This window comes from Gossypium hirsutum, chromosome A07 (genome assembly GCF_007990345.1).
Source record: "Gossypium hirsutum isolate 1008001.06 chromosome A07, Gossypium_hirsutum_v2.1, whole genome shotgun sequence".
NCBI lineage: Eukaryota > Viridiplantae > Streptophyta > Magnoliopsida > Malvales > Malvaceae > Gossypium > Gossypium hirsutum.
Genome location: NC_053430.1, coordinates 27,550,524 through 27,694,702, shown reverse-complemented (window position 1 = coordinate 27,694,702; position 144,179 = coordinate 27,550,524). Strand labels below are relative to the sequence as shown.

The 144,179-nt window shown below is 33.5% G+C and overlaps 8 protein-coding genes, 2 long non-coding RNA genes and 2 pseudogenes across 16 annotated transcripts; 5 read left to right on the top strand and 7 right to left on the bottom strand.

Moving 5' to 3' along the window:
• Positions 1 to 68,529: 68,529 nt before the first annotated feature.
• Positions 68,530 to 70,924, bottom strand: LOC107953029 (uncharacterized). Its single transcript, XM_016888256.2, has one exon. The coding sequence runs from the start codon at positions 70,784 to 70,786 to the stop codon at positions 68,657 to 68,659; it is 2,130 nt and encodes a 709-aa protein (XP_016743745.2). The 5' UTR covers positions 70,787 to 70,924; the 3' UTR covers positions 68,530 to 68,656.
• Positions 70,925 to 71,396: 472 nt separating this feature from the next.
• On the bottom strand, positions 71,397 to 74,137 carry LOC107953030 (tRNA:m(4)X modification enzyme TRM13 homolog; annotated as a pseudogene).
• Positions 74,138 to 81,401: 7,264 nt separating this feature from the next.
• Positions 81,402 to 82,258, top strand: LOC107953031 (ubiquitin-40S ribosomal protein S27a). Its single transcript, XM_016888257.2, has one exon. It carries the CDS (start codon positions 81,603 to 81,605, stop codon positions 82,071 to 82,073), a length of 471 nt encoding a protein of 156 aa, XP_016743746.2. The 5' UTR covers positions 81,402 to 81,602; the 3' UTR covers positions 82,074 to 82,258.
• Positions 82,259 to 86,389: 4,131 nt separating this feature from the next.
• On the bottom strand, positions 86,390 to 92,679 carry LOC107953032 (short-chain dehydrogenase reductase 3b). Of its 6 annotated transcripts, none has more exons than XM_041117890.1 (5): positions 92,222 to 92,679; positions 92,057 to 92,096; positions 91,847 to 91,969; positions 87,445 to 87,754; positions 86,390 to 87,354 (listed from the first exon to the last, which is right to left on the bottom strand). In XM_041117890.1, the coding sequence occupies exons 4-5, from the start codon at positions 87,456 to 87,458 to the stop codon at positions 86,574 to 86,576; spliced, it is 795 nt and encodes a 264-aa protein (XP_040973824.1). In that variant the 5' UTR covers positions 87,459 to 87,754; positions 91,847 to 91,969; positions 92,057 to 92,096; positions 92,222 to 92,679; the 3' UTR covers positions 86,390 to 86,573. The 6 variants fall into 6 exon arrangements, with proteins under 6 accessions (XP_040973824.1, XP_040973823.1, XP_040973822.1 ...); XM_041117889.1 differs by having other exon boundaries at positions 91,847 to 91,936; XM_041117888.1 differs by having other exon boundaries at positions 87,445 to 87,542; positions 92,222 to 92,678.
• LOC107953034 (uncharacterized) lies at positions 90,881 to 92,390 on the top strand. Its single transcript, XR_001699035.2, has 2 exons — positions 90,881 to 91,568; positions 91,653 to 92,390. It is a non-coding gene; the product is annotated as an uncharacterized lncRNA (long non-coding RNA).
• A 1,406-nt stretch (positions 92,680 to 94,085) lies between the features above and the next one.
• LOC107953036 (uncharacterized) lies at positions 94,086 to 95,844 on the top strand. 2 transcript variants are annotated; one of them, XM_016888262.2, is made up of 7 exons: positions 94,086 to 94,562; positions 94,661 to 94,760; positions 94,833 to 94,928; positions 95,010 to 95,062; positions 95,201 to 95,249; positions 95,414 to 95,461; positions 95,529 to 95,844. In XM_016888262.2, exons 1-7 carry the CDS (start codon positions 94,351 to 94,353, stop codon positions 95,613 to 95,615), a joined length of 645 nt encoding a protein of 214 aa, XP_016743751.1. In that variant the 5' UTR covers positions 94,086 to 94,350; the 3' UTR covers positions 95,616 to 95,844. The 2 variants fall into 2 exon arrangements, with proteins under 2 accessions (XP_016743751.1, XP_040973821.1); XM_041117887.1 differs by lacking the exon at positions 95,529 to 95,844 and having other exon boundaries at positions 94,107 to 94,562; positions 95,201 to 95,320; positions 95,414 to 95,456.
• A 195-nt stretch (positions 95,845 to 96,039) lies between these two features.
• On the bottom strand, positions 96,040 to 98,466 carry LOC107953035 (probable protein phosphatase 2C 49). The gene is made up of 4 exons (XM_016888261.2): positions 97,667 to 98,466; positions 97,155 to 97,352; positions 96,829 to 97,064; positions 96,040 to 96,732 (listed from the first exon to the last, which is right to left on the bottom strand). Exons 1-4 carry the CDS (start codon positions 97,832 to 97,834, stop codon positions 96,162 to 96,164), a joined length of 1,173 nt encoding a protein of 390 aa, XP_016743750.1. The 5' UTR covers positions 97,835 to 98,466; the 3' UTR covers positions 96,040 to 96,161.
• Positions 98,467 to 101,285: 2,819 nt separating this feature from the next.
• On the top strand, positions 101,286 to 102,653 carry LOC121203693 (nitrogen regulatory protein P-II homolog; annotated as a pseudogene).
• Positions 102,654 to 103,866: 1,213 nt separating this feature from the next.
• LOC107956494 (uncharacterized) lies at positions 103,867 to 107,986 on the bottom strand. The gene is made up of 3 exons (XR_001700128.2): positions 107,848 to 107,986; positions 106,139 to 106,270; positions 103,867 to 104,034 (listed from the first exon to the last, which is right to left on the bottom strand). It is a non-coding gene; the product is annotated as an uncharacterized lncRNA (long non-coding RNA).
• A 10,687-nt stretch (positions 107,987 to 118,673) lies between these two features.
• LOC107955846 (putative pumilio homolog 8, chloroplastic) lies at positions 118,674 to 120,065 on the top strand. Its single transcript, XM_016891636.2, has one exon. It carries the CDS (start codon positions 118,674 to 118,676, stop codon positions 120,063 to 120,065), a length of 1,392 nt encoding a protein of 463 aa, XP_016747125.1.
• A 2,174-nt stretch (positions 120,066 to 122,239) lies between these two features.
• Positions 122,240 to 126,170, bottom strand: LOC107955847 (pectinesterase inhibitor 5). The gene is made up of 3 exons (XM_016891637.1): positions 126,132 to 126,170; positions 125,916 to 126,048; positions 122,240 to 122,697 (listed from the first exon to the last, which is right to left on the bottom strand). The coding sequence occupies exons 1-3, from the start codon at positions 126,168 to 126,170 to the stop codon at positions 122,240 to 122,242; spliced, it is 630 nt and encodes a 209-aa protein (XP_016747126.1).
• A 691-nt stretch (positions 126,171 to 126,861) lies between these two features.
• LOC107953037 (galactinol synthase 1) lies at positions 126,862 to 128,255 on the bottom strand. The gene is made up of 3 exons (XM_016888264.2): positions 127,795 to 128,255; positions 127,214 to 127,669; positions 126,862 to 127,134 (listed from the first exon to the last, which is right to left on the bottom strand). Exons 1-3 carry the CDS (start codon positions 128,122 to 128,124, stop codon positions 126,907 to 126,909), a joined length of 1,014 nt encoding a protein of 337 aa, XP_016743753.1. The 5' UTR covers positions 128,125 to 128,255; the 3' UTR covers positions 126,862 to 126,906.
• Between the last annotated feature and the right edge of the window lie 15,924 nt (positions 128,256 to 144,179).

Genomic DNA, 144,179 nt, shown 5'->3' with positions numbered 1-144,179 from the left:
ATTATTGATGATACCATAAAATATTTGTGTTAAAATTTTCTGTTGGTATCAATTTTACATTTTATCTTTAACGTAACTTTTATTAAAAAAATCACATTTTTTACATTTAATATATTTTTTAATTTCAAAATACATGGTGACAAGAATCAAAAGATAATTGAAGCAACAAAGCAAGCAAAGAAGCTAACCCGTATATAAAATATTAATAAATAAATTATGAGGAGATGAAAATTAATAATAAATTTGATTACGGTGAAAAATTTTCATTAAGGTGGGTGGTAGTGGCTACAAAGTCCCAAAGTCATTTTTTTAATTTAACTCAAACAAATATATTTGATTCGGTTCGATTTCCATCTCACTTGACTCAATTCAAGAAAAATTCAAATGGAGTTAGGATGATACAATATGATTCATCAACTTAAAATTTTTCATTCGATTCGACTAGGCTCGATTCAACCGTATGTTCACCCCTATCGGTGACCCCATGAAACTTAAAAGTATCATAGAGTTGAAGGAAACATTTTAAATGCTTATTCAGGTCCTTAGTCATGGTGCTTCAAAACTGGAGATTACTCTATACCATTTGAATTTTTCCTACTTGATTTTGAAGTTATTAGCATTTATAGTTAGTCGGTCAATGCTGCCTTGCAAAACATCTAGAGTAGGTAGCACATAGTCTCACAATGTATGATTTTGTTTTGCCATCGGTTCTACTATCTGCGACTATAGTTGTATATGCTCTATAGGTAATGTCGGTAGTGTATTATGTTTGGGTGGATCCTCGAACAAGGGATTTTCTCATTGCGGATCTGTTGCTGGTGGGTTATTTTCTAACGACTACCTTCCGGCTCGCCTCAAGGATTTTTCTGGTTCAGGGTTTGGCTCGATCTGGTCACCTCTGCTTCGAGTCATACACTAAACTGGAAACAAAAATAAAAAAAAACTAAGTTAGTAAATAGAAATAACTTAGTAAATCTAACCGAATGTCGAAACCTCCCCAGCAACAGCGCCAACAACTTGACCACACCTTGACATGTGTGTGTCTGGGCTTGTAATTCTACAACTAAATGTAAGAATTGAAGTGCAGTATCTGCAAGTATATATGTCAAATTGTAATATAGTTTAAATTGTTTATAACGAAAGATAAGGAAGTATTCCAAGGATCGTACCTAAGGGAGGTTTGTCTAAACAAAATTTCAATTCACACACTACTAAGTCTAAATAGTAATCATGTACTCATTATAGTACGACAAGCAAATAATAAAAAATATAATATAAAAAACCATAAAATCAAAACTAAAATAAACAACCCAATTTCAATCAATTTGAGCAAGTAGAATATTAACTCGCATTCGTGTTCATGATCAACTTCAGATTCAGGTTTTAGCAAATTAGCTAACAATTAACCTAGTTAATACTTTTCGATCTATAACTAAATTAATTGGTCAATTTAATCTACTTATGTTTTGACTTGAGAGCTTAAACTGGGATATAGTAAGTGGTGCTAAGTATACTATCCTTTCGGCCTCATCTACCTAAGTTTCTTCCTGGGGTCGTCAACCCTAGGGTTTAATTTCTCTTAATCTAAGGCAATTAATTTAGAGTAAACCTTAAACCATTAGTCAATTGCTTCCACTTCTGCTCGTTAATCTCCCTAGGGTTCTTAGTTCATGGCCATTCTAGATGCAAATTTCCCTAATCATATTTTAAACATTCAATTGAAACATAAAATAAGATAAGGGAAAAGTGAAATCTAATCATATTTTAAACATTCAATTGAAACATAAAATAAGATAAGGGAAAAGTGAAATCTAAGTCTGATGATGTGTGTTGACGATTGATCTGTAAAACTCGTAAACAGATGTTGATTGGGATTCAATTGCTAAAGAAATGAAAGTAAACAAATAAATTTGTTAAATGAAAGAAAAACTAAACTTCAATTGAAAGTAAAAATTGTTTGAACAGAAAAATTGAAATTAAAGCCCTTAAATTAAAGAACAAGAAATTTTAATCATCCAATAAGCTCTCTAATTAAGTTCTGTGCACTAATATTTATAGTAGTGTTGTTAGATGACCAAATTAGGTCAATTATAGAATTCTAATCTTGTTAATTAAAGTTTTGCAGATGAAAAACACCCTTGGCTACAGATTGGGGCTTGTTGAACTGGTGTCCCGACATCATAGGGTTGTTGTCGCGACGTTGTACTTCGAAAATAACACATATTGGTTCAAAGTTGGTTGTCGGGACATCGATGGAAAAATGAACCCTTTGAGGTTCAAAGTTTGTTATCATGACATCCTCACTAAATGTAGTGACATCTAGGACAGTTCACTAACTCCTTGGCCTAAAACGTCGTCCTACACACTCAACGAACACATTAGTCCTTCCTTAGGCCCAGATTGGCCTAACTAGTCATAAAACACCCTAAAATGCTCATTTTATTGAATTCAAATATGAAATTACTAAATCAATCAAGTAACTAAAAAGATAACAAATTACTTGAATCTGAGCTCATTAAGTGTTGAAAGGAGCTTAATTTGCCACAACGAATTGTGGCAGATCAAAAAACAAGTTTGTTATAACAGTACATGGAACGAGCAACAAAAACTTCCCTAATAAGTACAAATTTGTCAATTAATCATTTTTTAAAATATGTCTAACAATTTGACTAACAAATGTACCAACTTATAGTTTGGGTACCACTTGTGATAAAAAAAATGTTTAAGTACCTAGATGTGAAAAATGGTATAATTTAAGTACCAATTTTTAGTTTAAGCCTAGAATAAAATAATAAAATATCCTTAAAAAGCTAACTCAACTTCGTAAAAAAACCATTAACACGTGGCAGAGCCTTAAAGGTTTTTAAAAATGATTTTAAATGCTAAAAAAATTAAAAGAAAAATAAACAAAAGAAAATAATAAAAGTAATATTTATATACAAATTTAATTTTTTTATTAAATTTTAATGTAAGAGAAAATCAATGAAAAAAAGTGATCTCATTAAAAACTTCTATGATGCACTACCAAAGCCATTTAACTTGTAATGATAATAGATTATTTCAAGTTTTAAATTTAAAAATAAATGCTTTAGATTTACTTTTAAAATTTAGAAATGAATTGTGAATGTGCTAGATTTGCCCATGCGGAATGGGTCAACAATCAATTTTCATGGGGTGTTTCCATCACATACATGCGATCGACGTTCTATGCGAAGAACACCAAAAAGGGAAAAAGAGGAAAAAAGTTGATAGAAAATGAATGACCTCCATGTTTGTATATATCATTACATCCTTGCAACCAAAAATATGAGCGAATAATCTTTTTAACATTTTGTACATCCTTTGATCGGAACAGACAAAATATCAAAGAAAAAAAAAACCAAATATCTGTTTTTTCTGAATTTGCAGCCTATATATGTTTATTAATTAGGTTAATTATTTTGATCGAATTCTGAAATATATTTTTGATAATCTTAGTTCAACCTTAACTATTATCTAATTGATAAAATTATTTTATCTAAATTTAATTGTTTTTAAAATTTTAAAATTTAATTATTAAATTATATAAATATTAAATAAAATATTTTTTATATATACTATTATCAAACTCCTAATTAAGTTAATATCTGGAGTTAGCCAAACTCCACATCAGTTAGGAAATGACAAACACAATCTTATATTCAATTTTTTTTTGTGAAACAAAATAGGCCTACTAAAGAAATTAAACTAAACCCTCCAGCCGGGACCTTCCAATAAACGAATCCCTGCTTTCCTGTCACGAAGTCGGACTTTTCCCAAAAGTTGATGTACTCTCCTAATCAAAGCTGACTTAGGCTCCCTAGGAGTTTCTTTTTGGATGGCGTGAATGGCTTCAAGGCTGTCAGTTTGAATAGAAATGTTTTCAAAACACCGATCTAGTGAAAGATTTAACCTATCCAAGATGCCCCCAAGTTTATCTCCCAAAACGATGCAACTCCCAAGTATTTGCAAAAACCAAAAATCCAATTTCCATTACAGTCTCACACAATACCCCCTACTGCTGCAAAACCCTCCTCAATCTTAACTGAGTTGGAACATATGCCCATATTATGGTAAACATGTAATTGTTTTCTATTTATTTGAACGATGAATAAATAAATAAAGTTAATTTCACATTTCACTATTATGTCTTTTGTATTTCTATCTTTTATATTTGTATGCATAGTTAATTTGTGACAAGAAAATATTAGCTCATTGGTTGTCTAAGTTCAAACTGAAGATAAGTGGCATTATAAGAACGTTTACATTGCAAGAAAGACAACTTACTTTAGTAGATAATCTAAATAAGCCAGTAATCCTATAAAAGAATCAAAGTGAGCATTTGATTCAAATACTGAGAAGGATTATTATGTCATCTACAATTCTAATTGGGGAGATGGCTAGTCTTGGCTATCGAAGCAGTTGACTCCACAAGTAGGGACATAGATGTATTCATTGGTAGAATGATACATTGGACTGGACCCAAGATGGTTAAATTCTAAATCCGTTTGTGAATTAATTCACTTGTGATGTTTATGGTGTGATTTCCCTAAATCTTGAGTTAGTTACTGACCATGCGTATGCAACTCATATGCTTTAATATAAGTAGAGGCTTATGCTCTAAAGATGATCGAGCACATAGCTAGTATGTTGGGTACATGACTTGTGTATGACATGACTTTTCTAGCAACAGTAGCATTCATAGCTTAATTAAAGAGTTAATGATATCCTCTTATTAGCATTGTATGGATGGATAAATATGAAACATGGCCACGGGTTGCTTGTTCTCAAACGAGCAATTTATCACAGTCATTTATTGACAGTGATCACATTAATCATTAAAAAGACACAATGGTGACGATGAGATAAAATAGGATTGTATTGAATGAACGAATTTAACTTAAAAGAATCAATTATATCATATAAGGGTAACACACACATGACGAGGTCATTGGACAAAACAGTTGGATGAATTGCTTCCATAAAGAGTATACAATAAGGAGTTTTCAATCATGGTACTTCTTGTGGACTAACTTCATGATTCAGTAATTGTGAATTATTAGAACGATGCTTTTGGACATAATTGCAATAAAAGCTCAATCAGACTGCATTTGAATTAGAAGAAAATTCTATGACTTTGGAAATAATTTAATTAAGTCAATTTATTCTATGTAAAATTAAATTAGGTGGTCGTGAGAATTATTCAACTAGAGAATTTTATTAAAGAATTTTCTTGAAAATTTAATTCAAAAAATCTAAGTGATTTTTGGAAAAATTAATTTTGATCAAGTAAAATTAAATTAGTCAAATTAATTAAAATTAATATGATATTTTTGGAAATTAATTTTCAAGTTAAGCAATTGGTCCAATGGGTAACTGAACTTGAAAATTGGACTTGAGACCGTAAATTGGGCCTAGGAGCCCAAAACCGAGACCAAGACCTAAATCTGGTCGAATTGGGTCTGATATGTGAAATTGGACCGACGGTCCAACCAATGGCTAAATCAAACCAGTTGAGTCATCACTGACCTGCGCCGAACCGGCTCGGGGTGCCATAAGGGTGTTGCACCTGCATCACCGGACACGGCGGTGCTGGCGACTACGACGGGGGTGTAACACCCCTCACCCGTACCCGCCGTCAGGATAGGGTTTGAGGTGTTATCGGGACTTTATATTTTGAAACGTAGTAATCTGGGTCACCGTTTTTACTCAAATTTAAAACTTTTCACCTACGAACAACTCGTCCCTTATATAGGTCTATGAAGCCCTAGGACACCCTAAGACAGTTCGGGACAAACCAGGAGTGTTCGATAGACCCTGGATATCTTAGGAATACTTTCCTAATTTGAAGTATCACACGCCCATGTGAGTGGGCCATGTGGACTCACACGTCCGTGTGTTTTGGGACACAAACCCTATCTCTGAACATCAGACATCTATCGGGACTAATTCAGAAATCTGACTCAACACCAGACTCACATTGAGTTCTTTTAGATTGCAAGCCATTATCATTAGTTTGAGTATCATAGATTTCCTGAAGGAATGTCGGCCTAGCCTCTAGCTCAGCCAAGACTGAACCATCATCAAGCAATGCCAAACGAGCATCCATGTCCCTTAATGTAAACAAGGATTTTCTGCTCAATGCATCAGCGACCACATTCGCCTTCCCCGGGTGATAGTCAATGATCAAATCATAATCCTTAATTAATTCTAACCATCTCCACTGTCTCAGATTTAGTTCTTTTTGAGTCATCAAGTACTTCAAACTCTTGTGCTCTGTGAAAATGCGGCAAGTCTCACCATACAAATAATGTCGCCAAATCTTTAAGGCAAAAACAATAGCAGCAAGTTCTAGATCGTGGGTCGGATAATTCTTCTCATGAGGCTTCAATTTCCGTGAAGTATAGGCTATCACCTTGTCATCTTGCATCAGCACACAACCCAATCCATTTAAGGATGCATCACTAAAGACCACAAACTCTTTTCCTGGTTCAGGTAGTACTAAAATAGGAGCTTCGGTCAGCAATGTCTTTAACTTCTCAAAACTTTGCTGACACTTCTCTGTCCATTCAAATTTAACATCTTTCTGTAGCAACCTCATCATTGGAGTCTCTATCAAGGAAAATCCTTTCACAAACCTTTGATAGTAACCGGCTAAACCCAAAAAGCTTCTAACCTCAGTTACATTCTTAGGCGGTTTCCATTTGACAATTGTAGAAATCTTACTTGGATCAACCTGGATGCCTTCACCCGAGACAATATGACCCACAAATCTGACTTTCTAGAGCCAAAACTCACTCTTGCTAAACTTAGCATACAATTGCTTTTCCCGCAAAGTCTACAATACAATTCTCAAGTGCCTCGCATGCTCTGTCTCATCTTTGGAATAAATCAAGATGTCATCAATAAACACAACGAAAAGCTTATCAAAATATGGCCGAAAGATCCTATTCATTAAGTCCATAAACACAGCTGGTGCATTCGTCAGCCCAAACGGCATGATAAGAAATTCATAATGGCCGTACCTCGTTCTGAAAACTGTCTTGGGTACATCTAAGTCTTTGACTCGTAGCTGATAATAGCCAGACCTCAAGTCTATCTTGGAGAACATGGTGGCTCCTCTCAACTGGTCAAACAAGTCATCTATCCTTGGTAAAAGATACTTATTCTTGATAGTTACTTTGTTCAGTTGGCAGTAATCTATGCATAACCTCATCGAACCATCTTTCTTCCTTAAAAATAGAACGGGAGCACCCCAAGGTGAAAAGCTCAGCCTGACAAAACCTTTATCCGTCAGCTCTTGTAACTATGCTTTCAAGTCTCTCAGTTCAGTTGGTGCCATCTTATATGGAACAATTGAAATAGGAGCTGTCCCTAGCACCAGCTCAATACCAAATTCTATTTCCCTCTCAGGAGGTAATCTGGGTAATTCTTCTGGAAATACATTTGGGTACTCACATACTATAGGCACAGACTCAATCCTCAACTCTATTTCTTTAGTGTTCAATACAAATGCAAGATAGGCTTCATACCCTTTTCTCAAATATCTTTGAGCAACCATTGTTGTGATTACAATCGGCGGCGAACCCAATTCTCTTGAATTGACCCGTAAAATCTTACCATCTAGGCATTTCAATTTAATATACTAACTACCACAATTTACAATTATCATCTAGCACCCGTGTAGTATTTTTGAGCCAGAACTCGGCTCTTTCAGCATCATCATCAACTTTAACTCTGAATTCCCCGGCTCCATACTTTCTAAGTTTATCTATAGGGCTTTCCCAATTCTTACCAGTGCCATACCTTGTGGCACATCATCATCAGGTTGATTAGGTGGCGGGAGAGGTCTTGGTTTGTTGGGGTGATTCCTCAGGTAATCCCCAAACCATTCATCCATCATATCAAAGAAGGCAGCTTGGGCCTCTTTCCGGCCTTCAAACATGAGCCTTTTACTACTACTAGATACACCTCGTTGTACGGAAGCTGGAGCATGGCTCTCAACTCCCTTAGACTCATCTTGTGCTTGATTGGAAAACATTTACTATATTCAAAACAATTTAAACAATTAGGAGATGCCACACTATCAACATTCAAATAATGGCATGTATAGCGAACTTTAACATCCTCTACGGTAGTCCTAGAACCGACTAAACCATAGCTCTGATAACACTAAATATAACACCCCTCACCCGTATCCGCCGTCGGGATAGGGTTCAAGGCATTACCGGGACTTTACATTTTAAAACGTACTAATCTGGGTCACCGGTTTTACTCAAATTTAAAACTTTTCACCTACAAACAACTCGTCCCTTATATAGGTCTATGAAGCCCTAGGCACACCCTAAGGCAGTTCGGGACAAATCAGGAGTGTTCCATAGACCCTGGATATCTTAGGAATACTTTCCTAATTTGAAGTATCACACGCCCACGTGAGTAGGCCGTGTGGACTCACACACCCATGTGTTTTGGGACACACCCATGCCCTTCGGCCGTGGGCAACACTGATTTATCAACACGACCATAGCACACGCCCGTGGACAACACTGTCTTTTAGACGCGATATGTACCCACGCCCGTACTGCCTACCCATGTGCATTATCGATTTAGAATTTTAAGTGCAGGAGACACACGGCCATAGCCCACACCCATGAGAAGGAACCGTGTGTCACACACGGCCTAGACAAACACTTGTGTGTCTAACCATGTGGACCCTAATAGGTTATTTTCCAAGCCTTTGGTCACCCTTCCTACCATCTATACTTAATGGCTATCAATTTTTTTGAAATAAAACATGACCACATATTTGTAAATCTTTGATAAATCTTATTGTATGGAAACCTCACATCATTGGTTTCATACATGAAAGGTTATTTCCCTTTTTGGTGTTTATAGGTTTCCATATCACTTTAATTTGTCCGAAATTGGCTCGTTCATGCAACTCATTGTCAATTGGTAACAGCCCATCACATATAATTAAAATCATGCATAGATTCGTAGGTCATAGCCCACTTCAATTAAGCCAATTTTCATGGCCAAATACAAAGAAATAAACATATTTTTACATGCATTCATTGGCAAAGCAAATGACACATATAACAAAATACTCAAAAATACTATACATGCCATTAAACAAAATAGAAATGTCTTTATACCAAAACTTGTCTAGTAGATAGTGTGTTGACTCTCTAATCGTCTTCCAGCTCTTATGAGTCCTCGAGCTTTATAAGACAGGGAAAAAGAGAAGGGTAAGCATTTACATGCTTAGTAAGCTCGAATAACAGGAAAGTAAACTTACCAAGTAATTATCATACATCCATATTTAAATCATGAAATCATAAATTGTGAATTGATTCCCTATCACATGTACTCAATCAATGAGTTAGTCACATAACAAAACATCATGTAGTTTGTGTAGATGAACTCATCATTCATCATCTTATTGACATACATCATATTAATCCTGTTGAGTTTCTAGGAAGTCCCAATGGAACACCCACTATCTGTCAATTCTTACGAATGATCATTTCACATATATGCACTCCCGCGAACCTCACATCTTATGGCAGGATTACCAGTCCAGGCTAAATCCTCCATATCATGAACTCATAAGGTGATGTCGGGATTACCAGTCTAGACTAAATCCCTTATAGACATACACCATTACTAAGCTCGGATCTGAATTACTAGTCCCGGCTAAATTCAGACCCTAATCAGATTACCCGTCCGGGCTAAATCCATAATGCACACATATTCTTCGGGAGGCTCGATCATTCAAGGAACACCCGTCCGAGCTAGATCCTTTTCATAATTGAGATCAAACGGATTACCCGTCTTGGCTAAATCCTTATTGCAACACATGCAGGATCTCAAATCACATGTAATTACGGGTTACCATCGAATTCCCTTTGTCAACCTCAACTGAGACATTTTTCGCATGTTACCATAAAATATGCATTTCTATGATATTTCATGCCAATAATAAATTCAATCATCATGCATTCGTAAATCATACAATTATTCCTATTAGGGGTTTACTTTAAGTTATCTGAACTTACTTGGTATTTGTTTCAAAGTTATGTTTCGGTTATTCCAAAACCTTGCGTTTACCTCGATCGACCTCCGGAATTTGTTTCTCGGGGTCTATATCAATAAAAATAGATCATTAACACTCCACATTATACATTACAAGTCTAATTCTCACCCCCGATCCAAATGACCATTTTGCCTCTAACCTTTAACATTTTTTATGATTTAATCCTTAAGCTCGTATAATGAAACACATGCAATTTCTACCTTACCCAAGCCTAGCCGAACACTTTTCCTTCTTATGTTAGCCCTCATTTTTCATTATTTTCACACTTTTACCACACATTTTACAACTTTTGCAAAATAGTCCCTACAAGGGTTTTTCGTGAAAATCATCTAGAAAAATATGTTTAACACACATTCATCTTTCATATTCCTCCATAATCCATCAAAATACAAGTAACTCATGCATTGGAAAATTTTTAAACATGAACTCTAGCATGAAATATGGGTAGAAATAGAGAGAACAAGCTACCAGGATTTCAAAAATACAAAGAACATTAAAAACGGGGCTTGGGGCACTTTCTATTGAGCTTGGAAAGCTTAAAAACCCTAGCTATGGTGACTTGGGAATATCGGCTGGGTGAAGGAGAAAATGGGCTGATTTTGGTTCATTTTTCCCATTTTATTTCATTAAAATACCAAATGACCAAAATACCCTTGCCCTTTCTTTAGAATTTCATCCATGTAAACCCATGTTGTCCAAAAATTTAAAAATTGGAAAAATTACTCTCTAAGACCTTCTAATTTATAATCTAAAGCAATTTCATACAAATTTCTTCTAGAATTCAAGTTTTGCAATTTATTCAATTTAGTTCTTAATTTTCCAATTGGCCATTTACTCAAAGACTTCTTTTCAAGAAACTTTAACACATGCATATACTCATATTCTAGGCCTTATAATAATCATAAAATAAATATTTTGATGTCAGATTTGTGGTCTCAAAACTACTATTCTGACTAGGCCTTATTTTGGGATGTTATACGGGGTGTTCCAGTGGTCGGCGGTTGAGCAGTGGAAGAGTTATGATAAACTATAATTTATACATATTTTTACCCCATGCTTAACACATTTTATGGATTTTTCCTTAGATTTGGTGAATTCGATGCTCCTAATGCCTTAATTTCATGTTTTATACTTAGGTGAGCATAGAAGAGTGAAAGGAACGAGAAACAGGCCAAAAACGGAGAAAATGGGCCAACGTATGAAATCAACACAGCTTGGACTTCCTCACACGAGTAGACCGCAAAGCCGTGTCAATTTGGTAGAATCGAAGCACGACTCACACGGGTAGACCACACGCCCGTGCCTATTTAACAGGCTTGACTACGGACTGAAGTAATCGCACACGGGCGTGTCCCTGTTGAGCCCAAGCAGAGTCCTATTCAGAAAAGGCCACTTTTGAGGGCTCTTAGGCATTCCAAAGCCTATAAATACACCTTAGAAGAGGAGAAGAGTGGGGACGGAGAGGAGGAAGTAAGGAATTGCTCAAGGAAAGTCGATCGATCCATCTCAGAAGCCGGATTCACCATCAAGACTGAAGATCTCCCTTCAAATTCCCTCAAGAGTTTTGGGTTTTCTTATGTTTTGTTATCTTTATTCTTTTGAGATGTTTTCTTTCATTAGTATGAACTAAACCCCTAAATACCTAAGGGGAATGAAACCTAAGACGGATCTTGTTATTATTGTCTGAATTGTATGATAAATATTTGACTTGTTCTTAATTATGTGTTCTTAATTCTTGTTTTGATATTCCAGGATATTGATTCAAGTTAAGCTCTTATTTAGAGGAGGAATAGACCCTGTCTAAGAGTAAATTTTTCATAATTAAGCGAAGTTGATTGCGCGCCTAAAGATAGGGTAACAAGATTTTACTGGATCAGGGTGAAACCTAATAAGGGGATCCATAGATCGAGTTAATGCAACCCTAGGGCGTTAATTAGAAAGAGATTTCAATTAGTCAAACTAGGGTTAGACGTTGTTAGTCTCGAGAGAGATAATAATATAACTTAGGGATCTCTATGGAACAAGTTGAATGAATAAATCATCCGATTCAGAGTCAAATAACAAGTGAAGTCTATGTGGATTTTTCCTTAGGTATTGTCTTAATTAATCGAGTTTTCCAAAAAGTATTTTCCCCAAATTTATTTTCTGTGATTTCTTAGTTTAATTAATTAGTTAGATATACAAAACCCTTTCATTTTTAGGCTAGATAATAAAAAGAAAGTTGATACTAGTACTTTTAGTTCCTTTGGGTTCGATAATCCGGTCTTGCTAAAGTTATACTAATGTTCAATAGGTACACTTGCCTTCATCGTGATAATAGTTAGTTTCAAGAACGATTCATTATAAATTTTTAAAAACCTGTCACGAATATCACATAGCAAGTTTTTGGTACCGTTCCCGGGGAACTAAGATATTAGGAACATTTGATTTTTATTACTTTAGCCATTTTACTTTTATTGCAATTTAAATTTTTATTTTCTTATCTAATTCTTCATTTATTTTTTTCTGACAGGTTTTTCTAGTTTATGACTAGGAGAAACCCGTCAGGACCATTACTTTTTTATAGTGAGATCGATCGCACAGTTCGTAAAAACCAAACAGAAATAAGGCGAAGCTTACGTTACACAGAAGAGGAAGAGGAAGATACTTCAACCACCACCGAGGAGGTGGCTAAAAACCCAGAAAATTTGCTACCTCTTGCAATTGCTGTTAATCAAAATCCTGCTCCGCGCACTATGTATGATTATGCTAAACCTTCTTTAACAAGAACTGAATCGAGAATAGTTAGACCTGCTGTAGCTGCAAATACTTTTGAACTGAAACCTAACACAATTCAAATGATACAACAATTTGTTCAGTTTGATGGTTTACAGGACGAAGATCCTAACGCTCACTTGGAAATCTTTTTGGAACTATGCGATACATTTAAAATTAATGGTGTTTCTGATGACGCCATTCGCCTTCGGTTATTCCCTTTTTCTTTGAGAAACAAAGCTAAACAGTGGTTGAATTCGTTACCACGGGGGTCAATCACTACTTGGGAACAAATGACCGAAATGTTTTTACTAAAATACTTTCCGCCAGCTAAAACGACTAAATTACGTAATGATATATCTTCTTGTGTACAGATGGATTTAGAAACACTCTACAATGCGTAGGAGAGATATAAGGACTTTTTGCGAAGATGCCTTCACCGTGGGTTACCATTCTGGCTATAGGTTCAAACTTTTCATAATGGCCTGAATCCTTCGACTCGACAAATGTTTGATGCAGCTGCTGGCGGAACCATCAATAATAAAAATACCTAAAGATGCCTATGAATTTCTAGAGGAGATGTCACTGAATAACTATCAGTGGCAAGTCACGAGGACAAAGCCAATGAAAATAGCCAGTGTTTATAACGTCGATTTGGTCAGCATAATCAGGTAGAACTTTTGAATAAGAAAATTGATGGTTTCCTTAGTTCTTCACAGGTTCACTCAGTAATGCAGTGCGAAGCAAGTTGAGGTGGATCGAACAGTTCAAAATACCCACCTTATGGCTACAACATGGAGAACAAGCAGTTAAATTACATGGGTAATAATCCTCGATCTCAAAACAATCCTTATAGTAATACTTACAATGCAGGTTGGAGGAATCACCCAAATATTTCATGGGGAGGCCAAGGAAATCAGAAACCACCACCTCCTCTAGGCTTTCAGCAACCACCATACCAACAAGAGAAAAAATCGAACCTTGAGGAGATGCTAACCAAATTTATCTCGGTGTCAGAGACTCATTTTCAGAATACCGAGACGGCACTCAAAAATCAACAAGCATCGATCCAAGGGCTCGAAACTCAAATTGTACAGCTGGCTAAGATGATTCCAGAAAGAGGACCAGGAAATCTACCTAGTAACACCAAACCCAATCCAAAAGCACATGTGAAAGCAGTTACACTGAAGAGTGAGAAAGTGTTAGCTGAATCGAAAAATAAGCCACAACAAGAAGCTGACAGAAGTAAAGGAAAGGAGGTAAAACCCAAAAGCAATGACAATCCAATGCCGAAGGAATATAAACCACCAATTCCATACCCAGAAAAGTTGAAGAAAGACCGCATAGATGCACAATTTGGTAAATTCCTTGAACTTTTTAAACAACTACATACTAACTTACCTTTTGTTGAAGTTATATCGCAGATGCCTACATACCCAAAATTTTTAAAGGAGCTCCTAACAAACAAAAAGAAGTTTGAAGACTTATCTACAGTGGAACTTAACGAGGAATGCTCGGCTTTACTCCAAAACAAACTGTCAACCAAACTAAAAGATCCAGGAAGTTTTACTATACCCTGCTTAATTTGTAGTTTTAACGTTGATAAGACACTAGCTGATTTAGGTGCTAGCATTAATTTGATGCCATATAAAATGTTTAAACAACTTGGTCTTAGGGAACCTAAACCTACTAGGATGAGTATTCAACTAGTTGATAGATCTGTTAAATATCCGAGGGGTATTATAAAGGACATACTTGTAAAAGTAGATAAATTTATATTCCCTATTGAGTTCGTTGTGCTTGATATGAATGAAGATGTTGAAGTGCCTTTAATCTTAGGGCGTCCATTTTTAGCCACTGCTAGGGCTATTATTGATGTGAGTGATGGTAAAATGGTGCTTAGAGTAGGTGACGAAGAAATCGTTTTTAAAATTTATGATGCCATGAGATTTTCTAGGGAACAAGATGACTCATGTTATTTTATTAACTCTATTGATCATGCTGCTCATGATTCTTTTCAGGAAATCATACATAAGGACACGTTGGAACTGTGCCATGCCCAAAGAGAGGAGATAGATGACGATGATTCTGAGACAGGTAAAATAAAAGCTAAATTGAACTTCAATGAATCTTCCCAAAGACAAGCAGAATATGAGGACATTAAAGGGAACGATGATTTTAAGCAAAAACCTTCTATTGAAGAACCTCCCAAACTGGAACTCAAATAATTACCAAATCACTTGGAATATGCATTCTTTGGAAATAATTCTACATTGCCAATTATTATTACATCTAACTTGCAACCCAAGGAGAAAGAGGAATTAATCCAAGTATTAAAAGAACATAAAAAAGTCATAGCTTGGAAAATTTCTGACATTAAAGGGATCAGCCCTTCTTTTTGCACCCACAAAATTTTAATGGAAGATGAATATAAACCATGTGTGCAAGCTCAAATACGACTGAACCCCAACATGAAGGAAGTTGTTAAAGCTGAGGTAAATAAACTTCTAGATGCTGGAATTATTTATCCTATTTCTGACAGTTCTTGGGTAAGTCCAGTGCAGGTTGTTCCTAAGAAAGGAGGCATGACTGTGGTAGCCAATGAGAAGAATGAACTAATTCCAACTAGGACAGTCACAGGCTGGAGAGTTTGTATTGACTATAGGAAGCTAAATGATGCCACGAGAAAAGATCACTTCCCCTTGCCATTCATTGACCAAGTGTTGGAAAGACTATCAGGGCACATGTACTACTACTTCTTAGACGGACTATCTGGCTATTTTTAAATCCCAATAGCTCCTGAAGATCAAGAAAAAATGACATTCACATGTCCATACGATACATTTTCTTATCGAAGAATACCCTTTGGATTATGTAATGCTCCTACTACGTTCTTGCGCTGCATGATGGCCATCTTTGACGAACTCGTAGAAGATATCATGGAGATATTTATGGATGATTTCTCGGTATTCAGTAACTCTTTCCATCTTTGCCTTAAAATTTTAAAACGAGTTCTAGTAAGATGTGAGGAAATGAACCTTTTACTTAACTGGGAAAAATGTCACTTTATGGTTCAAGAAGGTATTGTGCTAGGATATAAAATTTCTAGTAAAGGGATTGAGGTTGATAAATCTAAAGTCGAAATCATTGAAAAATTACCTCCTCCTAATTCGGTTAAGGCTATTAGAAGTTTTTTAGACATGCTGGGTTTTATAGAAGATTTATTAAAGATTTTTCTAAAATAGCTAAGCCTTTGACCAAATTACTAGAAAAAAATATGCTCTTTAATTTTGATCAGGAATGTTTAGAAGCATTTAATACTCTAAAGGATAAATTGATTAATGCTCCAATTATAATAGCACCTGATTGGAATTTACCTTTTGAACTAATGTGTGATGCGAGTGACTTTGCAGTAGGTGCAGTTTTGGGACAGCAAAGGGACAAGCACTTTCAACATATTTATTATGCTAGCAAAACTTTGACAGCCGCACGGAGAACTACACCACCACAGAGAAAGAATTGTTAGTTGTGGTTTTTGCATTCGATAAATTTAGGCCATATCTAATATTATCTAAAGTTGTCATTTATACTGACCATTCTGCCCTTCGCTACCTGTTAACTAAGACTGATGCAAAACCTCGACTCATTCAATGGATTTTGTTATTGCAGGAATTTGACTAGGAAATTCAAGATAAGAAAGGAGCAGAAAATCTCGCAGCTGATCATTTATCCAAGCTTGAAAATTCAAGTACTAAAGAGCAAGATGAAGTGGAAATAAATGATTCATTCCCTGAAGAACAATTTTTTCTATTTCTGACTCGGAGGTACCTTGGTTTGTAGACATCGCGAATTTTTTAGCCACTAACGTTATCCCAAAAGGGTTGACACATCAACAAAAGAATCGATTCTTTACTGATATGAAAAACTACTTTTGGGAAGATCCTTTTATTTTCCATATATGTGCAGATCAAGTCATTCGGCAATGCGTTACAAGAATAGAAACATTAAAAATCTTGGAACATTGCCACTCAGGACCTGCTGGAGGACATTACGGTGGAAATAAGACCGCATATAAAATACTTAAATAAGGTTTTTATTGGCCTACCTTATTCAGAGATGCCAACAGGTATGTTATTTCTTGTGACAAATGCCAAAGGACAGGTAATATCTTTAACCGTGATGAAATGCCTCAGACATATATGCTTTCATGTGAAATATTTGATGTTTGGGGTATCGACTTCATGGGTCCATTCCCTAGTTCATTTGGAAATAAATACATCTTAGTAGCTGGCGATTATATGTCTAAATGGGTTGAAGCCCAAGCTCTGCCTACAAATGATGCTAGAGTAGTGGTACATTTCCTTAAAAAACTTTTCTCTCGATTTGGAACACCTAGATTAATCATTAGCGATAGAGGGACTCATTTCTGTAACGCCCAATTTGAAAAGACCATCAAGAAATATGAAGTTTACCACCGAATAGCTTCCCCTTACCACCCTCAAACTAGTGGCCTAGTCGAAGTGGCAAATCGAGAACTTAAATGTATCCTAGAAAAGACGGTAGGATTAAACAGGAAAAATTGGACAATCAAACTAGATGACGCATTATGGGCTTATAAAACTGCTTTTAAAACCCCCATAGGAACATCACCATACAAACTCGTTTATGGAAAAAGTTGTCATCTACCATTTGGGTTAGAACACAAAGCATTCTGGGCTATAAAATTTCTAAACTTTGATCCCAAACTTGCAGGTGAAAACAGGTTGATGCAGTTAAACGAGTTAGACGAATGGTGAACCTATGCATATGAAAATTCAAGACTATACAAAGAAGCAACGAAATGACTCCATGATGCTCGGTTAAAACAAAATAAACAATTTGAAGTTGGAGATCTTATACTATTATATAACTCGAGACTCAAATTGTTCCCTGGGAAGCTTAAATCACGATGGTCAGCTCCATTCGTAGTCAAAATAGTTTTCCCATACGGCACCGTAGAAATAAGTCACCCATCGCAATGTACTTTCAAAGTAAATGGACATCGCCTCAAACCTTACAATGGTGAGAAATTTAAAGATGACAGGGAGGAGCTACGGCTCCACGAATCTCTTTAAGTATACTCACACAGTAAAGTCTAGCTTAGAATTTAAATAAGCACTTCTCAAGAGGCAACCGAGCACTAACAATATTAATTTCTTTAAATTTTAGTTTTAACGTCTAACATACTAACCGACTCATGGCAACAGGCTTTCTAAAGCACACATGGCCAGGCACACGGGCATGCCTTAGGCCGTGTGAAAATAGGCCGAAATTTTCCCCAACACGAGATGCGATAAGTCACCACAGCCGTGTGACATGACCGTGGGCGAAACTGTCAAAACAACACGGGCGTGTGACACGCCCGTGCCCCACACTCGTTGTCGACACTATCAAAATAACACGAGCATGCGCATGGGTACACAAGTGTGGGAGAAGAGAACCACATCGCACACGATCGTGCAACACAATCAGGCAGCCACACGGCCTAGACACACGGCCATGTCCTCAGGCCGTGTGACGATCTCCCAATTCTCGACAAACACGGCTGGACACATACCGCACGGGAGTGGGACACGGCCGTGCCACTTTTAAAATTAGATTATCTCTTTTGTTTTATTTTCTTTTAGCTTTGTTTTTACTCTAATTTATTTGAAGTCTCATTTGTTTATAAACACGGCTTATCGTTATAATTATTATCAGATTATTCCCTCAATTCTCCTTTTATCCTTCAGAATCATGCTTGCCCTCCAGCTTTATTTCCAATACTCGCTCTCACTAATCCAGGAATTTCATCCATTTTTAACTCAGGAAGTTTCACTTCTCTCCCTATCTTATGAACTTATAATTATATTGGTCAATATATCTATCTTTGTACATTGAGGACAATGTACATCTTAAGTGTGGGGGGTTACTTACATCTATATCAGAAAAATCCCTGAATTTTGTTTTATTCTCATGCGATCTTCTCATATCATTATTAGAATGAATTCCAATTAGTCTATAATGTTTACTGATATATCTTAAATTAAAACATAGGCATTTATGCATTGATTGTTTAAACTTTAAGACATTAGGGAATCAAGCATGATAAGTTGATTTTTGAAGAATTAAAAACTTTTAGGTTGTTTCCCCAAGTTTAGGTATTATCTTGAGTTGGAATTCACAAGTTTAAACATCAAAAAGCCATAATTTTTGTGGAATCTTGAGCCTTTAGAGCATCTATTATTTCTTTCATGCTCACTTTCATTATGAGTGCGTCAGTATTGAATTGTTATTCAAGAACTTGCTTGATTATGCATGTCAAGACCACACCATTTGATTTGATATGTCAAAATGATAAAGACACTTAAGTTTAACCCACTCACTTCATAAAAGCCTAGCTTCACAATTAACCCTTAGTGAACCCCCTTGAGCCTAACAACCCATTCATTGATTTACCCTCAATATTAACCCATAACTCATTATTGTTGAAATCCCCTAAATTAATTTGATCCATATTTTTGTCGAGATTTGAGTTGGAATAGTTGTTTAGCTATGTTTTATTCTATTTTGTAATTTGACTTGTTCTTAAAAAAATATACATGTATGCATATTAGTAGTAGTGATCTTCTGAGCTAAAGAAGTTAAGTTCCATATTCTGAGAAAAAGCTCTGTTGTACGCAATTGATGACTAGTCATTTTTCTAGTTAGGCAATTTTTCAATTCAATCTCGATTCTAACCCTTTTTTTCAGTTTGTGACCACACCCTCTTACCAAACCCACGTTACAACCCTCTAAAGACCTTTTGATTGATGTTTCATCTCAATTTATAATGGTGGAGATTTGATTTTCATGCAAGCCTATGGTAATGACTTTTCATTATTGACTATTGAGTTCTTCATTTATTGTCCTTAAACACCTCGAGTGATTTGAGTGAATCTTTAGTGAGGATGTGAAACTCTGTGATATTTTGAATCAAAGGTAATTACTTAGATGATGGGAGACACCTATGTTTTCATGATAAAATGCTCAACTTGGAATATTTGAAACTTTGATGTTCTTTCAGTTGAATTTTCAATGTATGATTACCTATGGATTATTTTGAGATATTATTGATAGAAATTATAAGTTGAAAAGAATTTATTTTGATTATGAGTTGAGGATTTTGCTTGAGGACAAGCAAATGCTTAAGTGTGGGGGTATTTGATAAACCGTAATTTATACATATTTTTACCCCATGCTTAACACATTTTATGTATTATTTTTCCTTAGATTTGGTGAATTCGATGCTCCTAATGCCTTAATTTCATGTTTTATACTTAGGTGAGCATAAGAGAGTGAAAGGAATGAGAAATGGGCCAAAAACAGAGAAAATGGGCCAACGTACAAAATCAACACTGCCTGGACTTCCTCACATGGGCAGACCACACGGCCGTGTCAATTTGGCAGAATCGAAGCACGACTCACACGGGTAGACCACACACCCGTGCCTATTTAACAGGCTTGACCACGGCCTGAAGTAATCGCACACGGGCGTGTCACACGGACGTGTCCCTGTTGAGCCCAAGCAGAGTCCTATTCAGAAAAGGTCACTTTTGAGGGCTCGTAGGCATTCCATAGCCTATAAATACACCCTAGAAAAGGAGAAGAGGGGGGACGGAGAGGAAGAAGCAAGGAATTGCTCAAGGAAAGCCGATCGATCCATCTCACAAGCCGGATTCACCATCAAGACTGAAGATCTCCCTTCAAATTCCCTCAAGAGTTTTGCGTTTTCTTATGATTTGTTATTTTTATTCTTTTGAGATGTTTTCTTTCATTAGTATGAACTAAAACCCTTAAATACCTAAGGGGAATGAAACCTAAGACGGATCTTGTTATTATTATCTGAATTGTATGATAAATATTTGACTTGTTCTTAATTCTTGTTTTGATATTCCAGGATATTGATTCAAGTTAAGCTCTTATTTAGAGGAGGAATAGACCCTGTCTAAGAGTAAATTTGTCATAATTAAGCGGAGTTGATTGCGCGCCTAGAGATAGGGTGACAAGATTTTGCCGGATTAGGGTGAAACCTAATAAGGGGATCCATAGATCGAGTTAATGCAACCCTAGGGCATTAATTATAAAGAGATTTCAATTAGTCAAACTAGGGTTAGACGTTGTTAGTCTTGAGAGAGATAATAATATAACTTAGGGATCTCTACGGAACAAGTTGAATGAATAAATCGTCCGATTCAGAGTCAAATAACAAGTGAAGTCTAGGTGGATTTTTCCTTAGGTATTGTCTTAATAAATCGAGTTTTCCAAAAAGTATTTTCCCCAAATTTATTTTCTGTGATTTCTTAGTTTAATTAATTAGTTAGATAAACAAAACCCTTTTATTTTTTAGGCTAGATAATAAAAAGAAAGTTGATACTTGTACTTTTAGTTCCTTTGGGTTCTATAATCCAGTCTTGCTAAAGCTATACTACTGTTCGATAGGTACTCTTGCCTTCATCGTGATAATAGTTAGTCTCAAGAACGAATTCATTATAAATATTTAAAACCTGTCAGGAATATCACGTAGCAAGTTACACTTCTACTGAGACTTTACCAGAGAATTTGATTACAAATTAACTATTCAAAAAATAATATTATTTTAATAGTTTAATATTATATTATATTTAATATTATCTTAATAGTATTTTATTAATTTAATATTAAAGTTATTATCTTAATATTAAATTTAATTTAATGATTATACATTCTATTATTTTAATAAGCTTTGATATTAAACTAATATAATATTTATCAAGATAAATATGATATTGAGCTCTCTAAACTCTTACTATATAAAGAGAGCCTTGGGTCATTATTTGACACACACTTGAATTTAAGAGAAAGTTATAGAGAGAAAATTCACTGAAGAGATTATTTCAAAAAATCCTTAGAGATATTTTTCTAATTTACAACTTGACCCAAAAGTTTAGGGAATTTAAAAAATTACCTCACTGGTAATTTTTGTGAAAAATTTTCTAATTCGAAACTAGCGGAGAAGACTACTCAATTGAAGCATTCATCCTAGATGAATCGAAAAGGTAAAATTTTGATTAAGTATTTATCACTTTAGATATCACAACCAATATCTTGTTTTGGAAAAATTTTTAAAACTCTGTTTTCCCTAAATTTATTTTTCGTTGCGTTTTTCAAAACTCATTTTTTCCAACAAGCCGAACCATCAGTATTAAGGCGCACCCAATTGGTTGGCAAGTGCGAACTAGTGGGAAAACTTTGTGGCTTGAAAGAAAACAACTTAGAAATAGAAGTATAGTATCTTGCCCAATAATAAGAGATATCGATAATTTCATCCGTGCTTCAAGAGATGTTTTGGAAGATAAAAATATTACGATTTTTCTAGATGCTCTAAGAAATCATTCCAAAGAGACAAGACCGATCAACCCCACTCAAACAAAAAGAGTGTTTTTGGAGGTTTTCTGTCATCCATTCATGAAAGAAGCTGGAGTAAAATCTTACCTGCCTACCAACTGGAATTAAATTATTCCAAATGTCCCTAGCCACAGGGCAATCTCTAAGGACATGCAACACCTTCTCAAAATCGTGTCCACAAATTTTACAAAGACTACCATTGTCTAATCTTCACCTTACCCTTTTTGCATTCGTGAATAACTGATGCTTTAGAGCAAGCCAAATGAAAAATCTAACTCTTTAGGGTCTTTGAAACTTCCAAGGGAGCTGCCAAACAGACTCTTTCAAATTCCAAACTCCCTCCTTAATCTTATTATATGCACTTTTTAAGAAGAAAGAACCAATAGAAGTAGTTGACCAAATGATCTTATCTAGACCAGTAGTTGGATGGGGGTGAAATTCCTACAATTTTAGCAATGAACTCCTCAGTAACCCAAATGCAAAATAAATCCAGATTCCATGAGCCGTCACCAATTACCATATCACTAACATTCTATATCTATGTTCGAAACAAAAAGGATTTGTTTGCACAAGGGACTGACATTTGGAATCCAAGGATCCCTCCAGCAATTAATATATTTTCCACTGCCAACAAACCATAGTAAGTTCTCACGAATTAGAGGTCATACCTTAATAAGGGCTCGCCATAAGAAAGAGTCATGCCCTCTCAAAAGAGACTCCGACAAACCACTTTGGACTCTATATTTCAATCTTAGAACCCGAACCTAAAGAGCATTGGAGTTTGTTACAATATTAAAGCCTAACTTCATCATAAAAAAAGTATCATGATCCTTTAAGTGCCTCAGCCCAAGACCTCTATGTGCTCTAGGTTGACATACAGAATCTAAACTCACTCAAGCCATCTTTTTATCATTGTTGTGGGAACCCCATATGAATTGCCTGACCATTTGCTCGATCTCATCACATAATCCCTTAAGGGTCATCATTGATTGCATGAAATAACTTGGGATTGTGAGCAAAACCATTTGAGCCACAGTGACTATACCTGCTAAAGAGAGTTTTCTAGTATCCCAGCTAGAAAGTTTACTGTGCACCTATTCCAAAACAAATCATAATGTATTATTTGTTACCTTAAAATGAAAAAGTGGCACCCTTCAGGAAAGACCCAGGTTTCGCACTTCTTTAAAACCGAAAATGTTTCTTATACGTCCTCCTAAATCACAGTAACACCTTTCGAAAAGAAGATATTAGTCTTCTGCATATTAATCTTATATCCTAAAAACTCAAAAAAGTTATCCAAGACCCTTTTAATGACCCTCACTTGATGTTCATTCACTTGGCCAAAAAGGATCAGATCATCTACAAAGAAGAGATGAGATAGTGGTGGACCCGTATGAGATAGATGGATTAGGGACCAACCTTCAGAATCGATAGTTAAGCAAATACAGTGCCTCAACCATTCCATACAAAGTATAAACAGATAGGGAGATAGCAGACAACCCTATCTAACACCCCTCGCTAGTCTAAAATTCTGCATCAGAGTCCCATTCCAAATAATCTGTATTGTGGAACTAGAAATAGTAGACATAATAAAATTACAAAGAGAAATAGGAATACCCGAGCTTGTAGTGAACCATCAATGAACCCCCAAGGCATACGATCATAGGTTTTCTCGAGGACAATTTTGATAGACATCCATATTCTATTCTACTATTTGCTTTTCATCGAATGGATAACCTATTGCGTGATAATGATATTACCCGTTATATTTCTGATTGCTATAAATCCAGCTTACTCAGAAGCGATCATATTCGGAAAGATAATTTTGAGCCGGTTTGATATGACTTCCATGACCAGTTTATAAAGGACTAAGCAAAGACTGATATGGCGAAACTAAGAGAAGCTCTTTGGATTTGGTACTTTAGGAATAAGCACAATGAGCGTATTGTTTAAGTCTGAATGAATGCGCTCCCTAGAAAAGACCCTTTTGAGCCACTCACAAACCGAAGCCCCAACATGTTCCCACCAAATTTGGTAGAATAAAGCATGAAATCCATCACTACTAAGAGCCTTTAAAAAGGGCATATAAAGAATCGCAACCTTAATTTCCTCATCGAAGACCGATTTACTCAAAAATTGCATATTGCCATCGTTAAGGAGAGGGAAGGTGCTTAGAGATAGTCCTCTCATTTATGTCAAATGTTCACCATATAACTTATAAAATCAACTACCTCGAGTTTCAACTTGTCTTCAGAAAAAATCGGTTCATCCATGTCATCTTTAAAGTCATGATTTAGTTATGTTTTCTTCGTCGCAGAGTGCGTGAATGAAAAAATTTAGCGTTACGATCTTCTAAAGATAAAAAACCACACCTTTCCTTTTGACGCCATAAGATTTCTTCGTGATATAACACATTTTCCAACTCCTCCCTAACCTCCATTTCAACCTGATTAAGAAGACAAAACTTGCAGCATCCAATACTTTTTGGATATTATTCAACTTCCTAATTAATTATTTTTTGCACGAATAAATATGGTCATACACTTCCGTATTCCAATGTATAACCAGATTAATGAAGACTGAGTGAGCCTTTGACACACTTCCAACGACGTTCCATTTTTGTTTGACAAAGTCAGAGAAAGCAGGATGCTAAAACCAACTTGCTAAAAATCTAAACGGACGCCTCATAAAAGAGTGGCAATCAGGCATAAAAGATAAAGAAACATGGTGTGTGGTCTGACCTTAGTTTTGGTAGATGAGTCACCGTACATTGTGCAAAAATAGAGCACCAAGCTTTATTGCAAATAGCTCTATCCAATCTTTCAAACACCCATCTTATTTGCCAAGTAAACTTAAACCATCAAAGACCCAAGTCAAGAAGCTTGTTCAAATCCATAAAATCACCAAAATAGGAACATCTTCTCCCAACTACCCCCTCTCTTTTCCTTAGAAGAAAGGATAGCATTAAAGTCCCCAGTTGCCAGCCATGGGGTCCTGTCCACTAGAATGATACTTTCCAAAGCTCCCCAAAGATGCCTTCGTTTACGATTGTTAAGGCTTCCATGGACAAAAGCTACTAGAAGCAATCTTTCATGAATATGATCGCCTCTGAACGTACTAACTTCTAGAGTATGGATATCGCAATAAAAGATAGAATTATGAGGCAGCATCCGTAAATATACGGGTCTAGTTGTCATATAATTTTACAACAGAGTGGGTGAGTATTCCAAAGATCATACCCATAGGAGGCAAGTGCTAGATCAATTTTAACCTAAGCATTAAAAGATCTAATTAGTACTTTAGATTCAATTATAGTACGAAGAATATAAAATCAAGGATTTTTTGGGTTTTATAATGATAAAAATAAAACAATATAAAAAGATAAAATTCAAGAGATTAAAAAAGAAGAATAAATCAAATATGATTATGGGTGATTAGCTCGCTTCGCTAATCTCCATCAACTGTCACTTCAGGTTCCACTTCAATCAACTAATCGTTACCCTAGCACGATCTTCCAATCTTCCACTAACATAACGAGTCAACAAGAACTATTTATCTTCTGACCTCATAGTCCAGATTAGTTTGGGGTTAAGGTGTTCACGGATAGGCAATATCAAATTTGGGTTAATTCCCGCCTTGATGACTTCCCGGGGTTGTCAGGCCTAAGGTTTGTTTCATGTTATCCATTTCCCAAAAAGCTGATCCGTTGAGTAACCCTACAAAATAGTTAATAGATCATACCTCCACTCCTAATCCCCCATAAAAGGATTAGTTCTTCATGGCGTTCATACACAATACATAATTGATGTAAAAAGAACGCATGCTAATTAAATCGAGAAGATAAAGTAAATGAAAGAGCTTGATTGTATTGATATTAAGTGTAAATCCATAAAGTTGAATGATTTCATAATTTAGATCTCTTGAAAGAACACAATGAACAAATAAACTAAACTATATAAACCTAAGAAAGAAAACAAAACTAAATATAAAGGAAGAAACTACGATAATTAAAAGGTATACTTAATATGTGCCAAAGGAGCCTATTTATAGCCTTCTGGTGGTCGTCATCCTTAACCTTAGGTTAGCTGACGTTCCCGAGCTTTAAATTTTATTGTGCAGACCAAAACACCTCTGATTCGTTTTTAATTATCGTCCTAGAGTCGATGTCGCGACACACCAAGACCTGCGTCGTGACATAGTAACCAATATACTTCTCTATAGCCATCAAGAATATGTCACGACACCCTCAGTCAGTGCCATAACTATAACACCCCAAACCCGACCTAGACTTTATGGTCTAGAGATGTCACTATGAATGGGTTTGAAAAAAAAGTCAATACGATAAAACCATTTCAGTTTTTCAATTCTTATTTGCTTGTATCCAATATCAAAACGTTATCTAATTAATTAATTTGTCTTAATACGTGTTTTGCAGTGGAAGCTTACGAAAACGATTCTATTTCAAAAATTCAGTTCACATTTTCAAAAAACCTTTATTTGCATAAAATCATCATTTTCATAACATATTTTACCAAATCAATCAACTTATCAAACAAACAAAAAATCAACAGTTAAAAATCAAACAGTTTAGAGAGTCTCAGAATTTACAAACTCCCAAATAAATCTAAAATATTTAAATAAACCATAAATAATAAGTTTAAATAGTTTTATGAATGAGTGGTCATCGCTGAGTCTCCACCGTACCGATTCGCCCAAATCTGTGGATTGCCTGAACAAAACAAACAAACAGAGGTGAGTTTATGTAAACTCAGTGTATAACCCAATAGAAATAGACATGTAAACATGCAGAAAACTCACATACATTTAGATACAGATTTGGGCTCATGCCCATTTTGGATACAGATAACAGAGTCAGATATAAAGATCAGATAATTAGAATCTTACTCCCATCCTCTATACAGCAACTTTGACCATCCCATCACACCATGTGGGGTTAAAAACAGTCACCCAACCCTACACACTATATCATGTCATTAAGACACATATCAAAAAATTTGTAACTAAGCTGTCAGAAAATAGGCGATGATCGCCATACAGAATACTTCTTCCACATATACAAATCCCACCCCAAACCAGATACAGAAAGCAGATACATAAATAAAAGATTAACATGCTCAACATGCTCATATACAGATAACGGAATAATCAGATATGCATAGTATTATCATACACAGAACAAAATATCAGACTATCAGATTACAGTTTTAGGGTTTGGCTAGCCCTTACCGACTCTACGGCAGGCCAACAGTAGATTAAAATGACTAGTGTGACCCCAGGAAAAATTTAAAGGCCCAAATGCCCGTGTAAGCCCACACGCCTATATTGGCCTTACATGTGTAGCCCACACGGCCTGGCCCGAAATCCACACGCTAGTGTGACATGCCCGTGTGAGCCCACATGCCTAACTTGGCTTAGCCCGTGTGGCCCACACGACCACACACTGGGCACCACACGGCTGTGCCCTACGCACGGCCATGCCTTCGTTGATCAATGACCGTGTCTCGCACACGGCCAACCACAAGGGAGATCACACCCCTGTATGGCGTCGACAGAACCATTTTTTGGCTTTTGTCGATGCAAAAACACCCTCGAGCCACTTAGCACCTAAAATTATCCAACATATTCACCAAATTAGTCGTTTAAAATGAGACTAAACCCAACTACATTGAGATACTCAACCCTTTAATCTACAAAAAATCTTACCTTCGAACGGATAACGATGATTTCGTACCATTACAGCATCGATTGGAAGCCCCGGCCTCTTAATCTTCTCCTAAGCACAATGAAAACCCCATTAATCAACGATTCACTATACTAAAGTAATAATCGCACTTACCAAACTTACCAGAAATGAGCAAAGAGCACTGAAACAACGAGATATGAAGATTTGAAAATAGAAAGTAAAATAACAACAACAACGGCGACAAGAAAGAGAATGAGAAAATGGCTGAGAGTAGGAGGAAGACAATAATGTCAGATTCTTTTGGGAATTTTGTAAGGGAGAGAAAATTGAAAAAAAATAAAATAAAACCATATATGTTTTCAGAAATCCCTTAAATTCCTCCCCTCTATCCCATTAACCAACAACTTCTCAGAATCCAACTCCATCAAGACTCCATCAGGAAACCGAGCAAAAATAATACCCACGGTCGCATTGGGATTTGAACATAGGGCTTCTAACATACTAGTTCCCTTACCACTCGAGCCAGCAGGCTCATTTTACTATAGAGTTACAAACAATTTCCCATAAGCCCACTCATCAAGGGTAAGGCTTGGATAAAAAATAACAAAAATTACCAAAGTGAGAATTAAACCAAATACCTCACACATACCCAGAACACTTAACCACTGAAGCAAATACACATTTGTGTCAGATATTTACATAAACAGAAATAAATTATTCAAGGCATTACAACTCTACCCCCTAAAAGAAATTTTGACCTCGAAATTTATCAGATCAGAACAGATAAGGATACTGCTGCAGCATTGAGTCCTCAGGTTCCCACGTGGCTTCCTTAGTGCCACGATTCCACCACAAAACCTTCATTAACGTTATGAGCTTCCTCCTCAAAACCTTAACATCTCGATATAGAATCTGAACCAGCTCCTCCTCAAAAGTCAAGTCTAGTCTAACCTCGATCTCCTCAACAGAGACTACGTGAGATGGATCAGACCAATACCGCCTTAACATTGAAACATGAAATACATCATGGATAAGCTCCAACTGATAAGCGACCGGTCCCACATGCTTTAGAATCTGATACGGCCCAATAAACCTAGGGCTTAACTTGCCTCTATGACCGAACCTTAGAACTTTCTTCCATGGCGAAACCCTAAGAAAGACAAAGTCTCGTACAGAGTACTCACTATCACACCTCTTCAGATCTGCATAAGATTTCTACCTATCAGAAGCTTCCTTTAGATGATCCCGAATCAATCTAACTTTATCTTCGGTCTCAGAAACCAACTCAGGACCCAAAACCTGATGCTCACCTAACTCAGTCCAACATAGCAGAGTACGACACTTACGACCATACAAAGCCTTGTAAGGTGCCATCTAGATGCTTGATTGGAAATTGTTATTGTAGACGAACTCAGCTAGAGGCAGATAATCCTCTCAACTACCTCGGAAATCTATCACGTAACTCTGAAGCATATCCTCCAGTATCTGAATCAACCTCTCAGATTGACCATCTGTTTGAGGATAGAATGCAATACTGAAGTCCAATCTCAAAACCAGAGCCTCATTTAATTTCTTCTAGAACCGATAAGTGAAACAAGGATCTCTATCAGAAATAGTTGAAACAGGAACCCCATGCAGTCTTACTATCTCAGAAATATACAGCTTCGCTAACTTCTACAGAGAAAAGTTCGTCCGAATCAGAAAAAAATGAGCAGACTTGGTCAATCGATCCACAATGACCCAAACAAAATCCTTCTTGGTGGGTGTCAAGGGCAACCCATTAACGAAGTCCATCGTCACTCGTTCTCATTTCCACAAGGGAATATTAATAGGTTGGAGCAAACTCGAAAGCAAATGGTGCTCAGGCTTAACTTGCTGGCACGTCAGACAACGAGCAATGAAATCCGTAATCTCACGCTTCAAATCCAGCCACTACTACAACTCACGAAGATCACGATACATCTTATTATCAACGGGATGCATAGCATAAGAGCTACAATGCGCCTCCCTCAAAATTGACTACCTCAAATTAGAATCATTCAGTACACAAATCCGACCTCGAAAGAACAGAACACCATCATTATTCAGCCTAAAATCTAAAGTACTACCACTCTCAATCTGACAAAAATACAAACCTAGAGACTCATCCCCTAACTGTTTAACCCGAATCTGATCAATCCAAGTCGGCTTAACTTGCAACTCAGCTAATAGACTCTCATCATCAAACAAAATAATTGAAGTGAACAAAGCTTTCAAATCAGTCATCACTCTACAACTTAGAGCATCAGCCACCACATTAGCTTTACCAAGATGATACTCTATCGTGCAGTCATAATCTTTGAGCAGCTCAATCCATCGATGCTGCCTAAGATTCAACTCCTTCTGGGTAATGAGGTACTTAAGGCTCTTGTGATCAGTTTAAATAATACACCTCTCACTATACAGATAGTGCCCCTAGATTTTCAACGCAAAAACCACTGCAACCAACTCAAAATCATGTATCAGATAATTCCTTTCATGTGTCCTAAGCTGACGGGACGTATAAGTCACAACCTTTCCATCTTGCAACAATACATATCCCAAACCGATATACCAAAACTCTTTTCCAGATTCAGGCTGTATCAGAATAGGAACTTGAGTCAGAACAGACTTGAGCTTCATAAAGCTCGATTGTTACATATCAGTCTAAACAAGAGGAACACCCTTACGCAGAAGCTTAGTCAAAGGAGTTACAATCAGAGAGAACCCCTCAACAAACCACTAATAATACCGCACCAGACCCAAAAAATACGGATTTCAGATACATTCTTATGCTATTTCTAATCAAGCACAACCTTAATCTTTCTAGGATCAATTTGGATCCCCTCAGTAGAAACCACGTGCCCCAGAAAAGTTACCTCTCGCAACCAGAACTCGCACTTGCTCAACTTAGCATAAAGATGTCTTTCACGGAGAATCTGCAGCACTACTCTAGGATGCTCATCATGTTCACCCTCAATCTTAGAGTAAACCAGAATATCATTGATGAAGACCACAACGAACTAATCCAGATATGGCTGAAACACTCGGTTCATCAGATCCATGAATGCAGTCGGAGCATTTGCCAAACCAAAAGGCACAACTAGAAACTTATAATGTCCATAACTAGTCCTAAACATAATCTTATGAACATCCACCTCCTTAACCCTCATCTGATGATACCAAGAACGAAGATCAATCTTCGAAAACACTGAAGCCCTTCGAAACTGATCAAACAGATCGTCAATCCTCAGAAGTGGATACTTGTTCTTCACCATCAATCGATACACATCCTCATGTTTCCATCCTTTTTTTAAGAAACAGAATCGGTGCCCCCCACGGAGACACACTAGGAAGATGAAACCACGGTCCAGAAATTTTTAAAGTTGACCTTTAAGTTCTGTAAGCTCTTTCAGTGCCATTCGGTAGAGAGTGATGGACATCAGAGCTATACCCGGTAAAAGCTCAATTTCAAACTCAACTTCTTGATTCGGAAGTAATCTCGATAACTTCTCAAGAAAGGCATTTAGAAAGTCCTTCATTGTTCTGATATTCCTGACAGACGAGTCCCTAGAAATAGAAACACTGACGTAAGCCAAATATGCCTCACACCCTTTCTGAACCAGTTTCTCAACCACAAAAGCGGAGATCACATTGGACAGATAATCTCGATACTTACCGATCACAACCACATCCCTATCATCCTCAGTCCTTAAAATGACCTTCTTTGTCGCACAATCCAAACTAACTTGGTGCTCCACCAACCAGTCCATACCCAGAATCAAGTCAAACTCTTCAAACGAAAGCTCCATTAGATTCACCAAAAAGACAGCCCCTTGCACCTCTAATGGAACATCCCTATAAAGTTTACTAACCTGAACAAACTATCCCAACGGACTCAATACAGTGATCTCACTAGAAGTGCTCTCGACAAAAATTCTTAGACTTTCAGATACAGAACTAGCTCATAGGAGTGTGTAAAACCTATGTCTATCAAAGCAGTATAAGGTACATCAAAAATTAAGAACGTACTGGTGATAACATCTGGAGCATCTTTATCTTTTTGGAGTCGAGCAGCATAAACCAACGCAAGCTGCCTCACCTAAGTCTGACTAGTACCTCTGCCCGGTGCTCTCTACCCACAACCCATACCATTACCACCCCTAGTCGGTCCACGGCCCCTAGGTGGCTACTGAATTGCCCTCTGGGGCTGTAAAAAACTCGATCCAGAAGCATGCATCTGATCTTTTTGCTGTGAAAACTCTCGAATCCAATGTTCCAAGAACCCACACATCAGACAAGCCCTAATCATCCTCCAACACTTGCCTGGATGGCACCTACCACAGTTTCCACATAGCTGAATCCCAGTAGGTGCAACAAGACCCCCACTTTAATTAGCCCATTAGGTCTGGCCTTTTTCTTGGGCCTCTGAGCAGAACTAGAGGGCTCTGAATCCCTCTTACTCTTACATTTCTCTTGGTCCCTATACTGCGCTCCACTAGTTTGACATCCTCGGCGATCTTCGACTTCTCAACTAGAACCGCAAACTCCCGCTCCTTCTGTAGAGCAATCAGTACCCTTAAACTGTCTCTCAAACTGTCCTTAAAATGAACACATTTCTGATACTCAGATGCCACCACGCCTCAAGCATAGCGGCTCAACCTCAGAAACTCGGCCCCATACTCAGCCACTAACCTATCACCTTGTGTGAGATTCATGAAATCATGCCTACGAGCATCCACATAGCTTGCCCCCACGTACTTACTCTGGAAGGTGGTCTTAAAGAAATCTCATTTTAGACGATCAAGCTGAGTACCCTCCTCAACCATCAACCATCAGTGATATGCCTCGTCGTGAAAACATTCAGGAACAATTATTGTTTTCTCCAAAATAGAGAAACGGTATCATTTGGAAATGAATATAGTTTTCCAAAAATGGAAATGGAAATGAAAAAGAAAATGGAAATGATTCATTTGCAATCTTATATGGATTACTTAAAAATTTATCGAAAGAATGCTTTTATATTTTTTGGTTGTTTTGAAGCCTAAAAATGAAAATAAACCATTTGTTCATTGTGAAAATGTTGAGTTGTGAAATATTGAACATATTTTCTCAAAATTTTATCGAGGCAAAATCATCAAAAATTTTAACAGGGGTAAAATTATCAAAATTTTGTTGGGCATAAAATAGGGATAAGAGTTAAATTTTATATTGGGAAATAGAAAACTTAATAGGGTTGGATCACATTATAGAGTACTGGGTCAAAAAGGCTTAGGAAGTAGACGAAATTAGACCCGATATGAGAAAGGCCCAAAACCCCTTATGGACATAAGGGGGCGACAACCCTAGTACGAATACTAGGGTGTCTTGTCCACCCTAGTCCTATTTTAGGTAAGATGTTGTTTTTTTATTTGAAATAAACCACTACAACTCAATAAGAATTCTACCTTCTCTTTCTATAAATAGATGGCACCGGTAGAGTTTTTTTTACTAAAAAAAATACCAAAGGTCAACGTCAATTTATTGCATCATCATAATAATGTTGTGGACCTCCAAACCGAACTTTAAATTATAATTGTTAGAAATAGAAAATTTACTTAATAAATTTGTTGGCCTATTGCACTTGCGATTAACCTAGCTAAAAAAAAGCTTTCTTAAGAAAATCTCTAGAGTTGAACAATAATCCTTTAGCCCATGATTGTGACGCGCACTATTCTCTTTTTAATTCTATTTGTCAGAGAGGCGCAGTCAATTTCGAAAATAATGTTAGGATAATGCAAGGTTCTGGCCACCTTGATGTTTTCCTCGAACGCGTGCCATTCAGCAGTCTCTTTCCCCTCCCTGGCACCATAGCACCAACCCACCACAAAGCCTTCATGATCATGGGCCAAAACCGCAACACCAATTTTGTCGCTACTCACAGCAACATCGAAATTCACATTTACTTTATCGATGGGATTTTCTCCCACTTCTTTTCATTCACGTGATGAGAAAACTTAAGCCTGTTCAGAATATTATATATTCAAAAATCCTGGCTAAGGCTTCTTTCCCTCTCCCAAATAACCCAAGTATCATCTGCCTTCCCTCTCAATAGCGTATTATTTCTATCATTCCAAATATTCCACAAGATGGTGATGAAGTCCGCCATAGCTTTTTTATCCAAGATTCTCATAGCTACTTCCAGCCAGTTAATGCAGCTATCAAAATTAGCCTAAAAAAGTCTCCCATCAAGACCCTCTATGGCCAAAATAGCCCTCGTGCTTGGAAAATCTTTAGGAGCATGTAAGAGTGTTTCTTTCACAGTATCACATCTGAAACACCCAGTATCATTAATTTGACGCATTGAGGCAATCTTATCTCTTGTAGGAAGAATGTTATGGCCAACTCTCCAAGCAAAGACCTTGACTTTTGGAAGAGTTTTAAGCTTCCAAATCGATCTTTAGAAAAATCTATGAGGACCCAAACCACCTTTTTAAGCAGTGGCCAAGAATATGCGGTCTTCGTTGAGTAAAAACCATGCGGGTTGTGGAACCAAATGAAGCTATCATCCGGAATATTGGGGAAAAAATGGAGGTTGTATATGCGTTCGCCTATATAGCTTCCGTAAATATCCTTAACTCTACCAACCTTCCAACTCTTATTTTCATAATCCCAAAGCTCCTGCACCATTTTCTCATACATCGTCTGCTCATTTTCCTTGATCCAGTCGCCATTGAGGCCCTTAACGCCCCAACTTTCCTTGTGAATATCAATATTACCCCCATTCCTGACCTGTCAACCAAATCCATCTTTAAGAATTTTCACCGTCATAGCAATGCTATTCTAGGTGAATGAGGGCTTGTCAACCTTTTTGGCTTGAAAAAGGTCCCCTCGGTGAAATATTTAGCTCTAAGGACCTCATAGCATAGCGTATCATTGTTTCTAAGTAATAGCCACACCTATCTACCAAGAAGGGTGACGTTAAATAGCCACAAGTCTCTAAACCCCATCTCCTCCATTCCTTTTGGCATGCAGACTTTCTTCCAATCGAGCATTGCCCATCCCCGACCTTTCTCCTTTCTAATCCACCATATTCTACGAATTTTTGCTTGCATCTCCTCAATCGTACCCTTAGGTACGGGAAAAATAGACAAAGCATAAGTAAGAATAGATTGTAAAATGGATGTAATAAAAATATCTCTCCCCCCATAGGATAGCAGCCTTTTTTACCAACTATTAGTTCTACTTGAAAATTGGTCCAAAACACTAGCGAAAGCCTTCGACTTTTTCTTACTAATATGGAGAGGAATTCCAAGGTAGCTGTCAAGGCTTTCTACCACTTTTATGCGCAGCATATCGCCTAGCTCAAGCCTTTGGACCGTAGGGGTTTTTCTGCTGAAAAATAGAGAAAATTTATTCTCAACTATTATATATATTTTTTTGGAATAACAATTCTACCGGTTTCTATTAAGAAGAGAGAACTTTCATTTTCACCCCTAAATGAGAGAAAACTTTTTCTAGTTCTATATTTCGATTCAATTGGTTCGAGCCCACACTCAGAGTAGTTCGTAATACGATAATAATGGAGAATATTGTTTGGTTGAAAGTTGGGAACAACAAATGTCTACTAAGCCGAAAACATATGTACGAATTTAGTTAAGGTTTATTATTATAAATATCACAAACCAGGTCGATTTTCAAAATTTTAATTTTCTACTATGCAAGAAACCCATTTTCAAACCTGATTTTTTTCCAACACGAGGAACTTTCTAGAGTTGTAGAACAATCACCAAGTTCAATTCTCAAGAAAGTTATAGAAAGACATGCAAACAATCAACAGCATAGGAAAATTTGTCGTAGTGGGAGAGTTTCTAAGAAATCGGGGTTTTTCATCTAGGATGGTAGTATTTATAATATGAAAGTCAATCATGAGGATGATGATCCACTCATTTACAAGGAGGCTATGCAGAATGTTGATTCCAAGCTCTGGAAACAGTCCATGGATGTTGGGATGGTTTCTATGAAGTCCAATACGGTGTGGGAACTTGTAGACTTACTGGTTCAGATTAAACGCATAAAATGTAAGTGGATCTACAAGAAGAAGAGAAATGCAAAAGGGAAAGTGAAAATACATAAAGTTAGACTTGTAAGTGAAAACACATAAAGTTAGACTTGTAGGGAAAGGATACACACAAAAAGAAGGTATCGATTACGATAAGACCTTCTCTCTAGTAGTCATGCTCAAGTCAATCCGTATACTCTTATCTATTGCAGCTACTCTCGATTACGAGATCTGGCAAATGGATGTCAAGACAGCATTCTTAAATGGCTATCTTAATGAGACCATTTACATGGCTTAACCCACTGGCTATGTTGTCAAAGGAAAGGAGCTAAAAGTTTTCAAACTGCTAAGATCTATATATGGACTTAAGCAAACATCACGCTCATAAAATAAAAGATTGGTCAAATAATCAAGACTTTAGGGTTTGAGCAAAATGTTGGTAAACCTTATGCGTATAAGCGTATTCAAAGACAAAAATATGGTCTTCCCCATTCTATATGTCGATGATATTTTAATTATCAGAAATGATGTAAGAGAATTGTCATCGGTTAAATTGTGGTTAACTCAACAGTTTAGCATGAGGGACTTGGGTGAAGTTAGTTATATTCTTGGAATGCGAATACTTAGGGATCGAAAGAATAAAATGATAACTTTATCACAAGCTTCATACATCGGTAAGGTTGACGCAATCCCGGCCACATCATGTTTTGAAACAATTTGATGACATCGAGATTGGCCCAAACTCGAGGGGCCCAAGTGCAAAATGAAGCTTTTAATTCCAGTTTGTTAATTTGGTTGCTGGAATAAGGACTTTGATTTATTTATTTTAGTTACTTTAGTTATTATAATATGAGTCTTTAATTATGTCTTGTTTATTAAATGCATCTTTAATTAATGTCTTGCATTATTGATCTACATCTTTTAATTATGACATGCATTATATGTTCTGCAATTAATAAAGTCATGCATTATGTAACTCCCATGTTAATTAAAGTTTTCATCTTTAAATGAAGTCATGCATTAAGTAATTCATTGTTCATTTAGTTTACATCTTAATTAAACCAAGCATTTACGCATCTTAGTTGTTAAATATGTTTAAGTTTGTTTATATAAGTATGTTATTTAATTTGGCTGTTGTTTTTTTTTAATGCTTAAGTTATAGTGTGTTTAATTTTTCTTAAATAAATTGATTGTGTGATTATTGTAGGAAAGTCCAAAAGGCTGGTTATATAGCTACAAAAAGGGCTGCTCGTTTGCCAAGAAAAATCAAATGTTGTTACATTCAATTAGCTGTCCAGTTTTGGCATAAAAGAGTGTGCATTTGGTCACTTAATTGCTGGTGCATATTTGGAACGTTTTTGGAGGATATTGAAGCACTCAAAGCTCATTATGGTGACTTTTCAAATGGGCCAAGAGTGACTCTTCAAGTCTAATCGGTTTCATGGACTCAAAGCTAGTTATGGAGCCAATTAAGAGATACATACACAAGCATTAAGGCATTTGGTTAAGGGGAAAGTGAAAGGACATCAAGCAGCATATTTAATGGACCATTAAGCCTTCATCAAGTGAAAAGACATGACTTTTCAGCTTTGCATGAATCAAGTGAAATGACATGACTCTTTGGCTGCCCATTAAGAGTTATAACTAAATTTTAATAATTTGTTAATAGCTGATATGAATGTTGAATTTGAATAGTCATAATAATGCCTATAAATAGTTTGTAAGAAAACATTGTTTTGGCCAGATTATTTTTTTTTTTTTGCCAAATTTATGAAATATTTGAAACTTGTGAGAGTTCAAATCTCCATGTTCTTTTTGGGGCTGATTTGACTTATCAAACTAGGCTTGTGGCATCTTATCCTTCCTTTGTTTTTCCGAACTTATCACTGCAAAGTGTGGCGTTCGTTATACATTTGGTTCCTATCTGTTAGATAGTGGGTCAAGGTTTATTTGCTGATTTTACTTTTCATTATCCATCTAAGTGCTTGTAAGTCTTGGGTCGACAATTTCTATATTGTTGGTTCAGCCTTTTCCTTAGCCGAGTTTCCTCTATCCATCTTCCAAACTCTTGCTATCCACCCTAAGTGTTGTTATAAGTTTCGGGTCAATACTGTCCTATAGTATTGGTTCACTCTTCAACCTTAAGCCTAAACAATTCCATCTGAATTACCAACTTCAAAATATCCCTATCTTTGCCTTAGCTAAACCTATCCAATTTTTTTTCTAAACATTCTTTGAACCTATCTTCTATCCATTTTCAGCCTTTTTTCTTGTAACGAATCAAACGTACTCAATTTCTCGATTGGGCAACTAATACGACTCGACTCATCACCGAACTGAGTTTATATCAAAGGTACTAGAATGGTTTGCAAGACTGATGTGAAGCTAGGCACTCAGTTGACTACATCATGCTTTCATCTTTCTTTGGATGACTATCTTAAGACAATGGAAAAAGTAGAGCATATGAGTAAGGTTTGACATGCTTCTACAGTAGGAAGCCTTGTGTATGTGATGCTCTGCACACGTCTGGATATCTTTTTTGCAATGGGAATGGTTAGTCGATATCATATTTATCCTAGTCTCAAGCATTGGCAACTAGAGATTATATGCTTGTGTATTCTGAGGAGAACCTAACACCTATTAGATACATAAACTCAGACTTCCAAACTTGTAAAGATTCAAGGAAATTAACATCAAGAAGTGTATTCATCCAATGCGATGGAGCCATAATATGGAGAAGTGTAAAATAAAATTGCACTACTGATTCTACTATGGAGATCGAGTATGTGGCTTCTTCTGAGACAACGAAAGAAATGGTATGGCTTCATAATTTCTTAACCAACCTTGAAGTCAATCCTAGTATGGGAAAAGCTATATACCAAGGAAATGAGAAGTTGCAAAAGGACCAAACACATTGACCGGAAGTATCATTTGATACTAGAGGCAGTAGCCAAAGGAATAGTATATGTGGTGAAAGTAGCTTCTAAAAATAACCTTACGAATCTGTTTACTAAGACTCATGTAACTAGGAGCTTTAATGAACACGTCAGGGATATGGGAATGTGAAACATGACACATTTATTTCGTTAGGGCAAGAAGGAGATTGTCGAGAAATGTTCCCATATTATAATAAACATGTAATTGTTTTCTATGTATTTAAACGATGAATAAATAAATAAATTTAATTTCATATTTCACTATTATATATTTTGTGTTTATGTCTTTCATGTTTTGCATACATAGTGAAATTGTGACAAGAAAATGTTAACTCATTGATTGTCTAAGTTCAAACAGATGATAAGTGGCACTGTAAGAATGTTCACATTACGAGAAAGACAACTTAATTTAGTAGATAATCTAAACAAGTCCATAATCCAGTAAAAAAATCAAAGTGAGCATTTAATTTAAATATTCAAAAGGATTATTTTGTCATCTACAATTCCAATTAGGGAGATGGCTAGTCTTGGCTACCGGAATAATTGACTCCACGGGTAGAGACATAGATGTACTCATTGGAAAAATGATACATTAGACTGGACCCAAGTTGAATTAAGTTTGAATTCGTTTTTAAATTAATTCACTTGTAACATTCATGGTGTGGCCTAACTAAACCCTAAATTAGTCCGTGACCATACGTATGTAATTAATGTGCTTTAATATAAGTGGACGCTTGTGCTATAAAGATGATTGAGCTGATATTTGGTATGTTGAATACATGACTTGTGTATGGCATGGCTTTACAAGCAACAATGGAATTCATAGCTCAATTAAAGAGTTAACGATATCCTCTCATTAACATTATGTGGATTGATAAATATGGAACATGACCACGAGTTGCTAGTTCTCGAACAAGCAATTTATCACAGACATTAGTTGACAATGATCATATTAATCATTAAAAGATATAATGGTGACAATGAGATAAAATAGGATTGCATTGAGTGAAAAGATTTAACTCAAAATAATCAAGGATATCATATGAGGGTAACACACATATGACGAGGTCATTTGACAAAACAGTTGGATGAATTACTTTCGTAAAAAGTATACAATAAGGAGTTTTCAATAATGTTACATCTTGTAGACAGACTCCACGATTAAGTAAATTGTGAATTATAAAAATAATGCTTTTGGACATAATTACAATTACTCAAGCCTAATTGTATAGGTCCGATTGGTCCCTCCGCTAACTCAACAAAAGCTCGATCAGACTACATTTGAATCAAAAAAAATCCTATGACTTTGGAAATAATTTAATTGGGTTGATTTATTCGATATGTAATTAAATTATATGGTCGCGAGAATTTGTTCAACTAGAGAATTTGATTAAAATTTTTCTTAAAAAATTAATTTGAAAAATTTCAGTGATTTTTGGAAAATTTAATTTTGATCAAGTAAAATTAAATTAATCAAATTAATTAAAATAAATATGATATTTTTGGAAATTAATTTTCAATTCATTTATCACAAAGACAAACGACTCGTGTCCACGTTTACTTTTTATCTATCATATAATGCCAATAAGAGGATATCATTTACCCATTTCTTGGGCTATGAATTCCATTATCATGAATGATGCTACATATTACAGAAGTCGTATACCCGACGCACCAACTTTCGGTTCCTTATCTATTTGAACTCATGCTTTTACTTGTATCAAAGTATATGAGTCACACATACATAGTCTATCATTTACTCAGGATTGAAGTATGTCACACTATGAACGTCACAAGTGAATAAATCCATAAGCGCATTCAGGATCTATTCTACTTGGGTTTTGTTCGATGTACTGCCAGTCAAGTCAGTCACATCTATTTCTATCTTCTGGGAGTCATTCACTTTGATACTCAAGACAAATCATTTCCTCTGTCACATATTGCAGAAGTCGTATACCCAACGCACCAACTTGTAGTTCTATATTTATTTAAACTCAAGCTTTTACTTATATCAAAGTATACGAGTCACACATTCATAATTCATCATCTACTCAGGATTGAAGTATGTCACACTATGAACGTCGCAAGTAAATAAATCCATAAGCACATTCAGGATATATTCTACTTGGGTCTTGTTCGATGTACTATCGGTCAAGTCAGCCACATCTATGTCTATCTTCTGGGAGTCATCCGCTTCGATACTCAAGAAAAATTATCTCCTCAATTAGACTTGATAGATGACATATTAGTCTTTCAATCGATTTACTCATTTTCGATTAGATTAAGGACATGTTGAGGTTCATCTACTAATATAAGTTGGCTTTCCGTATAACGATCTAACTATGTAATACCACTTAATATTAGTTAAACATTAAATAACCAGTGAGTTAATATTTGTTTCTATTTTATTTTGCATGCAAAAACTATTGAGAACAATATACAAAGGATATTAATGTAATTCATGAATAATTTTATTAAATCAATCTACTCGAAAAAATACAAGTGCACAAACGAATATACTACACTTAGGGCACTAGATCCAATAGTCACACCATCTAGAAGCTCATTTTTTATTGCTTTAAATCTCAATGACAAGTACGTAATGATTAAAAAATCATTGATAGCATAACCTTTCATCACCACAACGAATCTAAGAGCCTTAATCCACCAATAGCGAGACCGAATCCACAAATCTTTCAATTTAGAAATCTTATGCTCACTACATTGATGATTTTCCATGTCCAAGCAAGAATAATGAGTTCTTCTATGACAATCATTGATTCTCAAGTCCTCCTTCAAACCAGCAAAAAACAAATCAACTCTAATACAACATATCATGTGATAGAACCAAACAACAAAAAATTTAACAAGCAAGATGACAAATAGAATAACGGGGCTATAAACTTCAAAGAAATCAAGAGATACAAAGAGAAAAAGGCACCTAATGACAATTCCACCAAACAAGTAGCTTGAACCATCAAAAACACCTCTGCCCTTAACGACCCAAATCACATTATCATAAAGTATAAGAAAATGAACAAAACAAAATATCATCTTATCACAAAAGACGAGAATAAAGGCAACCAAAAATCACAATTCTTTTGTTCATGCCAAAGCCACAAAGTCAAATTGTAACACCCCGTACCCGATACCGTTGCCGGAGTCGGACACGAGAGGTTAACAGACTTAATTCCCTTATTTTTACAGTCCATTTTAAAAATTTCCAGACTAGCTGGCTAACTGCATCACTGTCACCTTAAAAATCATATCTTGAGTTCCAAAACTTGAAAATAAGTTTCGTAAATTTTCCCTGAAACTAGACTCATATATCCATCTACAAGTTTTTTTTCTAGAATTTTTGGTCAGGCCAATTAGTACAGTTTATTAGTTAAAGTCTCCCCTATTACAGGGTTCGACTGCTCTGACCTTCATGCATTACGACTTATATATCTCCCTGTACAGGGCTTCCATACTTATTCCGTTTCTTTCTAATGAAACTAGACTAAAAAAGGAATCTATACATATATGGAATGTCTTCTAATTATCTCTGGTTAATTTATAATGAATTTCCAAAGTCAGATCAGGGGATCTAGAAATCGCTCTGGCCCTGTCCCACGAAAACTTAAATATCTCTTAAAATACTACTCATATGACCGTTTCATTTCTTCCATATGAAAGTAGATTCATCAAGGTTCGATTACATAATTTATTCACTATTTAATTTCATTCTTACTATTTTTAGTGATTTTTCAAATCCACACCACTGCTGCTGTCAGCATCTGTTTTTAAGGTAAACCTTACCTATTTCATGGTTTTCCATGAATCAACTAGAGTTTGTCATACATAGCATCAAAATAATCATAATTAACTATTCCCAATGGCTAATCGTTACCAAACATTTCCATACCTCTCAATGAACAACATACAAGACGATTATAATGCTATGCTCAAAGTGTATATAAGCCATTTTCGCATGGCTATCCAAATTTATACAAAACCAAAGGGTACATGACCAACAACCAAAAAGGGTAGTCCTATACATGCCATTTCAGAGTTCAATCAAAAGTGTACCAAGGGGGCTTTGATAGTGTGGATGACTTCGACTTCGACAATCCCGAGTCCGATAGCTGACGAACCAAAATCTATAAAACAGAGAATCAAAGAAACGGAGTAAGCATTTAATGCTTAGTAAGTTTTGAATAATGAAATTAGTTTCGGCTAAGGTATAACATTCATATGGCTAAATGGATAACTTCATATATGCACATTCTCATAAACATACTTACTTCACGCTTCAATCAATATATTCATTCACAAGGTATCAAACCTAACTAAAGGCCGAAAATTCGTTAATCAATTGAACGAATACTATTTAAAACGAATCGACTTTTCCGATGCATATACGAAACATACCTCATCGTTTGGATTTTATGAGCGTATTAATTTGAAATTTACAGCAAGATCGCTCATTCCCAAACCAAGTACCTTCGGAGTTTAGCCGGATATAGCTACTAGCTCAAATGCCTTCGGGACTTAGCCCGGTTATGTAACTCGTACAAATGCCTTCGGGACTTAGCCTGGTTATAGTAACTCGCACAAATGCCTTCGGGACTTAGCCCGGATATAGTAACTCGCACAAATGCCTTCGGGCTTAGCCCGGAATTAGTCACTAGCACAAATGCCTTCGGGACTTAGCCCGGTTATAGTAACTCACACAAATGTCTTCGGGACTTAGCCCGGATATAGTAACTCGCACAAATGCCTTCGGGCTTAGCCCGGAATTAGTCACTAGCACAAATGCCTTCGGGACTTAGCCCGGTTATCAATCCGAATATCCATGCACATATCAATAAATCATGACACATCAATATTTCATTTTCATAACTAGAATTCAAACACAATTCACTTATCAAGCATTATCATTTTCGGCTCAATAGCTACATACAAAGGGCATGATTTTGATTTGCTTATAACATAATCTAATCGAATCATAATCTAAGTTTCATTACTCGAAAACTTACCTCGGATGTTGTCGAACGATTTCGACGGCTATTCGATCACTTTTTCCTTTCCCTTATCCAACTTTGGTCCTCTAAGCTCTTGAGCTAATTCAAACAAATTTAACTTATTAAAGTCTCATTATGCTAGCTTATGGCCGAATATGACAATGAATTTGATAGGTCATATGGCCACCTTTAGCTCAAATACAAAATGGTCATACGCATTTTTAATCACATTAAGCAATTTAATACCATTAATCTAACATTTCCTCATGTGCAACTTTATGACCGAATACACATATCATTAACTCAATATCAATTAACTAAGCACTTAAACAAATTCTCTTTAACTATACACACATTCGGCAATGACAAAGACAATTTAGCAAACCTTAAATTCAACTTATAACAATATATATATTCAATATTCAAAGCATTTAACATCACTTCATCATAATTTTTACATCATGGCCGAATGTTCCTTTGAACCATTTACCCTTACAAGGCATAAATTTCACCATCAAAACTAACAAGCTTATAATCCCATGACCGAAACCTCTAACAACACCAATTAAAAATACTTCATGGGTTTGAGGTAAAACCAAGAAAGAAACTCATAAATATCGAGATATAAGCACTAACATTGTTCATCTAGATTTAGCATGAAACAACATCCATCACCCCTATAATTACCATAGCCGAAAACCTTACTCATTCCAAAATCCAAATCTCAACTTGGGTCACAAAAATAACTTGATATCTCATCAACACAACATCAACACCAAGCACGAATGATACATCCATGGCCGAGTGTCATCTCCATCACATAGCAAGATTTAGACCATGGGCTAGGTAGAACTCAAGCTAACAACTAAAACATGCATGCATCTCATGGAACATCATCAAACATACCTTAGTCTAGCAAACCACCATAGCCGATTTCCTCAAAGCTCTTTTTCCTTCTTTTTCTTTCTTCTATTCGGCCAAGAACAACATGAGAGCTTTTTTTTCTTTCTTTTTTTTCATCATCATTTACCTTCACATTATTATTTCATTGCCCATACTCCTTATTTTATTTTTCCTAACATAAAGCATTAACCCAACATGTTCATGACATGTTTTTTTAGCCATAACATTTTGTCCACCCTCATGCTCATGGCCGGCCACTACTAATTAGGGGGAAAATTGACATGCAAGTCCACCCTTTTGATTACATGCACTAATAGATCCTTATAGATTAACCTATCACATTTCAAAAGTGTCACACATAAGTCCTATTGACTAAATTCACATGCAATTTACTAAATCGAAGCTTAAAACTTTCACACATTCATATTCACATATTTTGGACAATAAATATCATATTCAAATAATTTGGTGACTCGGTTTAGTGGTCCCGAAACCGCTTTCCGACTAGGGTCACTTTAGGGCTGTCACACAAATAATCAAAACAAAACTTGAAAGTAAAATAGATAATCTATGGAAAAACATAACAAAAGTAAAGGAAGATGTACACCTTGTAGCCCATTCTAAAGAATGGTCATAATGAGCACTTCTAACATTAAAGACCATCTCGTACATGGCCATCAACAAGGTATTCCTACGATTTCTTCCTTCATATCTTCTAACACCATTCCTATTACTTACTCGAAGTACTTCAACGCCATTAGCCATCTTCTAGGATGAAAGGAAAGAAATCCCTTCACCCTTTTCCCTTACCACCGCTGCGCCTAACATTAACTTAAGGTTAAAATCAGGCTCTAACACCTTTAACGAAAAAAAAGAGAATCAAAAGAGATGAGAACAAGTATTCAATGTTAATTTTTAGAGCTCCAAATAGAATTTTAAACCAACTTACTGCAAGGTTGAGAGGTTTGTTAACACCTACAGAGTTGCTCCCAAAATTGTTAAAAGATCTAGCCATACACAAGTTGTGCAATACCACCTCTTTAGGGGTCTATTCCCTGTTTTAAAAGATATACCAATTGTGTTGCTTCCAAATATTGAAACAAGCTATAGCAAACCAAAGATTCTAGTCTACACCTATTCTCTAAATGTTACAATGATCCCCAATGCTTCTTAAGTTACAATAATCAAAATCTACATTCCACACATCTCGGGCCCTAACACAATCTCTTAAAGCATGAAGAGAAGTTTCAAGGTGACATCTACAAATTTGGCATACATTTTAGTTCAAAATGCCTCTTATCGTTCGTTTATAATTAGTCAAAAATATTTCTCTATTTTCTAACCATAGGAACTATCTTACCCTTTAAAGGCCTCAAAATTTCCAAATCGCTTTCCACTTACGATCATTTGGTTCCCAAGAAACACTCGTTATTTTTTCATATGTCGCAACCACAGAGCACATACAACTAGTTGTCCTTCGCCACACATACATGTCTGGATTAACAGCCTTAGAGGGTGGCTTAATCGAGGCAACTCTAAGAGTCGTTTGTTGATCAATGAAAAGAGAAAATTGATCCCATTTCAAACAGCCCATCTCATCCACATACTCAATGACTCAAGTCATATATTGCACCTTCGTTGAAACTTTGAGATATTCAATCAAAGGACCCATCTTTGGAACTTAACTATCCTCCCAAAACTTCACCGTCTTACCATCACCTACAATCCAAGAAATGCACTAGGCAGCCGACACCCGTCTTATACTTACTCCTTAAGACTTGAACCTATAAAGCTTCTAGCTTGGTAATCAAATAAAACACTAAACCCTAAACCAATATTTGCTAACTACTTAATTCCAAGTTTACCTATCTAACATCTAAGAGATTCCTTTTTGTATTATTTCAAATAATGCCTTTCTCAAGCTTTATATTGCTTACTTAAAAGTGGTTTAAATAATTAAAAGGTCCTTGTACTCTCTTCAATTTAAATTTAATCTCTATACTTTAATTTTGAGACATTGAGTCTTTATATATATTTTTTTGAACATCTTCGTCACTCCATTAGTTTTTTCCGTTAGAATGGTTGATTTGACTGTTATAAAAAGGTAAAATAACTCTTTCAACCTTCAGCTTTGTGTCAATTTCGTCCTTACTCTTTAAAAGTACATAAACAATTAAAAGCATGTTTTAAAAGTTAAATGTTTTTTCTTGTATTTTCAATAAAATATAAAAAATGTGGAAAACTAAAAACTCATTGATTAAAAAAATTAAAAAGTATTTTAAAAGATAAAAGTTTCCAAAAATTTAAAAAAAAAGTTATTTACTTAGATCTGTCTATGGATGGGCCGTGACCTAGATCTAAAAAATTTTAACCCTAGGCCCGCTAAAAAACCCTATTTCATTGTTCAAAATTAATAAAATATTAATTATATTTTATATTAATATTTATAATTAAATTATATTTTAAAAATGGCTTTATTATTTAAACTGAATTCAGGCTAACCCAAGACATAAAAAAACCTTGTCCAAGCCCAATCCAAGTCTAACTAAACCTACTAGGCTGGGCTGACTACTTAGACCATGGAAAAATCTATTAAGTTACTCAATTAATGGAAATAAGGTCTGTAACAGCCGTTTTTAGTCAAATCAGAACAGTAGTTTCGGGACCACAAATCTGAGGTCAAAATATTTATTTTATTATTATTTTAATGTTTGCATTATGATATTATGTTGGTGTGAAAATTTCCTTAAGAAATTTTATCGTTTAAATGGTCAATTTGATAAAAAGGACTAAATCGTGTAAGGCGTAAAACTTGAGTTCTAATAGCTAAAGGTGTCTAATAGCTATAGAATCTTAAATTTAAGGTCCTTATGTTGTAATTATACCATTAAAATGGTGGGTGGACAATATTGGACATTAAATGGATGATATTAATGGTATTTCATTAAGGTTATATTGGTAATTAGCATAATTAAGATAAAATAAATAAAACCAAACATTTCAACCGAAATTCAAGAGCCAAATACACCATTCTTAGGGTTTTCATTCGGTTATGCTATAATTTCCAATTAAGATCAAGAAAAGTGAAATACGAACTTGGATCAGGGAAAAGATAAAGTTATCGACTAATCGACTCAATTCGCTTTTTTCACATCCGAGGTAAGTTCTTATATAATAAGCATTATTATAAATATGTTATAAATGCTTTGATATTACATAAATTGTGTATACGAGACTATAGTCATATTTGACAACAATTCGGTTATGTATGGCACTTAGTGTGCGATTCAAGATAGCTTCGGCTATATATGGCACTTAGTGTGCAAGATTGAGATAGCTTCAGCTATTTAAGGCACTTAGTGTGTGTGATATTGAGTATTCGACAATATTTCGAATAGGTATGAGCTCGTTATGAATTTGTACAGGTATGTACATGGAAAATATGAACTTTAAATAGAAGAAGTTATGAAATTGTATATAATTATATGAATAGGTATGAGAAAGGTTTGTTTGTTATCATAAATTACATGTTAATATGTTTAAATTGATGAATGGTGTATTTATGATTAGTTAAGTTTATATCATACAAGCTTACTAAGCTTATTAGCTTACTTTGTGTATTTTCCTGTGTTTTATAGTGATATCGAAGCTAGCTCAGATTCGTGGATCGTCGAAGATCGTTTCACACTACCACTTATCACTTGGTACCTTTGAACTTTGGTATATTAAGTATATGGCATGTATAGGTGTTTTGAGTCATTCTGATTATGAATTGATAGTGATTTTGGTCAATTGTAATGACTTTTAATGTCATATGTTTTGGTTTGTAAATATGGCCATCAATGTTGGCTTAATTTGGTAGATTTGATTATGTGCATATATGTGCATATATGGTTGATATTTTGAGTCCATAAATAGATATGTGAATGACTTATATTATGTGGTTTGTGAAATTGGTATCATGCTTGTGAATTGGTGCAAAATGATGTATGTTAGTTAAAAGTTTAACTATTTGATTTGTTTATGTATTTTGGTATGTTTTGAATGGATAAAACTTGTGGTATAAGCATATTGGTTGCTAGCATTGGAAACGGTATGAATTAGCCTTGTTTGTGGCTAAATTGGATGTTTATTTATACTATGGATTGGTGTCATTTAGGTGAGTATAAGTGTGGGTGGCAAATTAGCTTGGTAAATAGCCTATTTTTGTCCACACAGGTGTGTGTCTCAACCGTGTGTGACATACGGTCATGATACACGGCCGTGTGTCCCATGGTGTTGAAATTGAAATGAAGTCAGTATGCTCCACACGGTCTCACACACGGGCATGTGATTGGCCGTGTGGTACAAGTCAGTATACCGCCCTAATATGCACACGGCCTAGCACACGGGCGTGTGACTTGAGCGTGTTACATAAGTCAGTAAACCCTACAAGTTTGGCACAGCTTAGCACACGGTCTGGCCACACGGGCGTGTGCCCCCTGTTTTGAGAAAAAATTTCTAAGTGTAGAAAAGCTTCCCGAGTTATCGGTTTAGTCTCGAACCTCTTCTAATGCATGCTTAAGGCCTCGTAGGCTTGTTTAAGGAACACTATGATTGGTTGTGATTAAATTGTATTTGAGTTGATAAAAATAGATATGAAACATATGTTTAAAAGTGTTATAAGTTCAGTAATGCTCCATAACCCTATTCCAGAGTTGAATATGGGTGAGGGGTGTTACAAGGTCTTTCCATATTAAACCAAATTTGAACAAGCTTTTGGGTTAAATTTCAGTCATATTAATTATATGTAAAAAATAATTTAAAGTAACTTTAATTATAAAATATATAAAATATGGATTAGTATTTGATACACTGGCAGTGTACTTTTTTTTATTCCACAAGTAGTTTTGAAAAATTGACATGTATTTTTTTAAATATTTATTTTTTAATAATTTACTATACCCTAATATGACACTTGTCAACACCCTAATCTTACTTGTGGAGTCTAAAAACTCCACTGCAGTGTACTAAATAATGTTTCATAAAACATTAGTATAAAATAATTTTTAAATGATGATACAAACTCTAAATCTATTTAGAAATTTAAAAATTATTTATTCCATGAACAGTAAATAACCTGTTTTTAATTACTTAAAGTATGGAGACCTTATTACTATTCATGGAGTAAACTAATAGACTTGTTCATGGGTCAGACAACCTGTAATAGCCCAAATTTCAACGATGTCGAAAATAGTGGTTCGAGACCACCAAATCTGAAAAATAAACTCGTAGATTATATTATTTAATATTTATGAGCCAAATGTAGCTTTTAAAAGATTTTTGTAATAGTAAATTGTGTTTTATAAAGATTTATTTGATCAAGAAATTAAGAAAAAAAGTATCGAGATCTCAGTATTATAAACGGAGCCATAAATATTTTTATAAATATTTACGGAGTGTCAATAAGGTAGTATTAAAATTTAGTTAGAAAATTTTGACGTTTGGGTGATTAATTAAATAAAAAAAGACTAAATTAAAAAAGGTGTAAAAGTTGCTAGAAGGATTAAATAGATCAATTGTCAAATCAGGAAGGACATAAAGTGCAAATAAGCCTAAAAGAGATACTTTGGCCGGTACAAGCAGAGAAAAATCAAGAAAATTGAGGAAAAAAAGGCAAAATGGGAAAATAACAAAATTTAGTAAATAAAAAAGGGACTAGAATGGAATATCTAGAATTCTCTTCATTTCTCTTCAATTTCATCAGCTGAAAAATAGCCATGGAAGAGGGTTCAAGCTGGTTTTCATACTCTAGCTTCATGTAAGTTTAATTCTTGCTTTCTCATTGAAATTTCTAAGATTTTGGACTTTTATAATTGGGTCCAACTTACTATGTCATTAGTTTTTGATTCCATGGCTAATTTTTAAAGTTGCTATGGATGAGTGCTGGAAGCATATGATGAATAAATATAGAATTGAAGCTTTAATTTTGATGTATGATGATTTTATCAAGTAAAATTGATGGAAATTGATTTTAGGACCTAATGAAAGAGTTTGGAATTAAGGTCTAGTGCTAAAGTTTTGATTTTCAGGGGTTATGAAGTAGCTTAAAATGACAGACTAAAGTATTAATTGAGAAAAATTAGCTCAATTGAGGGATTAATTGAGCAAGGACTGAATTGTATGAACTGTGAAATTTGGGGTAAAATGGAAATCAACATTTTGCATTAAAACTGTTTTGGACAGTAGGAGTAGTCTAACTTTGAAAAATCACCAAAAATTGTAGAAATCGAATTAGATGATGAATAAAATATGAAATTAAAGCTTATTAAGTCTAGTATGTAAGCAATGTAATTGTAAATCATGAGATATAATAAATTTTATGAGACAAGGTGAGAATGATTTCAGGTTCCCCTATTCTGACTTTGAAAAATCATAAAAAATTGAATAAAAATAATTAGTGGCTTCAATTTATATGTTTAGAATCCTGAATGAGTCTATTTTCAAGAGAAACAAACGAGAACATTATTCGAATTCTGTACAAGAAGATAATTATTTTTAGTGAAGAAGGGTCGGAACTATCAGACAGTAGAATAGGGGTGACTTTAAAGAATAAATTGTACTTATTAGTTAAACTAAAAATTCTGAAAATTTTATGTAAAAAGATACGTGAGTCTAGCTCAAGGGAAAATTAGCAGATCTTGATTCAGATGGATAGCTTGAATATTCATATAAGTAAATAGTAAAAATAATAGATAATGTTACTTACAAGTGTGTTATATACATTAAGGATGTGGAATGGAGAGAAGGAGGAGGAAAATATGTGAGTGACTTATGCATAAATTGATCACATACTCGATTATATTTGGTAAATGTTAAACTTTGTTAAAATGAAAAATGTTATAAATTCATGTTTGAATTAAATGTTATATATGTTAAAAAATAATTTAAATATTTGATATTGCCTAATAAATGAATATCCGATATTGCTTAGTAAATGTCAAACTAAATATAAAAAAAATATGTTATAAGTGGAATATATGTGAAAGAATATGGTAAGTATTTTCATGGTTATTATTGAGCTCATTTACATGAATCTGTCATTTGAAATTGTGATAGACAGGAAGAAATAGTGAATGGCATGCTTATGTATGGTTACATGTATTTATCTGAAACATAAGAAAATGATGGTTAAATATTTGATATATGGAGACATGAGACTATGATATATGAACATGGAATATATTTTATAAATGTGTTCGTTCATAATTATAGAATTGTGCAACTCAAGTGTACTATTTGTGTAAAGATAGTATTTCAAATGATTTGATGAGTAAAGCTCCAATGTGAGATAGTCTGAAATCAAGACAAATTTTTATGAAAACGTCTTTAAAATACATAGATATGATTGTTATAAGTTATGTGAATAAATGATGTGTAAAAGTATATGCATATGAGAAATTTAATAAAAGTTGAGCCCATACATGTTTCTTGATATTTATATGAATTATATGACTAACAATGTGATAAGAATAGGTATTAGGGCTCATGATCAATTCGAATAATTATGCTTTGCATAATTATGTTGAATATAGAGAAGCGGTAAGTTAATTACCATGTTATATAAATTTATTAAATATTACATTTTTACTTTGTTTTATTTTTCCCCTAATTAATAATGATTCGATAAGCTCTGGTAATGCCTCGTACCCTATTCCGATGACAGATACGGGTAGGGGGTGTTACATTTATTGGTATCAGAGCTACGGTTATTCTCAGACCAAACGTAACATATGTGAAGTCTAGAAATACATGCCATTATATAACCTGTGATAATGTGATATCTTCCGACTCTGATGAGATTTTTTTTACTTAAAGATAAGTATGTTTTCCCAATCGAACTAATTCCGATAATGTTGAAAGCGATACTCAAATGTATGAGTAAAAGTTGATTATGATGAGTTGGAACTCATAAAGGTATGAATAAATGTTATATTTAAATTTATGTGTATAGTAAGTAAAATTTTAAGGTAAGTATCAATATTGAATTGAAGTTGTATGGATATATATGATTGATGTGGAAATAGAATATTAGATATTTGAAAATTTTATTGATTAGGAATGTGATGAAATTGATATGAATATGTGATTATTACGAAATTTGAATATTTGTTATTGAAAAATGAATTGAATTGTATTGAATTGAGAATATATGTGATTAATTGAAATGTGTATTGATTGGAAATTGGAAAGTGAATCGAATACCCTATTAACTAGTCGGGCTGAGTCAGATATAGTAGGCATGCCATAGGATTGGAAGTGTTCAGGGATACTTCGACCTTGAGCCGATGAGGTACTATAAGTGTCGTACTGTTACTTCGAGTTAGAGTCGATGAGGCACCTTGTGTTTCGTACTGTTACTGCTACTTCGGTTTAATCCGATGAGGTACTGAGTACCGTACTGTTACTGTTTTACTTTGGCAAAATTGATAAGGCACTTAGTGCCGTACTGTTGTGTTGGTTGGATCTGTGTATCCGCCAAAGTCTGAGTCTTGCTAATAGGGATAAATATGAATATTAAGTGAAATTGAAATGAGAATTGAATTCCCTATTAACTTATTGGGATAGTCAGATATAATTGGCATGCCATAGGATTTGGAAGAGTACGGGATATATCAGCTTTGCCAATCAGGCACTTTATGTGTCATATATCAGGCACTTCGTGTGTCGTTTCAGGCACTTATGTGTCGTATACTGATTAAGTACTATATATCGTTTTAAGCACAATGTGTTGTACTGGTGTATTTGGTTGGATCCGTGTATTCGTCTGAGTCCGAGTTATGTTAATAGGGTTGAATAAATGAAATCAGAAAATCGAATGAATTTGATCTATTGAACTATTGAAAGTATGAAAAAGTGGAATTATGAATTGAAATGTGAATTGAAATTGAGATATGAGATTGAAAGCTTGAACCAAAGGTTCATGAATTGATTAAAGATAATACAGATGATATGTGATGCCCTTTGATGGAAGACTATTGTTGAGATATGAAATTTGTTAGAATTAAGTGACCCAAATCCTTATTTAGATAAAATACAGTGGTAAAATAAAATAAAAGAAGAATCCATATAGAATTACACTTCTTTTATTTTATTTTTTAGAATAAGGTTTTTTAAATCTTATTAAATATCATCTTTTTGATATTGATTAGAATAAGGTGTTTCAGTCTTATTATAATATGGCTTTACAAGCCTATAAATAGACATAGCCTATTCCTCTTGTAAATAATTCGAATTTGACATAGTGAATTTTCTTTTCCTCTACCCGTGGTTTTTTCCTGAAAAGGTTTCCACGTAAAAATCTGTGTGTTTTTTATTTTATTTTATTTTATTTTTCACGAATTGGTATCAGAGCTTCCAAGCTGTTCATCTAGATCACGATAATGGCGTCTTTGAAGTATGAAATTCTGCTGTTGGATCGCAACACCAGATTTGCGTTGTGGCAAATTAAGATGCAAGCAGTTCTTGCACTGATGGATCTGGAGGATGCCCTGCTAGAGATAGATAAGATGCCTTCGACATTAACAGACGAAGAGAAGAAGCGTAAGGATCGAAAGGCGTTAACAAAAATTACATCTGCATTTGTCCAACGAAATTTTGCAGGATGTGATGAAAGAGAAGACCGCCGCTGCATTATGGGAGAGGCTAGAACAATTATGTATGTCGAAAACTCTAACAAACAAGTTGCATATGAAGCAACGTCTTTATGCTCATCGTTTGGAGGAAGGTGCGTCTGTACACGAACACTTAACAGTGTTTAAAGAAATTCTCTCAAACTTAGAGGCCATGGAGGTTCAGTATGATAAGGAAGATCTAGGGTTAATTCTACTTTGTTCGTTGCCCCCGTCTTATTCAACCTTTAGAGACACGATTTTATAAAGCCGCGAGTCTCTCACAGTTGATGAGGTTTATGATTCTTTGACCTCGTATGATAAGATGAAGCATCTTGTGGTTAAACCTGAATCTCAAGTAGAAGGTCTCATTATTCGTGGGAGACAAGATCGAAATGCTAACGATGATCGTGGAAGGACACAGGAATGGAATCCTCACGGTAAATCTAAGAGTAGATCAAAGTCTTCAAACAGAGGTAAAACTTGGAACTTCTGCAAGAAGAAAGGGCACATTAAATCTGAGTGCTACAAGCTACAGGATAAGATTAAAAGGGAGGTTGCGAATCAAAAGGGAAAATAACCAGAAAATTTCGGTGAAGCTGATGTTATATAAGACTACAGCGATGGTGAACTTCTAGTCGCTTCTGTCAATGATTCTAAAGTAAGCGAGGAGTGGATACTTGATTCAGGCTGCACCTTCCACATGAGTCCCAATCGGGATTGGTTTACAACTTACGAAACAGTGTCTGAAGGTGTTGTTTTGATGGGAAATAATGCTTCGTGTAAAATCGCAAGTGTTGGAACAATTAAAGTTAAGATGTTTGATGGAGTTGTCAGAATAATTAGTGACATACAACATGTTCCAGAATTGAAAAAAAAATTAATTTCGTTGAGTACTATAGATTCAAAAAGGTGCAGATACACAGCTGAAGTGGGGTTTTAAAGATTTCCAAAGGTTCCCTTGTTGTGATGAAAGGGCAGAGAAAGATTGTCAAGTTATATGTTTTGTAGGGTTCTACTGTTACTGGTGATGCAACTATCACTTCCTCTTTCTTGTCAGATGATGATATTATTAAACTTTGGCATATGCATCTGTGGCATATGAGTGAGAATGGCATGGCAGAATTGAGCAAAAGAGGACTTCTTGATGGGTAAGGAATTTGCAAACTGAATTTTTGTGAGCACTGTGTTTTTGGGAAACAAAAGAGAGTTCGATTCACCAGAGGAATCCATAACACGAAAGGATCGTTGGAGTATATTCATTCTGATCTATAGGGGCCATCTAGAGTGCCTTCGAGAGGTGGAGCTAATTATATGCTAACATTTATTGATGATTTTTCCAGAAAAGTTTGGGTGTTCTTTCTGAAGTAGAAAAGTGATGTGTTTTCCACATTTAAGTCTTGGAAAATTATGATTGAAAAATAGACGGGAAAACAAATGAAATACCTCCGCATAGACAATGGCTTAGAGTTCTGTTCTGATGAGTTTAATAGATTGTGCAAATCAGAAGGGATCGTGAGACACTTGACAGTTCGTCATACTCCACAGCAAAATGGCGTTACAGAACGAATGAACAGAACGATCATGGAGAAGGTTCGATGTATGTTGTCAAATGCCAACTTACCAAAGTTGTTTTGGGCAGAAGCAACCTCTACTGCATGTTTTTTGATCAACCGATCTTCATCCGTTGCCATTGAGAAAAATACGCCACAAGAGGTACGGTCTGGTAATCCTACTAATTATTCTGATTTAAAGATTTTTGGGTGTCCTGCGTATGCTCATGTTGATAATGGAAAATTGGAACCGAGATCCATTAAATGCGTTTTTCTTGGTTATAAAGCTGGTGTAAAAGGGTATAAGTTATGGTGTCCTGAAAATAGAAAAGTTGTGATTAGTAGAGATGTTGTTTTTTATGAAACTGCTATGCTACCTAACTTATCTCTTAAAGACCCTTCCAAAAAAGAAAACCAAAAGCAGGTGGAGCATCAAATTAATACAGAGTCAACTCCTCAAGCTAGTACAAAAATTGATAATAGAGTTGCTTCTTCACCACAATACTCTATCGCCAAAAATAGAACTAGAAGAGAAATTAAACCTCCAAAGAAGTATGGCAAAGCTGATTTAGTTGCTTATGCTTTAAATGTAGCTAAAGATATAGATGCAAACCAAGAGCCATCTAATTATTCTGAGGTGGTTAGCTATGAAGACTCATAAAAATGGATGTTTGCTATGCAAGAGGAGATGGAATCACTTCACAAAAACAAAACATGGGATCTTGTGAAACTTCCTAAAGGTAAGAAGACTGTTCGTTGTAAATGAGTGTTTAAAAGGAAAAAAGGTGACTCTAGGAGTTGAAAAACCCAGATATAAAGTAAGACTTATTGCAAAGGGTTACAATCAAATTCCAGGAATGGATTTCACAGATGTGTTCTCCCTAGTTGTTAAGCATATTTCGATTCAAGCTTTGATTGGTATTGTGGTCATGCATGATTTGGAGCTTGAGCAGTTAGATGTAAAAATTGCATTTTTGCATGGAGAACTTGAGGAGGATATTTACATGCAACAACCAGAGGGTTTTACAATCTCAAAAAATGAGGACTATGTTTGCTTACTGAAAAAGTCTCTTTACGGTTTGAAACAGTCACCAAGACAGTGTACAAGAGGTTTGATTCCTTTATGACTTCTCATGATTTCAAAAGAAGTAGTTTTGACAATTATGATTACTTTAAGAAAAACAGTAATGGTTCTTTTGTGTATCTACTTCTTTATGTTGATGGCATGTTGATAGCAGTAAAAGATAAAGGAGAGATAAGAAAGGTCAAAGCCCAACTAAGTAAAGAATTTGAGATGAAAGATTTAGGATCAGCAAAGAAGATACTTGAAATGGAGATTCTCAGATATAAAAAAGCAAGTAAATTGTACCTAAGTCAGAAGGGGTACATTGAGAAAGTTCTTTGCAGGTTCAATATGCAGAGTGCTAAGCCTGTTAGTACTCCTTTAGCAGCCCATTTCAGACTTTCATCGATTTTGTCTCCACAATCAGATGATGGGATTGAGTACATGTCACATGTTCCATACTCTAGTACAGTGGGATCTCTCATGTATGTTATGGTTTGTTCACGTCCAGATTTATCATATGCAGTCAGTGCAGTTAGCAGATACATGGCGAATCCCGGTAAAGAACACTGGAAAGTAGTTCAGTGGATTTTAAGATACTTACGAGGTACTACTGATGTTTTCTTACAGTTTGGAAGAACTAGAGATGGAGTCATTGGGTATGTTGATGCTGATTTTACTGGAGACCTTGATAGAAGAAGATCTCTCACAGGTCATATCCTTACAATCGGAGGTTGTGCAATCAGTTGGAAAGTCACTTTGCAATCTACAGTCGCTTTGTCTACCACTAAAGCTGAGTACATGGCGATTACTGAGGCTTGTAAAGAAGCTATTTGGTTGAAGGGACTCCTTAATGTCAATGAAGACCTTCAAATCAGCAAAGCATTTTGTGACAGTCAGAGTGTCATCTTTCTTACAAAAGATCAAATGTTTCATGATAGAACAAAACACATTGATGTTCGGTATCATTTTTTTCGTGATATTATTGCTCGTGGTGATATTGTTGTGAGCAAAATTAGTACTCATGAAAATCCTGCAGATATGATGACTAAGTCACTTCCTATAACCAAGTTTGAGCATTGCTTAGACTTGGTTGGTGTCCATTGTTGAAGCTAAACCCTTAAGGGGTTCTATGGAAGAGGTGGAGAACTTGTTCGTTGAGAGTTCACGATGAAGAACTTGTTCATTGAGAATTCGTGTCAAAGTGGAGATTGTTAGAATTAAGTGACCCGAATCTTTATTTAAATAAAATACAGTGGTAAAATAAAATAAAAGAAGAATCCATATAGATATACACTTCTTTTATTTTATTTTTTAGCATAAGGTTTTTTAAATCTTATTAAATATCATCTATTTGATATTGATTAAAATAGGGTGTTTCAGTCTTATTAGAATATGGCTTTACAAGCCTATAAATAGACATAGTCTATTCCTATTGTAAATAAGTCGAATTCGACATAGTGAATTTTCTTCTCCTCTGCTTGTGGTTTTTTCCCGAAAGGGTTTCCACATAAAAATCTGTGTGTTTTTTTATTTTATTTTATGTTATTTTTCACAAAATTAAATATAAATTAACACATATGACTTATAATGTTACATGTTTGATTTCTATTATTTATTATGGTTTTTTATAATTTGAATTACTATAATACCACTGAGTATCGACATACCCAGCATACGGTTGTATTACTATAATTCAAATTATTTATTATTAAATGTTAAATTTAAATTATGTGCATGGTAAGTGAAGTATGAGGTAAGTGTTATTGTTGAATTGAATGGAAATTGAATTGAGTGATGGATAAATATTAGTATTGAATTGTATATTGATGAGAAAGTGAAATTAAATTGAGTTGCGAATGAATTGAAAGTGAAATTGGAATTGGATAGTGATATATGAAGTACATGATAAGAATTATTAGTAAATTACGAATGACTAGTGAATTTTGAAATATATTACATGTACTAAAGATAGAGAATATATAAATATACGGATTATTGGTACAAGGATTAAATTGTAAAGTATTTAAATGTATGAAATTCAATTTTAATGCTCAAGTAGACGGAATTTAGAACTACTAGAATATTAGTGGCATACCATTAAGGAACTCTAGCGCGCTCTTTGATTATTAGCACATTAGTGCTCTCCGTTTAGCACATCTGTACTATCTGTATAACACTTTAGTGCTCTCTGTTTAATAGTGCATAATAATGCACCTCTATATCAGTTCCGTATATTCTAAGTGCTCTATTTAGTCTAGTGGGCCTCTGTTAAAAAGGTAAACAATTTTCGTTACAAGGTAAAGTATTATCTTTAATTTGTGTTTAAAAGATTGAATTAAAAATAAATTGTGAAATGAAAGGATAGAGAATGGATTAGTAAGTAAAAATGATTATGACTGAGATATCAGACAATTTTTCTGAGGATTATTCAGAATACGCAATGTTACTGTTAAGAAAGAAGTTATTCATGAGTAATCAATTTATTCAGGTATGGTATCTACAAAACGAATTTACTGGAAATCTCTTCTTAATTAGTTCTTTTAGTGACTTGTATAATGTAGAATTATTGATGATTTTAGTAGTCAGTTGCACAGTGGTAAAATGAAAAAGATATTTGACTGCAACTGTTATGATTATATATCTTACAGCAATCTTTTCTGGGTATTCTACATGATTTGTATATATATAGAAATCTATGTAATTTTTCATTTTCAAATGTGATTACTATTTTATAGAAAGGTTGGCTGATTATGATTTTAAATGGAATTGTTGAAAGTCTGATTAAAATATGAGCGGTACTACTTATCTCTTCTCTGATTTTGTAATAAATTATACTTAAGAGAAGATTTGATAAAAATATTCATATGATGTTGTTTTCTACTTCTACTGATTGAAGCTCTGAATTGTAAATATAATATAATATATATATTTGAGAAAGATATTTATTAGTCGGAGACCATTACATTTACTGTTATAACTCCTGATTCGAATATGGAAGTTTAATAATATGAATCACAGATTGCGGATATCATGTTATTGCATTGGTTGTTATTGGGACTATTTTTAGTCTTTTCTTTTCTATTTGGGAAGTACTATTGATATTGAAGTATTATTTTATTTCTAAGGTTGAAACGCTGACCTTATTATGGTATTATGGTTTCAATTGGTATAATGGTTACAACTTCAGAAAATTTAAAGTTTCGGGATTAATAATTGATAGTTATACTCATGATACAGTTATTACAGAAAGATGTAAGATTTGAACAGTTTAATAAATGTTAGCAAAATATTGACCAGATAAAAGTTCTGTTGATCGAAGCATCAGTTCTGGTTCAGCCTAAATCGGGTAAGAAAATTGTAATTTACAGTGATATATCATTGAGTGGGTAAACTGTGTTTTGATGCAATAAGACAAGGTAATAGTCTACACTTTTAAACAATTAAAAATCGTATGAAAAGAATTACCTGATATATGAGTTAGAAGTGGCAGTTAATGTTTCAGCTTTGAAAATTGGTGATACTATTAGTTAGTGAAAAATATTTGAACCTCAACCGGCCACCAGCAATTTCTCTTGGAAAGTGGGTGGCTCTTCGTCGAATTTTTAATCTATTTCTATTTTGATAGTATTTTAGAATAATAAATAATTTCATAAGTTGGTGGACGCTTTAATTTTTTTCCCATTTATGTGCGCCACTTTGAACCATCCAAGGCTAATTTCCTTATCGTATTAAGTGCTTACAATCACTCCAAATTGATCGTACTTGAGTTGAGATAAAGCTAATTGTTAACATGCCATAATGTTCATTTAATGCTAAGGTTGAAACGTTTGCTATGTTGATGGAGCTTATCCTTCACACCTACGATGGGTGTTTGTTATTTTTTCCCCAAATTATATGGTCTCATTCATGAAATGAATTAATGAATTACGGGCAGATTCTAATACTCAATGTCTAAACCTAACCTGATTTGGCTTGCTTTCAAGTTTATAATATTTTATTTTATTTTATGTATTATGTAATTTATATCATATGATAATTAAATATATTATATTATATTATAAAAAATTAAATTGTTTATATTTAGAAATTGATTTATATATAATATGGTTGTAAAAGGAACATGTAACTATTAAATAATAACAAAATAAAAAGTAAAATAAACAAGCTTGAACGGTTGGGTACATGTTTTGAGATGAGCTGAGCTTTTGAGATGTATAATATTAGTGCTATACAAGAGTCTTTCCCACGCCTAACCTAATTCTAAATGTGAAAACCTCTCTGCTACTGTCATTTGACTTCTAACTTTTACTCAAAACTAACAATAAATTAAAAGAATTTGCTAATAGATGAAGTCAACGTTAGCTTTTACTTATGGTTTTTTTTTTTCAATTGATGGCATAATTTCATTTTTGACAATGTTAAAATAACAATAAAAACCTTAAATTTTATCATTTTATCTAATTAAGCTCTTATATTATTATTGCAACCAAATAAATTCAGCCTCCCTTTAACCTTTAATATTTACTATAGCAATGCAATCACATAATTTTTTTTTTTGGGTGAGCAAAGAGGCTTAAATTAGCCAAATCAGTAACATCATGAATCAATTTAAGCATGAAAAAAACCCATGTTTGTCCTGCTTCAGAAGATTTTCCAAAGCACATGTAAAACATATGATGAATCAACTGTAATTTTAGTTAAAGAATCAACAACTCTATTCCGCTCACACCTAATGTGCATGAAGGAGAGTTTCCAATCCAATGAGTCAATGACCTCATTTTGTCAGTTTCTTTAATCTCTATCAAACCAGTACCAGATGAAGAGCATTATCGCTTTTGACCTCAACCTTTAGATACCCATTAATCCATGTCACTCTGAGACCCTCGAGAACTGCTCTAGCCTCTCCTACCCAGCTTTTTCACATAACCGAGAATCCACTTGCCATTTGTATGTCTAAGGACTCCTCCTATAGCAGCAAATTCTTTATCCAGATTCACCGATCCATCCAAGTTCAACTTGATCTAATTTAAATTTGGAGGTTGCCAATGTAAGCTATGTCAAGTGCTGAACCTTTAGATAACTCTGAATGCTTTTGCCTAGGAGAACTAGCTATCACAATGTCTGCACTACTGCTATACGCTCCTTGAAATATGAATTCATTTTTGTTTTTCCAAAGACCAAACAATAACTAAAAAGAAAATTATCCATGTAGATCCTCTTACATCTAAAGCACCTGTATTACCGAGATTCCACATGATCCAGTCCTTGAGTCACAAGGAGAAGAAACTAGAATGTACTGCCAATGGTAAAATCAAACCCCAAACCCCTCTAGCGAAAGTGTAAGTCTTCGTAACACACAAACTATCCTCCATACCAGCAGCACATCTAGTGCAAAAACTATCGTCAGTCATCCCACGTCTGGACAATGCCTCGCAATCACAAATCAGTAACCACATAAAATGCCTGATTCTTTGTGGCACCTGGCATTTCCAGATCAGCTCCCACTTCACATCTGTACCTTCCCAAAGGTCACCCGAAATTGCCATGCAAGTAGTTGAAGTCGAGAAAGCCCCACTAATGTTCCAAGACCAAGCAATTTTGTCTTCTCCTCTCATTCGAAGGTGGCAATACGCCTACAATTTGCGGCAAGATACTTTGAGATAAAATCGATTGTAATTTGCGCCAATCCCAATCCCCATTAGAATCAACCATGTCTTTCTCATTAATATCTTCCGTCATAGTCTCCCACCAATATACAATTGTTTTAGAGGACCAATTTAGGAATCTAATTCTTTTTCCAAAAATTCACCAATTTCCCATCACCAAGTGGCCAGTGGACACCTTTAAGAACCTCACTCCAATCTTTCGATAACGCTCTCCAAAATGAGAGCATGAACTTCAGGCAATGGACATTGGACACACTCCATCAACGTTACACTTGCTTCTAAGGATTTTCACCCAAATTGCATCAACATTTGAGAGATATTAGAACCAAGCTTAAGAGAGAAAACCTTATTTTGATCACGTAAATGCCTTATCCCCAAGCCACCAAGAACAGTCAGTCTACAACACTGGTCTCAAGGGTTGAGCTTTCAGTCGATTCGGTTTTTTATACCGAAGTCTGAATAAGCCAAATTATAAATTCAAATTGAATAAATTGAACCAATTTAGGGAACAAAAGCAATTAAATCAAGTCGAAAATTCTTTCGGTTCAGTTCACTTTTTTCAGTTTTTAAATTTTGTGTTGTTTAAGTCAGATAAAAAATTTATTTTCTAATTGAAGTACTCATAATTTTATTTCCTTTATTTTTTTTTCACAATTGTCTTCTTTTTTCAATTTTAATTTTAATTGTTTTAGAATTTTTTTATCATCTCACTTATAACTTTCAAGGGAAAGAGTAGATAGAACGGATGAACTGAACTGAGAATTTGAAAGTAAGATTGTTTTTTTTTTTTTTATGTCTGAAGAGCTACACAATGCATTTAGCTTTTAGGGGTTTTGTGTTTTTTTTTTTTGTATTTCGTTTATATATTAAAGGATAAATTGAATATCATGAAAAAATTATCATTTCAAATTGGGTTTTAAATTTTAATAGGTACTAGGTGTCAAAATGTTGTCTAAGTCCTAAGCAAGATTGAACATGTAGAATCTTAAACACAGAGTCACCACTAATGAATTTGAGTTAGGTAGGCTCTCTATAGTACAAAGTTTTAGGATTAATTATATAAAAAAAATCATAAGAATTAAGACTATGCCACGTACCAAAATTTATGTAAATCTATGTTTGAAATTTTAATTACATGTAGAGAAGATTATAGCACCATTACAACGTTTGTTCAAAGACAATCTTACGAGATTCGGTATTAATGTTTCCTATAATAATAATAATAAAATTATCACTCCCAAATAATCTAATCTTACTCAAATTGAACTTAACATAGGAATTTAAATTCTAACCTATTAAAGCTTAAGATTTAAATGAAAATTAAACTAACAAATTTAATATCTGAATGAAACTCCAAATTTAAAATTATGAAAAATCTACAAACTTAATCAAATAAAGAAAATTCAAAATCTACTTAATCAAAACTGAAGGTTTATTAAAATAAAATAAAATTCTAGCCTATTTGAATGTTAAGATCTAAATTAGAAAATAAATTTTAACCTAATTGAATCCTAAGTTCTAAATGAAAAAATTAAAATTCTAACATATCTAAATCCTAAGATCTAAATTAGAAAAATAAAATAAAATTCTATCTTTTTTGAATCCTAAAATTAAATTAGAAAAATAAAATTCCAACCTATTTGAATCCTTAGATCTAAATTAGAAGGAAAAAAAAAAGTAGGCTAAAATATAATCTATCATAATCTAAGAGAAATTTATCCTATGAAATCTCAAAATTCAAGTAAAGATTAAGAAACATAAAATACACCAAAAATAACAAAGAAAAACAATAATCATGATCCATTTTTTGTTTTGACAGATTGGATTGCAGGCTTTGACCGACCTCCTCGGGACCGGAAACGGATAACCAACATGGTCCCTTCATCGGAGTTACCTTCAACCTTACATGCAAACCCCAGAAAGCCGATTGGCTCACCCAAATAGAGAAGAATAAGGAGAAAGCGAAGAAAAAGGGAAAAACCGAGAAGCTACCTTCCAAATTAGATTTGATTTTCTGCTATCGTCTCTCCTTTCTCACTAATCGATCCACATTCTCTTTTTATAGCCAACACCTCATTTTTATTATGCTTAATCACTGTGCTCTAATCTCGTTTTTGTTCATTTAGTATTTGTGAATCATTTTTTCTGCTATCGGATCTGTTACGGATGCTGTGTGTGCGCATAATTGGTTTTGCAATCTTGTTTTCTGTTAACGGATAGTTGGGGACCGCTCGCGGTTGAGAGCTTGAAGGTTCCAAAACCCTACAGTTTGCATGATGGGTCAAGTGGGTTTGGGCTACTCGGGCCTCCAACAGGCAAGCAAATGCAGGCCTAATTGATAATCGGGTTAGCAAAACAACACTTTTGATTTGGGTCGGAAATTATTTTAATGGGCTAAAAATTCAAAATTCAGTTTAAAATATCAAAACCGAAAACCGATCAAACAATCCAATTAAACTGAACATGAGAACCGGTTAAATCAAAAAGTAAAAATAAAAACTGAAATAGTTCAGTTTTTTTCGATTTGGTTCACTTCAACTTTACTGGTTAATTTTTTTTTTTACACACTCTTACTGGTCCCAGTTAACCAAAGGCGTCTTTTTTGTCTCATTATTTGCCCCTAAATGAAAACTCATACAATCTTCTCAATTTCGTTGTAAACAAAGGATCAGTACAAGAGTTGTGCTCATGAAATAATTATGAGTAGTTAAAAGAACAACCTTTGTAAGTGTTACTTACCTGCCCTGGAAAGCTTTCTCTCGTTCCACTCACTCAACTTTTTGCGCACATAGTCAATAATGACATGAAAAGTCTCATTCGTAACTCTTTTATGGAAAAGCAGGCTTCCCAAATATTTTCCTAAATCCTCTACTTTAGCAAAACCAAGGTTTTCACTAATGGCATTACCAACTGCCTCCTTTGCATTTTCAAAGAAACAAATTTATGTTTTAGCCAAACTTTGTGCCTTGAATGCTTGCAAAAAAAAGGTTCAACATGCTATTGATGGTCTTAGCATCCCTTAGGTCAAAGAATAAGGTTGTTAAAATAGATGCTGATAATGGCAATAGAATGATCGCAAAAATAAATAAAAATAAGAACACACAGATTTTATATGAAAACCCTTTTAAAAAAAAACCACTCGTAGAGGAGAAAAGTTCAATAATGTTGAAAAATGGATGATACAAAAGAAATTTCGACTACATCTATTTAAAGGCTGAAAACTTTATTCTAATCAATGTCAAATAGAAGAAGTGTAATTCTAAATGAATTCTATTTCGGCCCTCGGCCTTAAGTCTTACACAAATCCCTTTGTTTTACCACTATATTTATTTAACAAGGATTTGGGTCACACAACTTTAATAAAGGCCATTAGCGAAAAAGAGGTGGAAATCGTCTATCCTCATTGCGACGATTTGATGGGTTCCCATAAAAGCCTAGCCACTACATTGTCAATCAAGTGACCTAACCTTGTCATTCTAAGAATAAAAAGATAAAGTGATAGCACGTCTCCTTGGCAAATACCTCAAGAAGGCTTAAAAGACTCAGCAATCTTATCATTCACTTGAATAAAAAGTCTCGAGAAACCCAAATCCACCAAAGTATCCTCCAAAAAGTCTCATATGATGCAATTATAAGCTTTCTCTAAATCGACTTTGATGGCCATCCATTTGTCCTTGCCTTTCAAAGTCCTCGTAGAATGAATGGTCTCTTATGTAATCAAAATATTATCAATGGTTTGGCACCCCAAAATAAAACTTGCTTGTTTGGGTTTAATGATTTTTATCAATGATTGGTCTTAGACGGTTCAAAATTGTCTTAGTGAGGGTCTTATATACCAATGTAAAGAGGTTGATAAGTCGAAATTATGAAAGACTCGCGCTCAACCAACATAGGAATGAGCACCAATAGAGTCCGATCCAAATCAATTTCCATAGCCTCACCCAACATGACTTTTCTAGCCATATAAAAAATGCTAGGCCCATGATGTCCCATTGAGATTGAAACATTTTGCATGAAAACCATCCACACTAAGTGCCTTAAACGGAGACATGCCAAAACGAGAATTCCTGACTTCATCAATCGTAACAAATGAAGTTAGACTTTCAATTTCCTGCTCAAATCGTGAATGTTGACACCAGCCTGAGTAAGGATAAATATAGTGTTTTCAAAATAGATGAGAATCAATGGCCTGTGGGAAATCAAGTACAATTTAGTGAAAAACAAGTTACTAGAAACTCGGTGACTATATTGAGCAAAGAGAAGCCTCGTAAGATGGTTCAATCGTTAGGACCCTCAAACGCTTCAGTTGGTTTTTGAGGAGTGCATAATGAATACGAGCTAGTTTCGATTTGTACTGCACCTTTTCTACTTCTTTGGAGTTACTAGTAATTGATATTTTAGAGGATGTTGGAGGTGTAACAGACTTATTTTTATTGGTATTGAAAAATGTGGTTTAAGAATCCCAATTTTATAAATTGAGTTCATTGATATCAAATATGAATATTTACGTAGGTAATATAAAAATATATCGAAGACTGGTCGAGTAATTTTTTCAATTAAATAGTTAATTAAAGCTTAGGGACTAAATCATAAAAGTCTAATCGCTATAGAATTTTAATTAACAAAAGGCTTAGGAATTGAAATAGAAATTAACTACAGGTCCAAAATGGTAAATAAACCATTTTAGAATATGAGATAGTGCTTAATGATGGCATAATTCACTTAGACTTGATTATGATTAATTTATGCTTAATTAAATCTTAATTAGTTAATTAAGCAAGGTTAATTAAACTAAATTAAAGCTAAACTAGGTATAAATAGTTGCTACAGTGGAAGATTGTCATATTCCATATTGTGCCACCGTCCAAAAGAAAGAAAAACTTAAAGAGAAACACTTTCATTCATTCCAACATTCAAACAAATATTATTCAAGGTATGTAATTTTTATAGATTTGAGTTCATGGGAGCTTGATTTAGCTATAACCCATGTATCAATTTAATAAATTATTAAAATTTTAGAAAGCTTCCATTGTTGATTTATTGATTGATAGAATTTAAGCTTAGATTATGAAAATGATTAGATGTAAAATTAATTTAGTTTGTTTGTTAACTTTGTTACATTAAGGACTAAGAATAAATATAAAACTTATCATGAAATTATGTTAGAAATAGAAAACATAAAGTCTCTAATGAGAATATATGAAGTTGGATTTCAATCGGAAGCTATGGATTGAAAGTTATGCCTATCCCGAGTTTAGGGTCTAAATTAAATAAAATGTAAAATATGAAAGAAAATAAAAAAAATAGAATTTATAACATCATACATATCAAGATATTTTGTAAAAATGTTGGTATTGATTTATTATATAAAATAATTGTATAGATCAAAGTGGAGCTAGTAGAGAAAAAACTAAAATTGCATACTAATCCTTAATTAATTCACTCGTTTTGTGATTTGAATAGGTAAATTAATATGAAATTTACTAACTCATCTTGTGTAATATGTGTTTATATTTTATTTAATATACATATAAAATGTGTTTTGACAGAATTTATTTAAGATTTACTTTTTCTTTCATTATTTCAAAAATAATATTATATCGTTATTAATAACTTTATATTTTCACAATTTCATATTTTCTTAGTATTAAAAAAACCAAAAAGAAAATGAGAATAAAGAAAAGTCCGCATTTTATTATTAATAATAGTGATATTTACAATGTTTTTTTTTTAATTTATATTTATAAATATAAAAATAAAAATAAAATATAATTCTACTTGATTATATTCCAAAAGTAACTTCAATTAAAATCACAAGTAATCCACAGTGGTTCGTCAAATTCACCGGTAAGTTCAACCCCAGCATCATTTCCTAGACACAAACGCCTCATATCCAGCTCACCCCCAAAATGCCACGTTGGCGTCCCATTTTCATATCCATCACACGTCAGCCTCCTCAATCCACTCCCGTCCAACCTCATCACATACAAATCTCCGTACGGCTGGAACTGGTTTGGAAACGAAACCGGCTCAGCCATCACGCCACCTATGTTAGCTGCGAACACCAGCCACTCCCCATTCGGGCTAAAACACACGTGGTTGATCCTCTCTATGTCCACGTCATTCGATCCCTTCGGTCCCGCCGCGTAAATTCTCCTAAGATCAGAGCCGTCGGGTTTAATCACGTAAATGCTGAAGGCATCCACGTTATTCGGATTATGCATGTTGGATGAAAAGGCTATGAGATCCCCGTTAGGAGACCAGCAGGGCATCGTATCAATCCAAGGGCCATCAGTTAACTTACGTATACCGTCATTGAATTCGCCGTCAACCGCATCAAGTATGTACAAATTCTTATGTCCAGAACGGCCTGAGCGGAACACGAGGGACTTCCCATCGGGAGAGCAGGACGGGAAGGCGTTATTCCCTGTATCTTCTCGCGTGAGAATCTTTACATCGCACGGGATCTCTTGAAGATCACTGTTGAGATATGAAGGCTCAAATGTGACTCGTGCGATCTGGACAGTCGTTTTAGTTGACTCGAATATTGGACCCAAGGAAGAGTAAATCACGTATTTTTCCGTTGGGCTCCAGGAGTTGCAAAATGCCACACGGCCCTTGATCAAGGTCCATCGTTTTGAGCCGTCCGATTTTACAACTTTAATGCCTCCATTTTCATCCAAAGCGGGGTTCAAGGCTAGGAAACTACCGTCGGGACTGAAAGAAGGAAATGACCCGTTGATTCGCAGCATGCCTAGATCTTTGATGGGAGACGCAACTGGCTCCAGATGTGGAACCCTCGACTCACCCTCAATTGACTTACCGCTGAACCTGTGGTACCCGAGGGACTCGGAGTCGGAAGAGACGAATGGGTTATAATGATGAAAAGCTGGGTTCAGCAACTCCGTCACTGGGTGAAAAACTTTCCTCTCGAGGTCGAAAATCTCGATATGTCTGTAACACTTGCCGCGTCGCCGAGTTGCGACTGCGATTCGTTTTCCGTCGTTGAAGGCTGCCGGACTGAAGCAGTGGAGACCAGGAGGAGTGATGCGGAGAGGAAGGACTGGGAATTCAGAAAATTCAAGAGGATTTTCTGGAAATTGTACCCGGAAAATGCTCCACCAGCCATCGTCAGTTTGGCGGTGAAAGAAAATGGTTGAGTCACCAGACCAAGTGGGCCAACCGCCTCTCTTGCAAACAACCAAACGATTATTCGGATCGGACGTTGGGAAAACAACGATATCCGTTTTCAGCTCGTGAAAATCACCTTCCCAGGGACGAGAACCATACGATGCAATGGCTACAAATGTTCCAGATTTTGAAATTGCAGGGCTATAGTCAACAACCCCGTAGGGAGACAGTCGTATAATTTTCCTTTTACCATGGAGCTCGGTTGAATAAAGAGCGGACCAGCTCTGGAAAGGTTTATCAGGTTGTTCATGAGCTGAAATGAAGTAAAGATGGTGGCTTTTGATGATGGGTCGATCGTGGAAGAGGCTGTCGGGAACAGATGGAAGCTGCTCGGGCTTGGATAGGCCCCGGCGGGTGAGGTAAATCCGGGGGCAACCCGACCGTTCAGAGATAAAAACGATGGACTGTTCTTCGTCTGCAAATTGAGCGTTGTAGTTGATGGAAATACCGTCAGTGAGGCGGTGTTCGGAGTTCGAACCTGTGATGGGAGTTTGATTAAGATTGACGGTGAAGATGTCGAAGCCGTACTGTGACCTTCCAACGGATGTGAAGACGACGATGCCTTTAGGATCCATTGAACTAGGCATGGTAGGAGTCAGTGTGTCTAAATTTACAGCTTTAAATAAGCGGCGACTACCTAAGAGTGAAGTGAATGGATGAGAGGAAAGGTAGACAGGTCGTCGGTTGTTTACCTGCTTGCGTAGGAGATGACGCAAATTTGCTTGTCTTATCATCTTCATTCTTGAAATTATGAATTTTTAAATCCAAAATTTATCCCTTGTTGTCTTTAATATAAAAAATTATCTGTCAAACGTCAGGATTGGCTACTGAAATATAAACGCCTAAACCTCCACTAGTTTTTAGATGCCACAACACTCTACTTTTCCACTGGTAAGAAAACAGCTGTTCATAGCAGAGCAGGAGTAACAACGAGGAGCAGAGAACGAAATGACAAATTCTGATACATATTCAAAGAAGAAAGGCATTTGAATCCCGAACATAACAATTCAACACAAAATTGTTGCTTTTAGTTATGCAACATCATACTGGGGGGGACACCACTAATTTTTAGATGTCACGGCTCTCTACTTTTCCACTAGAAAAAAAACAGAAGACTATTAGAACGAAATGACAAATTCTGATACATATTCAAAGAAGAAAGGCATTTGAATCCCGAACATAACAATTCAACACAAAATTGTTGTTTTTAGTTATACAACATCATATTGGGGGGGGGGGGGACACCACTAATTTTTAGATGTCACGGCTCTCTACTTTTCCACTAGAAAAAAACAGAAGACTATTAGAACGAAATGACAAATTCTGATACATATTCAAAGAAGAAAGGCATTTGAATCCCGAACATGATATAATTCAATACAAAATTGTTGTTTTTAGTTATACAATGTCAGATGAGAGGGAAAAAGCCATGCAACTTAGCGACCACCGACATGTCTGGCTATTAATAAATGGTTTTCTGGAGAGATGCTTGATGGAACATACTTAACAAGCCGAGTTCGGAGTCCATGTTCCTTGAGCCACATTAACCTTCCCATATCAATTATCTTCTTGCACATGAAACCTAGCTTTGCCCTCTCAATGGCTTTCATATTCTTTGCAATGGCTTCCACTCCATTTGCATCCCCATTACATTCTTCCCCCTCACTGTCACAAGAAAATGAATCTGCTTTTAGAAGGAAATTGCGAGAAAATGCTCAAAATGGAATGCCACTTTTCTTAGCATCCTCAATGTTATAAAGGTATGGCCATAAGGGAAAAAAAGAAGAAGCTATATTACATTGATTCTGGATGCAATTTGATATCAATAACGTCAGAAAGATCTGAACCATGATCAGCATCGACTGCCCAACTGGTAAACCACGTAATTGCATGGAATTCTTCTTTGCTAATACCCAAACTAGTTAAGTATTTTTTATCTGTAGAGCCAAGCACGTTATACGATTGGTTTACGAGGAAAAGATATCGTGAATTTTTATATAGATGTTATAGAGGCAGAAAGTTGGATTACTTATGTAGTGTTTCCATTGGCAAAGGTGATGGCAGCATGTTGCTATTGCAAGACCTCTCAAGTAACAATTAACTCCACATTGTTCAGCATTCCTTTCATTTGCCAGGCAGCATCTAAGTGTCAAATCTGTAGTGAAAAGTTTCAACATAGTGGGAGACAGTAGAGAATGCTTTTCACCGCTCTAGTATTTCGTTGGATCAATTATAACAATCATTGTGAAAATGCAGGTATAATAACTTACCTGTTGCTGGGCCACAGAGATGTTTACCAATAGCTATATAAGGAAGTCCTTGCAATGACTCAACAGCATTCAAGTTCAGATCCTCAACTGCGAAAGTAAAAGTTCATGATATGATGAAAAAAAGAAGGGTAGGGAAGTTACGCATGCTTAAAAGAACATGCTTGCCATTTACCCTTTTTCACAAGTGAATTTGCAAATGATAGGTCTCAAAGTGAAATAGAAAATGCATCTCACAATTTTTAATGAGGGGAAGCCATACAAAACTTGAGCATTCTAATCTCTACAAACATAACGCATCATAGAACTCGGCAAGATGTTCAGAATAAAACTAAGAAAGAAAGCATTGGAGAATGAGGACTCTATGGAGAAGTTAAAAAAAAAGTATCTGCAAAAATAAAGTTCTGAAAAACCTTACTGTCAATTCTCAAACGTTCTAATATCAAGCTCTCTTTTTGTCGCAAAGATCGATCAGCCTAGAAATAGCATTGGCATATTGAAACCAACAAAGGCAAAAGAAAAAATCAATGAAGGTTCAAAGAGCATAGAAACACATCCAAAATAGATGGCATGAACCTAGAGTAAATAAAATCTTTGCAAATACTACAAACTTAATCTCAATTCAATTAACCTTTAGTTTGTAGGCCTTTCTCTCAACTAGAAATACCCTTCTAATACCATAGCAATCTGCAAGCATTTGTGTCAAGTACCCTCTCCCTGCTCCAAATTCAACCACTGCTGGAACACCGTTGCTATTTTCAGCTCGCTCCACAAGTTCACACTTTTCCTTGCCATCAATCCTTTCCAAAACCCCAAACTCTTCCAAGTTCCCAAGCATTGACGCCTGTTGTGCAACATGCTTCTCCTGAAATGGCACATTCCTGTTACAAATCAACTCAAGTTAAAAAGCAAACCGACTCCCGCAAAAAACAACCCCAGCAATTCAATTTAAAATACCTCTCTACTTCTCCCTTAATCCATACGCCACAAGCTTCAGGTATCTTATAGGAGTCTTTAATATCATTACAATTTGAGCATGAACTGACTCAATCTTTCTAATCATCTCAAAGAACTCGGATGTGTTCAAGCTATAAACAGCATTTCTCTTCATTTCAGAGGTTACAATATCAAAACACCCAGAAGTGGGAATTCCAGTTTCCGGTTCTTCTTGTTCGTCTTCTTTGCCTGCATTAACACCCTTTTGGTAAAAAGGTTGGGTGCTCAAGGATTGAACTTGTTTGACTAAGGGGCATCTCCTTAGATGGCTTCCCAGGTTTTCCTGAAGCACAGAACTTCAAAATAAAGCCAAAATGAAATATTAATTTTTTTATTGTTTCTGGTGGATAAGTAAAAAGGATTGAGAGAAAGGGTATTACTGGGAAGGATCAATCGGACATGGGATCCACTGGTTATTGGTCCTCGGAGTGTGATTGCCACAAAACCTTGAAACAGTTTGATTATTAGAGAAAAAAAAAACCGAAAAGAACTCCGGAGATAGGAGGAAAGAAAAGACAAGAAAGGAGAAGAGCGATAGGGAGATCGAACTAACAAGGAATTTTGGAGAGGGGAGTTTGCACAGAATCTGCTCTTTTTGGGAACCCAGAATTTGCAGCGATTTTCCATCACCTTAGTCTTCATTTCACCAGAGACCGCTTTGGCTTTGATCGGTACAACCAGAGCTTTGTTTTTCCGTTATGTTTTTCTTTTCCATTTTAGTAAATACTAATTAGGGTAAATTCAATTAAGGGGCGATCAAGTGGAAGTCACGTTGTACTCTGTAGGATTAGAACACAGGTTCAAGTTTGAGAAATCACATTGGGTAATTTCGAACTTTGGATGTGCGTCGAAAAATAGATATCTAAATACCGAAAATATATTCAACTACAATATTCTTTAAAAAAATCTAAAAATTCAATTTATTTTCTGGAATTATAAAAAAATTATTCAAAAATTTTAATTTTTTTAAAAAATTCATAAAATTTTAAACAATATCGAAAATTCCAAAAGCAACCAAAAATTGATACTTTTAAAAATCATGAATTTTTAAACTATAAAATGCAAACATTTATTTAAAAACTATAAAAGGAATTCTTAAAATTTTGAAAATTCAAAAAAAGAATAAAAGAAAAAAACTTTATAAAGATCTTAAATTTTGGATTTTGGACAAAGATTGCTTGTTTTAGGTTATTATTTTTCAGAATTTTATGACTTTTTAAGAATTAGATTGGTTTTAGAATTTAAACGGATTTTTAACAACTTTTTTAATTTTATATATTTTTTACATTTTTATTTAAAAATTAATAATTAGAAAAAAAACCTTGATTTTTTAGATTTTTGGTTTCTTGGTTTTATATATTTTTATTTTATAAAAAATTTAAAATGTTTTAAAATGTTTTTAGTTCTCAAAAAGTATAATATTTGTTTTTTTAATATTAATCTGATTATATGTTATTATCATATCTACTTTTTTATATAATGTCTAGAACTACTCATAGCTTCTCTCCAACTCTTAAATAAGAGGATAATGCATTTTAACGTACTCAAACTCACATCTCCCTGCACTGACAACAATATCAATATCAATCGAGTTAATATACAATAGGCTAAAAGTATAATATTTGTTAAACTCTATAAAAAATGACAATGTGTGTATGGCATATCATCAAATGTTTTTTAAAAGACTTTATTCATGTTTTGGCCTCTAAATTATACTCATTTTTCAATATTAATATATATATTTCTTGTCTCATATTGACACCTCAACTTTGCGGATAAGATTTTCAATCTAAAATATCAAATGACCTTAAAAAAATAAAAACCCAATCAGATTACGCCACTGATTCTTCTATTATAAATATATACAATTTTTTATTAAATATACACATAAAATTAAATATATATATATAAATAAAAAATAAATATATAAAATTTTTGAAAATCCAAAAAATTTATGATTAAATATTTTTAATTGTTCATCTCAACACCGAAAAATTGAAACCCATTAATTCCATTAAATAATTAAATATTTTAAATAAAAATCCAAAAAATCATTGGTTGATCTTCTACTTCCTCTTCATTATAACATTACCATTATAATAAATACGAAAATGGAATAAGATCCTAATTAATTTTAAGAATAAGTCATTTTCTATAGTAAATTTAGGTACTGCCACATCATCAGGTAACATCACCTTAAATTTTTTTCGCTGTTGTTAATCTCGATGAAGTAAAAAAAAATGTTAACTGTTGTCGCCAAGTGGTTAGGCGACACCCAAAAAAAATTAGTATTTTGTAAATACAAAACGTAAATTATACAAATACAAAAAAAATTATGCTGGTGTCGCTTGACACATTTGCGACACCAATATTATTTTAAAAAAATGGTCTGACAAAAAAAAAGAGTTGAAAAAGCCAGGAGAAGGAGAAAAAGTTGTTTTGGTGCCACCTGGCACATTGGCGAAAGTATCAAAAAATCAGTGTTAAAGCTAGAGCCATGTGCTTCCCATTAGACATCTCGAAAAAGTCCTTGTCTAGAGAGTTTAACCCCATTAGCTACCATAATAATCAGTAGAGTAGATTGTTCTACTGGAATAGTTAACCTCCTAGCCACCCTGGAGTCCAGGAAGTTGTGTGTGCTTCAAGAGTCTACCAAAACAATCATCTGAACCTAGAATATGTAAGCTGAGACCATTGGAGAACATGTAAGGACAAAATCAATGAAGTAGGTTATGTGTCTTGATCATTGGTTCCAACTGCTTCTTGTAATCCTAGAACTCTTTAGTAGTTGGACTGTAAGACCCCGAAAATTTCTACAGTAAGATATTATCCTTAATACAGTAAAATAAGGAAATAAAGTGACAAGAAGAGGAAAATTGAGTTATGTCACTGGGAAGTATATTATGACATATTGATTCAAGAAAGGACTAAATTGTAAAAGTTAGAAAAGTTTTGTGGCCCAAGAGTAAATACTCAAAATTTTAGGGATTAAAGTGTAAATATGAAAAAGTTGAAGGACTAATAGTTAAAATATTTTAAAGGTGGAATGGTCTAGAAACCAAGGAAAATTGATGAATAAGGACCAATTTGAATAGGTAAAGAATTATGAGGGACTAAATTGCAATTTTACCAAATTAAGTGATGACTCAAGAATGAAATTTTAAAAGATCACAAAGGGCAAAATGGTCAATTGAAAGAGAGAGAAATCTAGAAAGTAATGATGATGTTGGTGATATTTTATAGTTATTTAATTAGATAATTGTTATTTATTTATATTATAATAAGATATTTATTATTATTTTATTATTTTATTTAGTATATATATATGTGTGTATGGAAAGAAAAAAAAAAAAGAGGGAACAACACCATCATTTTCATGCATCCCACGTTAGAAAGAAAAGAGAAGAGTAAAGTTTCATTTCTTTACAATTTAGTCCCTCAACCAAAAATTCACCCTTTTCACCTAAAAATCAAAAGAATTTTCATAGCTATCAAGAGAGAAAAATGTTAAGAAGACTAAGGGGAGTTGGAATATCAAGTTGGATTCAAGAAATAGAAGTTGGAGGAGAGAGAAAAATCAAGTTAAATATTAAAATCAATGGGACAAGGTAAGAATTTTAATATTTCAATATATTTTAAGTAGAGTTTCTCATGTAAAGTAATATCAAAAGCATGAAAATGATGTTAAGGTAGAGTTTTCTTATATAAGGATCCATGTTCTTGATATATTAGTGAAGGGAAATGAGAAAAAATAATGGAAAATATGGTAAAGAATGGAAATAAGAGTGTTATAAACTTGGTAGTCAATATGTTGCACTAAAGTAGTTTTGGACAGCAGCAATAGGCTCACTTTGAAAAATCACCAAAAATGGTAGAAATTGAATTAGAAGCTGAGTGAGATATGAAATTAAATCTTATTGAATCTGTTTTCATATAAAAGAAATAGAGAAAGTAAAGAAATTTTTTATTCTGAGATATTTATATTTTTGTGAGACTAGTTCAGAATGATTTCGAGATCCCCTATTCTAACTTGGAAAAATCATTAAAAATTATAGAAAAATAATTTTGTGACATAATTTATATGGATAAATTCCTTAATGAGTCTATTTTTATAAGAAACAAATGATAACATCATTTAAATTATGTTTAAAGAGATAATTAAACTTTAGTGAAGAGTGGTCAGAACTGTTGAATAGCAAAACAGGGGAGACTTTAATGAATGAACTATACTAATTGGCTAAACCAAAAATTCTAAAAATTTTATGGTAAGAATACATGTGAGTATAGTTTCAGGTAAAATTAACGGATCTTAATTTGGAGTTCTGTAGCTCAAGATATAAATAATTTAGTGACTATGACTCAAATAGACAGCTTTGAATATACATATAAGTATATAGTGAAATTATAGATAATGTTACTTATAAGCATATTATATAAATTAAAGATGTGGAATGGAGAGGAGGATGAGGAAAATATGTATGAATATTCAGCTAGCATAGCTAATTTGCATGTTTTAGGCTCAGGGACTAAATTGAATAAAAGTAAAACTTTATGGGTAAATTTGTAAAAAGATAGAAATGACCAATTTGCATGAAGTGGATTATTTTATTATTTAAAATTGTAAAATTGAATAAAATTATTAATTTAGTTCAAGATCGAGGAAAAACATGTTTTAATGATTAAATTGAAAAGTGTTGAAATTATTAAAAATTCTGATATTTTATAGAATACATGGGTTGTTATTAATTTGTATGAGAATAACGGCTGGAAATAAGGATTAAATTGCAAGAATTTTATTTTTAAATGCATGAAATATCGATATAATGAATTACCTGATTTATGTTTATGAAGAAATGGAAAGAGAATGATGTTTATCATGATATGTCAATATGTAATTATCTTTGATACGTTGATAAAAGGAAATTAAGTATATTGAGACGAGTAATAAATTCGAGTAAAACATGTCGAGAAAAATAAGTATGTTTAAAGGACAATATGATTGATTTTAATTGGTTCCAAATATGAACGTTAGATGAAATAAAATATCTAATAAATAAATCGGTAACTCCGGTAATACTCCGTAACTCTATTCCGGTAGCGAATTCGGGTTAGGGACGTTACATGGACTCTTAGTATCACCTTCACTATCTCGTAGAGCCTTGATTACCAGTTGGAATAATTGTGACTTGGCACATTTGTGGCCTGGTGTGTATTTGGAAGCACACTAGAAACAAAGTCCCTTTTTCCTCATATCATCCATTTCAACTTGGGATAAAGATTTTTGACAGGGGCTTTTTGACTCGCAAGATAAGTAAACTGTCTTCCAATTCCTGCTGCCCCACTTGACACTAGGCGACAATGGTTTAAACTATCCTATGCTACTACCTATAGCAACACTTTTTTTTTTTAATAGTTTCATCAATATGCCTTCCACTTATCTAGCCAATAAGTACCCCTCCACCAAGTTTCGAAGTTTAAATAACCTTAAATATTGACCAACCTCGAGTTTCAGGTTGCTGATAAAAATACTCAAGGCGTAGATCTCTGGCAGTTGTAGTTAACTCAATAAGCTTACTAAGCGATCATAGAAAAGATCCACAGAGCCTTGCTATTTAAGGGTAACTAACTCAAACATGGGATCTATGAAGGCGTTAGATTAAAATCTTCCATGTAATACTCAAGCATAAGTCTCCCAAGTTAGGTGATGCAAACCCCATTGTCTTTGCACAAAGAAGCGATGTCAATCCAAAGCCTTCCCATCTAAGTGAAAGATCACCATCTCACCTTAGCTAGGTCTCCCACATATTTAGCTTAAAAAAACTACTAAAGCCTAGCCCACCAACTCCTAAAGTCTACTCCATCAAAACGTGGACAATCTAACCTCAAAAGTTTGTTTGCTGGCTCAGTTCAAACTACTTGAGGAGATGTGTTCATATGTTCGAGAGTTTGACATAGGAGATAGAGCTAGATGCCCTTGAGGGATGGCCTCCCAAAATGCCTTTTCCCTTGTTTACCCTAGCTCCTATAGCACTAGTCGATGGTGACTGGCCAAAATACTATTCAAAGAGTGAATGAAGTTATGACCGAATATCACCTTTGATATTTTTATTAAAGCCCTTCAAACGCGAGTTGATCTTGGTGTCAATCTGAGAAACCTCCAGCTGCAACTAAGATAGCTCTTGTAGTATCTATCTCATTTCCTTTTGAAGTCTGGTGGTGACGCCTTCATTAGCCATGAGGAAAAAGTGGCTCGATACATTGTAACGAAAATAATAGAAAATTTGCAGAAGAAACAAAAAGAAAGAGAGTTGAGAGAATTAGAGAGTAAGAGACTGAGAATTCTGTCAATAAAATTGCTTAATCACCCTCTTTTCCCTAATTGTCAGAATAATGACTTCAAAACAACTTGGCACTTATTAGTCCAGGTGTTCTCCAAACCGCACTGTTTCACTTAAACGGTTACTGACCATCAAAATGAGTCGTTTTATACTGACCTATTTTTTTTTTTAAAAATGCACCTTATTCTTAAAATGAAAAAACTCAAGATGTAACATTTTTACAACAATTAAAATAAGTGAAAATAACATAATTATAAAGACACTTGTGATGCTCGACTGGTGCTTGATTGCTACTAAACTTTTCTTCTGTAACACATGGTGAGGTGACAGATCTTGATTGGACAATTTTTTTTCTTTTTACAACCAGCGTGGCATTAAGATTTGGGGTTAAATGGAATATGACACGTTAGTTTAAGTATCACAATCGATAAAAAAAAATTTAGGTATCTCTTTAGTAAAATGGATATAGATTAGGAGATAACTTTTTTAATTAAGCCTTCTTTAGAAAATTTAAAAACACAATTTATTTTTTTACATTGTAAAAATTACTTTTAAGAATTATTTTTAAGAATTTTTTAAAATTTGATGAAAAATTCATAAAATTTTAAAATATATATCAAAAACTCCGAAAGAAACAAAAAATTGATAATTTCTAAAATCGTCAGTTTTTAAATTATAAAATGCAAACATTTATTTAAAAATTATAAAAAATTAAAGAAATCCTTAAAATGATCAAAATGTCAAAAAAAAATATAAAAAAATAAAATTTTATAAAACACTAAAAAGATATTAAAATTTGGTATTGGACAAAGATAACTTGGGTATGGGTTATTTAAGATTTTTTTTTAATTTTATGATTTAAAAAAAAGACTATTTTTAGAAATTTAAGGGAGTTTTTTTTAAAAAAATTACATTTTTATAATTTAATAATTTTAAAAACTTGAATTTTCATATTCTTTTAGGATTCTTGGTTTTTCTTTTCGTAAATTTATAAAGTTTTAAAAAATTTTAAAGGTGTTCAAAATTATAATTTAAAAAAAAGTATAATATTTATGAAACTCAATAAAAAATAAAATAAAATGTATCAGAAATTAAGTCATATAAAATTCTTTGACAAAGTTAATGGAAAACAATTGGCCTTAGGATTGAAAATAATTATTTCAAAAAGTCGAATAACTAGAAATGATAATAGAAGACTAAATATACCAAAAATACAGACTACAAAGACTTCTTACTATTATTATTATAAAATTTAACCTTTAATAATTAACTTTTAATTTTTCATAAAGTATAAAAATTAAATTTGAATAAATTAAAGTAAATAAATTATTTTTTATTAAATAAAGGGAGTTTTCTAATTATGATATATATTTGAATTATTTGGAAAAGATCTCTTCAATTCTTTTCGATTTTGAAAATGAGCAAATTAATTTTTCTAAAAGATGGAACAATTTAATCCCTATTAATTTTGAAAGCAAGCAATTAAATAGAATTAATTTGTTAAATCAGGATTACATTAATAAAATGTATAAATTTTGATGGTTAAATTTATTATTATATCAATTAAAGTTATGTACAATTGATAGAAAATATTGAGAATCGAAACTAATTATCTTTAATTATTTTAGTTTTGAATATGGTAAAGATTAAATTATTTTAAATTTTGTTGTGTGGAATCAATTTTACTCAATATCAAGCATTATATGTAAGTTTTCTTACCGAATTTTTTTCCTTCACTTGGGGTTGGGTGGCGTCACATGATAAATTGAGTCAATTAGTAGTCCACGAAAAGCCCAAAACCATAAAAAGAGCAGGGGCAACTACGTACTTTCAATCTCACATCCCAACCCTCTAACAAAACCCTAATCCCACATTTCACATCCTTAGTTATCTCCCATTTTGAAACCCTAGCCGACCCCCGCCCCAATTCTCTGCATCGTCACCTCCACATCAAGATGCAGATCTTCGTCAAAACCCTAACGGGGAAGACCATAACCTTAGAGGTTGAATCCTCCGATACAATCGACAACGTCAAGGCCAAGATCCAAGACAAGGAGGGCATCCCACCCGACCAACAGCGCCTTATCTTCGCCGGGAAGCAGCTCGAAGACGGCCGCACCTTAGCCGACTACAACATCCAGAAGGAATCCACTCTCCACCTCGTCCTCCGTCTCAGGGGTGGCGCCAAGAAGAGGAAGAAGAAGACCTACACCAAGCCCAAGAAGATGAAGCACAAGAAGAAGAAGGTCAAGCTCGCAGTGCTCCAGTTCTACAAGGTGGATGAGTCCGGGAAGGTTCAGAGGCTGAGGAAAGAGTGTCCTAATGCGGAGTGTGGGGCCGGGACTTTCATGGCCAATCATTTTGATAGGCACTATTGTGGTAAGTGTGGGCTCACTTACGTTTACCAGAAGGCTGGTGGAGACTGAGCAGCGTCCGATTCCACCTTCAGTAAAAAAAAAAAAACTGAAATCAATAGTTTATTTTTATCAGTATGAGTAGCATTAATATTCGATAATATTTGGATCTTTTTATATATTTCTAATGTTATGATACTTTGGATATGATTTTCGACTTCTGCTTACCAATTTGAATTGAATTATGGGTTTTTCTACTTGTTTTTGTTTGACTGATGACCTTTGTATATGCTTTATTTATGTTATTTTGGGCTCGGTGGATTGGTGAATTTGGATATTTCCAAGCACCGTGAATCATTTTATCTATATCTCCTACCTTTGTTGGGTATTATTTGAATGTTTAACGATGGTAAAGTGTAACGATTGCACTAGAATGCTTGCTATTTCTGACCAAAGCTGTTGTTTGCTATACGTGCCATGTATGTTATGGGGTTTGGCCGCATTATGATATTGAGGGGGGTGGAACCCTGAGCAATATACTAAGTAGATGGTCGAGTTGCACAAGTCTTGTATGTTGAAAATGAAGTCAGAGAAAAACAAGTACTTATTGTCTGTTGCCTAGGGCCAGAATACCAATGGAATTATGGAACACCAATGGGGTTTAGTCAAAGAAAATACTTATTGTCTGTTGCCCGAGTCTTTTTACTGGCTTGTTACTTTGCTCTCTCAATTCCATACCATTATAGAGTTTGTTTTCATTAGGCTTATCGAAAGAAATATTTCAAGCTAGAACTTGTGATTATGTCTTTTGGTGAATGTGAAGCATCAATTGCTTTGGTGGAGGATATGGAAACAGTAGATAAATGGGTACCTTCTGGTGTTATTTATGAAATGTTTTACCTGTAGGAAAATCAGACCTTAAAGAGTATTTCTTTTGTCTGTTTATGATGAGTATGAAGAGTGGGAAAATGGATGGAGTTGAAGTTTTCCTAAACATTCTAGTTTATCATCATCCTGAGTTCCAACTTTCACCACTATCGGATTGGAGTTCAAAGGCTTTAAGCACATCCAAATCAGATTGCTCTAATGTTACTATTATGTTTTTTCATGCCCAGCTTATTCTTCAATAAGCTTAAACGGGCCTTTTTTGTTAGGATGAGCATTCGGTTAACTAAATTGATTATAATATAAAATAATCGAATTGGACCATAATTGACTTAACCCAATTGGCTTAACATGACTTATGGCTTGGTTAGTAATGCTTAAAAAAACACTTTTAGCTTGAAAAACACTTATGAAGAAAAGTTGTGTTAAACAAATAGTTTTTAGTTGAATTTTTTAGCTTTTTAAAAGTGTTTACACTTCGAAAAAGAGAAGTTAAAATTTTTAGTTTTTTTTTTCTCTCAAAAATATTTTTGGTGTTTAATTACATTTTCATTCTTCCAATAACATAGTACTTTCTTTTTTTTTTCTTGGTGTTTATTTACAAATGTGTTAAGATCATTAACTAAAAATTAAAAAAAAAATTATTTTTTTGAAATAATACAAATGTGTTAATATCTAATTACAAATATTTAATGATTATATTTAAATATTTAAAATATAGTTTATATATTTTAATTAAATTTTATAAACAATTAATACTTATTGTTTAAAAATATTTAAAGTTTATATTTCATATATTAAAATATTGACAAGAAGTTATGATAAATTATTTTTTATTTTATTATTAAAATATAATAATTTTAACTAATTTGAAGATTATTTTTTAAAAGTACTTTTTGACAGCAATGCTAAATACTCAAATATTTTCAACAAACTTTTCAAGAATACTTCTCAAAAACACTTTTCCACCACACCTTTTAAAAGTATTGCTAAACTAACCCTTAATCAAATTAATTTTTTTCAATTCATTCTTTCCCTTTAATAAAGATAAAAAAAATCAATTTTAAAACCAACAACAATATATCAAATTAAACAATTATAATCCAAAATAAAATAAAAGTTTTTGAAGCCTGTATTACGTAGGTCTATGCATAATATTAAACCTTTTTTAGTAATATTTTAGATTCATTAAACAAACAACTTATTAATATAGTCAATTTTATTTGTCTCAGGTTATATTTTAGTTATTTATATTTAAAATGTTACGTTTTAGTCACTTACCTTATCATGCTGTAACATTTTAGCCATTAAGCCATTAATTGTCGTTAACGGTGTAACAGTAAGTTGACATGGCACGTTAAATCATTATTTCAAACTTAAATTTTAGGTTAAATTGTAAAATTGGTCCCTATATTTTTTTTGTTTTGAGCAATTTAATTTTTTTATGTTCTTTTAACTTTTTCTTTTTCTTTTTTTTCCATTCTTTTCCGCTTCTTTCTTTGTTTTCCTCCATTCCCTATTTTTTTAAAGTAGTTTTTCAATATTTTCCATTTGTTAAAACTAGTCATTATATTTTTTTTGAACAATTTTTTTTCTTTATTTTCCTTTTAGTTTTTCTTTAAAACTAGTCTCATATTCTTCACTACATAAATATAATTTTTGCCCACCAAATAAACCAAATTATTGTTTCTTTCGCATGATTCTTAAATTAAATTTCAATCAAAACCAAATATAAATCATTTTTAACCAAATCTCGATTTGAATATAACCTAATTTTGAAACTAAAATCGAATCTAATTAATTAATATAAAAAATCATATCTTTAATCAAATCTAAACATAAATTGAATTCTTTATATTTATTTTTTTTTGTTTTTTGACGAATAAAATTAAGCAAATGATAAAATTGATCTAAATTTTCTTGGATATTCCCAAGCAATCTTGATTGGAAGCTGAGCATGGATGAACTGAAGAGAGAAATGAAGCATGGAACCAAACTAGTTTGGGTAAAATTGAGGGTAGTTTCATATGATGGTCATTTTACTCATTGAGAGTGTAAAGCTCGTTTGAAGAATTCATGAAACAACGTAGTTTCAAGAGGACGAGAATGTTGTAGGTAAGGTAGATAAGATGGTCGTGGGGATTGTTTAGGAGGTTGAGGGAACGGGCTCGGGAAACTTTGTTGAGAGTAGATTGCCATAAGTCACGACTGACGAGGTCTTCGAGTAAGACGAGCTTGTAGACTAAGTCATTGAGAGATCCAACTTGATTAGTTAAAGCAATGATGGATGATGAGGGTTTGTAATTGTGGGGTGAGAATATGCGAAACAAGTTTTATTTTGGTTTCAGCTTTCGCCTTTTTTTTTTCCATAAGTATAAAAAAGTTTTAACAAATGGAAAATATAGAAAAACTACGTCAAAAAAATATAGAAGGGAGGAAAATAGAGAGAGAAATGGAAGAGAATGAAAAATAAAGAAAAAAAGGTTAAAAGAACATAAAAAAATTAAATTGTTCAAAAAGAAAAAAATATAGGGACCAATTGATAATTTAACCTGAAAGTTTTGTTTGAAATGATGATTTAAAGTGCCACGTCAGTTTATTGCCACGTCAGTTTATAGTGACATTGTTAACGATAATTAACGGCTAGGCAAACAAAAGTGACTATTTTAATAGTTTACCCTAAAATTTATTATATATCATTTATATTATAGTTATAAAAATATTTTAATAATGTGAACCCCGTGTGTTGGACTGATGGATAAGGTGTTCATCGTCCCAAGTATAACCTAGATTTTAATCATACTAGTCGCGTTGTTGGTAGGACTTTACCCTTTCGTAATTCACCAAATTTTTTTAATATAAGTGTATAATTGTTACTTTCAAACTATTTCATACCTATTTGGTAATATTATTTTACCAACCAAACAATGTCTATTCAATTCAATTATTATTATATTTTATTGAAACTCTGTTCCATTCCCCCATAATACTATTTCATTCTCATAGAATACAATTCCATTCTATTTTAGTGAACCAAACCCGTTGTTAATGTTTTATTGGCTGTTTTCTAACAGTAAATAAATAACATTTGTTTTTTTTTAGTTGTTCAATGTATATTTTAATGTTTTTTAAATTGGATAGATAGTTATTGGCTTGTTATTCTATCTGATTCGATTAAAAATTTATTAAAGATTAAAATAAATAATTTTAATATAATTAATTTTTTTATTCGTATTGATTCTCGATCTCATCAAGTTAGAAACAATATTGTTATATTGTAGTTGTTGTTGAATTAATGTGCCAGTCTTCTTGGCTTCAGCTTCAAGTTTTTTAGTCATCATTAGTGGTATTGAACTGCGTGGCTAATTGACCTAATTTGCTAGCTCCATGCTTCTATACTTCAACCCTCCCACATTCAAGGAAGGGTTATTTCCTTCTTTTATTTAAAACAATAAAAAAAGTTTCAGGAAACAATTGAGATTTTGGCAGACAAGAGTGATGGATTTGTGAATATAATATACATATATATATAACATATAGATATGTCCGTGTGTGTGTGTGTTTGCAGATTACAAGAAAAATGCACATGCAATGTGCCGGTCGAACTTGGCTGATAAAGTTTTAAATAGGAGCCGAACTAATGGCCAATCTTTATTAAATATTGCGTTCTAACAGTGACGACTAGCATTAGTTTTGAACTTCTGGAAAACTGCGATTAACCACTGAAAAGCCTCCATCAACTGCCAAGTTTTGGCCACTGATGTAAACGGATTCATCAGAAGCAAGAAACAATACAGCCTCCGAAATGTGTCTAGCCTTCAACACAATACCTTTCAAGTTGCTCCTAGAACAAGTATTGGCCTCTACTTCACTAGGTTCCATATCGAAAATTTTACAAGCAAGAGGCGTGGCCACTCCAAATGGAGAAACGCAATTCACTCTGATCCCGTAACCCCCTAGCTCACTACATGCTCCTCGAACAAGTCCTACAACAGCATGTTTCGATGTCGTATAACCAATCGTTGCAATTCCTCCTATACAAGATGCTACACTCGCAGTGCATATGATGGATCCGCGTATGTTTTTAGCCACCATAGCACGAGCGGCATGCTTGATCGTGGCTGCAACACCTCGAACATTTGTGGCCATGGTGTTGTCGAAGCCATTGACGTCAAGTTCCAAGATCCCAGGTAACGGTCCATAGACACCAGCATTGCTGAACAAAATGTCCAGCCTTCCATATTTCTCCACCGCGTAACTCACGGTTGCCTCTACCTGCTTCTCGTCTCTTACGTCACAGTGACAGTAACTAACCTTGTCTAGGCCGATGGATGCCGCGACTTTGTTCCCGAGATCATCTTGGACATCAGCAATGACAACAAAAGCCCCATGTTCCACAAATAACCTCACCGTCTCCTCACCAATCCCACTGGCGGCACCAGTGATAAGAGCTACCTTACCTTCCAACCTACAACAACATCTCACACATAGAATGGTAACAACACAACATGTTTACTCTCTACAGTATTGGAGAAACACAAAGTAAGATCTAGCATACCTTGACTTAGACATCTGAGTGAGCCTGCCGGCCTGCCTGCTACAACTTTTTTTATAAGGCGCCCCCTGGGTTCTGCTGGTTTTTTCCGACCTCGTGATCTGTTGTATTTATAATCAATCGTTCGCCTTAGGGAAGTCCAAGTATTATTTTAGATTTTTGTATGCAACTAGGCGAAAGTTTAGGTTGTGTAGCAAGCCGCCGGTCAAACTGAATTGTTAAATATTTTGTAGATAATTACAAGGGGATTATATAAACATAAATCCCTTTTCCCTATTACGTCAGCTCTGACATTTTCCTTTTGGTAAGCACCCTATTAAATATTTAATTCGCAGACAAAGACACTGATTATTTTCCCTTATGACTTTTGCCGAAGGGGCAATCCTCAAAACTATTATGGTATGTTTAAACAATTTATTTTGCAGTTAAATAAGTCCATAATTTATTGTTTTTACCATTAAAGCCCTTAATTTTCAGTCATGTCATAATTTTATTAGCTACAAATATCTCTCTACAAAAACCTTAGATTTATGGGATTAAAATTCGTTTAATCTACTAAAATATTTATAAAAAAATTAGTAGATTAAAAGAGTTTCTCATTCACCTACAACTCCTTTCCCCTTAACCTCTCGATGCCTTCCCCAACTATTTTGCTTACTTCCTATCCTTTCAATTTCTTTCATAACCAATCCATCTTTTTTTGGAGGAAACTTCAAAAGATTCAACATAATAAGATTATTTCTACGATTTGACTAGGCTTAATTAATTAACTGATGTTAGATTCTTATATTATAATAACTAGTTTGATTATTTGTTTGTGTTAAATTATAGAGCATAAATTTGAAGGTCTAATCTTACTTTCTGGATTTAGAAATTTTGGTCCAATTGTTACCTCAACTAAAATTCTTCTATCAAACTTATTAGTGTGACATTTTGAAATTTAAAACAAAAATTACTCAGTGGTCATATAACAAAAAAAAATAACATTGAAAATTTTCATATAGATTATTTTTCTTAAAACATTCATTCGAACTCATTATGATAAATAAATTTTTTTGTTGGAATAGTGTTACCAAAACAATTTTGATGTAAGCAGTTTGGTTGAAATAGCTGAAAATATTAAATATTTAGACCTACTAATGATATTATAAAAGTAGAATGATAAAAATTATGCCAAAAATAAAGTATAAAGAAGTTTCAACGTAGTGTAAGATTAAAACTGAAGTTTAATCATTGTCTTATAATATAAAAAATAAAACAAGGTAAACCTAAAAGAAACAGAAAGCTATGTATTCATCTCTAATACCTTAGGGCATTCAAATTATATATAACCTAATAATATCTTAATTGAAAATTTAAAAATACTAACTATTTTGTCTAATTAATAACAATATAAAATTACATGGACCAAATTACATTAGAAATTAAAGTGTAGTATCCAAATTTCAAATATAGGCATAATAGATGAACCAAATCTAAAATTTAACCATTTTATAAAACTACAAAAAAAAAAGAAAAAAGTAAGCACTTACGTAAACCTAAAAGAAATGAGAAGTCATATGTCAATCTCTAACACTATTAAGGTATTCAAATTATATATAACCACTAAATGTTTTAACCAAAATGTTAAGACATTAAGCATAGGTTATATAGATTAAGGCATGTAGTACCTAATTGTATTTATGTATGTATTGAAGGCTATTTTATGTTGATTGTTTGACCAATTTAAAAGTTATATCATATTTACTTTTAAATATGTTAAATGTTTATGTTTACTATTATTTATTTTTTTCTCTTCCGCTTTGGCATGTATTTTTCTGCTTTTTAGCAGGGTCTCCGCTTTTTTGCACGTCTTTGTGATTTTGATTTCTTTAGGTTGTTTGTTTTTGGGTGAAGTGTGTTTAATTTGAATATATTACGCAAAAATTGTTCAATAACAAAATATGATTTACAGAAGAGACTCCAACAGTTAAATGAGACTTACCTTACGGATGTAATTTTAGGGGACACAGTAGATGTGAATTTAGCTCTAAATTTAAAGGCTGATAAGGAGGAGGTTTATTGGGAGCAATGGGTGAACGTCAACTGGTTGAAAAACAGTGACACAAATACTATATATTTTCATAATTTTGCTTCGCGTAGGAGAAGGAGAAATCATGTGTCAAATTTGAGAGATGAGAGTGGCACTTTGTATGAGGGCAATTCAGATCGGTTGAAAATTGCCAAAAACCATTTTCTTTTTCTCTTCTCTTCGACGGGCTCGACGGACGTTGATGAAGTTTTACAAGGGGTTGAGACTTTCATTTCGGCAGATATTAATGAAAATGTTACAGGGTTTCTCGGTTATGAAGGTGTGCGATGCGATTAAGTCCATGAGTCCGTTAAAAGCATCTGGTAAGGATGGACTCGGTGTAGTGTTTTATCAGAGATTTTGACACATTGTGGGAATGGAGCTGGCTGCATATTGTATAAAAGTTTTGACCGATGAGCAGGACATTACAGAGATAAATGGGACCCGAGTGGTTTTGATCCCAAAACTTAGTAACCCGCAAAACATGACTCAATTTAGACTGATAAGTTTGTGTAATATTCTCTACAAAATTATCTTAAAAATGCTTGTGAATAGATTACAGTCGATGATTCATTTATGTGTTGATGAGGCTCAAAGCACCTTTGTACATGGATGGCTTATATCAGATAATATTCTAGTAGCTTACGAGATATTACACTGCTTAAAGAATAATAGGAATGGAAGATTGGGGTCTGTTGCCTAAAGTTAGGTATGAACAAAGCCTATAATAGAGTTGAGTAGGTTTTCTCAAGGCGGATGCTTGGGAAGATGGGTTTTTCGGATGGGTGGATCGAAATGGTGATGAAATATGTAGAATCAATCTCGTACTTGGTTGTGTTTAATGGAAAAGTGGAGGAGTCTTTCCAACCGAGTCATGGGCTACGTCAAGGGGACCCTCTTAGCACATATTTGTTTCGAACCTGTAGTGAAGACTTATCTACATTATTGCGCACGACATCCATGCAAAGCCGACTAAAGGGAATTCGTATTAACCGGTATGCCCTTACTGTTACTCATTTACTATTTGCTGATGATAGTATGATTTTTGTAGAGGCGTTGTTAAAAGGGGCAATTGCTTTGAAAAGGGTTTTAGAGAAATATGCTGACAGTTCAAGCCAATTGGTAAATTTTGATAAATTAGGAGCTTTCTTTAGCTCGAATGTGTCCCACTCTTGAAGATTAAATGTGTGTCAAATTTTAGTGGTGTACTCTATTCAAAATCTTGAGAAGTATCTGGGGTTTCCGTCGATCGTGGGAAGGAACAAAAGGGAGGCTTTTAGGGGACTAAAGGAGATATGTGTAAGTATATTAAATAGTTGGGGCTCAAAAACTTTATTTATTGGAATACGTGAAGTTTTTATAAAAATTGTATTACAGGCCATCCTAATGTTTTCCATGTCATGTTTCTTGTTGCCCAGTTTTTTTTGCAGAGAGCTAAAAGCTATGATGGCCCGTTTTTGGTGGCAGAAACCAAAAGGAAGGAAAGGGTTGCATTGGTGTTCTTAGGAGACATTATGTTATTTGAAAGAGGATGAGGGGATGGGTTTTCGGGATTTGGCAAAATTTAACATCGCTCTACTGGTAAAACAGTGATGGAGGTTGCTTGGAAACCTGGATCGCTCTGGCAAAATTGATTTGTGCGAAGTATTACCCAAACACAAGTTTCATTGAGTCGAATTTAGGCTCAAATCCTTCTATGACATAAAGGAGTATTTGGAGTGTAAAAGGTTTGTTGAAATTGGGGCTAAAATGGAGGACCAGTTCAAGTCACTTGGTGTCAATATGGGAAGATTATTGGTTGCTGGGTAAGGATATGGGAAAGGTCACCACGTAGCGAGTTGCAGGGATGGGTTGTGTTAGTGATTTAATTTTACAAGAGTCGAAAAGTTGGGATACTAGACTCATTAGATCTTTATTCACAGAAGAAGAGGCGGATGCCATTATGAGCATCCCATTATCAATGAACAACCAGAATGATAAACTTATTTGGTTTGGCGAACATACAAGTGAATAGTCAGTACGCAGTGGTTATAAAGCTTTATTAAGTCCATGTGCTGTAAGTATTACTGAGCGTTTTATCTTTAAGTAATTATGGCTATCAACCACTTATGCTAGTTGTGATTGTTATTTTGCAAAGCAGGTTTGGGGAAAGTTGGGTTTCCAATAGCCTGAAGTGGTAGCTAAAGTCGGTTTTCTGGATTGGTTATGCTAGATTTTTGAACATTCAACCACAAATAATAAGGAAATTGCTGCTATTACAGTTTGGGCGCTATGGTATGCGCGAAACAAATATCTCCATAAAGGAATTTTGCAGAGTATAAACGAAGTTGTTACCTTTATTCATAGCTATGAAAGTGAATATCGAGGACTGAGATTTGTGTTGAGACACCCTCCTCCTACTGCGGTAGTCCATTGGTCCCCCCACTGCCATTGTGGGTCAAGATTAATATGGACACGCTCCGGACCAAGAAATAAAGTGAGTTCAGGGTTTATTGTACAGGATGATATGGGACAAATTTTAAGATCAGAGTATCGTATCTATACCTGGGCTTCTACAATTTGTATGGTGGAGGCAATGGCGGTCCTACATGGTTTATAGTTTGTCCAAGAAATGAGATTTCGACAAGTCATCTTGGAGAGTGATTCAAAAATTGTAATACTGAAATTACAAACAAATGATGAAGATTACTCAGCTCTTCGGTCGATTACCTGGGATGTGAAAGCTCTTTTGAGAAAATTTAAGTTGTCGTTTCAAATTCGAGCCCCGATGATGTAATTTTTTCTTGGGTCGGAGATATTCAATTGACCGATTCTGGGTGGAAGATGCCCTTTTAGAGGTCAGGAAGTTGCAGTGGAGGATTGGTGTTGGCTTGACCCACCGTGAGTTAGTTTACTTTGTTAGGTTTTGGGATTGAGGTTTCATGATTTGGGAAAAGGGTTCCCTCAATCTCCCTCATTGTCTTAACCCCTTTGGTGCATTTTGCGGGGAGATTCATCGTTTTGGTCGATTCGCAAGGATACAGTCAGTCGTTTGTTTTCTGTTAATTATAAGGTTTCAAGCTATGTTGATTTTGGAATTTGGGATTTTCTGAGTTGTTTTTTTCAGTTTTACTTTACTTTTTAGGCTTAGAGTGTGCCCGTGTGTCTTTCCTTTATTTCTCTTTGTATTTGATTTTGTTATCTAGCCATTATCCCATTAATAAAACAAAAAATATTATTCTAAAAGAATATGTTAAATGTCTATTTTATATATGGTTAAGAAATTTATATTTTTTAAAAAAAAACACTAATTTTTCATTATTTTTATTATTAATTGTCATTTTCAAAGACCTTTCATCATTTAAGAATAAATTTTAAAATATTATTGGTGAGATGAATGTTTTAAATTTGTTTGTTTAATTAATTTAGGGAACTGATTTTGAATATAAAATAGAGATAAAATGAAGAATTTATTTTTTTATAGTTTATATCTATCAAATAATTTAATTATATTCTGTAATTAATTTTAAGTAATATATCAAATAATTTTATAATTTAAATTCATAATTTTTCAGTTTATTAAATTAATTAAAAAAGTTAATACATATGAAAGAAATTGAAAGGAGGAAAAGTAAATTGGCCAAACACCTAGTTAAAGGGAAGGCATGTAGGAGGAAAGCAATTATAGCTGAATAATTATACTTAGAGAGGTAGGGAAGGCAGAGCCTAGTAGGAAAGGAATTGTAGCTGAATAATTAGCATTTTTTTTAATTAGTTAATTGTCTTTTAAAAAGTGGGTAGATTAAAAGCTGTGTAAAAATAAAAGATAAAAAATATACGTTAAATTAAAATTAAATGAGTAAAAATAATAGATTAAAAGTTTATTTAACTAAAAAAGGTTACAAATATTATATAATTGTATGAAATTTTTATTAATAAGAAAAGTAATTAATAATATTTTTTATGTTAAATTAGTGAATTAAAATAAATTTTAAAAATGTTAATTATGAATATAAAATATTTTTATACAATAGTTATATATATACAAAATTAATAATTATTCAAATATACAAAATTTAAATTTAATGATTATATAAAATATATAGTGATATAATATATTAATTTAATAATATAATAACTTAAATATAGTAAATTAATAAATCAAAATGGAACGGAGTGTATAGTTGAGTGACTATTTTTATAATTTGCCCTAATTTTCTTTCTAGTAAAGAAGGAAAATTCAAGTTTTTATGATAAATTAAGTTACTTCCATTTCTGTAGTTGAATAACTCAGTTGAAATTTATTTTTTGTCAAAAATAAAATGAAATTAAAAAGGAAATGAGTGAATTAACATCAGTTTAACAAAAGAAATAGTATAAAGCATCCATTATTAATTACTTAAAAAATGTTACCGTATTATCAAATAACAATAAAAAAGAATTATTTCATAATAACAATTTAAGGTGTTATAGATTTGGATCTGGCATCAACATTAAAAGATAAGTTGACCAAATTTCGTAAAATTAAAATAAAAGAAATAAATTATATTAAATTAAAATAATAATTAGAGGCGTTAAAAAAGATATCTAACCATAATTTGTTTCATCTTGATTTTCACGTTTTCCTTCATTTGTGCAAAACTAAAACGCGTGGCAAAGGCCTCAGTGACCACATCCAATCAAACTCCTACTTTGCTACTCATTCCACAAATTTTGTCATGCAGATATATTACATAAAAATTATTTAATTACGAAGAGCAGAAATTTTGGGTGGAGTTTGGTGTGGAGTCCGGTCACCTTCAATCTTTCATTTATTTCTGTTGAAAATTTGTTTCCTGCAACAAAAAGGTCTAGCAGATATGTGTTCGTCCGCAATTTCCTTCATTTCAAGCCCACACTCACTTATCCTCACCCATGTCTTCCCAACTAAAACAAATCCAATATTCAATTGCAGAGTCCCTCCTTTGAAGCCACCTTCCTTCATCAGAATCCCATATGGTTCCTTTAAGAAGCCCTCCTTTTTCACTTCCTCCAAGCCCTTTTCTCCTCTCATGAAATGGCAGGATTGCACGTCTGTTTCATAATCTTCTTCTCTCTCTCTCTCTCCTTTCTTTTTCCTCATAAACAAGCGAGTATAGGTTGGACTGAATTTTTGTTGACTGAATTCAGGGTAAAAATGGAAATTGATGTTCCTGCCTCGGTGGCTTACCAATTGTACTCTGATCGAGAAGCAATTCCCAATTGGATGCCATTCGTTTCATCTGTGAAGGCAAGTATTGTATGTATATATGGTACAAGGGCAGGATATTTGTGAGCTTGCTTCTTTGTTTTGTGTAACTAGGTATTAGAAGACAAGCCTGATTTGTCACGGTGGTTCGTGAAATATAAAGCATTTGGTCGTAATATTGAATACTCTTGGCTTGCTAAAAATATGCAAGTATGTATCAATCATCTCTTATCCTTTCAATTTGATAAGTTTTTGTTGCAAATTTTGATTCAACTAGTGTTTATGGTGCAGCCCATTCCCAATCAGAAAATTCACTGGAGATCTTTGGAAGGACTTGGTAACAGGCAAGCACAAAAGAACCCTGTGCCCAATTTGTTATCCACTCATTTCTTTTAGGACAGTTTCTGGGTTTAGTTCTGCTCTGTGTTTTTTGACATCTAAAGCTTTATAAATTAACACTAACTGGGCTTTTAACATGGTAGGGGTGCTGTTCGATTCTATCCGAAAGGTCCCTCATCCTGTTTAGTAGATGTGAGGCAGCTCTACACTATATTTTCATCACACTATGAGCATATATAACCTGTTAGATTGATGTTGCTGTTGTAAGACCAATATGATAAAACCATAGACGAGAGCTAATGAGTGTTTTTATTCGAAACTGTACTCACTTGCTGAAAACCTTTTTTTCTTTTCAGCTAAGAATTTCATATGAAGTTCCTCAACTTTTGATTCCGGTGGCTTCCGTAAGTAATCTTTTTCATCATTTTGAGGTTAACATGAAGTAATCCGTCAATTTTCTGATATATTCAGGTACTTCAACCTTTCATGGAAAATTTACTGGAACGAGGTATGGACCGATTTGCAAAATTTGCTAAAAGTTCAAGCTCAACAAGATAATCATTTCACCTGGGTGCGTCCTTTTGCCAATAATAATCGCTGATTCACCAGTACCCACCGTGTGGGACAATCAAATCTCGTCTTGTATAGTTCTTTATTCATCTCTGATTTGAAGATTTTATCACATTATTATTATTATTATTATTTTTGCATAAGCTCTGTAATTCCATTAAACCAGATGCAATTTTGTGGGGTTGGAAATAAATGCATCAAATTTTCATTGATAAGATCTTCAATGTTCATATTCTGCAAAACCCTAATTGATAAATATCTCTATTGACAGTAAAACTAACCAACAATATATATATAGGACCATCTGTATGTACATTCCCCTTAAAGCCCTGCAAAACTGGTAGCTGCTTTTTATAGACTCTAACTGAAGCAGCCAGAAACAGTACGAATGTACCCCTACTAACAAATAGTATCATCTAAAAATTGTATTTACATTCACCGGAAGACCTCATTTACATGATGTAAAACGTTACCATGTTTTGATTCTTGTAATACTAAAAGCTTGTTGGATTTAGTTTTTTTGAGAATTTAAATTCACCAATTGGCATTTCCATCCAACAAACTCCTCAAACTACATAGGGCTTCTGCTGATAAACTACAACACTTCAATCTTCTTTGCCGAGGTGATGGTTGCTCCCGGCTGTCAGGTGCGGAGAAGCATATAACAATCACCGTGAGATTGTCAAATGTGTTGCGACGTAAGGCTTCCATGACAAGGTCTTTAGCACATTGCTCAGGATCGTCATGCCGTCGCAACCCTCTGCGAACTAGGCTTACTGCATGCTCACTTGACATAACATCCCAAATCCCATCACACCCGATGATGAGGAACTCATCATCCTCTGTAAGAACCATCCGTCGGAACTCAGGCTCTGCAATGAGAGGTGATGGCAAACCCTTTGGGGATTTCATGTCCCAATCCCCCAAGGCTCGAGAAACTGACAGAACACCGTTAAGATACCCGTCATCAATAAACCCTCCCAGCTCTTCTACTCTCCTCCGTTCTGAAGGATATATAGGTCTGTGGTCTTCAGACATATCTATTGCGTCCCCTTTTCGGCAGAGAACTGCTCGGCAATCACCAGCATTGGCCACCATTAGAAGCCTAAAGCACACAGAAATCAGGCATAGATTTAGAAGCTGAAAACAATACTCACTCAAGTAAATATATAGCAATCAATGCTATAAAGCATGAAGTTACCTTCCAAATATCAGAGCAGTAAGTGCTGTTGTCCCAGAAGAGCTATTCACCGTACAATCACCTGCAAGAGCAAGGTCTGCAAGAAGAAATGATTTCCGGAGCGAGTTCTCAACCCCTTCCAAGAAAACATCATCAACCTCACATGTCTGGGGAAATTTGACATCTTCGAAAAAGAATCGAAGTGCATGTTTCCTAACATACGCAGCTGCCTCAGGACCGCCATGACCATCAAACACCTGCATACAAAATAGAACCAGAAATTAGTTAACAAGTCGTACAACATCATCGAATTAAGACAGTAGCAACATTGGCCGAAAAGTAATTACCCCATAAAACGCATTAGGCTTTGGAAATTTGAAAATGGATCCCAAATGTGATGATAAATTATCTATTCTAATATGTTCATCTTCCATGTATCTTCTCGGTCCGATGTCGGCAAAACTACTTGAACGGATGCACGGTAAAAATTGCAGAATGGTGGATTCAGCACATGGATCCGGGACATTTTCTACAGATTTCGCATCCTGAAATGGGAAAAAACTTTCATCTGGTAAAAGGTTTAAGGTTTAATCTACCAAGTAGATCTCCTCTTAAATTGAGATTACAGCAACTAATAATACATTTACTAGCACCTAAAGGATTCATTTTTCATTCCCTAGATTCCATTCACCAGAGCTTGTAAGTTTAACACCTTCTCAAAACACCCGAAAACATAAAATCTACGAATCCCAAAGCTATGCTATGAACATATTCCATCTAAAACTTTCTAACCGTACTAGAAAAAATTAGTTGGGGAAAAGAGAGAGAGAGAGAGAGAGAGAGAGAGAGAGAGAGTAACCTGTTGAGAGAAGGACAAATCGGACTCAGCAACACGAACTTGTCCGAACTTCGGCGATCGAATCGCAAGAGTTTCATCGATCTCTTCAATATTACTTCCTTTAACAAAAAAGGGAACGTCCGACACCGGCACGCTCTGGTGACAAACAACGTCAGCTTCAGCTACCATCTCTCTACTTTCAGACAATTACCATAAACAAAAAGCAAAAGCGCCACAACAAAATCAAAATTATTCAAACTCAGATTAAAACGATTTGGGTTTTTCTTTTTCCTCCCTTACTCGCGGTTGATTTGAATTTTTTTTTTTTTGGGTCAGCAAAAATATTGATCAAACTTGGTGCTGGTGGGCTTAAACTGAAATAAGTTCGGAAATGGGGATGGACATGTAATTAGCAACGGGTTTAAAAGTTGCTGTTGATTGACGCGTGTAAGCCTTACAGCCTTATGATTTTATTGAATATATCCATCGGTATAGGCTTATAGCATATTTGCAAATTCTACCCAACTAAAAGCATAATAAAATCAAAATCAATCTCAGAAATACGCAACATAATAGGAAGCAGCTTTGGCTTGACGGACACGTGAAAGTTCTTGTAGTTTTTACGTCGACGCGTCACACTGTTTGTTTGTTTATTTTTCTTTGTGTTTTAAAGCAAGCACTTTGCCGAATGCCTTGCGTCGTTGGGTAAAATGACCAATTCATCCTTCACGTACCTTCCACGCTTCCACCGGTTGTCAAATTTGACTTGGAGTAAAATATAAACAACAAACTTGCTCACCTTGGGAAACTATGGACTCGTCGGTTGTTTATATGACTTTTGTTGGTTTGTACTACTCGTTACTTCGCATATCATTTAAGCAACTCATTCGTTTGTAATCCTATTAATCAACCCATATACGGATCCACCGCCTTGTATTTCAATCTAGCATTGTAGTGCATCATTATGTAAATTCAAGCAATTATCCTAACACACAATATATTATCAAATAAATTGAATCAATTATACTAGCACACGTCGTACATCATCAGATAACTAAAGTAATTATACTAGCACGTAAGTACATTATCGAATAAACCGAAGCTAATATATTGACATGTAAGTGCATCATCGAATATACCAAAGCATAAACCTATACAATTAATAGAGTAATCAATTTTCAATTTCATTACATGGTTTAATTCACATGCCATCATTCTCAATTCAACACCAATTCATCATTTCATTATATATATTATGACATAATTCAACTTAATTTCACACCAATTTCCTATATCAGTTAAGTCAAACAACTTTCTATTCTATTAAATTTAATCTCTGTCTTTATATTCAATTCAACCATAGCATTTCAACTTAATAACCATTAACAACTCACTTCAACATTATATAATGCATAATGTCATGAATATGCAGTAATTAGATTGATCTCGGATCATAGAGATACAAATTGAAACTCTAAGCTATTCATCTTCAACTTTCGATTTTCCTTTCCCTCTCAACAGTTTCGTGTCAACTTTAGCTAAATAAAATCATAAAACACATAATATTATCAAATTTCATTCAAATTAGAACTAATCACAAAATCAAGCATATTTTACAATTTAATCAATTTAGTCCCTAAGCCCGAGGCAAACATAAATTCCAATTTAAAGCTTCGGATTGAAATTCGGTTTAACAATTACTCACTAGGGACCTCATATTTCTTATTCCAATTAAAATTTCATGTCAAATTTACATTTTATTCAATTTGGTCCCTAATGTACAAAACTAACAATTGAGCTTTACAATTTAGTCCTTTTCTTAAACTAAGCTTAATTTCTATCAATTTAACACCTAATTCTTCAAGAAACCAATAGCGAATATATTTTTAAAATTTTAACAGTTTTTAAAATTTAACACCTAAATCAAGCTCCCATAGCTTTAAATCTATAAAAATTACAAGAAAAGAATTTAATTGCACATACCAATTTAATGGTCGAATGGTTGAACCTTAAAAGCTTTCTTCTTTCTTTTACAATTTGGTTTTCACGGTTTTGAAGAAGATGATAGTATCTTCTCTTTCCTTCTGTTAAATTTACTATTTATACATCATTAACTTATTAATTAAACTTAATTAACTAAATTTTAACTAAACAAATATTAAAGTATTTAATATTAATTGGCATATAATGATACTGTACATTAAAATGTCTTTAGTGATGGTTTATTAACCATTTTGGTACTTTGAATAATTGTAATTTAACTCTCCAAGCAATTTTCTAATTAAAAATCTATAGCGATTAGACATTACAATTTAGTCATTGGGCCTTAATTAAACACAATTTCAGCTAACTTAACTAACCAAATTTCAATTCATCCAAATATTAACTCCGTCAATATCCTTATTTAATATTTACGGACTTGATTTACAGAAATGAGGTCTCATAATCATAATTTCTAACACCATTGACTTTCGGGTCATTATATCGACACCATATGGGGATACCCATTTCATCTACGATTTGGAAGTCTAGTGTGCTCATAAAAGAAAATCCAAGGTTCTGGCCTTAATTCGTGAAGATATTAGGCAATTGTATCTCTCGAATCAAAAGGCTAAGGCTATGTTCTGGGTTTCTAATGCCTAAAGTGTCTAAACCCTTCCACTATGTCACCTTGCACATATCTCATAGTGTTTTGATTGTGAAGACAAATGCAAAATACCCCCAAGGATGAGATATCTCGAGGGAAGACTAAGATCACAAGAATATTAATAAAAGAATAACGCTCATGCCCATTGTGAATATCCTCAAGCATTGAGTGATAAGTACAATAGAAGGTTGTAGGTCTCTTTCATTCGATAGGAAACCCAAAAGATCCCCCCAAACATCAATTCCACCAATATATATTTATTTAGGTTTAGGGCCAACTTGCCTACCCCTCCAAAAATAAGTTGTTTTGTTCCCTCTTTCCAGGCTACGTAGAAATGTCCAAAACAATTGTCATCAATTTTTCCTTAAAAGTAGTACATATATTGGAACAACAACACATCGGGACATATATTTTTTTGTTCACGCAATATAATAAATCCTATAATTAGCCATTGGGAACTACCAATCAACTACATGGGTGCCACATTATAAATGTTTAGGAGATCCAGAATGAATGTGTGTAGGGAAAAGTGAAAGTCTACTTCTAATGCGTACAAATGCAAATAAAACTAGGGCTTGCCCCTACCATAGTTTAGCCCAAATACAACACTTAAATGGCGTGTCCCACTTAGAGCATTAAAATCATATTTAGGTTTGTTCTCTTCGAGCTTAGACTCGTCGTGATTGGCTTATTTCCTGTGGCGAAGGACTTGCCCCTTGATGGTTGATCTTTCGTAGCCCTCTTTCTTTTTGTAGATCTAGATCTTTGAGTTCTAGCCATAGTTAATCCTTGTGACAATAATAGTAGAGAAGAAAATTATTTATAAAAATTCTAGCAGTAAATACAAGAAAGCCCTTAACTCTAACAACTGAAGAAAAGCTTGCAACAATTGAAGGAAAAACACAGGAAAATCTTAGAAAATCAAAGAAATCAAAAATGGATTAAAAAATGATTAATACCTCGATATATAGATGTTCTCAAAGGACCCCACAAATGCACCCCACAAAGGTTGATCTAATTTGTAGTTTATTTTCTGTGAACAAAAAGGCTTTTCTGAAAATGGGCATTTGTGGTGTACAGTCTTTGATGTTCGAGGCTTCGGTGCTTGAGGAGGTTCAACAGATAAACATAATGATAAGCTCTTATTATATACAAGAGGCTGAAAGTTATACCTTTTCCTTCTTTGTTTTGATTTTCCCTTTATCAAATTTATCAACTATATGTGTTGATAATGATATTGGAGGAATTCAACAGATTTTTAGTTAATGTACCTTAGTTAAACTTTTCTATTCTTTCTTGGACAGGCTTAAGTTAGCCAATATTCATTTTTTTGATTAAATTTTATTTGTGTTTATTGTTTTATAGACTTTGAATTTTCTAAAGACAAGCTTGTAGCTAAAGTCAAGATAGAGATTGTGGTGAGCAAGGACTAGGTATGTACATACATAAGCTAAAGAGTCCTTTCTCCTATATATGAATGATTTTGTTGTATGTTTATATTTATTTCAAACCATGTGCATTTCTAAATAACCATCCTACCAAAGGTGGAAGCTGTAATAGACAAGATAGTTGAGGAAGCAATGATCGACAAGATTGGTGATGGCAAGATTTTCTGTAAGAGATCAAACTCTTTACTCTCCATATTTAATAGTAAAGTCCTTTAATTTTCTTTTAACTGAAATATATCGCTCTAAACTATCAGGTTAAGTAAAAAGCCTGTTTATAGAAAAACTTTAGTCTAGTTTTGTTCTTTTATGAACGGAAAATGGTTTCACCACTGAACATGTGATGCAATGTTTGGTGTGATGGGAATAAGGATTGAATTCTATATGTATGTGTTGGCATTTGGAAAAATTGGAATATTTATTAAAATCTGCATGTCTAAGTCTAAATGTCATAACAATTGGCAGTTGCATCATGATTACTACCATTTGTTGAATTGTTTATACTTGACCTTACTGACTACAACATTTCAAAATTGTCTTGGGGTCTCTTATTCTTATGTCCAACCATCAATAAATGAATGAATGAAATTGTTAGCAAAAGAATTTAATTGATTTGATTTTTATGCGTGTAAAAAAATTAACCTGTTGCTATTGATTAATACTAATATTTTAATTGTCGGTTCTAAAGTGATACCTATCACGGATGTTATAAGAGTCCACACAGGTAAATTATAAATACTATTTGAGATAATAGTAGCTCAATCATTTCTTTACTTTAACAACTACCATACCAAGGATGGGTGCCTGTTTATGCAAGCCTTAATAATTGTAGACACAATTTTCAGGCAAGCATGGAAAGAAAGTTGAGAGGATGACCAGAGGACGTCCGGATATGTCAGCTACTACATTGACCTAAGTTGTGATATCAATGATATTGATTTCGCGGATTAGTAGAGCATACTTAATCATACTGCTTGCTGCTGTATGTTGTAGATATAGAAGCTTATGATACTACCATTGTTTTCTATAAATATTTTTTCTAATGGTGAAAAAGATAATTAAGAGAAAGGACTACTATTTATGAGGTTTTAACACCTTCTAAGAATCACATAATAAAAAGAATTGAATAATTAGGATGATTATGTTGGGTTTTCTTTTCTTTTAACAGCTTCAGTTGAATATAGGGGGAATCCATATAGAAGAAACAAGAAAAGGTGAATATATAGGTGTTTAAAATGTTTTAATAAGGAGAAAGATTTTTTTTAGGGAGGTTAATTATGCTTTTTGATACGTGATACTCGTGACAGGTTTTAAAAATTTATAATTAATCGTTCTTGAAACTAACTATTATCACGATGAAGGCAAGTGTACTTATCGAAAAGTAGTATAGCTTTAGCAAGACAGGATTGTCGAACCCAAAGAACCAACAGTACTAGTAATTACTTTCTTTTTATTATCTAGCCTAAAAATTAAGGGATTTGTTTATCTAAACTAATTAACTAAACTAAGAGTGCACAGAGAGAAATTGGGGAAAAGCTTTTGGGAAAATTCGATTGATTAAGACAATAACCAAGGAAAAATCCACCTAGATTTCACTTGTTATTTAACTCTGAATCAGACGATTTATTCATTTGACTTGATCCGTATAAATCCTTAAGTTATATTATTATCTCTCTCGAGACTAATAACGTCTAACCCTAGGTTGATTAATTGAAATCACTTTCTAATTAACGCCCTAGTGTTGCATTAACTCAATCTATGGATCCCCTTATTAAGTTTCACCCTAATCCGACAAAATCTTATCACCCTATCTCTAGGCATGCAATCAACTCCAGGGGTGTTCATTCGATTAACCGACCCGAAATATTATTAACCGAATTAACCGACCTTTCAAAAATTTTAACCATTAACCGAACCGAAAATTTTTTAAACAATATTAACCGAACCGAAATTTTTCGGTTAATTAGGCCGGTTAACCGAAAATTATATTTTTTTATTTTTGGTTAAAAATTAACCGAATTACCCGGATTATCCGGATTACCCGGATTAACCGAATTAACCGAATTAACCGAATTGACCGAATTGACCGAATTGAATCACTACACTACATAATTAAAAATATTACATAAGTCTTTGAATTACTACATAATTAAAAACATTACATAAGTCTTTAAATCACTAAATAATTAAAAACATTACATAAGTCTTGAAATTAACACATAATTGAAATGTAAGTCTTTAATATTTTCCATTTGTATCCATTTCTTCTCTCCAAAAGATCTCCATTTGCTTTAAACCTACACAAAAAAAAAACATGTGCAACAATTTAGCATATAATAGAAATATATGCATTTAAAAAAATCAAATAATATAAACAAACAAATAGATTATAAGTTAACAAGAATAAGATAGTAAGTATACCCTTCAACTCACGAAAGCTCATGAATTTAGGGTAGGCTCTAATGCATTCCAAGAAAAGTCTAAACATTGAATCAAATAAATAAATAGGAGTGATAGGAGTGATATGGTAAAAAAATTGAAACTATTAAAATAAAACAATAAAATACCATTTTCAATCTTGTCAAGCTCTTGGATTTGTTCTTTAATCTCTTTGATGTCTTCTTGTGATGATGATTTTCGAATCCAATCTTGAGTACACACAAGAGCTTGTACAATTTTAGGAGTTAAAGAACTCCTATATTGATCAAGCACACGTCCCCCGGTGCTAAATGCAGACTCTGAAGCAACCATAGAAACCGGTATAGCTAACACATCTCAGCTAGATATTTATCCAACTCAGATGTTTTATCCTCACCACAAATTTCCAACTTACGCTTTTTATACAAAGCTTGCATTCGCCTTTTCATTTTTTGTTGTAGTTCGCCGAGAGAAACATGTGTTGGCACACTCGATTGGCTACAAGTACTATGAAGTGAAGGCTTATACTCATCAAACAATTCATACAAAGATTCCTTCAACTTTTGCATCATTTCAGAAGCTTTTTCAAAACTAGACATTTCACTAAGTGCAAATTCAAGATACTTTAGTTTTTGTCTAGGATCTAAAACACAAGCAACAAACATAAGCAAATTCATCTTATCAATATCACCCCAATACTTATCATACTTCTCTTTCATCTTGATGGCCATAACATTGAAATCAACATTACTATTTAACTGAGCATCTTGTAAAAGAATATCAATTTCAGAAAGCTCATCAAAAAAATTATTGGATGTGACATATGAAGTGCCAGATATATGCAAAGTGACTTCATAAAAGTGTTCCAAGAAATCCCTTAAGCCTCTAACATTAGCCCAATCATCCACACTAGGCCAACCCTCTCCCCTTTCAAGTTCAGCCCTAAAGTTTGTATCTTGCTCCTCAAATCTCTCAGAAGCTCTCTCAAAGTTCTGAGCAGTGTCTAACATTAAGTAGGTCGAGTTCCACCTAGTACAAACATCAAGACACAACATCTTCTTACACTCTACCTTTTCCAGCACAACACACTCCTTAAACTTTTGTAATCTAGCTGGAGATTGTCTCACATATCTAAAAGCCCCCCTAACACATTCAACAGATTTATTCATTTCTTTTAAGCCTTCAACAACAATCAAATTCACAAAGTGTGCCATGCATCTCATATGAAGATATTTACCATTTTGAACTAAACCCCCTCGAAAGTTAAATTTCTTTCTCAAATAACCAATAGCAACATCATTTGAACTTGCATTATCAACAGTAATAGTAAACAACTTATCAATCCCCTAATTCAACAAGCATTTCTCAATCACCATCCCAATGGACTCACCCTTATGACTAGAAATTGGACAAAAGTTTAAAATCTTTTTATTCAATTTCCAATCGTTATCAATAAAGTGAGCAGTGATACACAAATAATTAACTCTTTGCAAAGAAGTCCATGTGTCAGTAGCTAAGCAAACTCTAGAACAAGAACTTTTCAAAAGTTGTTTTATCTTGACCCTTTCATCTAAATACAGTTTATAAACATCCTTAGTCATAGTAGTTCGTGAAGGAATATGAAACCTAGGACATGCCACAAACATAAATTTCTTAAAGCCTTCACTTTCAACAAACTTGAAAGGTAATTCATCAATCACAATCATTTGTGCTAATAACTTCCTACATGCTTCTTGATCAAATCTCCAAGTTGAAAGATGCCCTTCCCCCCCTTCAACTCCCTTTCTAGGTAAAACTAGTTGTCCTTGACTAGTGTCAACAACATTGCTAGGATTTTTCTTACATGCACCAATATGATATTTCAATGACCCTGTACCATTTCTTTTCACATCACAACAAAATTCATTTTGACAATAATTACATTTAGCCTTACTTGCACCCTCACTATTAATAATCTTAGTGAAGTGAGACCAAACTTCTGACCTTTAAGGAGTGGCTTTTCTTTTCCTAGTAGTCACATTTGCTTGGCTTGAAGCTCCAACTCCCGAATTTTCAAAATCTATCGAAGTAGGAGGTGTAACACTACCCTCAATAGATGTTGGTTCAGTGGACATTCTGCAAGAAAAAAAATTGTATAATAAATTAAAATATATTAATAATATTAAACATATTTTTATACTGCTTTCCTTTATTATGAAATCAAATCTTTCATTTGACCAAAAGAAAAGTACAAAGATTAACCTAAAGTACTATTACGGTCTTATACCATAAATATTAACTTATTCAATTTTAAGTAAAAAGAACAAAAGTACAAACTCTCTCTGAATTCTTTTACCTATTACTTTATACATATATATATGTATAACCATTATTTTTTTTCTTTTAAATATATAACTTATCAAAAGCTGCTGTTTTTTTTATACTAGAAGGTATTTTAATCTTTTTATTTTAATAAAAATCAATAAAAATATGCATATGATGGAACTTGAACTTAAGTAAATTGGATTAATAAAATTTTAAATTTATCATCCAATCAAAACTTAATTTTAATATACTTTATACATTATTATTTTAATATACACAATTCACTATATTCATCAGTTGTATGTCTAATACTATTTATTAAACCCCTAATTGAGTTAGTGTCACCCTTAATCGACTTACAAATTAGTAAGGAAATTATAAAAATGTACTTCTGTAATTAAAATAAAAATGTACAAATTAAATATTTTATTTCAGATTTAATAAAAAATAATCTAAAATATTATAAATTTTTTTTTTAAATATTTAAAAATTTGATTTGATGCAATTATATATAATGCTTAATTTGATTTTTTTAAATTAATACTAAATTTGAGAAAATCAAAAACATGAGCCAACTGTGAGTTAATATATTATAGCCCAACTAGCTTGTTTTTTGTGCAGATATAATTAAGCTATGTCCTTAAAAGTTAAAAGGTGGGGGTTTAGTCAAGGAAAATGGGCAAAGCCGTATAGGAGCAAAGGCAGAGGCAAGGCAAAGCATGCTTTTTATGTCTATATCATGCTTTTGTTTTCTAGTTACTGTTCCAGTTCTTGTTATGTCTTGCTTTTACATTGTACTTTTGTTTTTGTTGGGTGTTTCTTTTACAATTTTAATTGCTCTTTCATGTCTGGTTTCTTCTTTAAAGAAAGGATTTTTGATGTTCTTTCTCTTGTAGATTTTTTCATGAGAGAAGCTTTGAGTTGAAAAATGGGTATTTTGGTTTTGCTTGTATTTGCCTAGTTTTGGGGTTTTCTTTTAATTCACTTCTCTAAGATCTATGACTATAATGGTGGGTATCTCCATTTTTTGTCTTTCACTTTGCCGATTAGCTTGAAATGCAAGTGAAAAATAAAGTTTCTATTTTTATTCTTAATAAAGTTCAAATGTTTTACCAAATGAAGGTTATTTCTAATGTTAAGATCAATTTAATTTGCGGATTGTTGAAGATGATGGCCCTTTTTATTTTTTAGCTCAAATTTATGTTTATGTAACTTGCATTGCATTTTCTTGTAGGACTGTAAATGAATCAATGGGATTGTACTGAATAAACTATATATTGAAACCTGTTTTTAAATTTTAAATACATATATGATTAAATATCATTATAAAAATATTAAATAAGATCATAAAATACCTCAAAAATCAAGAAAACAAAGAGTTTTCTTACCTGCAGGTAACAGAGCTGCTTGCCTGCTTCCGTGCTTCGACGACAACACCAGCGGGCAGCCGTAGCCTTAGCCTCCAACTATGATACTTTTGAAGGTTTTGGGAGATTTTGAAGGTTTTGAGAGATTTGAAAATTGTAATTAGGGGTTTGAAACTTGAAAAGTTAGGGTTTTTTTGTTTTTCTGTCGCGCGCGTGTGTGTGTGATTAGTGAGTGAGCAGGGAAGTTTTAGTTTTACCATAGTTTTACTTTTAGATTTTTATTTTTATTTATTAAATTATTGGTATTGGGTTGAATAATTAGGTTGGGTAAATGGGTTGGGTTGGGTTGGCCACTTAAGTTTAAATATATTAGATTGGATTTTATGTTGGATTGGGTTTGGGTTTTATTTAATTTTTTTGGTTAACCGAAAAAATTCGGTTAACCGACATGTTTCGAACCAAATTAACCGTTAACCGAAAATTCAAAAAATTATTAACCGACCCCCGACCGAAAAAATTTAGTTAACCAACCAATTAACCGAATTGGGTCGGTTAACCGAATTTTTTCGGTTTTAACCGAATTGTGCACACCCCTAATCAACTCCGCTTAATTACGACAAATTTATTCTTAGACAGGGTCTTTTCCTCCTCTGAATAAGAGCATTAACTTGAATCAATATCCTGGAATATTAAAACAAGAATTAAGAACACATAATTAAGAACAAGTCATATATTTATCATACAATTCAGATAATAATAACAAGATCTGTCTTAGGTTTCATTCCCCTTAGGTATTTAGGGGGTTTAGTTCATAATTATAAAAGAAAACATCTCAGAAGAATAATGAATACAAAACATAAAGAAAACCCAAAACCCCTGAATGGAAATTGAAGGGAGATCTTCAGTCTTGATGATGAATCCGACTTCTGAGATGGACCAATCGGCTTCCCTTAAGTAATTCCTTGCCTTCTAATCCGCGTGTCTGTTCTAAGTGCCTCCCCAGGTGTTTAAATAGGCTTTAGAATGCCTAAGAGCCCTCAAAAGTGGCCTTTTTTTTAATAGGACTATATTTGGGCTCAGTAGGGACACGCCCGTGTGCGATTACTCCAGCCCGTGGTCAAGGCTGTTGAATAGGCACGGGCGTGTAGTCTACCCGTGTAAGTCGTGCTTCGATCCTGCCAAATGAACACGACCGTGTGACACGCCCGTGTGACACGCCCGTGTGAGGAAGTCCAGGCCGTGTTGATTTCTCATGTCGGTCCATTTTCTCCATTTTCGGCCTGTTTCTCGCTCTTTTTACTCTCCTATGCTCACCTAAGTATAAAACATGAAATTAAAGAATTAGGAGCATCGAATTCACCAAATCTAAGGAGCAATCATCCATAAATGTGCTAAGCATAGGATAAAAATATGTATAAATTACGGTTTATCAAATACCCTCACACTTAAGCGTTTACTTGTCCTCAAACAAAATTCTCAACTCACAATCAAAATAAATTCTTCTCAATTTATAATCCCTATCAAGAATATCTCAAAATAATCCATAAGTAATCATACATTGAAAATTCAACTAAAAGTACATCAAAGTTTCAAATATTCCAAGTTGAGCATTTTATCATGAAAACATAGGTGTCCCCCCTCATCTAAGTAATCACCTTTGATCAAAATTTCACAGAGTTTAACATCCTCACTAAAGGTTCACTCAAATCACTCAAGGTGTTAAAGGACATCAAATAAAGCACTCATTAGTTACATGAAAAGTTATTACCATAGGCTTGCATAAAAATCAAATCTCTACCACTATATATTGAGATGATACATCAATCAAAAATGTCTTTAGATGGGTTGTAACGTGGCTTTGGTTAGGGGGTGTGGTCACAAGCTGAAAGAAAAAGGTTAAAATCGAGATTGAATTGAAGAAATCACCTGATTAAAAAAATAACTAATTATCAGTTGAATATAAGTGAACCTTATTATAGCCCGGATGACCAATTACAATCGGGAATAAGAATTTTCTATCGAATGTTCTAGACGTTTGATCCATGCATACGGGCATTTTCCTATTTCAAGTCGCTTGTGTAGGTAGATAGAACCTGGCCATACAGGAAATATACGTAGATCTAGCTATACAGGAAATATACGTAGATCCTACTTATTGCAGTTGCTCAAGATGGGAACAAAAACGTACTCCCGATAGCGTTTGTCATTGTGCACAAGGAGAACATGGAATCATGAGAATTCTTCCTCACAAACTTATGGATGTGTGTTGTTAGGGATGATAATATTTACATCATACTCGATAGAGGGAAGGGAATAATTGTCACCATTAGGCGCTTCGGTGTTCTATGTAGATCCGTTTATTGCATCCAGCATAGCGCGGCTAACTTCCAGCAGGAGTATAAAAATGCAAAGTGGCGGAGACTAGTTGTGAAAATGGGTAAAATTTAGTTTTAATATATGTTTTGTTGTTATCAATACTAGAATAAATTAATTCAAGACTGTAGCTTGTCTTTTCTTAATACACATACAACGTACGAGCTAGAGCCACACCTTTTCCAACAAAGGATGACTAGACTTGAGAGTGACATGGAAGGTGAAACGAACACTCCTTTTTGATAGTGGATGGGTACCATGGAGCCATGATAATGGGCTCAAAGTTTTTTTTATGACAGATTTCGATATGGTCATATGACCACCAACCTAGCAGAGGCAGTTAACTCCGTGTTAAGAAAAACACAAAATCTTCTGATTTTATTTGTATTCTTGGCTACGTTCTACAGGCTAGCTACCTTAATACCAAGAATGGGGCTAAAACAAGTCAACCAGATGGAAGCGAGACACGTATTTTTTGAATATGTCAGGAATGCAATAGATACGAATCATCGAAGGGTGAGGTCAATGAATGTAGAAATATATTCACAATAGCTTGAAATGTTTCGAGTTACGGAGTCTATTGTTCATTGACTCGATATCCCACTTAGGTCCTATGGAGTTGATCTTCAAAACTGACGGTGCGGTTGAGGAAAGTTCCAGACACTTCGTTATCCTTGTGCGCATACCATTACAGATTGTGCTCACTCCTCGATCAATGCTGAATAGTTTATTGCTTAAGTGTACACTTTCAAGTGCATATTGTGTGTCTGGAAAAATGAATTCCCTGTCCTGCGTGATCTGCCTACATTAGATGTGTCTCCGATAACTTTCAAGTTTGTCCTGGACTAAAGGTTGCGTAGGAATCTGAAAGGTCATCCGCAAGTAACTAGAATCCATAATGAAATGGATATTAGGGAGAAAACCAACGGGAAGCTTTGTGGCTTGTGCAGATTAGCTAGGCATAGTCGGAGTAAATACCCGCAACGAACCTACCATATTGGACAATTGTCGTGATCGGGTGAGAATTGTGCTAATGTACTCCATGTGGAATTTGGATATGTATTTTACAGATTTTGTTCCAATGCATCTAATTTAAATTACAAAATTTGTTTCAAGTTTAGTGCAATGCATCTCATTTAAATTACAGCTGAATAGTTTATTGCTTAAGTGTACACTCTCAAGCGAACATTGCGTGTCTAGGAAAATGAGTTCCCCGTCCTACGTGATTTATCTATATGGGAGGTGTCTCCGATGACTTTCGAACTTGTCTTGGAAAAAGGGTTGTTGAGGAATCCGAAAGGTCATTCGCAAGTGGCCAGAATCCATAATGAAATAGACATTAGGGAGAAAACCGACGAAAAGCTTTGTGGCGTGTGCAGATTAGCTGGGTATAATCAGAGTAAATGCCCGCAACGAACCTACCATATTGGACAATTGTCGTGATCGGGTGGGAATTATGCTAATGTACTCCATGTTAAATATGGATATGTATTTTACAGAGTTTGTTTCAATGTATCTAATTTAAATTACAAAGTTTGTTCCAAGTTTGGTGCAATGCATCTTATTTAAATTATAAAGTTTGTTCCAAATTTTTTCCAATGCATCTAATTTTTGCATGGATGTTTTGCATGTTTTTAAGACAATAATTTATATTTTAGACACCATCTCATTTAAATTTAGTAGCAAAATATCCAAAGTTTGTTCCATGAGAATTGAGTTAAAATGCCTAAATATTAATATAATTAAATAAATACAAACTTGAACATTGAAATTACAGAAACCCCTAAAATTGATGATTTGATGGTGTGGTCCTAGGGGTAAATCATTGTGGTGCTCGACGTTGACGTTATGGATGCTTTCGGCGATCAACGTTGTCCTCACCCGGGTTTGGAAGTGTGCTAAACATAGTAAAAAAATCGTATGCCCCAAATGTTTATCGAGGAGGAGTGGTGTACTACGGTGGTAATGGGCTGAAGATATCAAATGTCATTAATGATCTCGGATCTAAATCATCAAAACTAGATCCAGGAAACTCTGATTGATATCCGTGGCCTAAAAAACCCTAGAAATTATATTCGATGCCCAAATCTAGATGATAAGAACTACCCCTAGACTCGGGCGTTGGCTCAAGTTTGGGCAAGGGCTTTGACACCAGTTCAGGCAAGGGCTACGACTCGTGTTTCGGTGCAAGAGGCAGATGTGTGAGTGGATGGGAGTGTTGCCCAACTCATGGCATGTGCAAGGCGACTAACATTGATTACCCACCAAATAAATACGGTTTCCCCATTTTGAAGTACCACTGTATATACTCTAATAAGGGCTCCAAATCGGAAGAAAGATCCATATGAGGTCTCCACCCCATCCGGTTGTTCCATATTACAATATATTTTTGATGCACTACCGCCCAGTAAAATCCTTTTCCCCCTTCTTATTAATTTTGTGGATCTTCCCCAATTCCACTGAGGTGTCGGGATGTACTGTTTGCACCCGAACTGTCGCATTACTTGATTCTCGTGATACCAATCCATTGTATGGAAATTGATAATGGGTGCATTAATGCACCACACATGTGAGTGGATGTGAGTAGATGCGAGAGTAACAATCGCAATGTCTAGGAACGAGTAGGCCATCCAGATAAATTGCACAATTAATAACATTGTTATACTAACACAGGTCAAATAAGATAAATAAAGTAATTACATATCACGAATAACTTAACCCTTTCCCGATGTGTGTCTCAATTATCTGAAAGTATATCGAAATCATGTATGACCTTTTGATACCCAAATGGTACTCCATCTACGAAAGAAGAAAATTTGTTAGAACAAATTTACACAAAAAAAATGTCAAATAATTGTTATAATGCTTAAATTTTATCACCTATTCACGAGTGGAAATACATATGCTTGGTGACTAACTGATGCCAAGAAAGGCATCCGAAAAAGGGCCTAAGACTGTAGTAATATGAACTAGTAGCCTATGTCCACGATACAAAGCTTTGTCATCCGACAAAACTTGCGATACAACATAGCTAATATAGTTGAACCCCAACTATACAAACGGACGTTATGCAAATCAGTTAACAGGGTCAAGTACATCAAGTGAACCTTATTGTTCATATCCGACATGAATACACCTCCTATAATGTGCATAATGTACGCTTAAGCTACGTACATCACGTCCCGCTCAGTAGCAGTACTCGATAAATGCTCGAAATTGACCTTCAACCATGAAAACCTTAAACCCAGTAAGTTATAATAAAGAATGATCGGCTCAAAGATCGTACTTACGCCTATAACCGCACTTCCATCGATAGAGAGCCTGAGTTGCAATGCAACATCCTCCAGTGTTATTGTGTACTCCCCACACAGCAAATGAAATGTGTGGGTCTCCGAGCGCAACCGCTTGACCAAAACGAATATTAAGTCGTATTGTAAATCAAATGTTCAGATCTATAAATCTGGCTAACTCCCAGTATAGGATAAGGCGTTCATCTAGTAGATAGCCTACGCCATTCACACGATCCTTCAATGCGCAATACGGGCCCTTACAATATTAAATTACCAATTAGTTAATATAACCTAATTTAATTCTGCAAATGAATTTGCAATTTTTTTAAGAGGACCCGTGAGTAACAAACAACAATTTTATTACCATCACATTGACTGTTTTTTATATGTGATTATCATCGTTAATCAAAGAATCCATTTAGATATATGTAATTTAAAAAAAAATCAGTTCAATTAGTTTGTTGCAAAAAACACATTTCGGTAACTAATTTGTATTTGAGCATTTTTATCCCACTAATAGGAAAAAACATTATTAAAATACAGACATGAGACACCCTAACACGGAGTTGTTAATAATACATTTTGATAATTAATTTTTAAGGTGGTCCATTTTAAATAATTATCAAAACACATAAATATAATACAATAAATATTACAATAAATGTAATACAATAATATCATTACAAAAATACTAAACAGTTTTGTCCACATCACTTTTTGGCCATACTATTGTAGTATATAATAAACTTATTTTATTTATACTAGTTCGGTAAATAACAAAATAAAAATATCTCATAAATTCCAACTCAATGGTCTCATCTTTTACCTACATAAAAAACAAAAAAAAATTGTTAAAAAAGTAGAAACTATCTAAACATAAAAAAAATACAAATAAAGAAACCCAAAAACATATGTAATGACCCAAAATTTACAGGTATAGGAAAAGTGTATTTTAGGGTTACTATTTTCGTAAAACAGATTCGTAAATATTTTTAATAAATATTTACGAAATTAGATGTGTAGTTAATTAGGTTTTGGTTAGGTGAATTAGTTTGAATTAAGATTGATTAGGTATAAAGATTAAATTGAATAAAGTGTAAAAACTTAATTATAGAATAGACAAAAGTCAAGGGACTAAATCAACAACTAAGCAATAAGTGCCAAGTGTGTGGTAATAGTAAAACACATGTGGTGCAATAAAATACATAAGTTAGTAATAATTACTTATTTACTTATTATATAAATAAATATTATTTTATCATTAAAATATTATTATATTATATTAAAAATTATATTATATTAATATAATGACATAAAATAAAAGAAATAAAATAAATGTATGGGAAATATAATTCCATGTGCATGTATAATGTACATATATTTATTTATATTAAATACATACTTAATATTTAAGTATATGAATAAAATATTATTATATTATAATTAAACAAATAAATAAAGGAAACAAAAAGAAAGAACGAACAGAATTGAAACGAACACGGGAGAGAAAAGAGAGAAAGAAAAAAAAAAGGGAAATTAGAGTTCTAAAGATTCAAAGTTAATTTGGTAAGTCAATTTAGTCATTTTTCTTGTAATTTTAATGTTTTTGGAGTCCTAGAACAAAATGTTACTTGATTTATGTTAAATTTTGAAAGTTAGTGAATTTTTAGATATTGTTCATGTTGAATAAATTGATAAATTAGGAGTTAAATTGATAGAATTTCAAGTTAGAATTGGTTAAAGGATTAAATCGTAAAATAAGTTATAAGTTTTGTGTAATAGGGACTAAATTGAGAGAATTTCAAAATTAGGATTTTATGGAGAAAATTAGAGAGTTAAGTTTAGTTAAGTAGAAATTGAGTGAAAATAAAGAGTGAATGAAGATGAAAATGGAGAAAATTTTAGTTAGAGATTAAATTGGAATTTAGGCAAAAGTTAAATAGAAAATTAAATTATTTTAATTTTCGTAGCTAACGTCGTGCCAGAAACATCAGCTAAGAAGGGGAAAGAGAAAGTTGACGAGGAATAACACGAGGATATACGGTTTGTATTACTATAATTCAAATCTATTTATTATTAATTGTTATATTTTAATTAAAATGCATGGTTAGGTGAGTATTGATATTGAATTGAATAAAATTGAATTGAATTATGAATATATGTGAGTATTTGAAATGTATATTGATTGGAAAGTGGAAAGTGATTTGAATTGAAAGTATGAGAAATTGTGATTGAAGTGAAATTGATATAAATATTGAGTGAAATTGAAATGTGTTTTGAATTCCCTATTAACTAATTGAGTTAAGTCGGATATAATTGGCATGCCATAGGATTGGAAGTGTTCAGGGATACTTCGACCTCGAGTCGATGAGACACTGAGTGCCATACTGTTACTTTTGATAGATTCGATGAAGTACTGGGTACTAACTTACTTCGGCTAGGCCGATGAGACAATGGGTGTCAACTATTACTTTGAATTATCCGATGAGGCACTGGGTGTCATACTGGTGTGTTTTGGTTGGATCCGTGTATCCGCTAAAGTCCGAGTCGTGTTAATAGGGGTAAATAAATGAATTGGTAATAGAAAAGATCTTGAATGATTTTGAATAAGAATTGAAAGAAGATATTAAAATGAAATATTAAAAAAATATATAATTTTTGATATAGTGAGATAATGTTTAGATCTAAGTAAAGAAGTGCTATTTGGAAATAGCTATTAATAAGAAATGATAGAACAACGTATGAACTGATTATTGAAAGACTAATGTTGTAAGATTTTAGATATTAAATGGAATAAGATATTGAATTGGGATATGAAAATGAAATATATGAAATAATGGTTTATGAAATGGTTATTGATGAAATGCATGAAATGAATATTGATATAGTAAGGAGATATATAAATTAAAATGAAGAAAAACTATTTAAGATAGATATTATTATTAAGAAAATTTAAAGTTTAAATGCATGAATGATTCATTGAAAGTAAATGGTGGTAATATTAAATGTGCATATTTATTGTTTTTACCTTAAGTATTTGAATTATAGTAATATCACTGAGTGTATACTCAGCGTACGGTTTGTTACCGTGTGCAGATTAGGTACAATAATTTTGAAGAGTTGTATTTGAGATTGTGAGCATTCATCTCATCACATCTTCAAGTATCAAGAGGGTATGTTTTAAAATTTTGAATAGAATGACATGTACTTAGGAAGATCAAGTATGTTCCAAGTAGTAATAGGGACTAAAATATAAATTATTTAAATTTATTATTTGTTTTTTTTATGTTCAAATATATTTAGTGATTAGCTAAAATTACTTTGGCACCAAATGTAATATTCTTATATCAGATTCCTTGAGTCGAACATGGTATAGGGGTGTTACAACATACCTGCTAAGTTTCTTTCAAACAACCTATATTTCTTACAAAAATAAATAAATAAAAAAATTAATCAAAATCTCAATAAATTAAAAACATTTGTCAAATAAATCAAAAACAAAAAAAAATTACATTCATGTTGAACAAATCACAATAAACACTAAATCACAATAAATAATAAACTAAACAAATAATTTGTAATTATTACTAATAAATACCTTTAAAATAAATTATTTCAATGCTTCCTTCAAAACCCTAAAACAAAAATTTATTCTCTAATCTCCTCTTCTTTTTCTTTTTTTTTTAACAAACAAACAAACACATATACCTTCTTCTTCATCTTCTTTACCCTAGCATATGAGTTTTTCTTCTTTTTTTCCTTCTCCTTTTTTCTCTTTTATCTTCTTTACTAACTTTTTTTTTTATTTTTTACCTTCATTCTTTTTCTTTTCTCTATTGCTTTCTTCTTCTTCTTCTTCTTCTTCTTCTTCTTTTTTTAAACTCCAAAACTCCTTTATTTCTTTAGCATCGAACAAGGGACCATAGTTGGTTATCAGATCCCCAAATTTAAACCTTCACTCACGTGAAGTACCATTGCCTCATCTCATCATGTTAGCTTCCCTTCGTCGACGAGACCTCTCGCTGATATCAATGTCGCCTATCAGTAAGATTTCACTAGTGTGATGTTGCTTGTCAAAGAGGCTTAACCCACTAGTGGCACCTATCAACAAGGCTCCACCAAAAATACCATTTTCGTATTTTGACCCCTATTTTAACCCATTTTGACTCATATTTATCCCATTTTGACCTGTATACGGGTTTTTAGTGTCGTCAATGAAGATGTCTTCACCCATTAAAAAAATGGTGGCTGACATGTGTCAAAAAAGAGGGGTGATGTTGTCTCTTTGACACTCTCCACCACCCCTACCATACCATTTTCGTAATTAATTGAGCTAGTATACCATTTAGATATTTATTAAATTTTTTTATATTATATACGTAAAAAAGCCTAAAATTTAAATATTTAGTTTGATAATAAACCTGCTTGCCCGACCCGAAAGACTGCTTGAAAAGTGGGAGGGTTTGAGTAAAAATATAGTCCTGAAAAATGGGCTTGGGCAAAAAAAATAAAGCTCATTTTGAAAACGAGTCTGACATTGGATAAGGCTTTTTTGGCCCGAGCTCGACCCAAATATAAAAAAAATGGCTACTATTTTTATTGTTCTTGTTGTTTTTTCTATTACTTTTTTTGTTATTTTCTTATTATTTTTTTTCACTGTTATGTTGATACTATTTTGTTGTTATTGTTTATATATTATATAACTTTTATTTTATTTTTAATTTTGTTACTATTTTAGATGCATTTGATTGTTAAGTTGCACATATTTTAGTGTTATTTAAGTGTATATACTTTTTTAAAATTTATTTTCAATTTGTTGAAAATAATTATTTTAATGTTTTTAGTATTATTTATTTATTTATATATTTTTAAAAAATTATATAAAAAAATTAATATAGATGAATTGGACAAAGTTCGAATTTCAACATTTTTTATTTGGGCTGAATTTGGACAAAATTTTAGGTCTATTTTTCGGCCCGGCTCGACCCATGGACACCCGTATCTTAATGAAATAAAAAATTAAATATAGAGAGGGTTAATTCTTTAACATTAACTAGAATTGCGATTTCTTGTCAAACAAGTAATCACGTTATTATTGAAAATATATATCTCAATTCCTAGTTTGAGGAGAAGTTTAAAATCCTACGGAGAAATATAATACGAATTTCCTACTTCCAAAAGAACATGGAAAACATACTTAGAATCCAACAACAATTTCAAAGTGTTGTAAATACCAAAGATCTCATTGTCTTTCCTTGTATCCTCTCTCTTCTTCCTGTTTCAATGGAGAATTCAACTCATCCCCAAAACCCCAACACAATGGCTTCGATGTATTCTTCTTCTCTTGAAGCACTTCAGCTTCCTTTTGAAAATCTCTATCTTTTCGACAATTCGTCTTTGTCTTTGAATGCTTCTTCAGCTGGCGTCTTCCCTGATCCTCAACGGAACCATGGTTTAGGTTTTTCAAGGGTTGGGAGTTTTCGGTCTTGTTTGGATGACTTTACGGGAAAATCTACGAATCTGGGTTCTTCCATGTTCGATAATGTTAACTGGTTCAATGGTTTTTCTAATGGAAGCCCTGGGTTTCAACCTATCTTCAGTTTGGATTCAGAGTATTCTTATGGTTACAGTAATTGGGTTATCGATATGGCAAAGACTGAAGAGGGATCAAAAGATCTCCAGAAATTGTTATCTAATTCAACAAATAGCAATATGATATTTAGTTGGGTTTTCGACTTCATAGTGGAGTTGATGATCGATCAATCCGGTCGCTATTTATTCCAAAAATTGATGGAATCTGCAGACGAAACCCAGTTGCAAATGATACTGGAAAGGCTATTAGTTCCTCACAATTACATTTACTATGCATCACTTCTCAAATATGGAAGCTGTTCAATCAAGAAATTAATCACTGTTCTTGAGAAATCACCATTGATTACTTATGTCATCAAAGCTTTGAGTGACACATTCGAAAAACTGATGATGGATCCGATCGGACACTATGTGATATTCGAGTGCCTCGATGTTCTTGATTCTCAGACTAACGATCCGTTAAACATTCAAGCAATGAAACAGTGTTTGGAACTCGTTAGACACGAGCAAGGATCGGTGTCGATGAGCGGGTTTGTGATCCGAATCAAAGGACCGCGACGAGATCAACTGCTGAATTTGATAAGTAGGAATTCGGCTTTCCTAGCACAAGATCCCACAGGGAACTATGTTGTCCAATGTGTGATACAACTCCAAAACCCTGCGATGAATGACCAAATATTCAGGAATTTGGAAGGTTACTATGTGAAATTGTCGACAACGAAAACCGGAAGTTATGTGGTGGAGCACTGCTTTCTATCGTCAGGGTTGGATCGGGTGATAAACGAGCTTCTTCGAAGTGATCGATTGGTTTCGGTCGCGAAAGATCGGTATGGAAACTATGTTGTTCAAACAGCTTTGAAAGAGAGTAAGAAAAGGGAAATTTCACTTCATGGAAGTCTGGTTGTGAAACTGGAACAACATTTCAAGTGTCTGCAACATGGATATGGAAGAAATGTTCTGTCAGTGTTGAGATCTCTGCAATAAACAAGCTACACGTCTTTCATTTAGCTTTTTTTAGGATAATTAAGTGTTGGATTTTAGTGAAATCTTTGTTGATAGTTCCAGTATTTTTTTAGTGTAGCATCCATTCTTAGTTGGTTTTCTTTTCTTTTTTTTGTTCAGAGTCATTTGTTACTTGTTAGCTATGGAGTCCCTGGTTTTGTTATCAAATGTAATGAATTTTCTTCTTCTTTTTTTAAAATAATAAATGCAATGGATTTTCAATAATTAAATTAGCACACATGAATAATTTTTTTCATTAAATCCTTTGTTTCGGAAAAAAGATAAAATATATGTATTAATCCCAATTACTGTGAAATATTATATGTTATATAATATTGTTTTTCACTCATGTTATAAAAAGAAAAAAAACAACCCAAACACAATTATATTTAGAAAAACTATAAAACCATTTATACCAGCCTCTTTATGTTTAAATTTTATGGTGTATATAATTTTTTAGTTTTTATATAAAAATACAAAAAGATGAAGAATACCCTCATAATAATATTTATTTATTATTTTATAAAAAGAAGTGTTTTTGGTAACTTCTTAACTGAGTTGGAACCCGGTTAATGGGTAACACTAACTCAATCAAACATTTATAAATTAGTATAGAAACTTAAGTGATACATTTTTTTTATAACCGATCATTATAATTCGTTTTATTATTTGAAACTAGTCATGTTTGGATCGAAAGTGACATTCAAATAAAACTCTCTTAATAATAAGGATTGACTCTGGGATTCAAACTTCGTCCAAATATGTGTATATATTGTAGATAAATTTGAATTTCTCATAACAATGTAAAATTTATTATATTTGTCTATAAAAAAAGAAAAGAAAAGAAAAGTGTCAAATAAGGTACTCAATAAATTTCCAATTCTAAATTTGATATATCAAAAAATAAAGAAGAAAAATTGAAATTTGAATTTAAAGAATTGGAGTTCAAATTTTTTTATTTAATATAAAAATAAATTTATAAATCTAAATTCCTGATTATCAAGATTGATTGAATCAGACTGAACCAGTTGAATCGAGAATTAGTCAGGTATTGATACATAGAAAGGCATTGAACTGATTAATTTGAAAATTGATTGAACCAAACAAAAAATTAGTTCAACTGACGGGGCTATGGGTTTCCAACAAGCCACTGTTACATCCATTTCATTAGGAATTGATAATCTTTTAACGATACCTTCTAAGGGATGGCTAGTCCAAGATGCTAAACAATAAAGTTTGATTTTTGGGAAAACACCATCATTTTGGGAATGTACACGCGGTAAAAAAATTACGCCAATCAAGTGAGATATGGTATGCTACAAATGAATATTTGCGACAAGAAATGAATCCTAATTTTAGGATGACTGACTTGTTTAACCCAGTCCATATAATGTCTATCTTAGGAGCTAGAGGAAATGCATCTCAAGTGCACAAATTAGTAGGTATGAAAGGATTAATGTCAGATCCCCAAGAACATATTATCAATCTACCCATTCAAAGCAATTTACGCGAAAGATTGTCTTTAACAGAATATATCATTTCTTGTTATGAAGCCCGAAAAGGGGTTGTGGATACCACCCAGATGCTGAATATTTTATGCGCAAACTTGTTGAAATAGTTCAACACATTGTTGTACATAGAACAAATTATGGTACCACTCGAAAGATTTTTATAAGTCCTAAAAAAAGGACGCTTTTAAAAAGAATTTTTATTCAAACATTAATTAGTACAACTTTTTAATAATTTATTTAATTGAATTGAATTAAATGAATTAATTAAACTAATAAAATCACCAAATTAATTACTTAGATCGAATTCGTGCAAGTTTATCCTAACACAGAAAATAAGCATTTAGATAAAACGAAAAGGGACGCCAAATTTCTGTGATCCACTGAAAGAAGAAAAAAGAACAAAGGCATTCGCTGTTTTGCAAGTATCACCCGAAACGCAGAGTTTTGGTATTTAGGTTACACAGCTAAATCTTGATCATAAAAGCTGTCTACTTGCTGCTTCAGTTATTGAGAGAGAAATGGAATCCCATCTTTAAAAGAATTAGCTGCTTAAACAAAAAGCGATAAAATGGTGAGATATTTTGATGAAAATCATCAACTGTTGTTGTCCAGTGTCAATTATTTTTGTAACTAAAATTAACTCTACTATATTTTGGGTATTAGACGATAAATGGCTATCAAAACCAGCTCTGCTAATTTGAACACTTTGACATCATCCCCTTCAATCGGTGATGTAGCAAACGGTCCATCCTTCCTGAAAATGTTATGGCAATCAGCAACTTGTTTTTCTCCATCTCTAACAAACTTTACGGTATCCTGAAAAGCATTGTTAGAAGTAGCGCGGAAGGCGTTCTGGAAATTCCCCAACAAGCCATCGTAATCATTTTCGCACACCCCGAGTCGCCGAACAGCAACAGGGTCGGTCGTTTGTTTGATAATGTCGGGAATGCGACCGAGGGTATCTTGAATTTGGATAACCGCGAGTGAAGCAGAGACCATGGCAAGGCCACGTACGTCGGTCGTTTCGGAGCGAGGGTCGGTGCCGAGACTTCTCATGCAAAAGTCGTAGTCTTGGGACTGCTTGCAGATGCTTTTAATCAAGGCTACATCCGCAACGACGACTCCGTTGAAACAAAATTAGGCGATTGCTACTAAAATGGTAGCGACGGAACATAAAGAATTCAAGTTACCCATTTTTTTATTTTTTATTTTTGTGAAATAGAGATTACATTATATTATATTATATAAAGATTGAGCGTGATTTTTCAGCTTTATGATTTTAGTTTGCATTAATGGAGTTTTCCATAAAACTTTAATTGCCCTCATGCACTGTTGTACTGATAAAAAATTATCATACCATGTGTTCAAGATTATATATATATAGAAAGAGAGAGAGAGACGATGATGAAAATCTCTTCAAAAGAAAATCTTAAAAATAAGAATAAATTTTATAGATTTAACAATATAATTGATTTGATATCTTATATATTCTTATCTTAAAAAAGGAAGTTTTAATTAAAAAAAGGTAATAATCCTACGTAAATGATCTGATTTTTTTAATGCACTGTCATTTTAAAAAGATTTTGTATAAATTACATTACAATAGATATAAGTTTAAACTTTTTTTTTGGTGAAAAAAAGAAATTTACAAAATTAAGTTACATGGTTGGAAAATGGAATACAAAGATTCTTCTCTTTGTCAACTTTGATTAGTGCTGAGATTGCTTCAGGGGATTTCAATTAGTTGTAGGTCTTCTTTTTCTCTAAAAGCCAATTTGGCTATAAAATCGGCACTTTGATTTTGTTCCTTAGGAATGTAGCGTAGGATCCGATTACTTTCTTGGAATAAGATGCGTTGTATCCTTCTGATTAGAGCAGAGTGTGAGGTCTTCAAGACACTTCCGTGAATAGCTTTAACTACCTTCGTACTGTCAGATTGAATTACAACATTAACCTCGCCACTTTGCTAGATGAGTTTTAGGCCATCAAGAAAAACAAAGTTTCGCAGCAAGGATTCAACAATTACCTAGGTATTTATTATAACCTAAGATCCACTCTCCATTTCTGTCTCACAGCACTACCCCTGCAGTTTTAGCCTCTGAGTCCACTCTAACAACATGATCTGTGTTAAGGTAAGTCCATTCTCCTGCCAATGGTTCTCCATGGGTCGATTCAGTTTCAACATCTGCAACTTGTCTACTTGCCAAGGAGAAGTGCTTAGCCCAAGACACCGAGATTTTAATTATCTCCTTCGGGCTCCACGATTTTTCTTGGCAAATGAAGAGATTATGTTTCTTCCATAGGCGCCAAGCCAAAAGTCCGAAGAGGCACGCCCACTAGTTTCTCCACCGTGAAAATTTGGGTTGACCTGAAAATTAAGAGACAACCATTCGTGCAAACCTTTATAAACTAAATTATTTTTGATTTTATACTTATTATTAATACGTGAAGTGTTGTTAATTACTTGGTACAAAAAAACCATAATATTGATTTAATTATAATTATTAAATATTAAAAATGATTAAATACACAAGTTAATTTTTTAGTAGTGGCCTAAATTAGTATTGATTATGAAATTATTTGCTTTTATTTTGACTGATTATATTTAGAAAATAATATTTTTTATTTCTTTTTAAATAGAATTTAATTATATTTAGAAAATAATATAAAAATCAGTTCCAATACTCCTGAATCAGTAATTGGAAAACTAAAATTACGTTTAACATTTTGGAAAGTATTGAGATTTTATATATGTTTAACATTCCCATAAAAGTGTGTCCATTTAGTAAACCCCCAATTTCTGCATTACGTTTTTATTCAATATTTCTGCACTAATACATTTGAGGATTCGATTTTTCTCAACACTGATGGAGCAGTGCAATTGGGATCTGGTCTTGCTGCTGCAGGGGGAGTTGTTCGTGATAAGGAAGGAAATTGGATCGTTGGATATCATCGCTTCCTCGGTAAATGTTCAGTTTTTGATGCAGAACTCTGGGGCATTCTCGACGGTCTTAAAATTATCCAACACAAAGGACATTTTCATGTCACCATTCAAACTGATAGCTTGGAAGTTGTCAAAAGCATCCTCGGCAACTCTTCTACTAATTCACCTCAGCTTTGATTAGGCGATTCTGCAATATTTTGTCTCAGGAAAATCATTAGATTTTGAAATATATTCTAAGGGAGTATAATCAGGTTGTGGATTGCTTAGCTAAGCAAGTTTTGATGGAAAAAGCTAACTTGCAAGTGTTCGATATTCCACCCGAAATTACTAATTCCTTTATAGATATGGATAGGCATACATGCAGTTTTTATGCTTAAGTTTATTTTGTAATTTACTAGTTTGTAATTTTCTGCACTAAGTTTGTTATCCAAAAAACCTGGAATATTTCATATTCAACCTTATATTTATATTATATTCCTTAAATAGTTGTAATTGATTTATTTTTAAAAGGGATAAATTTTAAAATTATACATGAACTTTAATTTAATGTGCAATTTGATATATGAACTTTACTTTGGTGCAATTATACACATGAAACTTTGATTGTGGTTCAAATGTATAAACATTAAGCTTTAATTTTGAATCAGTCATTTACACCTAAAGAAATAGACACATCAATTTATTTTTATATTGGATAAATAATATTATATGCATATGCAATATATAAATATAAAATTATGTTATATCAATAATTGTGTTAATAATTTATAAGAATTAGATCAAATCAAAATTTCATATATAAAATTATACAAAATCAAAATACGTATATAGTATTGCACATTAAACTAAAATTCATATATAACTCTGAGATTTATCCATGAGTTAAATTATGAAATATTTGTTAAATACTATTTATCAACATTTAAAAAAACATTATTTATGGTTTTTTATAATAATTTATATTGTCATTAAATTAATATTTGACAGATATAACGTTCTCAACAAGAGCTTAAGGAGCATTGCTTTGCTACTCATAAAACTTGAAGATTATGTATGATTTTCAATTACAAGACTTCAGTCTAAATATTTATATAATTGGTAATTTATATTTTAAAAATATATATTAACGATTATAATAAATTATCAATATATTAAAAAATTTCTAAACAAATAAAAAATTAAAATAAAACCGTATGCAATCTATTGATTCAAGGAAATATGATAATATGATTACAACACATCTAATTTTATCTAATTACTCTAGCATTTCATATTTATTTATTTCCTTAAAATTCGAGCCATCAAACCGTTGGCACTTGAGCTTATAAGGTCGAGGGACTATCTCCATGTTGCTCGAACGAGACGAGGTACCCATACCTCCCAGATCCATCGTAGGAGAAATAGGCGAAGCTTCCTTAGGAGGAAAACCAGGTGGAGGATCACCTAAGATGCCTTTGCCCATTTCTGGTGATGGACCAGCAGAAGGAGCATTAGTTGGTTTACCCAAATACTGCTCAAACAAGCATCTAACTTAGTGTCCCACTGCGAGAGTTCGACTTGAAGTTTGACAACTTCCTGCTAAAGGTGACCAACATCCTTTTGCAACTGAGTGGTGACCCCATCGCCTACCATTGAGGATCGTATTATATCACATCATTTTTATTGTAATTGATGTGGAGGATCACTTCAGCTGTTCAGTTGAATTTGTTAATGACTCAACAAATACATAACCTTTTTCATCTTATCAAAATTAAAAGATCAAGGGTTGAGTTGTTTAAAAGAAATTAAAGTTAAATTCAAAAATAAAACAAAACGTTAAAGAGCTACATTCACATTAGGTGTAAATTTTTTTTAAGAAGCTAGAAGACGTTTAAAGATTCATGAGAATTGTCTTTAAATCACTTTGCTATTTAGCAAAGATATATTGGTGTAATTCAGTCGAAAAGGTTGCAATAAAGATATAAAGGTGATTTTAGTGGAAATGGGCACTTCTGATTCAGATATAGTAGAGTGTGATACATATAACCATATGTATATATAGCTGCAAAACATTACAATATGGTCCATTTCTGCAGACCCTTCTCTTTGATTAACAGGACTCGTTTGGGAATTAAAACACACATTTCCAACTCGGACACCACACCACAAGTTGGTACCATAAACTTTCATCAAGAAGTAAAAAAAGAGAAATAAAGAAAGAAAAAGAAAAAAAAAAAGAAGCAAAACCTAATAGCTTTTATTCCTCAACCTCTCTAGGGAAAAGGACATTGCTTACTTTTTCTCTACAGCTATACGTTTAGTAGTAGTTTCTTTTTTTTTTTCCTGGATCGTTGTTCTTCTAAAACAGAGCTGGCCATGTTGTTTATTATTAAGCCGCTGATGGGGCCGTTACGTATTGGACTTTACCAGCTTCTGAGAGTGCCACCAGGAACGGCTGCATGTTCACCGACTCTGCCGCCTCTCCTTCAACAATGGTTGGTTTCTCGTAATCAAGAGACTCGTCGTTGTAAATATCCCACCATTTCTGAACCAACATCTTCACGTCTTCTCTTTGCATGTTCTCTTCTTTCCCTGTGTACCTCCATGGCTTCGATCCCTGTTAATAATTTTATTCAGTGACCGTTATGATACAAAATATATCTGTATCTATAGACGTTGTTGGTTAAACTTCTTACCGCTGCACAGTAGTGAACAACCTTCACTTTGTCAAGCTCCACATTCTCAGGATGACGCCATAACATGGCGAGAACCAGGTTGTAGACCAAAGGAATTGGCTTGTAAATGTCCTTAAAGTACATGTTCAAAAAGTCCTGCTCGGCAAACGGGGTAGGAGGGGTGATTTTAAGAGTAGCCAAGAGGCTTTCATAGGTGGTAAGACTGGGCTCAAACACAAACATGCCAGCATTGAAGTAAAGTGCAGGTGGCTGACCCATCTCGGCGGGCCACTTGACCTTGTCAGGGCACTGTTGGCAGTAACCGATCTTGAATTGTGGGGTATGACTCCACGTTTTCTCACAGAAACAGTCCATTACTGCGTAGAATTGCCCATCAGGTGAGTCGAATAGGTGATCAATATTCTCGTACACCTGAATATCCCCGTCCAGGTATATCATCTTACTGTACTCCACGAACTGCACCCACCAAAATTAACCCCGGCATTAATGGAAAAGAAAAAAAAAACTATACGACTAAAATTCAAACATCATGCAAAGATTTTGCACGAGAGGTTGCCACGTGTTCATTCAGTGTGACGTACCTTCCAAATACGGAGCTTGGAATAGTTGATGACGTAGTAAGCCATGGCGAACTGGGTCTGATTCTCGGGCGGGTAAACGGGTTCGATCTCTCGGACGATACACCCCTGGTTCTCCAGAATCCGCCTGTGCTCCTCGGGAACGGCGGGCAAAACGGCAACCACTAAAGGGTATGCGGATTTCACCTTCCTTAACCCTTTGGCTAACCCTACAACGCCTTTCACGTAATCTCCATCGCCAGCCAAGAAGGTAACGTAAGCTCGCTTGGGCAAGGTGACTGGTTTAGCCAACACAGTTGGTTTAACACCTGCTTGAACCAGTTCAGGAGCCATGAGAATGTGTGTTACTTGGTGAGATATATAGGATGGAGATTGAGATCACTGATGAAGGAGGACTGAAGAGAGCCCTTACAGTTATAAGCTTTACTTATGGGGTTTATTTCGTTGTACCACTAGAGACAGCCGAAGGGTGTTTAAATAGAAGCTGAAAATATTATGTTTCATACTTTAATTTCTGGTGATAATTTGATGTGTGCCATACACGTGTCCTAAAAGATGATCCAATGGTGGCAGCATTGATTCCGAGAAGGTTCTAGACATGGGACTAGCGTAGTGGAAGACGCTAGCTAGCTAGAACCATCTTTTACTATTATAAAAAATTATAAAATGATAATTAAATTATTATTTAATTTTATTTTTTTCATTAATCGATCGGATAATTTAAAAGTGAAAATACTTAAAAATTTAAGATAAAACTTTCCTTTTAAAATTGTTTCCAATCAAATCAAATCTATGATTATGAAATCAAGGGCATCCAATCAAAACTCGAGTATCCAAGTACAGTGGGGAGATCTGTATTTATTTTGGTAAATGTAATTTAGTGGGAAATAATTAAAATTTCCAATGTAGAAGAAAAGCGGAAGCAGAAACACTGTGATTTATGCCTTGCTTGGTGTTGGGATGTGGCAGCAAGATTCTGGACCAAAATCAAAGCCTTGAATCATGTAGAAGAATCCTTCTTTTTCAACCAAATGGTGTTTGTAACCCTAATAATAAATCAACTTATAATATAGGTGCATTAATGGAGGAAAAAACCTCTCTTTTATTGGTAGAATCATGAATATTCGAGAGTTATGAAGGAGATTTTGTTGATTTTTGCCACCTAAATGACAAGTGCATACTTAATATTACAACAATTAATAATTACCCTTATAAAATATTTGTAAATGCCATATGTTTTTAATAGGTAATTAGAATGATTAAGGCTATGGGCATGTGAAAGTGGCTCTAATTGTTGCAATTTCCACGACCATTAGTACCATGATTCCATATTTATTCTTCATAAAATGTTCCTACTATTACAAACTAAAATCTTAATTTTTGCCTCCTTTAATTGCTCGCCTTCGCCCTGATTGAGGTTACTTTACTATCTAAATTCTAAAATTTGATGCTTATGGTCGATCCCTCTAATGTAATATATATCTTTTTCTTTTCTTTCAATAGTTTTAATAAAATGTCAATCCAAACTTGCCTTGGATGATTTTTGAGATTTTTAATTTATAGTGGGTTATGTTTAAATCATTTCATTTATAAATTTGATTATATTTTATACATTCAAATATATATTATTTATATTTATAATTATAATTGTACTTCCACTTATCGAATCTAAATTGTCCTTTAAATTATACTACTATGTTGTCAATTTTTTTTATATATATATATAAAAAAAAACCAATGATCTTTTAAAGAACATAAAGAAATTTGTCACTTTTACAATGTATATTTTAAAGATATTGTCTATTTTTTTTGTCTTTATTTGTTAAATCAAGTCAATTAAAATTGGAACTTAAAATAAATTTTCAGTGGGAAACTATATTTTAGTTGAAATGATAAATTGAAGATTTTTAAGATTTTAGTTGTTGAAAATTGAAATCATATATGTATAAATTAAGTGTGAATGAGTTAACTTTAGTTGAATCAATTATTTAGTTCAATATTAGTAATTGTTAATTCTAATAATAATTTTTGATATAAGGTAATAGTTGGTATAATGAAAAATATCACTTTTCTAAGAATTTGATTAATAAAAAAGTGATTCTAATATTTAGTATTTCGAAATTTATTATTTTTCTTGAAATCTAATTTTTTTTTTAAAGTCTCATGAATATGACAATATAATTTACATGAAAAAGTTACGGAATTAAGACAACGGAGGAATCTCACTTTTGACTGCAGAGGAGGTAAAGTGAAAGAGATTTTCCTGTTCCTCTGGGCCTGCGTGCTACAGTTAACATGCATAATTTTTAATTTTTAATAAAGTGGGAAGGGTGGGGCCCAACTCCAGCACTGAAATGTTTAGTTTAACATGTGGAAATAGGGTCCCAGCTTGTTTGGTGGTCATGTCACTCCGCGTGGCACCTTCTCCGAACTTTGAATCACCGACATGTTTGTACCACATCGGTCAAGTGAGGAACCTGGTTTCCACTATTTTGTTTGCCTGCTTAATATTTTTGTTGGCGCAGTCTTTAGGTAAAAATCCATCTTATATTACAAAGCCATTGTTAAAAGGATTTCACAAATCAACTTTTAAAATTTTGCTTTTGGATAAATTCATTTCATATCTAAATGTATAGTATTTTCAATTTAACGAGTGGGATTGAATTTAAACATTATGTTAATATATTTTAAATTTGTTCATCTCAAATATAAAATTAAAATTTGTGAATGATTAACTTAAAATTATTTTAAACTCCTACTATATTTATATTTAATAATTTAATTTTTTTAATATTTATATTATAATATTATATATTACTATAAAATCAATTTTTATACATCATAAATTATATAATATATAAAAATAAAATAAAATAAAATATTATATTATATTATAAACATAAAAAAAGCAAATTGAGTCAAACTCGAATTTTAAAAGTTTGAACTCAAATCCAACCTATTTCTTAAAACCTCCAATTTTTAAAATAAAACTTTTGACTTGAAAAATTAACTCAACCCTTAAATAAATTTAATATCATTCGCTTATAATATTTTTCACAAATGAATATTTTAAAATCATATATATATTTTTGTTAGCATACTTTTTAAGAAAACTTTTTTCAACCTAAAAATTTCTTAACAAACTTATTTTTTCAGAAACACATTCCGTAAATTCTTGTCGTTCTAGGCAGCGTATTTGTCGGTGTACTTAGATGAATAGTAGCTTTTTTATAAAATTAATTTAAAAAATTTAATTAATTATATAAATGACTCATTTATTATTAAACACGTAAATAATTTAAAATTTATATTGAAAGTTGATGGCGTTAAAGGAGTTAAAGAATTTGACATTACCAACATGCTATGTCAGCAACTAAGAAAAAATTAATTTTTTGATAGAGTTATGTATAATGGCCCCCACATGTATAAATGCTAGTGAAATACTATAATTTTTGAAAAAAATGAGAGGACTTTAAAAAATATTTTTCATTTTCTGGTGGAGCCAAATAAATTGGTGTCAGTAGTTTCCAAAGCTGCAATGTGATTTTTTTAAAGTTTTTTAAAATTTTAATATACTTAATATATATTTTTAATGGGAAAAGACAAAAAATATTTTCTTAATATATTTAAAATTTTAAAAAATTTAAAAAATTTAAATATATTAAAAAATATTAAGTATAACCAAATTTAAAATTTTAATATATTTAATATATTTAAATATATTAAAAATTTGAACATATTAAAAAAAATTTAAGTATAACTAATTTTAAAATTTTAATATATTTAATATAATTTTTAAATAGGTAAAGACAAAAAAAAATTAATATATTTAAAAGTTTAAAAAACTTTAAAGAAAAAAAGCGTCATTGGAAAAAGGTGTGGACAACTTTGGAAACTGGTAGCGCTAATTTATTTGGCTCCAAAAAAAATGAAATTTTTTTAAAAGTCCCTCCATTTTTCAAAAATTGCAATATTTCCTTAGTTTTTAAACAGGTGGCGCCATTCTAAATGGCTCTACCAAAAAATTAATTTTTTTTTATCTCGGCTGCTAACATGGTATGTTGGTGATTCCAAACTCTTTGGCTCTACTAGCTATTACTGTAAATTTTAGGTCATTTACGTGTTTAATTAAAAAATAGATCATTTATGTAATTAATTAAAATTTTTAGGTTAATTTTATAAAAAAAAGCCCTTAATAGTCTATTTATTTGAAAATCAGGGTAAAAACATCGCATATGGCAACTCGCATTACTTCACTAATTCTCCCTCTTAACTCACTTTTATTTTTAGGGTTGAAAAATATTTTTGAAAAATGTTAGTAAGAAATTGGTGTAAAAAATATAATTTGGTAATTTCAAATGTTTAATATTTCCTTTAAAACATGCTTATTAAAAAGTGTGATGGAAATTTAAAATATCGTTTTTAGATATAACATTGGAAAGTAAAAAAATATTAGTTATTTTAAATTATTTAATTTGATAGTATATGAAATATAAATTTTAAATACATTTTAAGTAATTAATGATTAATTAGGTAAATATGTTGACTTTTTTTCAAAGTATCTCTTTTTTTTTAAAAAAAGATTAATTTTGGAGTGAGTGTGTGAAAACACGTTCAATTGAAAACACTACCCAAACTTGATTTGTGGGGGAAAACTAACAAAAATTGGTCGGAATTCCACAAGGAATATATCGACATTTGGGATTGTAGGAACAAATTCATACCCATGTGTGAAACTTTTTATGTACCAGAAATGACAACCTTTGTAGAGTACATGCTATGGTTTAGACACCATGGGAAGTCATATAAACTATCAGTACAAGCGAGGAATACGCAAATTCGTTTGAAAAGGCTACGACGACTGCCCCGAAATACTAAGTTCGGACCACTTGGCGCGACGAGTTTGTCATCGGTTCTAACTCAACAAGGGGCATCGATGTCTGCACCACATCTTGGTTAGTTCCCATCGTATTTTCCTATTCTTTTCACTAATCTCATGTATTTTACACAAGCACGACATTATGCACCATCGCAACACCCTGCAACTACACCTTTTTTTGTGTTTGTTTTTCGCACTATACCAACATATTACGCATATTACACCTCGATGACAATATCGACCTCGACCCCAATGCTGAGTATCCGCCAAAAACAATGATTCTGGGATATTATCTGCAATCGGCTTATGCGACACCGTACACTTATTCGTTGATAGTGTCACAAACACCCCAACACCATTATTTTACCAAAGTGGCTCATCTTTGCAACCACCTTCTCGTAGAATAGATGCAACATGATAGGAGGCAAAGATGACACCGTACTCAACCATTGAAGAAGGAGATGAAGATGAAGACGGGGGTCAAGGTGAAGATGAATACGATGAAAAGAAAGAGCTGAAACCCCAACTTGTACGAAGATATCCTACCTGCAACTATCACTCACCGTCTTGTGGTACACATTCGGCCCGACAACGCTGATGATGTTGTTTTCCTTTAGTTTTATGATGTAAATATATTTGGTATCAATAAAATATTATCATTTTTTTAGTTTTATGTTGTAACTTATAGTTTGTTTTGTTAGATTCTAATGTATATTGTATACAAATTTTCCATCCATAATATTTGATATCAATAATTTAATGATAATTTTATAAAATCTTAAAGTTAAATTATTAAAATGTAAAGCAACTCATAATTTAATAATATTAAATAAAATATACCCAAAAAATAAATCCGATACTTTGAGAGAGAGCCTCAACCTACTCATTACACCTAGTTTATCCTTATTCATTATTTCAACATGGAATACAAAATAATGAATGGGGTAAAAACTATCTATCACTTAATTTCTATGAAAAACTCAAAATAAAACATGTAACATCCCTCACCCGGTCCAGTCACCGAACCTAAGCTATAAGAAGCTACCATAATTGACGAAATAGTTGCATGCAAAATTTTAAATCCAAAATTTAATTAAACATTGAATTATCTCACACATATACACAAATCATGTTTTACAAACAAATCCAAGTCTAAATCGAGCTTATGAAAAATCTAATGCTGACTTGAGATCAAGCAAGAACCATTTCTAAATTAAAAAAAAGGCGTGTAACCTCCATCCGATAGGCCGAACGACTGACCCTATGAGAATGTGTTATTTATTTACTTGGGATTAGTATAAATTGAACAGAAAAGAGTGTTGAAATATCTATATTTTTAAAGTTTACAAACTCATCCTATGGAAGTCAGGTTCCAAGGTGACGGTGATTTATACAGTCACAAATTTAAGTCTAAATAAAAGTCCCAGTCGACAGTCATTATGCGATTACAGGTTGGAATATAACTTGGGGGCCAATTGATGATCGTTATGCGGTCACGAGTTCAAGATTTTTGGATACCTGAAAATGATGCCTTATAAATACCATACATAAGTTTGAAAGCATAATCATAGGGAAAAACTGAAGGGCTTCTTGATATAATCAACTTATTATTTGTTCACATATCCATCAAAGGCAGTGTCTTCAATCTCCATCTTATCCGAAACCCTAGTCTGAGTTCAAGGAAAGAGGACTCTTATAGGGGATCTATTGTGACGGTGGAAACATTCGCTCTCCCCCTGAGAGTCTTCTTGTATCCAAGTTGGTCTCGGGCTTCAAATAAGAAGGAATGTTAAAGTATTACCTTTCGTGAAAATGGAGAAAATACTTAAGTTGATTGCACAAGAAAGCCTCTTTACTTTTCCCAATGATTATGACTTCAATCTTATGTATGATGTTTATAAGCTAACACATCCAGGTATCCAAAAAGCTTGAACTTGAAACCGCATAACGACTGTCAATTGGTCTCCCAAGTTATACTCTAACCTATGACGGCATAACGACCATCAATTGAGACCTTTATTTTGTAACATCCATAACCCGATTCCATCACCTAACTAAGGTTACGACATGTTACTGCACAATTCAGAATAATCAATAATAAATAGCAACATGTTTCCAAATTAATTTAATAGAATTTCATAATTATTCAGATCAGAGTAATACATACATTTATGGGCCTTAAATTGAGTTCATGTGGCCTTAAAATTAATTTAGAATACAGTTAGGGACCAATTCGAAACAAAATAGAAAGTTCAGTGGAAATTTAAAATATTTCAAAACAGGGGTCACACAACCATGTGACTCAGCCCAGGCCGTATGGTGCAAGGGCATGCTTGTGTGACAGCTCGTGTCCAAGGCCGTGTGTGCTTAAAAATATCCAAATTTATTCTTATATCTCACCCAAATACACAATTACCTTAACCAATTTATCTTACAAGTCCACAAGTCTATAAATACACTTTAGGACAACTAAAATATGCCATTTTATTCATCAAAACACAATAAAGTATCACATACCAATCACATTATAATGTTCATGTTTTTCATTATCAAGAAAACCAATTATAAACCATACCAACTTAACATGTTACTTCTAATTCATGACCCCTTTACACAAACCTACTTAAAGTTTAACAAATATCTCATAAAGACTATTATTCAAACATCAAGCATACCAAATTTCCACTTATCTATGAAATATAGCATTATAACCTTTGCCCTATTACTTCACACAACCATATAACTTGCACCAAAGTTGGTACCATACATTCATGCATCAAGTAGTTATAAATATATACAGGATATAAGCATATAAAATTATACTACATAAGCAATTATGCATCTTTACACACACAAAATACTTTGCATTCAATTTCACCTACCGTACCTAATTCATGCTAATTTACCATTTCATGCTCATCCATTTACTTTATCTTGAGACTAACACGCATACCACATTAGTTACTCATAACACAATAACAAAGCATATCACATACTCATTACAAAATACTTATGAACCATTACAATCATGACCAAATGTTCCTATTACATGATATATAAGCCAAGATATGTTCAGAAGCTACCAAATGATCCCTGGATAGTGTGATTTCTTCGTGCTAATCCGATCTCCCGATTCACGAATGTATCTACAAGAAATAAGACAATTGATATGAGTAAGCTTTCGTAAAGCTTAGTAAGTCCGTCTATTGAATTATAAAGCTTAGCAAATTACGCATAATAATTCAAATAATAAAATTTATAAAGAGTGTTCCCGACAATAAGGTCCTTAACAGAGTTCCTGTCAATAATAGCTTACAACGGTGAGTTATGCTCAAATAATAGTACAAATTAATTTTCACATTTCAATAACATTTAGTGATCATTAAAACAATGCCCGATGAACGATATATAGATACGAGTACACGGTTAACCATCCAACACAGCATATGCTCATAAGAGCCAGTACCATCCAGCACACTAGATGCTCCTAAGAGCCAGTACCATCCAACACACCATATACTCATAAGAGCCAGTACCATTCAGTACACTAGATGCTCCTAAAAGCCAGTACCATCCAACACACCAGATGCTCATAAGAGTCAGTACCATCTAGCACACCAGGTAACACTGTAATATAACACGATAGTCCGTAACAAATGTAATACCTTGACATATCCAGTGAATAGAGAATAAACAAAAATCATCTTCACTACTCAGACCTGTAGTGCATACATAATAACCTATTGGCATACCGATTGTACCCTACCCTACGTTCATTGGTTCAAGGCGTTCCATCACAGAACAATATGTAAATGTCTCACTATCTCATATTCATTATACAAGCATTAGTTTAAAAACCAAACATTCATCGACTCAGAATATCTCAATCAGTGTTCGAAGTCATATCAATTCATTATTTCTATTTTCAATTACATGCATCAATACAATCCGAAATTATACAATTAAGTTCATATATTAAATTTAAAATTTTTTTAAAATTAAACTGAACGAACTTACATGACTAAGTTGTAACAGTGACAAAAGTACAGGGACTATTCTGTAATTTTCTTTTTTCCCTAGTTTTCCATTTGTTCTTAATCTAAAATAATAATTTCATTCAATTCACTAATTCCAACAATAAAATTAAATCATTTTATGCAATTAAGTACTTTTTTACTTTTTTACAAAATTACCTCAATATTTTACTTTTATACAATTTAGTCCCTAAGCCCAAAACATGCAATTTGACCAATTTTAAGTAAAACCCAACCTTGTCGTATCATGTATAATCTCACTACAACCCATTTTTATAGCTAATTCACATCAAGTCCTTGAAATTTTATCACTTTGATAATTTAGTCCTTAAACATTAAAATAATCAAAAACTACTTTACTAAATAATTCTATTTAACAACCAAATTTAATAATCTACCATAAAACTTCAAGAATATCCAAAACTCATCAATGGCACAATCCCTAATCTTTTACTGTTTTGAAAATGGAGTTATAGGTTAGCTGAACCTACTTGCAACAATCTCAAAAACATAAAAATTATAAGTAGGTTAAAATTGGCTTACCAATTGAAGAGAAAACTTGCCTAAAGCTTCCTCCAAATCTAAAAATGGTGTTTCGACCTTTAGGAAGAAGAATAAAAAAGATAACACATTAATTTGACTTTTATTTTAGTTATAATTTACTTATTTACCTAATTACAATTTTAGCCTTTACATTATGAATTATAAAATAAATAAAACATGTCAATATTTTTCCATCATATGAGAATATGTGTAACTACAATTTAAGGAAGGTTTATTTGCACAATTGGTCCTTCAATTATTTTAAATTTTAACTAGATAAGCTTATTTTGAATTTAACTCTAAACTAATTAGGACTATATGAGCAAATAGGCCAAAAGTTAGTAGATTTAATCATATCTACCACGGCTTGGATTTTTTTGACAATGGTTTAATTACCATTTTGGTCATTTTACTATTTTAAATCTATAGTAATTAACTTTTACATCTTTTACAATTTAATCCTTTTACCTTAATTATGCAGTAAATCATCAAAATTAGTAGGCCAAACATCAATTCATATATAATACGACTCAGTAAATATTTAATAAAAATATTTATGGCTTTAAATTACAGAAACGAGGTCTTAATATCTCACTTTCAATAACTACTTGCCTTTTGAACTAAACCACTTATACTAACTTTTAATTCAATTAGTTAAAATCCTCAAATCAAAATTCATTATAAAAATTATTATTAACCCGTATAATTTAAATACTAACTATACAAACTCACTCGTCAAATTTTTGGTCTTGAACCCGCTATTTCCAACACCACTAAAAAACGGGTTATGACAACTCTCCCCCCATAGGAAATTTCATTTTTGAAATTTTACCTCGCAGTACCTATTTATTTTGAAATTAGCCTCACGAACTAAAATCATCATTGGCTAATCCAAATATGAAAGAAAACAATCCAATAACCATATCGAATAACGTGAACTTTATCTTCGGTTTCACTACTTAGGCCTGTCTCACTATTTAGTTTTCGTTCAATTCAACCAGTATAACGGGGTTCTACATTTCCTAGTTATCTTTAAACTTGAATATGCAGTATCATAACATGTCTTCCAGTACTCGTATTACCACTCTACTTGCCTATTTGCCTGCGGTGAAATGCTGTACTAAAATTAATTTTGATGCTCAGAGCCTCACAAAGTTTACCCTAAAAATCTAGAAGTAAATCTCGGATCAGTATAAAAAATAATAAACATTGACACTCCATGAAATTTGACAATCTCTGACACATATGACTTGGCTCATTCTCAAACAGATAATCAGTTCTGTCTGGAGTAAATAAGCTGGTTTTGTCAATCTATCAACTATAACTATGTTCAATATTTCTTTCTCGGTGATATAGGAATACCAGTTACCAAAATCCCTCGTGACTCACTCCCATTTCCACTTAGGAATCATGTCAAGCTGTAATAATTCCGACAATACTTGATATTCAGTTTTTATTCGAAAGAATAAGATCTGTGCTGTTGCGAGGTTTAGATAGAATGTCTCGTTTAACTTCGAATTATTTAGAACATACAATCTATTACGATACTACTTCATGCTATCGGTATCCACTGCAAATTTCGTAGACAGTACACTTTGGATTTAATCTCGTTTGGCTATTAGTTTCCAAATCATCATCTTGCAATCTCCTGAATTCTTTATAAAAACAACAGTCTAGTTTTCAATTCAGAAAATATAGAACAATTATTAAAATCAAAACATTCTTTCCCAGATTCAAACTGGGTCAATACAAAACTTCCATCAATAAGACTTCCGACTAATCATAACACTCAGAGGTATTTTTAGAATTTTCCAAATAGCAATATAAAAGAAATTGCTTGGATCTATACGAATTTAGTCTGCTGAGTTTTCATAATCAAGAAAATCAACCTCCCTGACCCAAAACTCAAACTGTTTCCCATGGAAAGTTTGTAGTACAATATTTCTCAAATATTGTGCATGCTCAGATGCTGTTTTAGAATAGATCAAGATATTATCATTAAGCACAATTGTAACAATATATATATCTAGATGAAACTAAAAAACTCATTTTATCAAATCCTTTCATTAACAGAGACATTAATTAATCCAAGCAACATTACCAGAATTCATATGGGTCACATCAAGCTTCAAAGCAGTTTTTCAATATACCACAATCTTTAACTTGCAACTGATAATAATCAGATCTATATTTACCTTCGAGAACACTGTTACGCCTTTTTAACTGATCAAACAGGTCGTTTATACAAGATAAAATAATTTATTCTTTGTCCAGAATTTATTCAATTTTCACATCCAGACAGAAATCCCAGAATTTCTTCAGGATATAGATCAAGAAACCCTTTTGCAATCGGTACATGATAAATTTTTTATCCTATTTCTTGAGTATCAAGTAGACAGACATATAATATACCAGAAATATTTTACAATCATCTAAGTCATTTTCTATATAGAGATAACTGAAATAACTCTGGTTGTACTACCTGATTTACCAGACTCACTACGATTATTTCACTAGTCTGACATTTCAAATCAATTTATTTCTGTCTACGGTTTACTACAGTATCATATAACTTTTGCCAATTTATTCCAGAATAATACCAAATTCGTAAAATGGTAAAACCATCAAATCAATAGGAAAGTCACAGTCATAGATTTTCAGTAGATAGTTTCGACATACCAAAATAACCATTACACTATAACCCATTAGATTATGACTCAAATATCAAACTAGATTGATTCAAGAGATAAATCCTTATCTGCTACTAATATAGTGTAAATATATGAGTAAGTTGATCCAGTATCACCCAGTGTATATGGATTAAATAATATCAAAGAGATAGAACGTACCATAAATAATTTCAAATGTGGTAGCTTCAAATCTAACAATCTATGTCTTTGATCCCACTACATTTAATTCCAGTGTTATTACTTTGATCAAGGCATTTGCTTTTCTGATACGTATATATGGTTTAACACTATTCACAAATACAATTTGCATGATTATCTTCATTGACCTGTACAAATTTCTTTCCAGATGACATTTAACAATATTTCTCTTCTGAATTCAAATCTAAAGAAATCCCAGTTAATCCTATTTCTTAGTACAACTATTTTTAATGTCGACTACCATTTATAAACCCTATTTATTTATCAAAGACATGATGCATCTGAGATAATCATCAAAGAAGCAAGCCATATCTTCAAAATTCCCTAGATATTTCCAAACCAGTACCAAGTCCTAGTCAGGTCATCACTTGTTTTACCTTTAAATTTCTCAGTATCATACCTTCTATTTAATTAATCAAAGGTTGTCGAACTATTTTAGTCTGTTGAGGACCCAAGGATGCCATAAGGAACATATTAAAGGGGTAGAGGTTGTAAGGCCACTAAATTAACTCGCACTAATTATGTAAATCACTAACTCATTAAATCAAAAAGACATTTTGTCTTCACTATCCGACATTTACAAAACTGGTAAACTACAACTTACCTATTGTTTAAAAGTTGAAATATCACCTTTATCTTTTACCTCTTCAAGGTCAATACAATTAGATTCTATTAACATTCATTAAATCTATAAGAAAATATTCTTACCCTCATTTTTTGACAATTGTAGAACTAGTATACCTTAACTTACACCAAAGTTACTAGTCAAAAGGTTACTATTAACTTCATTGGTTTCACCATATTCAGAATCAAATGACATCATTAAAATCTACAAGGAAACATGGGTTAGATCGGATCAATCAATATCACACTTTCTTAGGTTTATATGGCATGCAATTTCTATACTTCAAACACAGTATGTTTAGTCCAAGAATCGACTAAATCATAGCTCTGATACCACTAAATGTAACACTTATAACCCGATTCTGTCATTGAGCTAGGGTTATGGTGTATTACTATACAATTCTAAACAATTAATAACAAATAGCAACATGTTGCCAAATTAATTTAATAGTATTTCATAATTATTCAGATCAGAGTGATACATACATTTATGAGCCTTATATTGAGTTTATCTGGCCTTAAAAATTAATTTAGAAACAATTAGAGACCAATTCAGAACAAAACATAAAGTTTAGGGAAAAATTAAAAATTTTCAAAACAGGGGTCACATGGTTGTGTGTCGCACATGGTTAAGCATGTAACAGCCAAATTTCAGTGGTATCGGGAATAGAGATTTGAGATCACTAAATTCGACAGGTGAGTTGAAAATTTAATAGATTAATACCTATGAGTCAAATGTGAATATAAAAGCATTTTTGAATAAATGAATTTGATGATTTAAAAGAATTAATTAGGTAAATTGGGTCGAGAATGAGGTATCGAGACCTCGACTTCATAAACCGAGCCATCAATATTTTTAGAAATATTTATGGAGTGTTGGTGAGGTAGTAATAAAATTTAGTCAGAAAATTTTGACGTTTGGGTAGTTAATTAAATAAAAAGGACTAAATTGAAAAAGGTGTAAAAGTTGCAAAAAGGATTAAATAGCTCAATTGTCAAATGAGGAAGGACCTAAAGTGAAAATAAGCCCAAAGGAGATATTTTGGGCGGCAATAGCTGAGAAAAATAAGGAAATGGGTGAAATAAGGGCAAAATTGGAAAATTGCCAAAATTGGCTAAATAAAAATGGGACTAAATTGGAATATCGAGAATTCTCTTCATTTCTCTTCATATTCATCAGCTGAAAAATAGAAATGGAGGAGGGTTCAATCTGGTTTTCATACTCTAGCTTCATGTAAGTTTAATTCTTGCTTTCTCCTTGAAAGTTTTATGTTTTTGTGACTTTTACAACTAGGTCCACTTGTTGAATTCATTAGTTCTTGATTCTATGAAAGAAGTTGAAAGTTGCTATGAATATGGTCTGGAAGTATATGATGATTTGGCATGGAATTAGAGTCTTAAATTATTTATATGCTGATTTTATTGAAAGAATTGAATAGAAAGTGAATGTTTGGGACCTAATTGTAAAAGAGTTTGAAGATAGAGTTTTATGTGGAAATTATGAAATTCAATAGTTATGAAATAACTTATAATGTCTAGAAAAAGTATTAATTGAGAAAATTATCTTAATTGGGGGGTTAATTGAGTAAGGACTGAATTGTATGAATTGTGAAATTTGGGGCAAAATGGAAATCAACATTTTGCACTAAAACTGTTTTGGACAGCAGTAGTAGTCTAACTTTGAAAAATCACAAAAAATTGTAGAAATGTAATTAGAGGATGAATAAAATATTAAATTAAAGCTTATTGAGTCTAGTTTCTAATAAAAGAAATTATGTAAGCAATGGAATTGTAAATCATGAGATACAATAACTTTTGTGAGACAAGCTCAGAATGATTTCGGGTTCCCCTGTTCTGACTTTGTAAAATCATAAAAAATTGTATAAAAATAATTATCGGATTAAATTTATATTTTTAGAATCCTGAATGAGTCTATTTTCAATAGAAACAAATGAGGACATCATTCGAATCTTTTACGAGAAGATAATTAATTTTTAGTGAAGAAGGGTCTGAACTGTCAGACAGCAGAATAGGGGGGGCTTCAATGAATAAACTGTATTAATTGGCCCAACCAAAAATTATGAAATTTTTATGGTAAAAAGGTATATGAGTCTAGTTTCAGGAAAAATTATCAAATCTTAATTTTGAGTTCTGTAGCTCAAGATAAAAATAATTTAGTGACTATGACACAGATGGACAGCTTGAATATTCACATAAGTAGATAGTGAAAATTATGAATAATGTTACCTACAAGTGTGTTGTTTATACTAAGGACGTGGATGGAGAGGAGGAGGAGGAAAAATATACATATATATGAATGACTCGTGTATAAATTGATCACATGCCCGGTTATAATCGATGAGTGTTGGATTAGAAATGATATAATGTTTTATTTGGAATATTTATTATGAAATTATGATTATTGTTATAATATAAAAATTGAACTTGTGAGTTTATATGGCTAAATTTTAGTGATTATTTGTTAATTTTATGAATTTCATGATGAGTTATTTCATATGTATTGATGATAAAATTGTGAATAATGTAAAAACATGAAAATTGAATAAATGATCAAATTGAGCATTTCAGTTCAGTGACAAGATGAATTGAAGGAAAAGACCATGGTTGGACCATGAAAACAAGTGATAAGTGATAGCTTTGGCTACACTTACCTGATCAAGGACAAATGAAAGTGATAAGTGATAGCTTCGGCTACACTTATCTGATCAATGGCAAATGACAAGTGAAAAGTGGTAGCTTCAGCTACCTGATCAGTGAAAAGTGGTAGCTTCAGCTACCTGATCAGTGAAAAGTGGTAGCTCCGGCTACCTGATCAGTGAAAAGTGGTAGCTCCGGCTACCTGATTAGTGAAGAATGATAGCACCGGCTACCTGATCAGTGAATAGTGGTAGCTTTGGCTACAAGTGACAAGTGACAAGTGATTTCCGTATAAGACCATATCTGGGATATGGCATCGGTGTGATATATGCTACTGTATAAGACCATATCTGGGATATGGCATCAGTGAGATATGTGATTCGTGTAAGACCATAGCTGGGCTATGGCATCGATATGTGATATGTGATTACGTGTAAGACCATAGCTGGGCTATGGCATCGATGTATGAATATGTGTAAGACCATAGTTGGGCTACGGCATCATTATGTGAAGATGTGTAAGACCATAGTTGAACTATGGCATTGAGAAAACGAAGTACTCAATTCCGTAAGATGTTCACTAATTTGAAGAAGTTTGGTAAGTATTACATGGAATTATGTGACATAAGGAAATACGAGTTGATGAGACATGAGCATAAAACTTGGTTGATGGATGAATTCATTTGTGATTATATATTTCTATGCCTTGAGTGTATTATCCGTATGAATTGGTATTCCAAATGAGTTAATGAGAAACTTTCTA

What these genes read in the sequence shown, in the direction of transcription:
- LOC107953037 (XM_016888264.2), bottom strand. Translation starts at nt 128,124, where the DNA reads ATGGCTCCTGAACTGGTTCAAGCAGGTGTTAAACCAACTGTGTTGGCT. An exon ending in CCAAGCTCCGTATTTGGAAG is followed by an intron (nt 127,670 to 127,794) that starts GTACGTCACACT and finishes TGGTGGGTGCAG; the next exon opens with TTCGTGGAGTACAGTAAGAT. An exon ending in TTGTTCACTACTGTGCAGCG is followed by an intron (nt 127,135 to 127,213) that starts GTAAGAAGTTTA and finishes AATTATTAACAG; the next exon opens with GGATCGAAGCCATGGAGGTA.
- LOC107953029 (XM_016888256.2), bottom strand. Translation starts at nt 70,786, where the DNA reads ATGAAGATGATAAGACAAGCAAATTTGCGTCATCTCCTACGCAAGCAG.
- LOC107953036 (XM_016888262.2), top strand. Translation starts at nt 94,351, where the DNA reads ATGTGTTCGTCCGCAATTTCCTTCATTTCAAGCCCACACTCACTTATC. An exon ending in CATTCGTTTCATCTGTGAAG is followed by an intron (nt 94,761 to 94,832) that starts GCAAGTATTGTA and finishes TTGTGTAACTAG; the next exon opens with GTATTAGAAGACAAGCCTGA. An exon ending in GGCTTGCTAAAAATATGCAA is followed by an intron (nt 94,929 to 95,009) that starts GTATGTATCAAT and finishes TTTATGGTGCAG; the next exon opens with CCCATTCCCAATCAGAAAAT.
- LOC107953031 (XM_016888257.2), top strand. Translation starts at nt 81,603, where the DNA reads ATGCAGATCTTCGTCAAAACCCTAACGGGGAAGACCATAACCTTAGAG.
- LOC107955846 (XM_016891636.2), top strand. Translation starts at nt 118,674, where the DNA reads ATGGAAAACATACTTAGAATCCAACAACAATTTCAAAGTGTTGTAAAT.
- LOC107955847 (XM_016891637.1), bottom strand. Translation starts at nt 126,170, where the DNA reads ATGGTAGGCGATGGGGTCACCACTCAGTTGCAAAAGGAT. An exon ending in CCACTCAGTTGCAAAAGGAT is followed by an intron (nt 126,049 to 126,131) that starts GTTGGTCACCTT and finishes TTGTTTGAGCAG; the next exon opens with TATTTGGGTAAACCAACTAA. An exon ending in TCCTACGATGGATCTGGGAG is followed by an intron (nt 122,698 to 125,915) that starts GTATGGGTACCT and finishes TTGCGGATGTAG; the next exon opens with CCTTGATTAAAAGCATCTGC.
- LOC107953035 (XM_016888261.2), bottom strand. Translation starts at nt 97,834, where the DNA reads ATGGTAGCTGAAGCTGACGTTGTTTGTCACCAGAGCGTGCCGGTGTCG. An exon ending in ATTTGTCCTTCTCTCAACAG is followed by an intron (nt 97,353 to 97,666) that starts GTTACTCTCTCT and finishes TTCCCATTTCAG; the next exon opens with GATGCGAAATCTGTAGAAAA. An exon ending in ACTGCTCTGATATTTGGAAG is followed by an intron (nt 96,733 to 96,828) that starts GTAACTTCATGC and finishes TGTGTGCTTTAG; the next exon opens with GCTTCTAATGGTGGCCAATG.